This window comes from Pinus tabuliformis, chromosome 1_1 (assembly GCF_031772625.1).
Source record: "Pinus tabuliformis cultivar Carrire ecotype Pingquan chromosome 1_1, CPIR1, whole genome shotgun sequence".
NCBI lineage: Eukaryota > Viridiplantae > Streptophyta > Pinopsida > Pinales > Pinaceae > Pinus > Pinus tabuliformis.
Window position 1 is genome coordinate 516,726,897 of NC_142297.1, and position 144,179 is coordinate 516,871,075.

Here is a 144,179-nt window from a genome sequence, read left to right on the forward strand (position 1 = left end):
AGGGAACGTATACGTATAGTGGAAATTATGCTAAGAAGAAAATTGGAAAACAAGAATGCCTATTTGTCTTGAAATATTCGAACCAATAAATTGATGTGTGCATTACATGACTTGTGCAACACATCTCTATACAAGAGCAAACAAATAGAAATCAACTATGAATGGAAAAACCATTTTTATCAAATTAGACAAGATCAATAGAACGATAGTCCAAAAATAAAGGAACTAGACTCACCAAATGCAAATAATGATCTAGAGAAAGAAGCAAAAACACTTATACATGGCTATTCAAAGGCCCACTTTATCCATCATCTTGATAAAAGAATAATACAAATTGCACCTTTTGAAGGGTTTCCTCCCCTAGACATTTTTCAAGACAAATTGTCTGAAGACCTGAACTTTCTGATACTTTTCTTTGGATCATGTCAACCTATTGATGTTATCAATCACTTTTCATACTAAAAAATTGCACAATGGGAACTGTTGCACATGTCCGGTGACTTTTTGACACATATTACAAAAATATTTTTTAAAGAAATTCATATTTTGATAAACCAAGTTTCTAACTCAGTTTGGATTTCTATTTGCAAAGAAGAGCTAAAAGGACAAAAACTAGGGCACAATGGTATACCATGAAATTATGAGACAATTAAATCAAGAGCAGCAATCAATAATAATAAAAATAGTTCTATGGAAAAATAATAATCCTTGTAAGCATTTATATTTGGCTATCACTGGAGGTGAAGGTACAGGAAAAACATTCATTGCACAAGTGATTTACCATGCACTCATATGAATTTATAACAAATACTTAGAAAGTGACCCTTTGAAAACAAAAGGTCTAATAATTGTATTTACTGGAAAATCTGTGTATATTTCACATGGTGTTACAGTTCATTTAACTTTTCATTTTCCGCTTTCACCATGTCACATGGTGCCATTTGCTTCTAACACACTCTATGTATTGAGAAAATAATACAAATAACTTAAATTCCTATTGATAGATGAGGCTTCATTAATTGGGTCTCAATTGCTTTATAGCATTGACAAGCGATTTCATGAAATTATGCATACTCTAGCTTCCTCGTTTGGGAACCTTGACATAATATTTTGTGGTGACCTATGTCAAGCATAGCTTGTACATGATTGTTGGATATTTGAGCAATTTCATCTTAAAGGAACCCGTTCTCCTTACAATTTTTTGAAAGAAAATGTGAAAACTTATGAAAAAACAAGTAATGTGACAAGACAATAAATAATTTGTATCCATGTTAAACAAAATCAGGACATGTTCACATAATGATGATGGTCTTTCATTCAGTAACACACGTTGTTATAGATCAACACCAAAAGATCCAACTTTTCCATACTGTTATAGCAACTACAACCACCCTCCAAAATTTTGCCTTAACTTCGTTTTGGAGCCTCCCTAAAAGCCATCCTTAGGAGAATGTATTGCATTGTCAAGTACATATGCTTCAGTTGAGTTTCATTGGCTTACCAACATGTGCATGTCAACTTGCTTGTCTCCCATCACAAGCTGCCATTCTGGACTTAGGTAATTTTCTGGCTGAGATGTTCACTTATAAATTTGCGCAATTATGGAGGGGAACCAGCTTTCACTCCAGAAGTTGCGCAACCCTGATAGGCTACCTGCTGAGCTCCAGAATTGTGTAATCCAGCAGAGCAACCCTCCCTTAGAAAATTGTGCAATCTAACCCAACAATGGACTTCAACCCAGAAATTGCGCAATTCTAGGAGATAGTGACCTGCTAACCCTAGAAATTGTGCAAATCCGCTACATGTTCCTTTAGTTTGATTGGTTCCCTTCGGGACTGAGCAATCTTGATTTTCATGCATGGGATGCTCTTCCTGAAATAGTAAAAAGAAACATGGAAAAAGAGCCCCTAGAGTTGGGGATCTATTTTTAGCAGGTGGAGGTTACATGCAAAGATCGTTTTAGAAACTTCCCTCCAAGTGTTGTTTTTTCCTAGATTTGTGGCATGTGTGTCATAACATTGATCTTATCAAAACTCATTTGTCGGACACTTGAGAGCTCATTCCTCACATCAATCTTGCATCTCTAAAATCCCACATTGCATCTAGGAGTCTTCGACACATTCAACTCAACTGTTTCAGGGTAAGTCTACTTTTCATGTCTTGTGCTGTGTTTTTGTCACGTTTTGTATTTTGCTTTGTATAAGTGTTGTCTTCTTGATTTCAATGAATTCTTGCTGTCATTTTGATGCATGTTAGCTCGTAGAAGCATTGTTTCAGTTTTTCATTGCATCTCACAACTGTCACATGCATGACATTGTTTCTGCACTCATGGTCGTCGTTACGGTGACTCACTTCATACACATGCTTATCTTCCTATTTTCTAAATCCTGCACTCACTATTTGCATGCATGATCATTCACTCTTGTTTACACTCAGTCTCACCATGCATTCCAACCTTCTCATGTTTTCAGTTGCCCGTCGGTGGGTCTGGGTTGCCTTGGCCCAGACCTTGCATTTTCAGCCTAGAAAATGCGCATTTCTGGAAGTGAAAGCTCTGCCTTCCCTCCAAAAACTATGAAAATTTGGCCCAAAACTGACCTCAAGGCTTGCATTGTGCAATTCTTGGAGGCAATGCCTTGCTGGCCCTAGAAATTACACAATGCAATTTGATGGTTTGCATGTCACTATTGACTAAAATTGTGCATTGCACAGTTTTAGTCTTCAGCAGGCCAAGCTGGACTATGCATTGCATAGTTCCAGGAGTTAGTTAGCCTCCTGATAGCCCAGACTGTTCCTTCCGCAGTTTTGGTAGTTAGTCTCCCAGCCTCCCAGTGGAAATTGTGCAATCTTCACAATCAGTCATATAGGTATGTTGCAAGTCAGTCCTCTAGTTTGTTTTGGTTTTCAAATGATGGATTTCTTGCCATGAGTGTTGCTATGTCTCCAGATATCACAGGTGTTCGCCTGGCTCTCAGTAGCACATGTACAATGGCCTCCCAGGGAGCAAGGTCAAGGGACACCGTTGAGAGGGCAACTAGAGATGAAGTTGAGTGAGTGTATATGAGCTTGCCTATCTATGAAGACACCAAGCTATTCATAGAAAAGTATATTAGGATGAAATGGCTGCGGATCATAGAGAGCAGCACCATCAGCATCATTAGAGGATAGCAAACCTGTGTGCGACAAAGGCAAGCGGAAGGTTGTTGAGAGCGCAGAGGCCGAGCAAAGCTGCAAGTTCAAAGCAGATCGACTTGTAATGAAAGAATATTTGGAGATTGAGGCTAAGAGGTGACAGTGTGACAAGAGGATCATGGAAAGGCAAAGTGATATACAAAGGATTGAGGAAACAGAGAAGGAGTTATAATATTTGAAGCAACAAATCCGGGAAGAACAAGAACTGCACATAAGAGAGAAGAAAGCACAACAAGGACAGACACAAAAAGAGGCACAACATGAACAAATTGATGAAACTGTGCCCATACAGGTTATAGACTCATTTGAGTAGCTGCCATAGAGAAGAAAATGTCAGTAGTCACAAGAGAAGGACTTAGCTCAAGAGATTGAACAAATGCTAGAGCAGAGGGATACGGATGTGGTGCAACCAGAGTTAGATCCGGATACAGACCTCATGCCTCATAACTAAGAGGTCACCCCACCAGCTTCACCAGATCCAGAAACAAAGAAAGTCCCAAGTGATCAAAGAGACACAATGATCCTTGAAGACAATCCAAAAGCAAAGATGCACAACATATGTTTCGATGAGTTGCAACATAGAGTTATGCAGCCGCACAAAGTTCCTACTCTAGATGTCCATACATCTCTTGTGTAGTTTGAATAATAAGTGATCGTATCTGATGTGCACAAGCATTTGACAGGATTTACTGATGGTACCAGAGAATATGCAAAGGCAAAGAGCTCAAGTGTTCGTTTCTTGATAACAAAGAATGAGTGCATGACCAAGGAGTTAGAAGCGACCAATCAAGGAGGAGAACAGGTTAAATCATCCGCTAGAGTAGAGTTGAACAAAGAGATACTTGATGGAGTATTGTCCCTCGAAATATTCATGCGGATGTTGTTGGGTGTGGAGCCTGATCATCTTTTGTATTCAAAGGTTTCAGCCAGATGTATACCCCAGGAAGATTGTACACCCCTCCACGCGAGGGGGGGTGCAGGGGGTGTTAGAAAATTATATATTATAGAGCAATGGAACACATAGAATATTGCAGAAATATAAACATAGAAAATGCATAAAACCAGAGAGACACAGATAACGTGGTTCACCTAGTTTGGCTACGTCCACCCCGAACAGCCATCCCTTCCTTTCTATTATCCAGCAAAATGAAGAGACACAACCTACAACAAATCCATTGTAATATCCTCTATTTTCTCTCACAATCTCACCTCTCTATTTCTCACTCAGAGAATACACATCTATTACACAGCCTCAATACAATGCCCTCATACAAAGAGAGGGGTTGCCTTCTAGGGCCAAAAACCCTAAACTAAGCATAATTTCTACCGTCAGATAATTCGCCTAATGAACGGCCCAGATTGACTAGAAATTATTATACTTTTACAAGGCAATTTTACAGACCCCTAGCCCCCGGACCCCCTAGCTGGGGGGATCGGCCCCCCGGAACCCCCGCGGGGGGGACAAGTCCCCCCCACACCCCCCCACGTGGAGGGGTGTACAAACTTCATGGGGTATACATCCGGCTGAAACAAAGACCTCTAAATAATCATGCTCCACACCCAACAATCTCCCACTTGGAGAATTATTGTAGCAACTCCACCATTGCTTCATTTGTTGAACAATGACTCCTCTTTGGACCTGGCTATTTCTCATCTTCATCGTCATCCTTGAAGACCAATTGAAACTAAGCATATTCTCAGTTTCTCCCTGGTTACAACTTTTGTTAGGATATCTGTAGGATTCTAGCTAGTGTGTATCTTTTCCAGCTTCAACTCTCCATCTTCCAACACTGATCGTATGAAATGGTACTTGAGTTGTATGTGTTTAGTCCTGGAATGAAATGCTGAGTTCTTTGTAAGATGAATGGAACTTTGGCTATCACTGTATAACGTGCCCATATCATGCTTCTTACCCAATTCACCCATAAACCTTTGTAATCAAATCATTTCTTTACTAGCCTCTGTAGCAGCAACATACTCTGCTTCTATTGTTGAAAGTGCAACAACACTTTGGATTTTTGAAACCCAACTGACAGTTGTTCCACCTACAGTAAATACTTATCTTGTAGTACTCCGCCTATTATCTATGTCACCTATATCTGCATCAACATATCCCTGTAGAGAAATGTTTGAAACACCAAAGCATAATGCTTGATTTGTGGTATCTTTCAAATATCTGAGAATCCATTTCACTTCCATCCAATGTTCCTTTCCTGGATTGTTCATGTACCTGTTTACAACTCCCAATGCATGTGCAATATCAGGCCTTGTGTAGACCATTGCATACATTAAGCTTACAACTGCTGATGCATATGGAACTTTAGACATATAATGCATGTCTTCTTGGGTCTTTGGGCACATATCCTTACTAAGTTTGAAATGGCTAGCAAAAGGTGTACTAACTGTTTTTGCATTGTGCATATTAAATCTTTTCAAAACCTTTTGTATGTACTCATTCTGAGACAATGTTAATTTGCGATTTTTCATGTCTCTAGTTATTCTCATACCAAGGATTTGTTTTGCAGCTCCCAAATCCTTCATTACAAATGAATTTGCCAATTTTCTCTTGAGCACATTTATTTCCTGCATGTTAGACCCTACAACAAGCATGTCATCCACATACAATAACAATATAATATAGCTGCCATCATTTTGATTTTTCAGATAAACACAATGATCAGAGTGACATCTAGTATAACCTTGTTCAGACATAAACTTGTCAAATTTTAGATACCACTGCCTTGGAGCCTGTTTTAAGCCATACAAGCTCTTCTTCAACCTGCACACTAGTTTCTCCTTCCCTTTCACCTCATATCCTTGTGGTTGTTGCATATATATCTCTTCTTCCAAATCCCCATGGAGAGACATTGCCTTTACATCTAATTGCTCAAGATGCAAATCTTCAACTACTACTAGACTTAAAATAGTTCTGATTGAAGTCATTTTAACAAAAGGAGAAAATATTTCATCAAAATCAATACCTTTCTTCTGTGCAAACCCCTTCACCACAAGTCTAGCTTTGTACCTTTGTTTTCCTCCATCTTCTTCCTTCAGTCTGTAAACCCATTTATTCTTCAATGTAGTTTTTCCTGCAGGCAACCTGACTAAGTCCCAAGTATGGTTATGCATTAAGGAGTCCATCTCTTCTTCCATGGCTAGCTCCCACTTCTTCCTGCTTTCAACCTACATTGCTTCTTCATAACATTCGGGTTCACCAGAATCAGTCAAAAATAAATAATATAATGAAGGAGAGTATCATTCAAGGGGTATACTTATCCTGGTAGATCTTCTAACACCACTTTCAAGTGTTTGGGGTGCCTGTTGCTATTGTGGTGGTTGATGTTGTTGTGGTTGTTGATTATTATTATTTTCGGGCACCTTTACTTTTTCAGTGATCTCATCAAGAACTGTGTATTCCTTGTTTTCTTTTTACTATTTCTTTTCTTGCAACTGATTCTTATACAAGACCTTTTCATTGAATATTACATCTCTGCTCCTAATGATTTTGTGATTTTCATAATCATATAAGCGATAACCAAAATCATTAACACCATATCCAATAAAGGTACATTTCTTTGATTTTTCCTCAAGCTTTGTTCTATTTTCTTTATTAATATGGACAAAAGCCTCACAACCAAAAGGCTTTAAAAAAGAGTAGTTTACCTTTTTACCTGTCCATGCTTCCTCTGAAACACCACCATCCAAGGAACTTGAAGGCCCTCTGTTTATTAGATAAACAGTAGTATCTACAACATCTGCCCAAAATTATAAAGGAAATCCTGTATGCAATCTCATGCACCTTGCACGCTCCATGATTGTTCTGTTCATCCTTTCTGACACACCATTTTCTTGTGGTGTTCTTGGAACTGTCTTCTCTCTGCGAATTCCATGCTCTTAACAGTACCTATCAAAATCCTTACTGCAATATTCACCTCCATTGCCTGATCTGAGACACTTCAATTTCTTTCTTGTCTTAATCTCAACCACTGCTTTCCATTTCTTGAAAGTATCAAATACATCAGATTTATTCTGAATACAATAAATCCAAGTTTTTCTAGTTGCATCATCAATAATATTAACATAATAACGAGAGCCACCAAGAGATGATACCTGAGCGGGTCCCCATACATCTGTATGCACAAGCTCTAATTTTTCATTGTTATTTTCTTTCCCAACTCTAAGAAATCTGACTCTCTTCTGTTTTCCATAAATGCAATTCTTACAGAAGTCCAAATCAACATTCTTCAAACTCGGCAACAAATTCCTCGAGTGAAGAATATTCATCCCCTTCTCACTCATGTGTCTAAGCCTATGATGCCATAATGTTGCATCTACTCCTTTGGAAGTTAAAGCATTAACAGAGTTAGAAATACCATTGCATAAATACAATGTACCAACCTTTTCGCCTTTTGCTATTACCAGGGCTTCTTGGTGACCTTCCAAGCTTTATCTGTGAAAATTGTCACATAACCTTCACTGCCTAACTGCCCTATTGAAATCAGATTTTTTCTTCAGATCTAGAACATGCCTTACCTCCTTTAGTAGCCATTGGTTTCCATTCTACTGTTTTACAAGAACCTTACCCATTATAACAATTTTACAAGGTTTATCATCACCCAAATGGACTTGTCCAAAATCTCCTTGAACATAGTCATGAAAGTATTTCTTATCAAGTGTGGCATGGGATGAGGCCCCTGAATCTACCACCTAGGAATCAGTAATATTTTCAAAAGAAAGAATCAAAGCATCTTGTAACACCTCACTTGTCACATTTGCTTCATGATTGTTTTCTTGTTGTGCATCTCCTTCTTTTCCCTTCCGAGATCTACAGTCTTTCTTTAGGTGTCCTTTCTTTCCGCATTTATAGCACACTATCCCCAATCTAGACTTGGATTTTCCTTTCCTTGATTTTCTGCGATATCCTGAGCTCTTTCCTCTTTCCATTATTCTTCCCCTAGAATCTGCACTCAAAGCATTACCTGATGTCTCATCGGAGCTTTTCTGTCACATTTCCTCGCTAAGGATAGCACTGACAACATCATCAAACTTTAAAGTACTAGATCTAGAAACAGAGTTACTAATGGCCATTACTAAACCATTCCAACTTTCTAGCAATGAGCATAAGAATAACAGAGCTCTAACTTCATCATCAAAGTTTAACCCTACAGAACTTAACTGACTTGTAACAGTATTGAAATCATTTAAATGGTCTGCAACAGATCCACCTTCTGACATCTTCATATTAAATAATTGTTTCATAAGAAATACCTTGTTTGAGGCCGAGGGTTTTTCATATAGTTTCACCAACGCCTTAATCAAACCCTCTGTCATTGTTTCCTTCGAAATGTTGAAGGCGACCGATGTTTCGAGGCACAACCATACTGTTCCGAGTGCCTTTCTATCGAGAAGGTTCCATTCTTCATTTGTCATACACGTCAGTATATTTGTTTTTCTGCCCAATTGTAGGTATAGATCTATCTGATACAGATAATCTTCCATTTGCATCTTCCACAGTGAGAAGTTTTGGTCATTAAATTTCTCGACCCTAAACTTACCATCTTCCGCCATTGCTCCCACTCGAACCAGGAACCCTTCTCTCCTGCAAGTTTGTCAGCCAAATAGACCTTCGGCTCTGATACCAATTGTTAGAAAATTATATCTTATAGAGCAATGGAACACATAGATTATTGCATAAATATAAACACAGAAAACACATAAAACCAGAGCGACACAAATATAAGTCGTTCACCCAGTTTGGGCTACGTCCACCTCGAACAGCTAGTCCATCCTTTCTATTATCTAGTAAAATGAAGAGACACAACCTACAACAGATCCGCTGTAATATCCTATGTTTTCTCTTACAGTCTCACCTCTCTGTTTCTCGCTCAGAGAATACACATCTATTACACAACCTCAATACAATGCCCTCATACAAAGAGAGGGGTTGCCTTCTAGGGCAAAAACCATAAACTAAACATAATTTCTACCGTCAAATCATCTGCCTAATGAATGACCCATATTGGCTAGAAATTACTATACTTTTACAAGGCAATTTTACATCTTTTTTTAGCTTCGGGGGCAGCGCCCTCGAAACCCCTGCCGAGGAACCGTTGGCCCCTAGACCCCCGAGCCGGGGGGGACAAGTCCCCCCCCGCACCCCCCTGCGTGGAGGGGTGTACAAACTTCCTGGGGTATACATAAAGCTGAAACAAAGACCTCTAAATAATCATGCTCCACACCCAACAGGGGGGGACTTTCCCCCCCGCGGGGGTTTGGGTGGGGGGGGGGGGGGGCATCCCCCTTGGCTGGGGGGTCTGTGATCCGAATGGAAAATGGCATCAACCCATGGTATTCATCCACCCATATTACTCATCAACCCATGGAATTTACCCATGGTATTGTAAATGGCATCCGCCTATGGTATTGTAAAATCCACCCATGGTATTCATTCACCCATTGGAATTGACCCGTGGTACTGGTACAGGTTGTCCGCCACAATGTAGCATTTACAGTTCAGAGGCATGTAACTGCCACATCTCTTCTCAGAGATAAACTACCATCGCCCTAGCTGGTTTATTTACACTTCTGTTTGTAAGCATATTTCAGTATTTTACAGTAATGAAATGAAGTATTATTTCCGCTGCATATCTGTCTTTATGGTTATCTCAGTAATTTGTTGTGTTCCTGTTTAAATCCAGATCAATGGGTTTTAATAAAAAGTTTCTTTGTGGTTTTGTTTATTGGGCATTCTCCTCTTTTTTTCTTTTGGCATTTCAATTTTTTTCAGATCTTGGGGTCTTTCCCCCAAGATCCATTTCAATCTTTTAGATCTTGGAGGTCTCCCCCTAAGATCTGGATCAGTGGTATCAGAGCAGGTTATGATTCCATGGGTGGCGACTTTGCAAATCAGATCTGAAACATTTGGTACAAAATTTACAAAAACAAATACCATATCTGGATTCCCCTCGAAAAATCACCCAATTTCAAAAAAAAAATGGGTTGAATCGGAGTTCGGATGTGGAAGATATCACTGATTTGAAATCAACTACTTTATCAGAATTTTTGTGACGGCGGAACTGTTGCAACACGAATCTAAGATCTCAGAGTGCCTAGATAAGGATTTCCAACTCATGGGAAGATGCAAAATGATCTTTCTGCTTCCAAAAATAGGTTATAATAAATATTCTGAGTTATATTGGCCGAGTTATGTCCATTTTAATTCTGGAGCAGCATTCGGCTTGGGTTATTTGGAGATGTGCCCCCCCACCCCAGGCTATGTAGGCACCTGCTGATTCATCAGCAACCAACATCATGGTTATGGGTCAACCGCATAAAATCCTTGTCATCGAAGTCCATTTTCTAGGCCGCACACTCTCAGAATCACAGTTGGTCACAAGCATTACAGGGTATCTCTATCCTCAGATCTTCGTTTATCAGGGTTTTGGGTTAACCACATAAAACCCTTATCTTCAGTGGATCTTCATATTCAACAAAGGCTTTGCAGGAGGGAACTTTACGCAATGGGGACCATTGCTTCTTAAGGAGGGAGGAATGATCCGAATGGAAAATGGCATCAACCCATGGTATTCATCCACCCATATTACTCATCGACCCATGGAATTTACCCATAGTATTGTAAATGGCATCCGCCCGTGGTATTGTAAAATCCACCCATCGTATTCATTCACCCATTGGAATTGACCTATGGTATTGCAATTGACCCGTGGTATTGGTACAGGTTGTTTGCCACAATGTAGCCTTTACAGTTCAGAGGCATGTAGCCGCCACATCTCTTCTCAGAGATAAGCTACCATCACCCTAGCTGGTTTATTTCCACTTCTGTTTGTAAGCATATTTCAGTATTTTACGGTAATGAAATGAAGTATTATTTCCGCTGCACATATGTCTTTATGTTTATCTCAGTAATTTGTTGTGTTCCCGTTTAAATCCAGATCAGTGGGTTTTAATAAAAAGTTTCTCTGTGGTTTTGTTTATTGGGCATTCTCCTCTTTTTTTCTTCTGGCATTTCAATTTTTTTCAGATCTTGGGGTCTTTCCCCCAAGATCCATTTCAATCTTTTAGACCTTGGGGGTCCCCCCCTAAGATCTGGATCAGTCTGGGGGCCAGCAATCCCTCGGCAGAGGTTCGGGGACAGTTCCCCGGAAGCTAAAAACAAATGTAAAATTGCCTTGTAAAAGTTTAGTAATTTCTAGTCAATCCAGGCTATTCATTAGGCAGATGATCTAACGGTAGAAGTTATGTTTAATTTAGGGTTTTTTTCCCATAGAAGGAAACCCCTCACTATATATGAGGGAATTGTATTGCGTTTATGTATATTTGTATTCTGAGTGAGGAAGAGAGAGGAGAATGAGAGTGAAGAAGGTGTTACAACGGATCTGTTGTAGGTTGTATCTCTTCAGTTTGTTGGATAATATAAAAGGAAGGACTGTTTGTTTCTCCGTGGACGTAGCCCAAACTGGGTAAACCACGTATATCTGTGTCTCTCTTGTTTAACGCGTTTTTTGTGTTTATATTTATGCAATATTTTATGTGTTCCATTGCTCTGTAATATATAATTTTCGAACAATAGGTATCAGAGTCGAAGGTTTATTTGGCTGATATACTCGCAGAAGAGAGAAGGGTTCCTGTTTCGAGTGGGAGCAATGGCGGAAGATGGTATGTTTAGGGTTGAAAAATTCAACAACCAAAACTACCAGCTATGGAAGATGTAGATGGAAGATTATCTGTATCAGAGAGATCTGTACCTACCATTGAGCAGAAAGACAAAGAAGCCGATGAGTATGACAGACACAGAATGGGATATTCTCGACAGAAAGGCACTTGGAATAATACGGCTATGCCTAGTGGTGTCAGTAGCATTTAATATTTCAAATGAAACAACAACAGAGGGTTTAATGTCGGCATTGGCCAAACTATATGAAAAACCCTCGGCCTCAAATAAGGTATTTATTACGAAGTGTTTATTTAATATGAAGATGTTAGAAGTTCGATCTGTTGCAGACCATTTAAATGATTTTAATACAATTACAAGTCAGTTAAGTTCTGTAGGGGTAACTTTTGATGATGAAGTTAGGGCTCTGTTATTTCTGTGCTCATTGCCAGAAAGTTGGAATGGTTTAGTTATGGCCATTAGTAACTCTGTCTCTGGATCTAGTACTTTAAAGTTTGATGATGTTGTCGGTGCAATCCTTAGTGAGGAAATGCGACGGAAAAGCTCCGGTGAGACATCAGGTAATGCTTTGACTGCAAAGACTAGGGGAAGAAAAATAGAAAGAGGAAAGAGCCCAGGATATCGCAGTAAGTCAAGAAAAGGCAGATCCAAGTCTAGATCAGGGATAGTGTGCCGAAAATGTGAGAAGAAAGGACACCTGAAGGAAGACTGCAAGTCTCAGAAGGGAAAAGAAGGAGACGCGCAGCAAGAAACTAAGCATGAATGGAAAGTAACAGGTGATGTGTTGCAAGATGCTTTGATTCTTTCATTAGAAAATATTATTTATGCCTGGGTGGTAGATTCAGGGGCCTCATTCCATGCCACACCTGATAGGAAACATTTTTATATGATTACGTTCCAGGAGATTTTGGACAGGTTCAATTGGGTGATGATAAACCCTATAAAATCATTGGAATGGGTACAATTTTCATAAAACAGAAAAATGGGAATCAGTGGCTATTGAAGGAGGTAAGGCATGTTCCAAATCTGAAGAAAAATCTGATTTCAACAGGGCAATTGGGAGGTGAAGGTTGCGTAACTACTTTCACAAATAAAACCTGGAAGGTCACTAAAGGATCCCTGGTAATAGCAAAAGGAGGAAAGGTTGGTACATTGTATTTATGCAATGGTATTTCTAATTCTGTTAATGCTTTAACCTCTACAGGAGAAGATACGACATTGTGGCATCATAGGCTTGGGCACATGAGTGAGAAGGGGATGCAGATTCTTCACTCAAGAAATTTGCTGCTAGGTTTGAAGCATGTTGATTTAAAATTCTGTGAGAATTGTGTTTATGGAAAACAGAAGAGAGTCAGATTCCTTAGAGTTGGTAAAGAAAAGAAGAGCGAAAAATTAGAGCTTGTGCATACAGATGTATGGGGACTTGCTCATGTATCATCTCTTGGTGGCTCTCATTATTATGTTACTTTTATTGATGATGCAACCAGAAAAACTTGGATTTATGTATTCAAAATAAATCTGATGTATTTGATACTTCCAAGAAATGGAAAGCTTTGGTTGAAAATGAGACAGGAAAAAGGCTGAAGTGTCTCAGATCAGATAATGGAGGTGAATATTGCAACAAAGAGTTTTATAGGTACTATTCAGAGAATGGAATTCATAGAGAGAAGATAGTTCTAGGAACACCACAAGAAAATGGCGTGTCAAAAATGATGAACAGGACAATCATGGAGCGTGCAAGATTCATGAGATTGCATGCAAGATTGCCTTTACAATTTTGGGTAGATGTTGTAGATACTACTATTTATCTGATAAACAAAGGGCCTTCAAGTTCCTTGGATGGTGGTATTCCAGAGGAGGCATGGATAGGTAAAAAGGTAAACTACTCCTTTCTAAGACTTTTGGTTGTGAAGCCTTTGTCCACATTAATAAAGAAAATAGAACAAAGTTTGAGGAAAAATCAAAGAAATGTACCTTTATTGGATATGGTGTTAATGATTTTGGTTATAGCTTTTATGATTATGAAAAACACAAAATCATTAGGAGTAGAGATTTCATATTCAATGAAAAGGTTTTGTATAAGGATCAGCTGCAGGAAAAGAAACAGGAAAAAAAAAATAGAGAATACACAGTGCTTAACGATATCACAGGAAAAGTGATGGTGCATGAAAATAATAATGATCAACAGCTAGAACAACAACCACAACAGCAACAAGCACCTCAAACACTTGAATGTGGTGTTAGAAGATCTACCAGGATAAGTAGAGCCCATGAACGATACTCTCCTTCATTATATTATGTATTGTTGACTTATTCTGGTGAAACAGAATGTTATGAAGAAGCAGTGCAGGTAGAAACTAGGAAGAAGTGGGAGCAAGCCATGAAAGAAGAGATGGACTCCTTAGCACATAACCAAACTTGGGACTTAGTCAGGTTGCCTGCAGGTAAAACAACATTGTAGAATAAATGGGTTTACAAGTTGAAGGAAGAAGATGGAGGAAAACAGAGGTACAAATCTAGACTTGTGGTGAAGGTGTTTGCACAGAATAAAGGTATTGATTTTGATGAAATATTTTCTCCTGTTGTTAAAATGGCTTCAATCAGAACTATTTTAAGTCTAGTAGCAATTGAATATTTGCATCTTGAGCAGTTAGATGTAAAGACAACCTTTCTACATGGGGATTTGGAGGAAGAGATATATATGCAGCAGCCACAAGGATATGAGGTAAAAGGGAAGGAGAAACTAGTGTGCAAGTTGAAGAAGAGCTTGTATGGCTTAAAACAGGCTCCAAGGCAGTGGTATCTAAAATTTGAAAGGTTTATGACTGAACAAGGTTATACTAGATGTCACTCTGATCATTGTGTTTATCTCAAAAGGCAAAATGATGGCAGCTATATTATATTGTGATTGTATGTAGATGACATGCTTGTTGCAGGTTCTAACATGCAGGAAATAAATGTGGTCAAAAGGAAATTGGAAAATTCATTTGCAATGAAGGATTTGGGTGCTGCAAAACAAATCCTTGGTATGAGAATAACTAGAGACAGGAAGAATCACAAATTAACATTGTCTCAAAGTGAGTAAATAGAAAAGGTGTTGAAAAGGTTTAATATGCAGAATGCAAAACTAGTTAGTATACCTTTGGCTAGCCATTTCAAATTAAGTAAGGAATGTCCCAAGACTCAGGAATAAATGGTTCACATGTCTAAAGTTCCACATGCATCAGTAGTTGGAAGCTTAATGTATGCAATGGTCTGCACAAGGCCTGATATAGCACATACAGTGGGATTTCTAAGTAGGTACATGAACAATCCAGGAAAAGAACATTGGATGGCGGTGAAGTGGATTCTCAGGTATTTGAGAGGTACCAAAAATCAAGCATTATGCTTTGGTGGTTCAAACATTGCTCTACAGGGATATATTGATGCAGATATGGCGGGTTATAGAGATAACAGGAGGAGCACAACAGGGTATGTGTTTACTGTAGTTGGAACAATTGTCAGTCTCAAAACTAAAAAGTGTTGTTGTACTCTCAACAACAAAAGCAGAGTATGTTGCTGCTATAGAGGCTAGTAAAGAAATGATTTGGTTACAAAGGTTTTTGGATGAATTGGGTAAGAAGCAGGAGTTGGGCAGGTTATACAGTGACAGCCAGAGTGCCACACATCTTGCAAAGAACTTTGCATTTCATTCTAACGCTAAACATATACAACTCAAGTACCATTTCATACGGTCACCATTGGAAGATGGGTAGTTGAAGCTGGAAAAGATACACACTAGCTAGATTCCTGCAGATATGTTAACAAAAGTTGTAAGTAGGGAGAAACTAAGAATCTGCTCAGTTTCAATTGGTCTTCAAATATGATGAAGAAGAAGAGAAACAACCAGGTCCAAAGCGGAGTTATTGTCTAGAAAATGAAGCAATGGTGGAGTTGCTATAATTAGTCTCCAAGTGGGAGATTGTTGGGTGTGGAGCCTGATTATCTTCTGTATTCAAAGGTTTTAGGCGAATGTATACCCCAGGATGATTGTACACCCCTCCACGTGGGGGGTTGCAGGGGGGACTTGTCCCCCTGCGGAGGTTTGGGGGGGCGCAGCCCCCCCAGCTGGGGGGTCTGGGGGCCAGTGGTCCCCTGGCAGGGGTTCAAGGGCAATGCCTCCGTAGCTAAAAACAGAAGTAAAATTGCCTTGTAAAAGTCTAGTAATTTCTAGTCAATCTGAGCCATTCATTAGGCAGATGATATGATGGTAGAAGTTATGTTTAATTTAGGGTTTTTTGCACTAGAAGGAAACCCCTCACTATATATGAGGGAATTGTATTGCATCTATGTATATCTGTATTCTGAGTGAGGAAGAGAGAGGAGATTGAGAGCGAAGAGGGTGTTACAGCGGATCTGTTGTAGGTTGTATCTCTTCAGTTTGCTGGATGATATAAAAGGAAGGACTGGTTGTTTCTCCGTGGATGTAGCCCAAACTGAGTGAACCACATATATCTGTGTCTCTCTTGTTTTATGTGTTTTCTATGTTTATATTTATGCAATATTTTATGTGTTCCATTGCTCTGTAATATATAATTTTCTAACAGATATTGTATTCCTGATTCGGCACCATGCATAAGGTAGTTTTCCATCTCAATGGTTGGCACCAACACTGTGCTAGGAGAGCACACATCTTGTCAAATTTGCACACTGTTGTTGACCACATGCAAACATGGACAATGAGATACAATGGAGCCCCATTGCATTTTCCAAAGATGATGAAGTAGAAAGTGGTAGAGTTGAAGACATGCATCGAGAGTCAGATCTGGAACTATGAGGAACTCCCACAACTCATCACCAGTTTGCAGGCTTCGCATGCACGAGTATTCAGAAACATGGATGTCATTATGTGCACATACATGATCCCATCTAATTGCACATTGTTATAGACATTTTTGTGCCTTACAGCATTGAGCATTAAATGTCCATAATCTAAGGGATCCAAAGTCCCTAAACATGTTGTTCCTACCCCTAGAGGAACAAGGCTAACAAACCACAGCAATTCACAGAAGTTCTCCGCCGGAAACTGCTCAAAAACAAGTCAAATCAGGATCATTTCAGTGGCTACACTAGCTGTTTGCACTGAATGTCAAAGCCAACACTGGCTACCTGCGTTGAATGTCAAATGGCACACTGGCTACCTGCACTGAACGAGAGTGGACATGTGGCAGGCTCATTTCTCAAGGTGTCAAAACCCAGGAAGCTTCCAGATTGACACTTGCCTCAGGGAATTCGACTGGTGATGAGTAAGAGGTTCCAAATCTCCAAGTGGAAGCAAGAACCTCCAAGTGGACTCAAGAACTGACAGAGGGAGAGGATACTAGTCAGATCTCAAGCTGACTCATCCTCTCTCCAAACATCTATATATGGATCTCTCCTCCATGAGATTTAAGGCTGGAATTTTGTTATTGCAAAGAATTGCTGTTGGTTTGAGATTGGAATCATTGGGTGCTCAATGCTTTGAAGGGGGTGAAGATAGGAATTCCATTTCCTGGGAAGGAGATGCTGGATTGGAGCCCTCTGGGTTGTATCTCTTCCTGAACCTTTTTATTCATCAATAAAGCTATCTTGGTTTCTCCTATATTCTGATGTATTCTTGATGTATGATTGCATTAGTGTATTTGGTTTATTTTATAATCCTAAACTAGTTATGAATGTGAATATCTGTCTTTGTGTAGTGTTCTTCTCTTGTCGTAAGTAGCTGTTCTCTTGTTGCAAGTAGCTGTTCTCTTGTGATCTTGCAAGAAGTTGAAGCTGGATAAGCAAGAAGGCAAGTAGCTGTAAACTCCCAAAGAGAAGAGAGACTGAATCGAGGGACAAACGGAAGACACCGGTAAGTCTATTGATCTCTATTCTTTCACATTTCATAAAGGAAGAAACCAGAATAGCTGTCTCTGTTTGTTGGTAAGGCACTGTCACACCTTAGGTGGATAGGATCGTCCTGCATAGGCATTTTTCCCCACAACAAATTGGCGACTCCGCTGGGGAGATTTGTTTAGCCATTTTATTTGTGTTTCTATCATTGTTTGTTTCATAGACTTGACAGCAACAATCGAACTGCATCTTTCCCGGATGCAAAGTAGACAGTTGCTGCTTTGATCCAATCACTGGACTTGTCTATGATCTGAACAATGGATCCACAAATGATTTGATGATCCTTTGTGATAGATCTTAGTACCCTTCAAAGCATCCCTTTGATTACACCTTGCTTGTTGCTTTTATTTGGCCTGAAACAGTTGATTAAATAGCAATTTGTGACCCAGAACCTGAGGGAAACGAGATTTTCTCCTTCAGCGCAGACCCAGTGAAGGGATTCTGCATTTCAATGCAGGTCCCGTGAAGGTTACCTGCGCTGAATGTCAAAACCCCTGTGTTGAGGTTGCGCTGAACCAGTTTGTCCTTGTACAACTGGGGTTCTCTGCTCTGTTTTGCCTTGTTTTGATCTCTGATTTTTGCAGCCTGTAACCAGCATAGGTACCAGTCTGATAACTCCTTTTCTTTGCTTAGATTCCGCCTCCTTTTGTACAAAAAGACTGTGAGTGTTTTTATGTGTTTGTGGCGTCATTTACAGTTTTCCTTTGCATGAGTGAAATAGTCATCCTGTAGCCCTTGATTCAGATCTGTTGTTTGTGATCTTAGAAGAGAGTTCATTGGCTGTTTGCAGATTGATCATTTACTCTTGCTTATTGGTTTGAATTTGTCTCTTTTAAGTGTCAAAACAAGTCTTCATTTCGAAAATCGTTAAGTGTTGTAATCTCTTCTACCCTCTCTGATTTCGAAAAAGTAAACTTGTTTGTATTTGTCATTTAAAAGCAAATTCAAAGTTGTACAAAAAGCTTTCTTTGTAGGCATCAATACTAAGAAAGTGGAAAACAAACACCTGCATTGTGCATTTTCATTTTGATAAGTTTGCATGTTGGATTTAGGAAAAGTGCATTAGAGTGTGTTGATTGCTCTTTGAGAAAAGATGGTGTCTTTCTTTTCCCTTAGTAGCTAGGATTTTCAAAGTTGAAAAGATATAAAGCTTGCTTATCATCTTTAGACTGCATTTAGGAATTGTTTCATACATCTCGTGGTGAACCTTGAAAGGCAAACTTCTAAAAAGATCAACCTAAAATAAATTGAATGAACTTAACAACGCTTTGCAACATAACACACAACATAGAGGTCTAGGCTAGAGACGTGTTCCGGCGTCGTAAAGCCTGGTGACTGTCGATCTCGTTGATGGTGGGTGATTCCTCCTGAGGTACGATAGCGCCAGTACGGATTGTGCTCCCACGTACCGTCGCGTATATATTGGGAGACCCCTATAGGCATAAAACCTTTATCCTTAGGAAGCCGTGTCGGCTGCCCTACTGATCGCAATGCACTGAACACAACATTCAGGAAGATCGACCGCCCGTACCCTAAAAATTATTCTGCGGTTTTGCGAAAAGTTTGGCACACCCTCTACCTAGAACTCCAGAGCAGTTCCTTTTGGCCTTTTTCAGACTCTATAACAGAAAAATTCCATCCGAGCATTTGTCACTTTGGGCTCGTTAAAACATCGAAGGAGACTAGAGTCATCTTTAGCTTTTTCTCGACTCTTTAAAATTGAAAAAGCAAGTTGTGTCTAAAGCGTCGTTAAAAATTTATTTTAAACGGAACAATCACCCTTTATTCCTGCGTTGATCTTTAGGTTGAAAAAATGGAGCACACCAACCAAGGAATTCCCCTTGGTGGAAATCCTAGTCCCTTCTCCTCTTGGGGAGATGTTGGTGCGCCTCATATGGCCACATTGTCGCTTCCAAGGCTGACAATTGACCTGCCAGTCTGGCTCTTTTCAACCAATGTCATTCAGAACACCACCATTCCTGAACAGTCAAGTCAACAGTTAGACCAGACCAGAGTTTCCAACCAGCCTTCTACTTCATCTAACTCTTCCTCTCCTCCTTCCTCTTTGCTTGACGGAACTGGTAAAACAAAAAACCAAGTTCCTAAGGAGAAGAAGGAAAAGAAGAAGAGAGAGAAGAAGAAGAAGGAGCCAAAGGCGACTAGGGGCAAACAAGTGTCGTCTGACAAAAATCCACACACAGCACTGACCAGGCCTAAATCGCCATGTGTCATATGCAAGGGAGACCATTTCCACAGAGATTGTCCCTGCATCCCTCGGATACTAAGGGACTGGTCTCCCCGTCTGCACAATTCGGTAGCGTCAACCTCTGATAGCCATGTTGACTGCTCACCGTCAACTAGTGAAAGTGAAGTCACAGGACAGAGAGGGAAATCTAGATTTCCCTGCAAACTGTGTGAAGGCGATCACGCCATCCACCGTTGTCCCTTCTTAAATGAGGCTAAAAGATATCTGGAAGATCGCCCGATTTTACGAGCGCAACTTCCTCCTGGATATCAAAAACTCCTGCCAAGTCCTTCACTAGTTGAGAACCCGGCTGGCCCGCCCAGGTGGTCAGCCGAAGCACCTATCATTGAAGATGAACCGTCTGGATCCATGCCTGACGAAAGTCAAAAGGTTGAGACAGCAGTTGACCCGGTTTTGCCTTCAGAGGCTCTATCTTCGAATGATACCATCATAGAGGAGAATAAAGACGACGCCGTCGAAATTCTCTTCATTAACACTGACTCTGATGAACAAGGGGGCAATGCCCCCATTCCTTTATCGCAGGAAGGAAGTTTGTCAAAGCGATATCTAGCCGTCTATTCGGTCCCACCACCAAGCAACCTGGTTGTGTCCTTTGACTGGAACCAACTAGGCAGACCCCGGTTGCCAGCAAGCATACCATTCAGAATTATCGTTCAAATATATAGAATGGAAATGGCTGGCACTATCATTGATGAGGGGGCATCTATGAGTATCCTTTCCTCTATTGCTTGGAAAGTGCTTGGTTCGCCAACACTTTTGCCTGAAATGAGAAATCTATCAGGCTTTGATAAAGGAACCAGTCGACCTTTAGGGATCCTCCCCAATGTGCCTATAACATTGAAAGGGAAGACCGTTCAAATGAACGTGATGGTCGTTCAAGGACCCTTGGATTATAACCTACTCCTTGGACGAGACTATATATATTGCATGGGAGCCATCGTCTCCTCACTCTTTAGAGTAATGTGTTTTCCGCATGAAGGAAGAGTGGTCAAGCTCATGGACCAACTTTCATTTCCCGGATCACGCATCGCAAATAGTCATATACCATCCCTAAATAGTCTATTCACGCAAGAAATGTCTCAACCCACGGTCTGTCCTCCTAATGAGCGCGAGTAATCCGGGAGGATATGACTGGAACCCAGGGGGTATGCATCCTGGTCTGCTTCGGCAGGAAAACTTTGGGTATAGAGTAGGTTTCCGCGGGAGAATATGACTAGTCTGTACCCCGCCCTTGCTGGAGAGGGGTTATTCTAGAATAAGATTCTTTTGTCAAAGTTACGTGTTTGGCACTAAGGTCATTCACCTTTGTCTATCTTGGTAGATATCACCGAAGAAGTGTTTTGCTTGAAAGATTAACGAGACAATCTTTGGGTAGCCTGAAAGAGGTAGGCCTTTCTTGGTAGAACAAATGTTTTACTTGCAAATTGAGGGGTAACCTTGAAATCGTACTTTATGCCTGGGGGCATGCAAACCTTTTGGAGTGCAAGCAAGGGGCGGCTATTTATTTTTTAAATTTTTAGGACCTCTAACCCTTTAAACTCGTAGGATTAGTCGTTTCCAAACTTGCATAAAGAAAGGATCCGGAGCAAAGCTTTGTAAGATCTAAGCTCCATAAAAAATAGCATCTTCAATGAGACATTCTTATCTTATGACTGGGTTAATCGAGCAGTTTTAGCACACAGTTCATGCTCGTTAAAAAATAAACGCAAGATTCGAGCAGTTTTAGCACCAAGTTCATGCTCGTTAAAAAATAAACGCAAGATCCGAGCAGTTTTAGCACATAGTTCATGCTCGTTAAAAAATAAACATAAGACCGAGCAAATGTTTCCACCCGCGCTTAAGCTCATTAAAAAATGAACTATCCTGGTAAATAACCACTGTGAATGTAACCTTATCAGCCATTAAAGCCTTGGTCGTGTTTGCACCGTCACCTCCACTTTTCATTGGCCGATCGTTCACCTCCATATGTTTGTTTACCCATTTTGAGGAACAGCTGCGAAGAGTGATTTCACCTAGCCATCCTTGTGACACTGCCGTGATTGGAAAATTCCAACCTGTACCTGGAATCAGCTGCTAACCCTGTTTATCACTCGTTCCTCAAAAGACGAGTCTTCTTTAAGCTCTTTTCAACTGACTCGTAAAATATGAAAATATTGCCGAGTCCTTGGTCTTCCAGCTCGTTAATGGGATAGGAAGTGCTATCCCTCCTCTAGATTTTAATCTTTTTGGACCTGAGGGATTATTGCACAAAAAGATCGAGCGCTTGTTTTATTCGGCTCGTTAAAACTATCGAAAACTCATCCCTTCTGTATTGTTTTATACTTTTTCGGACTTAAGGGATTAGATGACGAAAAAGGACTTTTGGAGTTAACTTTATGTACCTTTTCAGACTCTCTAAAAATGAAAAGGACCGAGTTATCCTTGTCGTTAGACTCGTTAAAATCACTAAATAGCGACAAACTTGTCTTTAGACGAGAACGAGTTTCACTATCGCTAGGCTCGTTAAAACATAGCGATGGGCTTGCCTGAAGGGCAGGTTATAGAACAAGAATATGTTATCCTCCTCAAGCTTGACAAAAATAAAGAGGTACTGGTCAGCAATGACTGGGGAAAAATTGGGAGAAACTAAAGAAAACTTTGATGGTAGCAAGTCGCTCTTGAACATGACACTTTTCCTCCGTACCACAATCGGGTTGGGTTGTTTCATTCACCGGTCACATCCATGGTCTCGCCATACCATCCATATTTGGAGTAATGCTACCGATCCATCGCATAAGTGTCGCCACATGTTCAAGAGAAGTCATTCAAAAAAGTCAACCGTGTCCCATCCACTGCCATACATTATCCTTCATCCTTTCATGACCGCCACCCTGAATCATATGTCACAGATCGTTTTCACCTCCATTAAAATCATTAGCTCCGTTCCGTGTCACTGATGTGGGATTCATTAAGGCCCTCCTTTGACGGATCGCTTCTTGTCGACATCAACTCATTATCCAAGAAGTTGATCTAGGAACAACCCCTTCAGTACTTTGAAGCTTGCATGCCTCAATGGCAAGTTTCTCACTTCTGGCGACAGGTATACATCAATGACCTTCGACCGAAAGATTTTGCGTGGTTTTCGACGCCAAGTCCTTTATTCACACCACGTGAATTGTACCGCAGTACCTTGAGGGTCATTATCATTATCGGTGATTCCTCTCGCGCTTGTGAACGGTTTACATCATTGACCGGTAATCAAGCGATGTCTTTCCATGTTCGACTTCAGAACATTTCTCACATGGATCGACTTGTACTTAGAGTGAAGATCGAACGAGTTTGAAGACCCCGGATCTAGTTTCATCCATCCGGGCTGCGATATATATTCAGGAAAGATAAAGACATTGACATGTACATCATTGCAACAGATAATCATCCTACTCAAAGGATGATAATTTCATCAAAATTATCAGTCTACCATCAGACGATTGTCTGTTCTATGTATAGAAAAATGAATTTATAAAGCTGAGCATGGGAATGCCTGCCTCAGCTAGATCATGAAAGCAGTATGAAAAATAATGTATTGTATTGTATCTTATTACAGGTCTCCTCTCAGCATTGGATGAACTTCGGATCCCCCTGATAAAGCATTTCACCCGATAAACGGCCTCATACTTTAGGGGGCAACTGTTATAGAAATTTTTGTGCCTTACAACATTGAGCATGAAATGTCCATAATCTAAGGGATCCAAAGTCCCTAAACATGTTGTTCCTACCCCTAGAGGAACAAGGCTAACTGTTGGAAATAATACTGAGGGGGGGGGGAATCAGTATTATCTAGCAATTTACCAAATCTTCCTTATTTGATCTTTTGAAATATTCTTGCATATCAGTACCATAAAACAATGAGCATGAATAAAGAAAATAGACAGTCACACCAAAGAACACAAGATGTAAGGTGGAAACCCAATGCGGGAGAAAAACCACCTGCTGCAATAATGTCTCTATCTTCTTTCAAGAAATTCTTTTTACAATGATTTTGTACTGGTGCAGTCCTTTACCAGCACGCAGGCTGCAACCTGCAAAGAGCTACAACTCTTTCTTGTTTTCCAGACTTCTCCTGGAAGGGAGCTACAACCCCCTACTTCTTTTCAAAATGATCAACAAGTATACAACAGATACAGTCTACTACAGATATCAGATCAGTAATTACAGAAACAACCCAGAACACCTTATGAACAGAAATATACAGTTAACAGATCATCTTGAGACAGGGACGCATATTTTCTTTCTGTGGCCTGCGATTGGACGCAGTATACCTTATGCTGTTCTGCGTGCAGACGCACTGTTTCTTTTGCTTGTCTGCGACTGACGCACACATCAACACTATCGCGCCGCGTCTTTTGCTTCAGAGACGCACCCAATACCACAGTCGCGCCGCGTCCTTCACTTCAGAGACGCACCTGATCCTTTACTGTACTGCGTCCCGGCGCACTTTCACTTCACTGAATCTGCGTCCCTTTAGATATAGAAGATAAGAGGACTTCAGAACCAACCCAAACACTCAGATCCACAGATCTGATCATGCGCCATATAGATCGTAGTCCATTAGAAGATTTACCCTTAAAGATATGGACTAGATCACACCAAGAGATGATCAACTAAGATGATGCCTAATCCACATGAACTCCTTTGCTTTATATAGGCAAGCTTCTCCCCAAAGCGTGGAACAATACCACGAGCCGACACCAGAGAAACACGCAACCGTCGGCTAGATACCACACAAGAAGCCCCCACGAGTTTTTCTCTACCTTGAAATGTGTGCACTGGGCGGACGCACCTTCTGAACGGCTGGCCGGCGTCCCTAGACGCGGGTTCTGTATGGAATACCTGCGGGGACGCGCTTGCTAAACAAAATTTCCTGCGTCCTTCTTGATTTACCACCTGAAGGCGTTTGCCATCAAGTACAACACCTGAATCATAATGCCAACAAACTCCCCCTTTGGACTTGATGGCAACCACATAAACTTTCAGCTTCATCATTCTCCCCCTTTGACATCAAGAGCAAAGGGTATGCTCCCCCTATGCTCATGCTTCTCCAGAATTGTAACCAGAAATCCATCATGAAGAAGACAGAGACATATTGCAGCTATTTCCAAGATCTCCTTCTCCATAATGCCAACAATGCATTATGTGCTCCCCCTGAGCCTATACCATCAATAGGAAGATGGTCAACAGTGAGATGATGCATCAACAACCCCCAGCTTTTGCCTGAGGTATTCAAAAGTGTCCCTGGGCAACGGTTTGGTGAAAATATCAGCAACTTGTTCCTTAGAAGGAACATACTCCAACTTGACCTTCTGTTCAAGTACTTGTTCCCGGAGAAAATGGTACTTGATTGGTATGTGCTTGGTTTTTGAATGCATAACCGGATTCTTTGAGATGCTGATTGCACTTGTGTTGTCACATAAGATAGGAATAGGAGGTGTACAAGTGATTTGATAATCCTGCAAAGTCTGCATCATCCAAAGAAGTTGGGTGCAACAAGATGCAGCCGCAACATATTCCGCTTCAGCTGTAGACAAGGCAATTGAACTCTGTTTCTTGCTGAACCAAGATACCAGTCTAGAACCCATAAAGAATGCACCACCACTTGTGCTTTTCCTGTCATCCACGCTTCCGGCCCAATCTGCATCTGTATAAGCATGAAGAGTGAGATCTGGATCTCTAGGATACCATAGGCCATAATTTTGAGTCCCTTGAAGATATTTGAAGATTCTCTTTACTGCTTGAAGATGAGTCTCCTTTGGATTTGCCTGAAACCTTCCAACTATTCCAACTGCATGCATGATGTCTGGTCGGGTACCTGTCAAATATAGTAGACTTCCAATCATAGATCTGTAGGTTGGTTGATGAACTGCTGCAGATTCGTCATTTGCACTGAGACTACATCCTGTGAACATGGGTGTACATACTGGTTTTGCATCTTCCATGCCATATTTCTTCAAAATCTGCTTGAGATACTTGGTTTGAGATAAAAGGATTCCTCCTTTCTTTTGTTGGATTTGCAAACCAAGAAAGTATGTCAGTTCTCCTAGCAAGGACATCTCAAATTCTTTCTGCATGACTGAGGCAAAGCTTTGACTCATAGCTTCTTCATTACTGCCAAAAATAATGTCATCTACATACACAACAAGTATTAGTAATTTGTCATTTTCAACTTTTATATAAAGATTTCTATCTGCTGAACCTTTTGAGAAACCTTGTTGATGAAGATATTTGTCCAACCGGTAGTACCAAGCCCTTGGAGCTTGTTTGAGACCATAGAGAGCCTTTTTTAATCGGCATACAAGATTTGGATCGTTTCCAAGAATGAAACCATCTGGCTGTTCAATGTACACTTCTTCATCCAAGTCTCCATTCAGAAAAGCTGATTTCACATCCATTTGAAATACTTTGAAGTTCTGACAACTTGAGAGAGCAAGAAACATTCGGATGGCCTCAAGTCTTGCAACAGGAGCAAAAGTTTCTTCAAAGTCTATTCCTTCTTGCTGTGCATACCCTTTACAAACAAGTCTGGCTTTGTTTCTAATTACTTCTCCATTTTCATTCAATTTATTTTTGAACACCCATTTTGTTCCGATAACATTCTTATCCTTTGGTCTAGGAACTAGCTCCCAAGTATTGTTCTTTTCGATTTGCTCAAGTTCTTCATCCATTGCTTTCACCCAACATTCATCTTTGCATGCTTCTTTCACATTTTGTGGTTCAGTAGAGGAGAGTAATGCCAAATAACTTGAAGCTTCTGCAACTGTTCTTCTAGTTTGTATACCTGCTTCCTTTTGTCCCATGATCTGAGATTCTGGATGGTTCTTTTGAACATATCTGGATGGAGTCTTTTCTTCTATTCTTGTTCTTTCTTCTGCTTCTTCGTGAGGTCCGTCTTGAAATTGTTCTTGCGGTTCTTCTTCTTCATCATTCTGTCTTTGAGGGTAGCTTTCATCTTCTTCAATGTCTTCACGATGTATTTGCCTAGGAATGTATCCTTTCTCATCAACCACTACATCAATGCTTTCAACAATTCTGCCAAGTCTTTTATTGTAGCATTTGTATGCTTTGCTATGTGGAGAGTAGCCAAGAAGAATTCCTTCATCTGCTCTAGGATCAAGTTTGCCAAGCTGCTCCTCAGTATTTTTGATATAGCATTTGCTCCCAAAGATTTTGAAGTGCTTTACTGAAGGAGTTTTACCACTCCAGAGCTCATGAGGAGTTTGAGTGCTGTTCACTCGAACATTTGTCTTGTTGAGAATAATAACTGCCGCATGTGCAGCTTCACCCCAGAAGGTTGCAGGAGTTCCTGATTCATCAAGCATAGCACGAGCCATTTGCTGGACTGTTCTGTTCATTCTTTCCACTACTCCATTTTGCTGAGGAGTTCTAGCTGTAGAAAATTCTCTCCTTATTCCATGTTCATCACAGAAATCGAAAAATTCATTTGAAGTAAATTCTCCACCTCTGTCGGATCTGAGGCACTTAATCTTGTGACCTGATTCATTTTCAGCCAAGGCTTTGAAGGATTTGAATTTTTCGAAAGCTTCATCTTTGTGCTTCATAAGTCCCAACCAAACAAACCTGGAGAAATCGTCAATAAATAATATCAAGTATTCCTCTCCTCTAGGTGTTCTTTTTCTGAATGGTCCACATACATCTGTATGTACTAGCTCCAGAGGCATACTGGCTGATCCTTCTTTCTCTGGAAAGTTAGTTCTAGTCTGTTTTCCAAACTGACATGATCTGCACATGGTGTTGTCAGGAATTTTGATATCTGGAAGATCGCGAACTGCCTGATATTTGCAAGCTTTCCTTATTTGTGAGAAACTTAGATGTCCCAATCTTCGATGCCATAACCAGTGCTCTTCATCCTTGCTTAAATAGCATTGTTGTTGTTCTTCATCAAAAATGTATAGATTATTTGAAGTTCTTTTTCCTTTGAGAACTGTTTTACCTGTATCAAGATCACGAACAAGACATCCATTTGATCTGAATATAACCTCGGTTCTTTGATCACACATTTGGCTTACACTTAGAAGATTATGCTTTAGTCCATCAACAAACAAAACATTTCCAGCCTTAACATCTTCTTTTAAAGGAGCAATACCTTTTCCTTTTATAGTTGCAGGAGTATCATTTCCAAAAGAGACTTTCTTTCCCTTTTCTAAATTAGAATAAGATTCAAGTTTTTCTTTATCACCTGTCATGTGCTTTGAACATCCACTGTCAATGTACCATAGATTTTCTTGTCCTTCTGCATAGAATGCTATCCCACATCTTTCTGTTTGAGGTTCCTTTATTTTCCATGTTTTGGTGCCTGAGGTTTGTTCCCTTTTTTGTTCTTGTACCTTTCTTTCCGGAAACCTGCTTCTGCATTCAACATCTTCATGTCCAAAATTATTGCAAATAGAGCATTCAACTTCATTTTCAAGAGCTGAAAAATTGTTATAGGTCCTTTTTGTATTCCCTGTCATGCTTCTTTGTTTTTGAGCTTCCCTAGTCATGATTGTTTTATACGCAACACATTGGGCTGCTTTGTGACCAAAGTTATGGCAAGAAAAGCATTGTCCATTGAAGAAGTTTCTGCGATTATTGAATCTACCAGCCGACTGATTGTAATTTCTATTTTCATCTATTCTTGAACCAAATTGAGAAGGTTTTACCTGTGGCTGGTTGTGGCTTTTGTTCACCCTTAAGCTGGATTGCCCCTGATAGTTTGAAGTTTGTCCCTGCTTTACCTGATGATCTTCCTTGTGTTCTTGCTCATTTCTTCTTGCGGCATCAAGATAACTTTTTGAAGTGGAAGCTTGAGAAGTTTCTCCATTGTAGCCCAGACCTGTCTTATTTAGAGGAGATCGCTGCACACTGATAATCTCATTCAACGTTTCAGATCCTTTGACAAACTTGAGATTAATAGTTTTTGTTTTCTCAATTTCTTTTCTAAGACCAACAATTTCACCTTCTAATTTTTCAAGATGTTTTTCCTTTTCATCAATCTGAAATTGTAGAGTATCAATAATCATGTTCTTTTCTTCTATACATCTCTTGAGTCTAGTAATTTCATCATAAAGGTTATCCACATCTATAGCATCCTCATAATTGTCATCTTCAAATGCCATTAACAATCTATATTTGTTACCTTGTTCATCTTCATCACTGTTTGATAAGCCATCGCTATCTTCATGGGTGTAGTAGCTTTTCTTATTTGTACCCTGTTTCTTGTTCCATCTAACTGGTTCCTTTCCTTTATCCTTATAAGAGCATTTTGCAGCATAATGACCTACTCTTCCACAAGCAAAACATTTGAAAGGTAGCTTACCTCTGAACCTTCCAGAACCCCTTTGAAGATTTCTGACAAAGTTTGATTCTTCTTCCTCTTCTTCTGGAACATGACATGCTTCATAGTGATCTTCTTTGCCTGATGCTTTAAAAGCAGCTTCCCTTCTATCTGATGGACCTCCCTTTCTCATTTCATAAGCAGTTAGAATTCCATGCAGCTGAGACATAGTGAGAACACGGAGATTTTCCTTTTCTTCTACTGCAGATACTTTAGATTCAAACTTGGGAGATAAAGATCTTAGAATCTTTTGAACTACTATAGTCTCTTTTATTTCTTCACCCAAATTTTTCATACAATTAACAATCTCATCTACTCGAAGAAAATAATTAGCCACACTTTCATCATTATACATCTTGAGAGTCTCATATTGAATCCTGAGAGTTTGAAGTTTAGCTTCTTTTACCTGTTCATCTCCTTCATAGCTAGTGATCATTTTGTCCCATATCTCTTTTGCTGATTTGAAGTGCATGACCTTCATGAACTCTGTTTGAGATATACTTCCTAATAGAGTGCTGACTGCTTTTGCATTTGTTTCATACTGCTTTTTCTCAGCTGGATCTGTAGGAGTAACTGAAGGAAAGGCATAGCCTGATTCTACAATGTTCCAAACTTCTGTACCAAGAGATTGAAGATATGCAGTAACTCTTACCTTCCAATAATTGAAGTTTGTTCCATCGAAGACGGGTGGCCTGATTGATGCTTCTCTCTCGTAGTTGCTCATGATGAACGATCTACCTTCAAGCGATCAAGCTGTTCTGAAGGACCTGCTCTGATACCAATTGTTGGAAATAATACTGAGGGGGGGGGGAATCAGTATTATCTAGCAATTTACCAAATCTTCCTTATTTGATCTTTTGAAATATTCTTGCATATCAGTACCATAAAACAATGAGCATGAATAAAGAAAATAGACAGTCACACCAAAGAACACAAGATGTAAGGTGGAAACCCAATGCGGGAGAAAAACCACCTGCTGCAATAATGTCTCTATCTTCTTTCAAGAAATTCTTTTTACAATGATTTTGTACTGGTGCAGTCCTTTACCAGCACGCAGGCTGCAACCTGCAAAGAGCTACAACTCTTTCTTGTTTTCCAGACTTCTCCTGGAAGGGAGCTACAACCCCCTACTTCTTTTCAAAATGATCAACAAGTATACAACAGATACAGTCTACTACAGATATCAGATCAGTAATTACAGAAACAACCCAGAACACCTTATGAACAGAAATATACAGTTAACAGATCATCTTGAGACAGGGACGCATATTTTCTTTCTGTGGCCTGCGACTGGACGCAGTATACCTTATGCTGTTCTGCGTGCAGACGCACTGTTTCTTTTGCTTGTCTGCGACTGACGCACACATCAACACTATCGCGCCGCGTCTTTTGCTTCAGAGACGCACCCAATACCACAGTCGCGCCGCGTCCTTCGCTTCAGAGACGCACCTGATCCTTTACTGTACTGCGTCCCGGCGCACTTTCACTTCACTGAATCTGCGTCCCTTTAGATATAGAAGATAAGAGGACTTCAGAACCAACCCAAACACTCAGATCCACAGATCTGATCATGCGCCATATAGATCGTAGTCCATTAGAAGATTTACCCTTAAAGATATGGACTAGATCACACCAAGAGATGATCAACTAAGATGATGCCTAATCCACATGAACTCCTTTGCTTTATATAGGCAAGCTTCTCCCCAAAGCGTGGAACAATACCACGAGCCGACACCAGAGAAACACGCAACCGTCGGCTAGATACCACACAAGAAGCCCCCACGAGTTTTTCTCTACCTTGAAATGTGTGCACTGGGCGGACGCACCTTCTGAACGGCTGGCCGGCGTCCCTAGACGCGGGTTCTGTATGGAATACCTGCGGGGACGCGCTTGCTAAACAAAATTTCCTGCGTCCTTCTTGATTTACCACCTGAAGGCGTTTGCCATCAAGTACAACACCTGAATCATAATGCCAACACTAACAAACCACAGCAATTCACAGAAGTTCTCCACCGGAAACTGCTCAAAAACAATTCAAATCAGGATCATTTCAGTGGCTACACTAGCTCTTTGCGCTGAATGTCAAAGCCAACACTGGCTACCTGCGTTGAATGTCAAATGGAACACTGGCTACCTGCATTGAACGAGAGTGGACATGTGGCAGGCTCATTTCTCAAGGTGTCAAAACCCAGGAAGCTTCCAGATTGACACTTGCCTCAGGGAATTCGACTGGTGATGCGTAAGAGGTTCCAAATCTCCAAGTGGAAGAAAGAACCTCCAAGTGGACTCAAGAACTGACAGAGGCAGAGGACACTAGTCATATCTCAAGCTGACTCATCCTCTCTCCAAACATCTATATATGGATCTCTCCTCCATGAGATCTAAGGCTGGAATTTTGTTATTCCAAAGAATTGTTGTTGGTTTGAGATTGGAATCATTGGGTGCTCAATGCTTTGAAGGGGGTGAAGATAGGAATTCCATTTGCTGGGAAGGAGATGCTGGATTGGAGCCCTCTGGGTTGTATCTCTTCCTGAACCTTGTTATTCATCAATAAAGCTATCTTGGTTTCTCCTATATTCTGATGTATTCTTGATGTATGATTGCATTAGTGTATTTGGTTTATTTTCTAATCCTAAACTAGTTATGAATGGGAATATCTGTCTTTGTGTAGTGTTCTTCTCTTGTCGCAAGTAGCTATTCTCTTGTCGCAAGTAGTTGTTCTCTTGTTGCAAGTAGTTGTTCTCTTGTGATCTTGCAAGAAGTTGAAGCTGGATAAGCAAGAAGGCAAGTAGCTGTGAACTCCCAAAGAGAAGAGAGACCGGATCGAGGGACAAACGGAAGACACCGGTAAGTCTATTGATCTCTCTTCTTTCACATTTCATAAAGGAAGAAACCATAATAGCTGTCTCTGTTTGTTGCTAAGGCACTGTCACACCTTAGGTGGATAGGATCGTCCTGCATAGGCATTTTTCCCCACAACACACACTCACTGAGGTGAAGTTAAAGGACCAAGTCTGAACAGAGCTGGACATGTACTTTGATGAGTTGATGTGTGTAGCCACCAACACACACTTGGAGATCAGCACACACACTATGCATCAATATGTTTCTGGTCTGACTGCACTCAAGACTATGATGTGCATGTTATCAGAAGAGTTGGAAAGAGGTACCAAATTAGTGTGCCCAAATGCAACAGAGGTGAGAGTTCGCTTTTAGCAGGATGTCACCATTGAAGACGCAGACACCATCACGAACTACCAAGCTTGGCATCAGTTCACCACCGTCGATCATCGTGAGGATGTCAAAGAATTGGACTTCCCACAATTGTCCGAATATTAGTGATAGCTTGCATGGCTTGCTCAAGCCTATTTTGTCTCACATGGGTACATGTGTAGATTGTAATGTAACATCTTATAAAATTGAAAGAAAAAGTGTCGATGGTCAAACATAACAGTCATGTAGTAGCTAAAGAGTCATGAGGGTAGGTGAAGAGTCACAAAATGTTAGTATTTTGTTAAGTTGCATTTGCATTTACTCAGAGGTGTTGATTTCATGCTATATAATTCTTAGAGGCATGTTCAACCTACAATGAGTCTCTATCTTTTCTGTTGTTAAAGTTGCAGGCCTATTTTAGCAAATCCATAGGCTTTGATCATGATGAAATCTCATTAAAGGATTTTTCCTGGATTTATATATTTTTCACAGTTTAGTTTCAATTATGCATTTTTCCATACCAAGTAAGAAATAAAACAAACCATTAGCAGAAAAATAACATATCAATGAGATTTAAACATGTAAAATAGAACAGATAAAGGATATACAAATGTATAATGGAAAGTTTTAACTGAGAAACTGAATAGACAATGTGGTGTTAATAGTACCTATATAGCAAGATTTGATATCAGGAGTAAAGACACACCAAGTCCATCCAATGCCTCTTTCCAAGAACCCTCAGTAAGAGTTTGCCAAAGTCCCTTTGATTTCCCAAATGTGCTAGTTTACATCCGAGCAGACGTTGTGTCCAATGGCTTTCCAAAACAAAATAAACCACCACATAACATAGTGTTTATGTATAAATTTGAGCAAGAAATGTACAAGTCAAAATACCAAAATTTGGCTAGAAAATCCAAATCTCTAAGACAAAGCAGGAAGAAAAGGAGTTGTACCTGTGTTATCACGGTTGTGCAAGCTCTAGTTGCAGCAGCTACAACCAAATTTGCCTTTGTTCCCATATACTTGTTCCTATGTTTTAAGTGAAATCTCTTAGACTATAGCTGTAATAGTATTGGTTAAATTTCTAATGTACAATTATTTGATGAAAATTGAATAAGCTAAAATCATGGTAAATAATATCACAAGTAATTATCTGTAGATCAGAAAAGGTTTTTCAACATGGTATCAGAGAAGTGAGATTAGGCAATGGAGTGTGTCTTGGTAGAATGATCTTGCATCAAACAAATCTGTGTATTTTCCTTGGAACTAGTTTATCTATAGATCTGATAATTCAAGCGTGCATTATGTAAAGATCCATTGTCTCTAGCACCATTATTGTACACAATTACTTTCGAATTTTTGTTTTAACTTATTTTGGAACAGGTGTAAGGAGGTGAGAATGATCATTCTCCATAGTCAAGTTGAAGGGAGTCATAGCATCAGCTGTGTGGAACAATAAATATTAATTCATGACAATTTGCAATCCCAAGGGCATGGTTTTATGTAGTCTCCTCTACTCCAATTTGCTTTGAGCACCACAAATATCAAAAACTGAAGGAACGATGAGCTTGGGAAATTTAAAATGGAACACTTCATCATTTAGCAATGACTGGAAATGTGCTGGAATATATTCATGATAAGCCATTTGATGTGTGTCAATGTGCATTAATGGGGTAACATGAGGCAAAGGCTATTTTCAAATAGATGAGGACCATAAACATACCTTCCAATACCATCTTGTATTCTATTATGATAAATGGATATTCCAAGCAAGCCAAAATGGACGATGCTTTCAAATTGTTTGATGGAATGGTGGACCATTATATCAAACTCACGGTTGTCATTTATATTGCACTCATTAGTGGTCTCTCCAAAGGAGGCAAGATGATGAAAGCAAATGCCCTTATAGAGGAAATGATGCCTAAATGCATGTTACCAAATATTGTTACTTACAATGTTGCTCATTCAAGGATACTACAAGGAAGGGGACACTGAAAATGCATTCAATTTCCTTTCCAAGATTCCAAGCAAAGGTTATTCCCCTGATATTGTAACATACAACACTCCGATACATTGATTTTGTAGAGGGTAGATTGAGGTATCCATTGAATATTTTGAATGAAGTGGTTGATCTGTTTCCAAATAATGTAACATATACTACCCTGATTGATGGTGATTGTAGAGAAGATAATATGATTGGGGATTTCAGATTGTGGAATGAAAGAGCTCGTGCCAGCAATGGTGACATACAGTGTCCTCCTCCATAAGCTCTATGAGGAAGGGAAATTGGAAGAAGCCAATAACCTTTTGCGTGAAACGGAGAAGAAGGGTCTTGAACCTAAGTACTTCACATGCGATATGTTGATCAATTCATAGTGCAAGAGAGGTAACATGGATAATGCCTGGAAACTTCACAACAAGATGTTACAAAGCGAGATATTTTTTTGTGTATACATACACGGATTTTATTCATGGATTTTGAAATTTTGGGAAATAAATGAAGCAACGGAGGTCCTATTTAAAATGATGATTGCAGGTTTATGCCTAATTTTAGTGTTTACTCATGGGTAATTGATGGTTATTATTTCCAACACAATCAAGAGGAAGCTCTGAAGCTTCTTGATGATTTTTCGAAAGAGGTTTATCTAAATATGTTTTTTATATAGCAACACTATTAGAGGTTAGGATACCTAAGCAGGGACAAAAACATAATCAATAAAATGTTTTGAGGTGTCTTGTTGGTGATGCCCTTATTTATACTACTCTTATTTATGCATACTTGGGAGAAAGTGAGAGAAATAAAGCTTCAAAGCTTGTGAAGAAATGGCCTAAAAAAGGATTTTGGTTAATCTTTAAAAAAAAAAAATTTGATGTATTCTTTAGATATAGATGGCAAACCTGAGGTTTTCTAGAATGGGATTATAGAGAGAGGCTAGGTTGTCAAATGTAATATCAAAATGTGAGAACTATTGCACAAACTTCCATTTCCAGTATGCTATTTTGATATGTAAGTTGTAACATTAAGACTCTATGATCTCCTTGAGTAAAATATTTGTTGTCCAATAGCTTGAGATGCCTCTCTAGAATTTTTTGAATGGTGTTTCGAACACAAAAATAAAGTACTTTAATATTGTTGAAAAGCAAACCAAATGGTTCAATGATTACAGAACATAATTATAATTAACGTTGCACTCAAAGGCTTCTTCAAAAATCAGATACATAAATTTGGGCTTGCAAAGAATATCAAAATAAGTCCATGCCATCCACATCTCAGTGTCTGATATGGGGAACTTAGGTTGCCCCATTTCTGGGGCCTAGTTTCATGGAGAAAACACCCTTACAGAAGTGGAACTCAGAGATTTAGGATAATTTCAACTAGTTTTAAAGTTAAAATTGTCCAAAAAAGTAAGGTACTTTTAGTGCCAGATATCCCATGCTCCATTTATCAGTTTCGTATGTAGAAATCAATGTGGTTCAAGTTTACATAGAGGCTAATATAATGTTTAATGTTCTCAAGCTTGTGAAATTGCATTTCATGCAATGTAGAAATGAAAGTTCTCAGGAAAATTAAATTGTAGCATGCTCTTTGGGCCAATTTTAACGTTTCTTAAGTTTAAAAGAAGCACTTTCACAAATCTAGGAGGTTGTTAATACAAATTGCAAACATCTTTCAATGTTATTATGTGTATTTTTTCGTTTTTCTCCAATAGAATAGATTGTAACGTAAGACAAGGAGTTGCACAAAAGATCCACAAGGAAAACTTCCCTGAAGCAAAGATGAAAGTCAGCAAAAAACCGATGTGAAAATGCTAGCAGTCAATTGCCCAAGGGTGATTTTGTATACTCTTGCCAGAACTGAAGGCTATATCCCACTATCCAAAGTATGTCCTCTCAACTACAATTGGTATGCTAATAAATGCTTGTAGGAAAAATTCACAGCCTATTTCGCATAATTCACTAGAAAATGTATTTATTGAGCAAGTATTGATTAAGCAATTCAACGCTTGATCACCTTTTCTAGTTCGAGAGCATACAATAAAAGACCTTGCTAGCTTGTATGGAAATAGCTACTTAAGTGGAAAGCTCCAAAATTCAGAAGACAAGTGTTTGCTAGTGGGTATACTTATAAGGGTTGCAAATGATGTTCAAGAGGAACTCATAAGGTCTCTTAAAATTCTTTACAGCAGTGCAAATAATATGTGGCATGCCATTCAAGGCAGGGAAGGAGTAGAACACTTGATTTTTCTTGTTGCCCTTTCTTCAAATAGTAGCAGGAATGTGCAGTGACCTTGCTTTGTATGTTGTCAAATGAAAATGATGAAAGAAAATGGGAAATTATTGTTGCAAGTGGCATACCTCCTCTAGTCCAGATTCTGGAGATTGGATCTTCAAAAGTGAAAAAGCACTCTAAAAATGCTATTGTGAACCTTTGTAATCGTAGTGAAGATATCCATTCATGTTTTCAAAGTGTAGATGATATACCTACATTTATTGGGTTGTTGAAAAAGTGATAGTCAAAGCAGAAATAAATTACTGCAAAGACACTGAACCATTTCACCCATAAATCAAATAGTAGCAATATCAGCAAACTCATTACTTTTCTAACTAGTGACTTACCAAAAACATAAGTTCAAGTTATGGAGGCCTTAATATCTGTACTAAAGATAGTACTAGAAATGATGGAATTGAAACAATGACTAAAATCCTTTGTTCTAGTAATGACAATACTTAAGCTAAATTTCTTCAGTTATTTCTGCATTATTTAACTGTAGGAATTATTTAAGGGAAAGAAATATAGTAATTGAATACATTGGACTAGTCCTAAGGCTCCACAATGCACAATCAAAACATATTTTGATTGAAGCAACATGTTCTCTTGCTGCTATTTTTTGTTAATAAAACAGAGCCCGGAAGGTGCGAAGCTTCAGAGCTCTTGGAGATGAGATGTTGAAGTTTTCCCATATTTTCCAGCAAGAAATTTATGCTTGTTTTTTGAAATGTTAATATATAACAAGAAGGATTGAGGAAGCTCTTGACTGGATCCATGAGATCAAGGAGAGAAGTCTTTTGCCTAAGCCCAAAAGTTTCCATATCCTAGTTAAAGATTGTACAAAAAATGGAAAAATGGATTATGCTATGCAGTCAATGTCATGAAAATGAAAAATTACATGCCTGATAAAAATGTTTATGGCATCCTTATCGATGATTACTTGAAACCAGGCTAGGTGAAGAGAGGATTTGATACAATGCATATCATGACAGAACTAGTTTGCATTCCTATTGTATCAAGCTACACTACCTTGGTTTAGCATCCTTTTAGGGAAATAAAATACAAAGAGGCTAATAACTTAATAGGTACCTTTGGTAAATGCAAGCATGTCATTGTGAACATGATGCTCTAATTATCGTAGCAATGATTGTTGGAGAAGTAAGCTAGGGCCACACTTCTAAAGCGTGGGAATTTTTCAATGCCACAAAAAGCAAGGGACTAAACCCTACGTGGAAACCTGTTGTATATTCATTTGTATAAGAATGTTAACTCTTCAATTCTGTTGGATATTAACAATCGTGGGAAAGTTGATCCTAAATGAGGAGACACTCATTGAATGTTTTTGAGTCAACAAAATGTTTCATTGTTTGTCAAAGTTCCTCTGCAGCTTCAATACGACTTTTCCTGTGTAGCTATTGTTTTAAAAGTTTTGTTGCTTGACTATAAAAGCTCGTGGGAAAGTTGATCCTAAATGAGGAGACACTCATTAAATGTGTCTAAGTCAACAAAAAGTTTCATTGTTTGTCAAAGTTCTTATACTTAGTACTTTTCATGGCCACCAGCATTCAAATCAATCGTAAATAAGTAAAAAGCACCCATTGTTACTGATGTAGTGAATAGGAATTAAAAGACATGGCAGTGGAGAGGCTAATTAGGTGATAGTATTGAGTAGATGGTTTTCACAACGATAAGAAAAAGTGCAACAATTGCTCCCGCCAGAGCTAGACTTTTCTAGGGCAATGAGAAATGTTCCTTCACAAGCTCGGTAAACCAAACCTTGAATTTTCTTCTGTAGTGATCATCTACATCTCCCTTCAGTTTTGCCAATGCATCTGTCCGTCTCATGGTGACTCCTTTGCATAGACCATTGAAGAACTTGGCAACCTCTGAATCACTCCCAAGGTAATTTATAACGATGTCACTTTTCCTGAATGTTAGAGTCCTATAGTGATATGATTCATAATTTTGAATTGGCTATGGTTAAGCCTTATAATATTGTACATAACTTTTCTTTCTACAAATGTTTTCCATATTAAAAATTAAAAAATATAAAGAGGGTATGTCCTAAAAGAAATATCAAAGGACAAAAAGAATAATAAAAGATCAAAAAATGAAAAAATATGAACCCCAAAAACAAAAATAGATCATGAAAGTGTGCAAGCCTAAATAAAGGTTGTGTGAAGCTTCTCAAACATGCCATGACCCATGGTAGTCAAATTTCTTAACCTTGACGATTGCATGTATTGAATTTTATGTTTATAGTTAGAGAATAAAATCTGACCAAACTATTTAATCTTGGTATATCATTAGATACGTAGAGAAAATAAAAGGAGCCCGTCAGTTTAATCTTAGCCCTTGGAAGATATAAGGTTAGAATTATATAGTTTACTTTTCAAAAGAAAAATAAATGATAAGGGTCTGCTAGCCTAAATGCACTCAAAAAAATGAAGAAAAAATGTTAGGGTAAGTAATGGGTAAGTAGAAGAAAGGTTGTTGAAGTGTAAAGTTGATTGGATAAAAGCACATTTATCATGCTTAATTATATGTTTCAATGTGTACGAGCAGTTAAAAAAGCAAAAACAATGGTTTACAAGTTGATTTAATTAACCCCCCCATTCATTTCATCCCTTTACTTATTAATTTCCCCATCCACAAGTAAGTTTTGGTACTAAAAATCCTTCAGGTCATAAAGGCTCAGAGCATTTCTCTAACTTTTGGTGGGACCAAACCCTCGGCTTAATGACTTATGGATATCAAGTGTTAGAATTCCCATCATAAAATTCATTTCCCTCCATTACCCTAATCAAACCCCTTTTCCTAAGGTTAAACTCCATTTTCCTATGAAAAGTAAACAACCCCATGTTAAATTCCATTTCATCCAAAATACCCACAAAAAGATTTGATCCTAAGTATGAAGTGTATGTGAATAAAGTGCGTAAATATTACATTTATTCTTAAAGATATGTTCACTCTAATCATTTCATATTAATTTTTTAACATAATATTATAGTTCCCCATATACCTTTTCCCGTATATAATTAAATCCTGTATTAATACCCCAACCCTTAGTTTAGCTATAAATTATACTTTTACCCCATATGCCCGATAAAACCCACTTAATTCACCACTTCTTGGTAAATTTAAACTAATCCCATCATTATGCCCCTCCCAATCATTTAATCCTAGGATTAACTCGTAATTAATCCCAAACCGCCAAGTATTAAAGCCCTGGGCTGCTTGAAAACTATGCTCATATCATCTGCACACATCCCTCGCCCGACTGCCATCCAATCATCAACGCCCACATCTGAATGTCCACAACCATATCAGGTTCACCCAATAACCAACCTTTACTCGCATGATAAAGTGGTTTTCCCCAGACCCCATCTACTACGTGTCAAGTGCTAGCATAGATCGGGTGACCCCTCCAAAATACCGTCTCCTCCATGAAAGTGGTGAGATGGCTTTGGGTAACCCGAAATGCCATTCACTGTACATGTGTAATTACCCACCAAAAAGTGATTGGTGTTGAATAAAAAGGCCGAGAAGCCCTATTTCGCCTTTTTCGCTCATTTTCTTTGTGAACCTATGCAAATCATTGCGACACCTGCAAACTCTGAAATCACCAATTGTCCTCAAATTTCACACCTGAAGAAGTTACAGAGACCCCAATCAAGATCTCAGTTAGTATCAGAGCCATTCAAACTTCTGCAGTTGCTGAGAACACCGAATTTGAAGTTAAGTCACCCGAATTCCAGGTATTTGCAGAGAAATTACCAGGCACCCTTTCAATTTGAAAACGTTCAGTCTGTAAAGTGTTTTAAGTAAGTAAAATTAATTGAAATTACTTTAAATATTAAATTGTGTGCCCAAACCCTTCTGAAATCTTCCAATTTTCATTCAAAACCTCTAAATAAACCAGTATTGCAAAATTTAGGTTTTAACCCCGTATAGAAATTACCTGCATACAAATTTTAAAACACAAAAAATAAACAATGTGAGATCATAACACATAAAACACATATACACAGAGATTTTCCCCTGGATCCCAAAACCGAGACTACCAGGTTTCTTTTTCATTATTTTCCTTTCAATGTTACAATGCATATTTATACATGCCGAAGCATCCAATACCATGGACCAAAAACCATCGTGTCCAAAACCATGTGCGAAAAACATGCAAAAAGCCATAGGTAGGTCTGCCCAACCTAATATAGGGTCCAAAACCAAAATTTTCCGGGGCATAGAGTGGTTTTACTTGCACCCCTCAAACCCCTTGTGACCCCCCCCCCTGCTACGCAATCAGCGCAACGAAGGGGGGGCTCTTCTAACCCCCCCAGTTAACTACGTCGACTAGTCGTGGAAAGAATATAACACAACCCAACATTATCCCACTTGTTGTTTTATTTCCACAAGGGGCCATAGAAGATCTTAGTCATTTATCCAGCCCTACAATGCCCATTGTTTCTCTACACCAAGAGAAATTCTCAGAGCTCACAGATTTTGTCAATGCAACTGCAGTATTCTTCAAAGTGTCCACCTTTACCAACAACACCTTTTTGTCTTCTATCATATCCCTCACAAAGTGATACTAAACATCAATGTGCTTTATCTTCGAATGATATGCAGGGTTCTTTGCCAAGAAAATTGGAGTTTGGTTGTCACAATATATCCTTATAGCTCCCTGTACTAACCCCATACTTGAACACAATCTCTACAACCAAACAGTTTCCTTGCTTGCAGGAGTTGTTGCCATGTATTCTGCCTCTGTAGTTGATAGTGCCACTATAGACTGCTTCTTACTCATCCAACTGACTGCACCTCCATATAGGTTAAACACATACCCACATGTAGATCTTCTGTGATCCAAATCTCCAGCCCAGTCTACATCAACAAAGCCACGAATATCCAACACTCTGTCCAATCCTAGTCTTCCTTGGTAGCACAAACCATAATCACTAGTGCCACGCAAATACTTGAAAACCCCCTTCACTGCTATCCAGTGCTCCTTCCCTGGTTTTGACATAAACCTGGTCAATACTCCCACTGCATGTGCAATGTCTGGTCTAGGATAGACCATCACATACATTAGGCTACCAACTGCACTTGCATATGGAACACGGGACATGTCCTCTTCCTCTTCTTGTGTCTTGGGATACTATTTAGTAGATAACTTTACACCTACAGGAATAGAAACATTCACCGGTTTACTATCATGCATATTAAACCTCTGCAATATTGTCTCGACATACTTCCTCTAGTTTAACCAGAGCTTCCTCTTTTCCCAGTCTCTTTTAATTTCCATGCCCAAAATATAGTTTGCAGCACCAAGATCTTTCGTGTCGAATTTGGAGGAAAATTGGGTCTTCAAATCCTAGATAATTTCTTTGTCATTTCCAACCAACAACATATCATCCACATACAAGACCAGATAAATAACACGGTCACCAATTAATTTAGAATACACACAGTGATCTTCTTTGCTTCTGGTGAAGCCAAGTCCCTATATAAATGTATCAAATTTTTGATACCACATCCTTGGTGAATGTTTTAACCCATACAGAGACTTCTTTAACTTGCATACAAGTTCTTACCCTTCACCGCAAAACCTTCAGGTTGCTTCATGTAGATCACCTCTTCTAGATCCCCATGAAGAAAAGTTGTCTTCACATCCGTCTGTTCTACCTCAAAATCAAAAGCAGCAGCAACAGATAGAGGTAATCTAATAGAATCTACCTTGGTAACAGGAGAAAAAATATCACCAAAATCAATTCCTGACACCTAGGAATAACCTTTTGCTACCAACCAAGCTTTGTATTTCTCAACCTTTCCTTCTGCATTTGTCTTCTTCTTGAACACCCATTTGCTGCCAATGGGTTTCCTTCCAACCGGCAACTCCACTAGATCCCATGCCTCATTTTTGTGCAAAGATGTCATTTCCTCAACCATGGCCTCTTTCCAGAGTTTTCCATCCTCTGAATCTATTGCTTCCTTCACAGTTCTAGGATCATCATCAGTAATAGATAAAGAAAAATTTGAACAGAAAGCAGATGTACTATACCTTTCTCGCCGCCTTCTTTCTCGAACTGATCTTCTCACACCTAGAGTTTGTGGCTCTTCATCTTCTGATTCCTCCTCTGTTGTAGAGTTTGATTCTTCCTCCTTAAGCTCAAACTCTATCTTCTCAGGTTCCTTCGGTTGGACTTCATGTTTAATAACATCTTTCACCTCTGTGAACACCACATCTCGGTTGTACACAACCTTCCTTGTTACTGGGTTCCAAAGCTTATAACCCTTTAAACCATCCTTATACCTAATAAAGATGCACTTTTCAGATTTACTATCCAACTTGGTTCTTTTCTCATTTGGAACATGTACATATGCATCACATCCAAATACCCTCAGATGTGAAAGAGAGGGTTTCTTACCAGTCCATACCTCTTGTGGAGTCTTATCCTCCAATGTTGATGAAGGTGATCTATTAACCAGCTAACATGCAGTCTCCCCCGTCTCTGCCTAGAATTTGTGTCCTAACCCAGCACCACTGAGCATGCTTCTTGCCCTTTCCATCAACGTCTTATTCATTCTTTCTGCAACTCCATTTTTCTGAGGTGTATATGGAGTAGTATTTTCTCGTGCTATACCACACTTCTTACAAAATTCTTCAAATTCCTTACTGTACTTCTCTATTTCGTTTTCCACCAGAGCCTTAAATTCTTTAAACTTGTCAAAGACTTCAAATTTCTTCTTAAGGAAATATATCCATGTATTCCTTGAGAAGTCATCTATAAATGATACATAGTACACAGACTTACCCACTGATGGAACCTTCACAGGTGCAAACACATCACTGTGCATAAGCTCTAATATTTGTTTTGCCCTCTTACCACCAGAGGGGAAACTCACCTGATTCTGCTTCCTATATACACAATTTTCACAGAAATCAAAATCCAGAGAGCTATTACTCATACCTTCTACCATACCTTTACCATGAAGTATTTGAAGGTCCTTCTCTCCAATATGTCCAAGCCTTTGATGCCATAGCATGGTATTCTCTCCAGAGACCACTAGATTTTCTGCTCCACTTTGAGGAACCACTGAATTGTTGCACCCATCGACAATAGTGCTACCTTGTAGCTTGTACAGAGTTCCAATCCAAACTGCCCGCATCAATACCAGTGCTCCCTGAACCATCTTGCAGGTATCCTTCTCGAACACTATTTTTACACCTGCAACATCTATCTTGCTTATAGAAATCAGATTTCTGGCCAATGCAGGAATATGCAGAACACCCGGAAGTGTTCTAACCCTTCCACCTTGCAACTTCAACTTTACTTTTTTGTGACCAACGATTCTGGCCTTCCCATCATCCCCTAAGAAGACATAACCACCATTGTATTTCTCATACTCGCAGAACCACTCTCTATGGGGAGTGAAGTGAAACGATGCACCTGAGTCAATCAATCATGCCTCATGATCTACATGTGTAATTGAAGAAGCCAAGTACACATCCACACCTTCATCTGAGGTGGTTTTCGCCTCCTCAGAAGGAGCATCATCATATCCCTTTCCTTTGTCAGGAGATTTAGATTTACAATACCTTTTGTAGTGCCCTTCCTTTTCGCATTTCCAGCACACCACCTTTATAGGTTTTCCTGGAGATTTATATCTCCCTCTAGATTTAGATCTCCCACTCGATGACTTAATTTTGTTTCTGTTTTGGGACCATCCTCATACAGACAAGGCATCACCATTCTGGCTCTCCATATTTTTTCGTCTCATCTCCTTCGTTAGAAAGGATGACACTATTTCATCAAACTGCAAGGAAGTTGCATTGCTACCTATTGCAACAACCAGACTATCCCACGAATCTGGTAGAGAGCACAACAAACTGATGGACTTATCTTCATCTGAAATTTTAATATCAACAGACAAAACTGACTTACCACAATATTAAAAGCATTCAAATGCTCTGTCACTGACTCTCCATCTTTCATCCTTAGGTTATACAGCTTTTTCCGTAGGAACAATTGATTCACCAGAGACTTAGATTGGTACAAATTCCATAACTTTTCCCACAAAGCCTTCATCGTAGCTTCCCTTGATACATTCAGCAATACTGAATCTGAGACACACAATCATATTGTGCTCTTTGCCTTCCAATCCAAATTCTTCCATTCTTCATCGGACACTCTCATTGGTTTAGTAACCAGATCTACCATGATCCACTAATCTTTATCCACCAACAGATCCTCCATATTGAGTTTCCACAACTCAAAACTCTGACCATTAAATTTCTCGATCTCTATCTTTCCACTACTCTCCATCTTCTTTTACCACTATAATTGATCTCGCAGATCTCCCACTGAATAGGGTCTACCACAGGCCCAAGCGAAACCCCTCAGCAACAAAGATGTCCCCTTTAAGCCAAAACAACTTTGATACCAAATGCAGGTTTTAACCTCGTATAGAAATTACTTGCATACGAATTCTAAAACACAGAAAATAAACAATGTGAGAGCATAACACATAAAACACATATACACAGTGATTTTCTCTTGGATCCCAAAACCAGGACTTCCAGCTTGATTTTTCATTATGTTCCTTTCGATGTTACAATACATATTTAGACATACCGAAGCATCCAATACCATGGAACAAAAACCATCGCGTCCAAAACCCTGTGCAAAAAACATGCACAAAACCATAGGTAGGTTCGCCCAACCTAATATAGAGTCAAAAACCAAATTTTTTCGGGGCATAGGGTGGGGTTACCTATAACCCTCAAACCCCCTATGACCCTCCCCACCCTACTACGCAATTGGTGCAATGAAGGGGGGGGCTTTGCCCCCCTTCTGACCCCCAAATTAACTACGTCGGCTAGTCGTGGAAAGATTATAACACAACTGAACACCAAATTCAAATCCACAAGAACTGAATTATGGCTGCCCCTGTCGCCATGGATGTCAGACCTATCACATCTCCCCATTTGGACCTTGACCACCTTCCCCTAGCGGACAAGGATTTTCAAATCAAAGATACAAGTGTCTATACACTCCTGCTCAAAATACATTGTTTGATTAAGGACATATATCTTAATCATACAGATGACGTTGGCCTTTGGGACTCCAATTTGCCCAAATACCAATTTCCACAAGTACATATCTTTCCTGAGATTGTCCATATGTTCCATGTGTGTTACATTCCAAGTCAGAGAGCCATCATGTCCCTAGACCAAAAGGTCTTGTTTACTATTACAGCCGAGTCAATCAATGAGATGCTACAAGTCCAACCAGGTCCAAACTTGACCCCACTCTCCATTGGGGATTTTTTAGACCAGTAAACCAAGTTGAGTCCATCAAGACTAGCCCAAATATTCCAAACTTTCATTGTAGAAGAGCAAAATATCCCTAAAGATGCCACTCCATATGTTTCTGCCATTTTCTCTGAAATGGGCAAGCAAATTATAGCCATGATATCATGTATTCTGGCATGTACCACATATGATTTTGTTGATGTGCTCACCCTGGCCTTCATGTCAATTTTCACCTTAGGAAAGCCTCTTGCTACTTTGTATGATTATGCCCAGTTCATAGCTGAAAGTATGCATGAACAATTTACCAGAATGCACAATGAAAGAGTATTCAAATACTCATCTGTACTTTACCATATCTTTTTATATTATCAGCCAGACAGATTTCCCTTCACTCTCCAGAAGCTGGATACTAAAGGCCAGCCCAGGTCTGTAATATTTTGGACACCACTTTTCCACAAGTATTCATCACCATACACCTATGTAGATTTCATTGATTCTTTTGTCCATCCAGTCATGACCATGTTGACAGGAAGCCCTCCACCTAGAGTAAGTCAAGAAATCAAAAGAGTTCTCCAATTGTCCAAGAAACGTAAGGTGGGAGATTAGTACCTTTACCAAAATCACATTGAAATAAGAATCTATGGTTGCCAAATGCACCATACAAACTGCCCAAATACCTCCGCATGAGTTTATTTGCTCTAGACTATTATAGGCAGATAATGAACTCTGATGAAGTCAAATTTGTCTCGGCCAACAGAAAAACTCAGTTCAAGGTCAAAAATCAGTTAGGACCTTTCATTTTCAATTCTAGAGAAGTAGGGTAGGAAGCAAATCAAATTCTGCAACAAATGAAGTTTCAGAGTAGTTTCTTGTGGAGGTATGACCCTCGAGGGTTTATAACCAAACTAAGACAAAAGGTCAAATTGGGACCTTATATTCATCACCCCATACTAGAAATAGAAATATATTCCAATCAATTTGAGTGGGTGGAAAACACTCTCATAGACAGGGATAGTACAAAGGTAGATGTTGAGAATACCTTAATTAATCTAGAAAAGCAGCTTGATGAAAGCTCATTCCTGTAGGTACCAGAGCAAGAAGGAACTATGACTAATCTTCCTATTTTATAGACTCCTCAGTATGAGGAAAAGAATTCCAAAAGGAACAGAGAAGAAGCCTCCAGCTCAGGTATGGACACTTCTAATGTACAATATGAAGCTAGCCAAAGTAAAAGGCCTAGGCTCAATCTTGTTTCAGAGCAGGAAGACATAGAAGGCTCAATAGAAATAACTGATGCTAAGTTAGACATGAGGAAAGGAACAACTCCATTTAGAGGAACATAGGAGCCATCTACATCAAAAACTCAAATGTTGGAAAGGCAACATAGTGTAGAATTCTCCTCATTTAATAGGCCTGCTAATAAAGTTAAGGACATTAAGGACAGGTTCAAAGAAATAAAAATGAGAAATGAGAAACTGAAGGCACAGTCTTATGCACAGTATCTCAAACTTACACCTAACAATCAAACTAGGTTCAACTTTTTACTTCAAGAAAGGAAAGATGAAAATTTCCTTCATAAAGCCAACTGTACAACAACCAAGAACATCAGTAGATTTCGAGAATATTGATTTTGAGGTATTGGCAAGGGATATTCATCCCATTGTCAAAATTGAATTTCAAAAACAGGGTGGAGAAATTATTTACTCCACCCTTACAAGAAAATCCATAGCTACCCATCAGTTGCAGAATTCATTGAACATCATTTCAAACCAGTATCAATTGGAAAAGGCCTCCTCACAAGCAAAAGACACCAGAATCAAGTCTTTGGAAGACTTGGTAATTGAATTGGGACTAAAGACGTCAAGGCCACTGAACAACTAATCAAAAAGAAAAATGGTGACATTGCAACACTTAAGAAGCAGTTGAAGATACCTCAACTACACCATCCCCAGACACACGAAGTCTTGGAAAATAAAATAAGGCATGAAGAGTTGATGGACTTAGTCCTTAAACTAAATGATTAGTTGAGGGAGATAGAAAACGAATTGGATAGCTTGATTAATTTAAAGCAAACTGATATTGCCACTACCTCAGTCAATGTCATCCCAGCGGTCACCGTGGTTGTTTCTTCCACATTGGTAGCCTCATTGGCTCGCACAGATCCTATGGCCATAGCACAACCAATTTTTACAGAATATACATGAGCAATAGGTACATCAAGTGACGAAGCAAAAAAGTTAGTTAGAGCTATGGAAGAAATATCCATATAGACAATAGAGATGAATAAGCTCAAAGAAAAGGTGACAAGCTTGGAAATTGATTACAAGCTTGCTAAAATCATGGACAAGGAAGAAGTACAAACATATGAGAGGATGAGTGAAAGATTGAAAGCCATGGAAAAGGACTTGACACTGAAAGAACCCCTTGGGTAGGCTAAGGAACAAATATAGGCCAATATCATTGACTCTGCCAATAATATTTTTCCATCTATTCAGGTGAATTTTGAGCAAGTAAATTTAATAAAGATGGCTACAGAGGCCATCCAAAGAGTAAAGGTAGAATTAGGAGAAATGCCAGAAGAGGCTACCATAATTATCCAATTCCTTAACAAAAAGAATAAGTATGAACTTCAGGAATTGGAAATAGAGGATAGAACAGAGACAATTTTGGAGGTCAGAAAGGTCCTCTCCAAGAGGAACTTGATGCAGAACTTGGAGGATAAATGTCAGAGTATGCAGAAAGCCATTGAAAGGTTTATGGCTAAGTTCCAAATTTTGAGAGAGAAGGGATTACCTAATCCCCTAGTGATAAATGACAATCTCATGACACAGGAGGATTATGATAGGAAAATTAGAGAGGTAGAAAAAGAGTAGGTAAATAGATCATCTATAAAAGCATTACCAACAGGCAAAGTACTCTACCAGACATTTGAAAACTTGTTTTACCTCCAGCATGAGGTAAAACACTTGTTTATCAATAAACCTACTTTCTCCAAATACACTGAGGCAGATTAAATATATAGGAGGATGCTAAAAATCCAATTACCTAATGCCGAAATGTGGGAAAAATTGACTGATTTACTATAGAAATATGCAGTAAAAAGGTTAAGGTACAGTTAAAGTAAAAAAACATGGTAAAAGGAGGAAGACACATCAGCAGAGTCAAAGTGTATGAGATGAAAGGCTAAAGTAAAAGAAGCATCCAGTGTAAAATATCAAACAACAAAGCAGCATAAAGGGCTAAATATCAAAGCATGACAGCCAGCACAACCAAAATAAAAGGGACATCATGAAGCAGTTCAATAGTTGTCTCTATCTTCTTGCAAGAAGATATTTTTATTTCCTAAATTAAATCTCAAATTAGTTTGAGATATTTTGTAATAAACTTTTCTATAAATACTTCACAATTCGAAGTATGTAGGGTGGATTCTCTTAGAAATTTCTATATACTTTTTGATCAAGAAGACCCAGAAGGTTATTGTATCAGTTGATGAGCCAGCAAGCTGGATTGATTAATAAAGATCAGAATTTTCCAAGGATTCATGTGTTGAGCAAATTTCAGACAAGTATTTTCTTGTTTTATTGTCATTTTTCTCAAATTTATTCATAACCTTATATGTGTTTCAATATAAATGCTATAACTAGAATAATACTTCAGAACCTTTTTAAATCACACTCTGTTTTAACAGTTAAGCATTTGAATGTTTTCTTTTGATATTTAAATTGATTTCATGAATAATTCAGGTTAAAGGATTCTTAACTTCCCTTTGATTTCAATTACCCTTTCCTTCCTCATTCATTATCTGGGTCTGAGAACCCTTAACTGCTCTCTCACCCCGAGTGAAACCCTTTCACCCCTCTGTCCCAAACATCTAAAATTCACTCTGCTATCTTTCCCTTGGAACATCCCCTTTAATGAGTTAATCCAGTTTTTCTTCCTTATTAGTTGACTCCATAGCCCAATGGTCTAAAAGACATCAATTTATCCATCTATCTAAGTAGATCCTACCACCCAATATCAAACAAAATTAGACACCCCTTGAGCAATCATAGCTAGCCTAAAAACATCTTAACTAAAACAAAGTTAAATTTTAAAGAGAAAGCCCTCTCTGAGCATCAAGAAGGCTAGGTCATGGTCTCCAAAAGTGGATAGTGGTTACCTTTGGTTTTTCCTTCTTATGACTTCAAAGGAATTATCAGATTGATAACATTTCTGGCCACCATACTGGGGACTTCGATCCTCAGTCTCATAAAAACTTTAAGGAAGCCTTCAATCAAATCTTGAGCCCCTTAAGGTCATTACCTGAACTACGTTTTCAAAAAATCTTATAAAAACAAATTAAAAACTTAAAATGCTAGCTCCTAAAAAGATTAATTATGTTGGGCAGTGAAACCCTGTGTAACGGTTTTGGGGCTCAAAGCCCACAATTTTGGGTAAAAGTATGGTAAAATTTCCACGAAGTGTGCGGAGCATGAATTGTAATGGGTTAAGTCCAAGGGTAGTCCACCCTAAAATATTAGAGATTAATCTAGAATGTGTCGACTTGCCCATGGTCTGCAGACCATGGAAATGTATAAATAGAGCAAGGATCTAGGTTTAGAGGGCAGTTCTTGATAGTAGCTTTGTGGAAGATCTAAAGTGTATGCATTTGTGAAAGCGAGAGTGCTTTGAGTCTGTAAGTTTGAATCATGGGTGGTGGTGGTTAGAGTAGGCTCTATAGCAGTGTGCGCAGAGGCCTGGTAGAGTTCATAGCTTTGTGCGCGGACCCCTGCAGCTGTGTGCGGAGGGTGGAATTGGATTATACTGAATGGAAGATTAATAAAGATAAGTGTTTCTGAATTATTGTGTATCCGATTGCAGATCTGAATGTTTATGCTTATGTTATGATTTTATGAAGTATAATTAAGAATTATGGTTGTGCACACTGGGTTTAATTGTTAAATGTTTGCTTAAAGACCTTAAAGAATAAATCAGATCTGTAGTAGCTACAATAAGACTAAAGCTCTAAGAAACGCCCATTCATGGATCTTTGTGAAGATGAGACTGTTCCGCAGAATAGCATAAGTGTGTAGATCAGGTTGTGACCCCTCCAGACCTCATCAAGACATCCCTAGGGTACAGAAACCTGGTTCCAGCACCCTCCCATACTACCTCGGGTGAGACTTTAGTCTGCGCTCCACAGATTGTTTCCAAAAGGGCCGGTAGTACGGGATTTGCTTGGCTAAAAACTCTTTCGAACCTGGGTCAGGGCCTAATAAGCCAACAAATGGTTCCATTGCCAGGACCGAGATCTGCCTAAAGGGATGTTTGATGTCGAAACACTGGAACCCTACGAAAAAAGAGATTGAAGAGTGGTTGGATCAGAAGCTTCACAAGTTTTTGGTGCAGGAGAACAAAACCCCGTAGATATCTGAGAAGAGGTGGTTGGATCGCTACATATACACAGAAATCCACGAGATCTTCTTCGCGTTAGAACTGTATGAGTGGATCATGAGTCTAGCAGACAACACATGAAGGTGTAAACTTGATCAACCGATAGTGTGGACTCCGGAGATAGTATGCAGGCTAGAGGCATCTGAAGATAAGATCGTGCAGGTCGTAGATCATTGGTTGGATCGAATAATAGGAGGGTTTATCACTAAATTCACGATAGACACAACTGTCAGCTACAACGAAGCTGAAAGGCGTTTTCTCAAAGGACCACGAGGTAAGTACATCAAATCGTTGAATACCTGGATTAAAATGTTGTTATGTGAAAAATGGGTTATGCGAATCCATTGATGTCTAGGGTAACATGGAGCAGAAGAGGCTACCAAGGGATTGAAGGATTAGAGAACAGTCCCCTGATTTCACTTTCGCAGGAAAGCAAGGAGGAGCTTGCTGGGTTTTCTCCGAGAAGTGCAGTCCAGTTGATAAAGCAGCACATTCCACAGCTACTGCCCCCATCCACACCATCGCCTTCTTCACCTCCATCCACCCCATCTCCACCTACCCCACCTCCACCACCTCCAAGGGTTGGAATGGTGAGTGCGATCAAGTTGCCCGTGTTTAGAGGTGTAGGAAATGAGGAACCAAATCAGTTCTCGTTTGTGGTAAAGGCAGTATGGGAAGCCCAAGGTGTTACAGATGATAACATTAAAAATGCTACCTTGGTGAGCGCACTGCAGGATCACGCGTTGACATGGTATATTAAGAACTCTAGTGATCATCCAAATGCTGGAATAGTGGAGATCCAGGATGCATTGAACAAAGAGTTTAGTTGACCAAAATCAGAAACTCAGTCAATCATCGGATTTAAGGAAATTGCGATGCTTCCAGGGGAGACACCATGGGATCTGGATCAGAGCCTGAAAAGCATGATCCGTGAAGCTAATATGACGTTGTCAGATGTGTAGCACCGCGCTTGGTTTGTGGCATCCTTGACACCGCACCTAAGAATGACACTGTCACAATAGAAGATCTCGACCCAGGCTAAAGCTTTAGAGGTAGCGATGAGGCTGCATGAAACACCAATACAAGATCTTGGGTTGGGAGTCCAAAAAATTCACACGCAATTACAAAACCTATGCCTAGAGATGTAGAGTTTGAAGAAGGATCGAGCGCCCTAGTCAGAGGCGCACAAAGAAGTGTGGTGTATAAAATGTATGGGCAAGGGTCACGATAAGGATCATTGTCCTGTATTCGTGAACTATTTGGCAGGAGGGGGACTGATGCCATTGAGACCAGAAGCACAGGAAATTCCTAATGCATCCGCTGCTCTCTGGTGCGTGATTTTTCAGGTAGGAGGGAAGCATGCAACGGACAACTATCACCTATTGCAGAAATATACCCTAACTCCGCAGCAGTTGTACTATAATTTTTGTATATCAGTGGGTCATGATGAGCGAACATGTTGAAGATATGAACTAATGATTGATAAGATTCCATCCTATCGAATGCATATGGAAACATGAAGCCCCGACCCGACTGCAGCAATAGCGTGGGGTGGCTTCCAAGGACGATGTCGAGGACGAGGAGGGATGGGACTAGGAGGAGGGTGCAGACAGTTAATATGCTACAATTGTGTAGGACCTGGGCACTACGCGCGCGACTGTACGAATCCGACTAGAATAATTTTCCCATACTACTATTAGTTTGATCATGAAGTTGTAGATTGCCCGATGTTGAACCCACAGATGTGTGAGAAGGGGGTACTACAACTTGATCCAACTCAAAATGTCCAGATGATGACGTCGGAACCACGTGAAGGAGACCAAAATGTGAATATGGTGCTTAGAAATGGCACAAATATAGAGGAGGTTAAGGAAAAGCAACCTAGGGACAACGTATGGGTCCGCAAGACCCCTACAAAGGTGCCTGAACTTGACTCAGGACGCGTGAAGGAAATAGATATGGAAGCTACGAAGTGCTTCGTAGAGGTCTTTTCCTAAGGTAGTAAGAAGAAATCAGAACCAGGAGTGGATCCGTTTATGATTACTACCTTTTTAGAGACTTGCATGAAGCTTCTACGAGACAATGAAGCAGTTCAAGGACTTCGAGAGTTGATCACTAGGTTTGCAGGACCAGGAGAACCGTGCGCAATCCGAAAGATGGGAAATCATACTTTGCGTAGAGGAAGGGAAATGCGGCTAACAACAAAAATTGGTGACTATGAGATGGATCAGGTAGTTCTTGACCTAGGTTTGGATGTGAATGTGCTACCAAAACAGACTTGGGAATGGATGGGTCGACCCATGTTACAGTGGTCTCCTATTCAATTAAGGATGGCAAATCAGCAAAAGATCGTGCCCATGGGAAGACTACAAGGGGTAACTATGGATATTGATGGTGCAAGTACACAGATAGATTTCGAGGTAATAGAGATTGTGGATGATCGTAACCCTTACCTTGCATTATTAGGGATAGATTGGGCTACGGACATGAATGGAGTCATCAACCTGAAGAAGCGAAAAATGATTTTTGAGAGAAAGTTGCTATGTGTAATTATTTCGCTGGATCCAATCGAAGGGGCACGCTACACTAAACCTGTGTGCGATGAGGACAGTGATGGTGAAATAGACTGTATTTACCAGATAACGGCACACAACCAGGACCGGGTGAATCCAATGGCGAATGGAAGACTCTCATGGGAACGCGACAGCTCCTACATGTTGTATTCAGATGAAGAGGTAGAGCGCTGGCAAAACCGATTGCATGAGGTAACGATACTCAATTGTAATATGATGATCAGATCACTGCAACATGTGACAACCGAAGTAAGGACACTACCAGCAAGTGACAGTGCAACCAATGGGGAGGAACTCATAAACCACTGGGGAACTATAGTTATGGAGTAGAAGCGGCCTGATGTGCAAGAAGAGATGTTGCACGCAACAACTACACTAGGGTGGAGAGCACCTGGGAAAATTAGGAGGAACAGGCGTGACCGTAGAAGATGGCCACATGCACGAGTGGGAGGCTCTCAACATCAAACGAGGTTTGGGCAGCCAGGTCGGAGTGGTTTGGGCACCTACTTACAACGCACGATGTAGCCATATGATGCGCAACCACCGCCCCAACTAAATCTGCGTGTACCACGGGTTTGGTGGGCATTTAGGACCATAAACAAGACGGCATGCGAAGATGACCCCATCCATGCTCAGATCAGATGAAACCAGGAAGGCAGAGAGAATTTCCTCGCGCACCACCCCTGCAGTTCAGACTAACCTGGGCAAAGGAATTCAACAATTGCATGAAGCTATTTGGTGCGACAGCTTGAGACTTCGTGAACTTGATGAAGAATGGGTAAGGCTGAGGAGGAAAAGTGTGAGGTTGAATGAAGAAATAAACAAAATAAAAAGTGGAGTCACACAAATGGGCCGCGCGAACCTGCGAATAAGGGGCCCAGACCTAGCTGGCTCTCCTACGATACTAGTACGAGTTGTGACCCTGCTATCATGGTCACAACCGCACCCTACTAAACGGGGGAGCATGGAATGCGATGCACTACTAGATGCAAAGGTATGCGAAGGGTGCCCGCAGCCCAGGCTAGCAAGGAAGTGGAAGCCTCACACAGGGGGTGCGACCACCTAACTATTCGTAGGAGGCCCAGTCTCAACGCTTCAAGCAATTGAAAGAAGGCGCAGGACTATAAACAAGTATGCACAAGAGATACGTGGAAGAGACATCCTGCACGGAACCAGTAGGCCATCCAGATTGCAGTCACAAATAAGGGGTTGTGCTGCTGTGTGGAGAGGCTGGGAGGTGACCGTTGACAGCACTATTCATGACAAGAAGTTTGATTTACGACCGAAAGGAGCGAGCAGCGGGCCATTAAGACAAGCATTCAGAATTAGATACAAAAAGATCTGCCGCCAAGAAGATGTTAATGACTCAGAAGAGACCGTGCGTCCAGGAGCAACCACTAGCATGCAAAAATACGAAGACAACAAAGGACTTTGGAGGGAGATCTTCTTGCCCATAGGGAACTAGTGCGAGATAGCACTAAGAGTGATATGGAGGAATTGATGACGGATAAAACGACTGTGCTGGGGGTGCTCAGAGCGTAGCTGCAGGCATTGCAAGTGCAACCTCCAGGAGGGATGATACCAAACCTAGCAGACAATACATCCATAGCAGAACAGATGGTGCACGTACACACAACAAACACCTTAGGATTACCAGCAGGAGTTGTCATAATAGAAGCTAAAGGTAACGTGAGAAGTTGGGGATTGAATTTATCTGTCCTTCCCAGAGAAACCCTATACCAGCTGCGGGATGGGGTAACTGCTGAGATCCATGCTAGGGAAAGCCACGCCCTCTAGATTTTGACAAAGTAAAAGGGAAATCTTAACCAGATCAGTCTCCAGCGCGATGACCTGGTCACACACAACAAGGAAGTGGAATAGGCCATGGCGAAGGTTTGCAGTAGTGTACCAGAGCTGGATATGCCAGCGGAACTCCCAATAGCCGAAAACATTCATCATATAGTTGCAGGTGTTGAGTATGGAGCATGATTGTTTAGAGGTCTTTGTTTCAGTCGGATGTATACCCTAGGAAGTTTGTACACCCCTCCATGCAGGGGGGTGCAGGGGGGACTTGTCCCCCCTGCGGGGGTCCGGGGGGGCCGATCACCCCCCGGTTGGGGGGTCTGGGGGCCAGTGGTCCCCCGGCGGGGGTTCGAGGGCGCTGCCCCCGAAGCTAAAAATAGATGTAAAATTGCCTTGTAAAAGTATAGTAATTTCTAATCAATCTGGGTTGTTCATTAGGTGAATGATTTGACAATAGAACTTATGTTTAGTTTAGGGTTTTTTTCCCTAGAAGGCAACCCCTCTCTTTGTATGAGGGCATTGTATTTGAGGCTGTGTAATAGATGTGTATTCTCCAAGTGAGAAATAGAGAGGTGAGACTGTGAGAGAAAACAGAGGATATTACAGTGGATCTGTTGTAGGTTGTGTCTCTTCACATTGCTAGATAATAGAAAGGAAGGACTGGTTGTTCAAGGTGGACGTAGCCCAAACTGGGTGAACCATGTGTCTCTCTTGTTTTATGCGTTTTCTGTGTTTATATTTCTATAATATTTTATGTGTTCCATTGCTCCGTAATATATAATTTTCTAACAACTGGTATCAGAGCTGAAGGTCTATTTGGCTGATAAACTCGCAGGAAAGAATGGTTCCTCGTTCGAGTGGGAGAAATGGCGGGAGATGGTAAGTTTAGGGTCGAGAAATTTAACGGCCAAAACTTCTCGTTGTGGAAAATGCAGATGGAAGATTATCTGTATCAGAAAGATCTGTACCTACCATTGGGCGGAAACACAAAGATGTCGACGGGTATGATAGATGAAGAATGGAACCTTCTCGATAGAAAGACACTCGGAACAGTAAGGTTGTACCTTGCAACGTTGGTCGCCTTCAACATTTCGAAGGAAACAACTACAGAGGGCTTGATTAAGGCATTGGAGAAACTATATGAAAAACCCTCGGCCTCAAACAAGGTATTTCTTATGAAACGGTTATTTAATATGAAGATGTCAGAAGGTGGATCTGTTGTAGACCATTTAAATGATTTTAATACTTTTACAAGTCAGTTATGTTCTGTAGGGGTAAACTTTGATGATGAATTTAGAGCTCTGTTATTCTTGTGCTCATTACCAGAGAGTTGGAATGGTTTAGTAATGGCCATTAGTAACTCTGTTTCTAGATCTAGTACTTTAAAGTTTGATGATGTTGTTGGTACTATACTTAGCAAGGAAATGCGATGGAAAAGCTCCGGTGAGACATCGGGTAATGCTTTGAGTGCAAAGTCTAGGAGAAGAAAAAGGGAAAGAGGAAAGAGCTCAGGATATCGCAGTAAATCAAGGAAGGGAAGATCAGGGTCTCGATTGGGGATAGTGTGCTAGAAATGCAGAAATAAAGGACACTTAAAGAAAGATTGTAGATCTCAGAAGGAAAAAGAAGGAGATTCACAACAAGAAAACAATCATGAAGAAAATGTGACAGGTGAGGTGTTACAAGATGCTTTGATTATTTCTTTAGAGAATATTACTGATTCCTGGGTGGTAGATTCAGGGGCCTCATTCCATGCCACACCTGATAAGAAATACTTTCATGACTATGTTCAAGGATATTTTGGACAAGTTTTTTTGGGTGATGATAAACCCTGTAAAATTGTTGGAATGGGTAAGGTTCTTGTAAAACAGCAGAATGGAAAACAATGGCTACTAAAGGAGGTAAGGCATGTTCCAGATCTAAAGAAAAATCTGATTTCCACAAGGCAGTTAGGCGGTGAAGGTTGTGTGACAACTTTCACAGATAAATCTTGGAAGGTCACCAAAGGAGCCTTGGTAATAGAAAAAGGCGAAAAGGTTGGTACATTGTATTTATGCAATGGTATTTCTAACTCTGTTAACGCTTTAACTTCCAAAGGAGAAGATGCAGCATTATGGCATCATAGGCTAGAACACATGAGTGAAAAGGGGATGAAGCTTCTTCACTCAAGGAATTTTTTGTTGGGTTTGAAGAATGTTGATTTGGACTTCTGTGAGAATTGCATTTATGGAAAACAGAGGAGAGTCATATTTCTCAAAGTTGGGAAAGAAAAGAAGAGCGAAAAATTAGAGCTTGTGCATACAGATGTATGGGGACTTGCTCATGTATCATCTCTCGGTGGCTCTCGTTATTATGTTACTTTTATTGATGATGCAACTAGAAAAACTTGGATTTATTGTATTAAGAATAAATCTGATGTATTTGATACTTTCAAGAAATGGAAAGCTTTGGTTGAGATTGAGAGAGGAAAGAAATTTAACTGTCTTAGATCAGACAATGGAGGTGAATATTGCAGAAAAGACTTTGATAGGTATTGTTCAAAGCATGGAATTCGCAAAGAGAAGATAGTTCCAAGAACACCACAAGAAAATGGTGTGTCAGAAAGGATGAACTGAACAATCATGGAGCGTGCAAGGTGCATGAGATTGCATGCAATATTGCCTTTACAATTTTGGGCAGATGCTGTAGGTACTGCTATTTATCTAATAAACAAAGGGCCTTCAAGTTCCTTGGATGCTGGTGTTCTAGAGGAAGCATGGATAGGTAAAAAGGTAAACTACTTTTTAAAGCCTTTTGGTTGTGACGCCTTTGTCCATATTGATAAAGAAAATAGAACAAATCTTGAGGCAAAGTCAAAGAAATGTACCTTTATTGGATATGGTGTCAATGATTTTGGTTATCGCTTATATGATTACGAAAATCACAAAATCATTAGGAGCAGAGATGTAATATTCAATGAAAATTTCTTGTATAATAATCAGTTGCAGGAAAAGAAACAGGAAAAAGAAACCAAGGAATACGCAGTTCTTGATGAAATCACTAAAAAAGTAAAGGTGCCTGAAAATAATAATAATCAACAACAACAACAACAACAACAACCACAACAGAACAAGCACCCCAAACACCTGAAAGTGGTGTTAGAAGATCTACCAAGATATGTAGACCCCCTGAACGATACTCTCCTTCATTATATTATTTATTGTTGACTGATTCTGGTGAACCCGAATGTTATGAAGAAGCAATGCAGGTTGAAAGCAGGAAGAAGTTGGAGGTAGCCATGGAAGAAGAGATGGACCTCTTAATGCATAACCAAACTTGGGACTTAGTCAGGTTGCCTGCAGGAAAAGCTACATTGAAGAATAAATGGGGTTACAGGCTGAAGGAAGAAGATGGAGGAAAACTGAGGTACAAAGCTAGATTTGTGGTGAAGGGGTTTGCACAGAAGAAAGGTATTGATTTTGATGAAATATTTTCTCCTGTTGTTAAAAGGACTTCAATCAGAACTATTTTAAGTCTAGTAGAAGTTGAAGATTTGCATCTTGAGCAGTTAGATATAAAGACAACCTTTCTCCATGGGGATTTGGAGGAAGAGATATATATGCAGCAGCCACAAGGATATGAAGTGAAAGGGGAGGAGAAACTAGTCCGCAGGTTGAAGAAGAGCTTGTATGGCTTAAAACAGACTCCAAGGCAATGGTATCTAAATTTTGACAAGTTTATGTCTGAACAAGGTTATACTAGATGTAACTTTGATCATTGTGTTTATCTGAAAAAGAAAAATGATGGCAGCTATATTATATTGTTATTGTATGTAGATGACATGCTTGTTGCAGGGTCTAACATGCAGGAAATAAATGTGCTGAAAAGAAAATTGGCAAATTCATTTGCAATGAAGGATTTGGGAGCTGCAAAACAAATCCTTGGTATGAGAATAACTAGAGACAGGAAAAATCGTAAATTAACATTGTCTCAGAATGAGTACATACAAAAGGTGTTGAAAAGATTTAATATGCACAATGCAAAACCAGTTAGTACACCTTTTGCTAGCCATTTCAAACTTAGTAAGGAAATGTGCCCAAAGACCCAAGAATACAAGGATTATATGTCTAAAGTTCCATATGCATCAGTAGTTGGAAGCTTAATGTATGCAATGGTATACACAAGGCCTAATATTGCACATGCAGTGGGAGTTGTAAGCAGGTACATGAACAATCTAGGTAAGGAAGATCGGATGGCAGTGAAATGGATTCTTAGATATTTGAAAGGTACCACAAATCAAGCATTATGCTTTGGTGGTTCAAACATTTCTCTACAGGGATATGTTGATGCAGATATGGCAGGTGACTGAGATAATAGGAGGAGCACTACAGGTTATGTATTTACTATTGGTGGAACAGCTGTCAGTTGGCTTTCAAAAATCCAAAGTGTTGTTGCACTTTCAAAAACAGAAGCAGAGTATGTTGCTGCTATAGAGGCTAGTAAAGATATGATTTGGTTACAAAGGTTTATGGGTGAATTGGGTAAGCAGCATGATATGGGCACGTTACACAGTGATAGCCAAAGTGCCATTCATCTTGCAAAGAACTCAGCATTTCATTCCAGGACTAAACACATACAGCTCAAGTACCATTTCATACGATCAGTGTTGGAAGATGGAGAGTTGAAGCTGGAAAAGATACACACTAGCTAGAATCCTGCAGATATGCTAACAAAAGTTGTAACTAGGGAGAAAATGAGAATATGTTAAATTTCAATTGGTCTTCAAGGATGACGATGAAGATAAGAAATATCCAGGTCCAAAGAGGAGTCATTGTCTAGCAAATGAAGTAGCGGTGGAGTTGCTACAATCATTATCAAAGTGGGAGATTGTTGAGTATGGAGCATGATTGTTTAGAGTTATTTGTTTCAACCAGATGTATACCCCATGCAGTTTGTACACCCCTCCATGCGGGGGGGTGCGGGGGGGACTTGTCCCCCCCTGCGGGGGTCCGAGGGGGCCGATCCCCCCTGGCTGGGGGTTCCGAGGGCCAGCAGTCCCCCGGCGGAGGTTCGTGCCCCCGAAGCTAAAAATAGATGTAAAATTGCCTTATAAAAGTATAGTAATTTCTAGTCAATCTGGACCGTTCATTAGGTAGATGATCTGACGGTAGAACTTATGTTTAGTTTAGGGTTTTTTTCCCTAGAAGGCAACCCCTCTCTTTGTATGAGGGCATTGTATTTGAGGCTGTGTAATAAATGTGTATTCTTCAAGTGAGAAACAGAGAGGTGAGACTGTGAGCGAAAACAGAGGATATTACAACAGATTTGTTGTAGGTTGTGTCTCTTTATTTTGCTGGATAATAGAAAGGAAGGACTGGTTGTTCGAGGTGGATGTAGCCCAAACTAGGTGAACCACATATATCTGTGTATCTCTTGTTTTATGCATTTTCTGTGTTTATATTTCTACAATATTTTTTGTGTTCGATTGCTCCGTAATATATAATTTTCTAACAGCAGGATTTTGTAAGGCTCAGGACGAGGCTGCCAAAATTCAATTGCAATTGAACTTGCAGATCGCAGAGCTAAGACTAAGAGCGCAGCCCCCTACACCACCGGAAGTCAGAGAGCAATGTTTCCATGCCATTCAAGAAGGACTGCTAGTAATGGAGCACACTATACAAGATTGCACGGGATTGTTGGACCAATCCCTTCTTACACTCACATCACTGTAGGAAGACCCAACACTACAGCAAGTAGAAACAAAAGCACGAGAGTTGCAGCAAGCCTATGATAATGTCTGAGGGACCGCGCAGACGGTTTCCATTACTCACTGCTTGGCCAAGATAAGGGAGGCTCAGGCACTCAAGGCACAAGTCGACGTTGCTTGCCAGAAAGAAGCAATCCTTAAAGAAAGCATCCAATCGTGGCTTGATGAGGCATTCGCGGTCACTGCCAGCATTGAAGGAAAACTAGCCCACATACAGGCAGGATACAAACTTATAAAAGCAAGTGAAGCTGATAATGATGTGTCAGAGGCTCGCGCACAACAAGTACAGCAGAGGGCAGAAGAATGTGTTGCAGAAGTAAGCGAAGCGCAGAAGTTGTTGAATAACCTCTACGCAAAGATCACTACACCAGCCAAGTGACTCAGGATGAGTCACGATGATTGTGTTGGGGGCCTGTTGGGCAGCAGATCCCCCGCATAATGGTTTTGGGGCTCAAAGCCTGCAATTTTGGGTAAAAGTATGGTAAAGGTTCCGTGAAGTGTTCAGAGCGCGAATTGTAATGGGTTAAGTCCAAGGGTAGTCTGCCCTAAAGTATTAGAGATTAATCTAGAATGTATCAGCTTGCCCATGGTCCACGGACCATGGAAATGTATAAATAGAGCAAGGATCTAGGTTTAGAGGGCAGTTCTTGATAGTAGCTTTGTGGAAGATCTAAAGTGTATGGGTTTGTGAAAGTGAGAGTGCTCTGAGTTTGTAAGTCCGAGTCGTGGGTGGTAGTGGTTAGAGTGGGCTCTACAGCTGTGTGCGCAGAGGCCTAGTAGAGTCTGCAGCTGTGTGCGTGGACCCCTGCAGTTGTGTGTGCAGACCCCTGCAGCTGTGTGTGCAGGGTGGAATTGGATTTTACTAAACGAAAGATTAATAAATAAGTGTTTCTAAATTATTGTGTATCTGATCGTAGATCTGAATGTTTATGCTTATGTTATGATTTTATGAAGTATAATTAATAATTATGGTTGCACGCACTGGGTTTAACTATTAAATGTTTGCTTAAAGACATTAAAAGAATAAATCAGATCTATATTAGTTGCAATAAGACTAAGGCTCTAAGAAACGCCCCTTCGCGGATCTTCGCGAACACGAGAATACTGCACGGAACAACATTAGAGTGTATATCGGGTTGCGACCCATCCAGACCTCATCAAGACATCCCTAGGGTGTGGAAACCTGGTTCCAACACCCTCCCATATTACCTCGGGTGAGACTTCAGTCCGTGATCTGTGGATTGTTGACAAAAGGGTTGGTAGTACGAGATTTGTTTGGCTAAAAACTCTTCTGAACCTGGGTCAGGGCCCAATAAGCCAGCACATTACACTAGGGCCAACCTAGATCCAAACCCTGCAACTATAGTGGATGACCCATACAGAATTCTAAGGAAGAGAAAAAATTAAGAAACTCGACCAAGTAGTAGCCAGCTAGACAGAGCCAATTCGTTCCCTGAGGAGCTCTCAACTTCTCACTATTTAGAACCAAATCTGAGAATGGTATCCATGAAACAGTTTTAGACCCTGAGTTTACTCAACTCATTGAATCAAAAAGGGTTATTCATCCAGATTTAGATAAATGTGTCTTAGATTCTTTTGACAAGTTAGAAGCCTTGACCTCCACGTTGATTAGCAATATAGATAGTGCATATCTTCATCAATCTATAGAGCTAGCTACCATTACTACTGTTGCTTCTCAAATTTCTTCACAGTATTCACTCACTATAAATCCACCTTCCTTTACCACAACTTCATCAATTGTATATACCACAATTAAATCACCTAAACCACTTATTAATCAGTCATCTTCATCATCATCTAATTCACCTCCATCAGTTTCAAGCCCTTCTTCAACCACCACAACTTTACCCCCAATTCAAACCAGAATGTCAAACCAGAATCACAGCAATGGCAAATAGATATGCTCCTTTTGTTTTACCTGCCCAACTCCAATGCATGCCTTCAGATTATCAGAGTAATATTTTCTTGTTTGATGCTACTGGTCATTACACTTCCCAGCAGCATGTAAACAAGATGTCTGACTTTTTTGAATTGCATGAAATAGATGAAGCAGATGTCCAGATGAGATTGTTTGCCCAAACTTTAACTGGTGATGTCAAGAAGAGGTTCAAAGCCTTTCTTGCCAACCATATTGCAGACTTAGCCAATTTCAAAATGTTATTCATTGATAGATGGGAGAGAAAGAATAACCCATTGCAAATACTTTCTAAATATGAAAATATTAGGAGAGCTCCCAATGAGTCAGTTCAGGACTATTGCACTAGATTTAATAATATCTATAATGCAATTCCAGCCAGCTTTAAGCCTTCACTTGACCTAGCATTAATTAATTTACCTGATGGTTTTGATGCTAACATGTCATACCAACTAAGGGAAAGAAACCCTGAAACCCTTGAACAAATGCAGAGTAATGTTGTTAGCGTAGAGGCCAACTTGTTAGCTAAGAAGGCAAGAATGAGGAATGAAAAGAAAGTTGTATTTAAAGAAGCAGCTTCAACTTCATATGGAAAAGTAGATATTTTAATTAAAAGTTTAGAAAGAATCATGGATAGGTTAGATATCATGGAAAGGAGAAACCAATGTGAGAATCAATAACAACAACCCCCAATAAGAAACCCAAATTTTAGAAAGAACCCTAATAATGCAAAGAATGCTACACCAGACCAATAGATTAGGCCCCATAGAACCAAGAAGTAGAGGATGATACCCAGATTAACTTACTGGAAACCACAGAGGAAGACACTGTTTTTCTTACTCAAGAAGAACATGAATCGTACATGCTTCAACAATTACAATTAGAATCCAGTGAATCTTTTGATTTTAAACAATATAGCTTGAGAAGTAAGAAGAATAATGAAACTCCCATTAAAAGCTCCATCCAAACCCATACTAAGATAATAAAAGAAACTCCAGTTAACAAAGTATTGCAAATTCTCCCAAGGGGAATAATTGAAACTTCAACCCCTAGGATTGTAGATATAACCTCTATTGAAACCCAAATAGAGCCAATCACTGAAAAAAATCAAGATAAAAGAAATCAAGGCAAAACAGTAGAAACACAAACTGAAATGCTTACCACTGAGAAATAGGATAAAGATACTCAAACTGCACACATTAAGGAAGATCTGAATCAAACAAAGAAACCTCAGCCCCCTCTCAATATTAAAAATGAAATAGCTAAGTTAAAGATATCAGTCCCTTTGATTGAACTGGTAAAGAATGAAACTTATAGGTCACAGATAACTGAGACTTTGAACATAGGAGAGGGAGAGGATTCTGTTAATTTGAATAATGACCAGCCTGAATTGTTGTTGGGACCTGAGGCCAATGGAATTCATCAGCAAAGGGGAGTTCCTCCTTTTTACATCAGCCTAAACATTCATGATAAAATTTTACATAACGATATGTTGTACTCAGGGACATCCCACAATCTCATGCCAAAGGAAACAATGGAAAGACTGAACCTAGACATTGCAAGGCCTTATAAGGATTTATTTTCTTTTGACTCCAGCCAGGTTAAATGCCTTGGTCTAATCAAAGAATTATGTATGACTCTTGTCCAGTGCCCTGCAAAGAGTATTCTGATGGAAATTGTAGTTGCAGATATCCCACCAAAATATGGAAGGCTACTATCTCACTCATGGGGAGAAAAACTGTAGGGATCTTTGCAGTTGGATATGTCTTATGCCACCATATCTGTTTTTGGCCAACCAAGAAAATTATATAGGGAGAGATTGATGAAGTACATGTGTTATAGACATTTTTGTGCCTCGCGACATGGAGCATGAAATGTCAATAATTACAGGGATCCTCAGTCCCTAAACATGTTGTTCTTACCCCTAAAAGAACAAGGTCATCAAACAACAGCACTTCCAATCAGTTCTCCACCTGAAAACACTTCAAAACAGGCTAATTTTGGATCATGTCAGCTGCTCCACTGAGCTTCTGCGTTGGAATGCAACTGTTCCTCCTTGTACCTGCGCTGGAAGTCAAGATTAATGAAGGCTACCTGCGCTGGGCGAGATTGGCCAAGTGGCACAGTCATCCTGCAAAGTGTCAACTGCCCAGGAAGCTTCCAAACTGACACTTGGTTCATGAGATTCGCCCTGTGATGAGTAAGAGGTACTTGATCACCATGTGTAAGCAAGGATCTCCAAGTGGACTCAAGGACTAAAGATTAACTGAAGAGGGAGAGGACACTAGTCAGCTCTATGCCAGCCTCAAGCTGACTCATCCTTTCTTCTTCTCTCCTATATATAGAACTCTTCTATGAGGTCTAAGGAGGCTGGAATTTTGTGTAAAGCAAGGAGGTGCTGTTGGTTTACAGTTAGAGCTATTGGGTGATTGTTTTACTAGAGGTGAAGAGGAGAGTTCTTGCTGCTGGGGAGGTGCTGCTGGATTGGAGCCATCAATGGTTGTAACCTTCTCAGAACCCTGTTACTTCTATCAATAAAGTTTTGCATGTTCTCCTATATACTTGTATTGCATTGATGTATTGTATTTACTTGTATATTTGATTCACTCTAATCCATGCGTCAGTTATGAGTACATGTATCTTGTAGTTTCCTCTCTTGTTTTGTGCAGGATCTGTGTGTAGCTGGACCGGCAAAGAGAGCAAGGAGCTGGGAACAAGAGACAAAGAGAGAAGATAAGGATCGACTAAGCGAAAGACACCAGGTTGGTTAATCTTTTCTTCCTTCTCTCTGTACTTTCATAAAGGAAAACATCAAAGCTTTACTTTCAGTTGTTGCTAAAGACTGTCACCTTTAGAGTAGGGATAGGGTCATCCGCGTCAGATACTTTTCCCCACAACAAACTGGCGACTCCGCTGGGGATCCTAGTATCTTGTTGTTGTTTGTAGTATTTTGCTATTCATTTCTTGAAGAAAAGAGTACCAAATCGAAAAGCTTTTGACTATATCAAAAGCGAAGTAGAGGGACTGCTACTCTTGCTCATTTGCTGAGCAAATTCAAGATTTGAAGAGCGTATCTACAAAAGACTCTTTACTCTTTGTGATAGCTTTTCATCCTCTTGATCATCCCTTAGCCTGTACTTGACCTATAGCTTTTTATTTCAGCAAAAACAGTGCATTTTTGAGCTTTTTATGACCCGGAATTTCTTGTAAACGCAACTCTTGTGTCTCAGTGCAGGCTGTCCACAGGCAGCCTGCATTACAGCGCAGGTACTCCCTTCGGGAACTGCGCTGGAAGTCAATTTGACAGACCAGAGCCTGCGCTGGACCTGTTAGGCAGTGTCTTCCAGAGGTTTCCCTCTGTGTCTGAGCCCTGTTTTCACTGATTTTTTGCTGATTGCTTGCTGGTCATTGTACTTGCTGTAAACCATTCTCCTTGACATTATTCCGCCTCAGTTGTGTGATGAAACTGTGAATGTTCTTTCAGTATTTCTTGTTTCAGTTAGAGTTTCCCATTGTGAAAAGCGAACCAGTATAGCTGTGGCCTCTTAGATCCTGAACTGTAAAAGTGTCTTTATGATCTGAAGAGTTAGTTTTATTACTGTTCATGGCTGTTTGAGTTTGTTTGTTTTTCATTTTATGGTTTGAATCTATACATTTCCTGTGTTTAAACAAGTCGATCATAAGGTGTCTTTTTTATTATTGGACAAGCTTGTTTATTTCTGCTTGAAATTAGATTCAAAAGTCATACAACAGTTTTCCTTTCTGTCTTACATCAACATTAAGGATAACGAAAAGAAATACATGCATTGTGCATTTTGCATTTGACTGTGTGCTTGACGATTTAGGAAAATGTGCATTTTAGTGTGTGTTCTATGATCTGTGGAAAAAGTTGTGTCTTTCTTTTCCCTCAGTAGATTAAGGTTTTCAAAGTTGAAAGATTGAAAAGATTTGCTTCTCATCTTAGATTGCATATAGGAAGTTGTATATATACATCTCGTGGCGACCCTGAAAGGCAAACTGTTAAGCAAGATCAACATTAAAATAAACCAAATTTACATAACAACGCTTTGTAACATAACGCAAACATCTAGAGGTCTAGGTAGAGACGTGTTCCGGCGTCGTTAAACATAGTGACTGTCGATCTCTACGAAGGTGGGTGATTCCTCCTGAGAGTTGGTGGCACTAACACGGACTTGTGCTCCCGCGTACCGTCGCGTATATTGGGAGACCCCTATAGGCTTTTATCCTTTATCCTTAGGAAACCGTGTCGGCCGCCCTACTGATCGCGATGCAGTGAACACAGCATTCACGAAGATCGACCACCCGTACCGTAAAACGTATTCTGTGGTTTCGCGAAAGGTTTGGCACACCCTCTGCCTAGATCTCCAGAGCAGTTTCTTTTGGCCCTTTTCAAACTCTATAACTGAAAAGGTCCAACCGAGCATTTGTCACTTCGGGCTCGTTAATACATCAAAGGCGACTAGAGTCATCTTTAGCTTTTTCTCGACTCTTAAAACATGAAAAAGCAAGTTTGTGTCTAAAAGCGTCGTTAATAAAATTTATTTGAAGCGGAACATAATCACCTGTTATTCCCACGTTGATCTTTCAGTCGAAAAGTATGGAGCCCACCAACCAAGGAAGTAACCTTGGCGGAAGTCCAAATCCCTTCTCCTCTTGGGGAGATGTTGGTGCGCCTCATATGGCTACATTGTCACTTCCAGGATTGACAATCGGCCTACCTGTATGGCTCTTTTCAACTAATGTAGTCCAGATCGCCACTAATCCTGAGCAGTCGAATCAACAGTCAGAACAATCTAGAACTACCCACCAGCCTTCCACTTCTTATGATACTTCATCTGATCCTTCATCTTCGCAAGGTAGAGCCGGAAAAAGTCAGCCTCCCAAGGTGAAGAAGGAAAAGAAGAAGAGAGAAAAGAAGCAGAAGGAGCCTCTGGCGAAGGCGACTGGGGGCAAGCAGAAGAAAGCTGACAAAAACCCACACACTGCACCGACCGGACCTAAATCGCCATGTGTCATTTGCAAAGGGATCCACTTCCATCGTGATTGTCCTTGTATTCCCTGGATACTAAGGGACTGGTCCCCAAGGTTGCACAATCCGGTAGCATCAACCTCTGGTTGTCATGTTGATTGCATTTCGTCGACTAGCGAGAGTGAAGGACGAAGAAGGGGACCAAGATCACCCTGTCTATTGTATGAAGGAAATCATGCCATCCACAAATGTCCATTCTTAGATGAGGCAAAGAGAGTTTTGGAAGATCGCCCGGTTTCACCGTTGCAACTTCCTCCTGGATACCAAAAACTCGCGCCTAATCCCTCGATAGTTGAAAATCCAGTTGACCCGCTCAAGTGGTCAGCTGAAGTGTCGGTCATTGAGAATGAACCTACTGAATCCAGACCAGACGAAATTCTAAAGGTCGAAACGGCAGTTGACCCGGTTCTTCCTTCAGAGGTTCTATCGTCCAATGACTCCGTCATTGAAGACCCGTCTTCAAATGACACCGTCGCCGAAGAGTCATCTTCATGCGACACCCTCACTGAAGAGAATAAGGATGACACCATCCAGGTTCTTTTCATCAGCACCGACTCTGATGAGCGTCAGGGCAATGCGCCTATTCCTTTATCGCAGGAAGGAACATCATCAGAGTCATATCCGGCCGTATATTCGGTCCCACCACTAAGCAACCTGGTTGTATCCTTTGATTGGAATCAACTAGGCAGACCCCGGTTACCAGCCAGTATACCATTCAGAATCATTGTCCAGATCTATAGAATGATTATGGCTGGTACTATCATTGATGAAGGGGCGTCTGTGAGTATCCTTTCCTCTATTGCTTGGAAAGCACTGGGTTCCCCAGCGCTTTTACCTGAGTTGAGAAATCTCTCAGGTTTTGATAAAGGAACCAGTCGACCATTAGGGATCCTCCCCAATGTACCTGTTACATTGAAAGGGAAGACCGTCGGGATGAACGTGTTGGTCGTCCAAGGACCCTTGGATTATAACCTACTCCTCGGACGCGACTATATTTATTGCATGGGAGCGATAGTCTCCTCACTCTTTAGAGTAATGTGTTTTCCACACGAAGGAAGGATGGTCAAGCTCGTAGACCAACTTTCATTTCCGGGATCTCGCATCGCAAATAGTCAAATACCAATCCTAAATGGTCTATTCACTCAAGATACGCCTCCGCCCCCAGTCCTCCTTCCCGATGAATGCGAGTGATTCGGAAAGAAAGACTAGGACCCAGGGGGCATGCACCCTGGTCTGCTTCGGGCAGAAGAAACCCCGGGTATAAGGAAGAATTTCCGCAGAAGAATATGACTAGTCCGTACCCCGTCCGTGGAAGGAAGTGGGGTTGTTCTGGAATAATAATCTTTTGTTAAAGTTATGTGTTTGACAAAAGAGTCATTCACCTTTGTCTAAAAAAGTGGGCAATGCCCAAGTAGGAATTCCCTTATTGCAACAAATAGTAAACATCTTTGAATTCAAGCCTCGCCCATCGAAACATATGTTTTGAAGGATAAGCAGGGGCAGCCTACAAAGTAGGGGACTATATTGTTGTGACAGAGGGTAACCATCTTTGGACAACCCAATGATAGACACCGCCGAAGAAAGAGATTGATTTGCGGCAGCGAATAGAACCCTCTTCGGATAATAAGAAAGAGGCAAGCCTCCCTCAATAATACCAATGTTTTGTCTTTGAGTAGTGTTCTTCTATTGTCACAAATAGCTGTTTGTTAAAAGTGGGCCGACGGGAAGCCTGAGTACTGCGTAAGACCCCTTAAAATAACGAGAAGACAAGTATCGTTAACGTTAGATTAGCAAGATGACAAATAACTGTGAACACCCAAAGAAAAGCAGAGGTAAGGGAGAGGAGGGGCAGCCTCGAAATTCTATCCTATACCTGGGGGCATGCAAACTTTTGGAATGCAAGCAAGGGACGACTATTTATTTTTTAAATTTTTAGGTCCTCCCTTTAAACCTGTAGGTCTAACCCGTTAAACTCGTAGTATTAGCCGTTTCCGACCTTGCATGAAGAAAGCCTGTGGGGCAAAAGTAAAATTTGCCAAAATTGGAGCATAGCTTTATGAGATAAAGCTCCTTAAAAAATAGTTATCTCATAGGAGGCGTTCTTATTATGACTGGTATATCGAGCAGTTTTAGCATATAGTTCATGCTCGTTAAAAAATAAACGCAAAATTCGAGGAGTTTTATGACTTAATTTATGCTCGTTAAAAAATAGAAAAGTGTGAGCAAAAGTTTCCCCCAGAGTTCAAGCTCATGGAAAAAATGAACCGGTAAATAACCTTTTGAGATCGTAAATTCATCAGCCATAAGAACCTTGATCGTGTTTTCATCCATCACCTCCACTGTTCATTTGGCCGATCATTCACTTCCATTTGTGTGTTTACCTCTTTTGAGAAACAGCTGCGAAGAGTGATTTCACCTAGCCATCCTTGTGACACTGCCGTGATTGGAAAATTCCAACCTGTACCTGGAATCTGCTGCTATCCCTGTTTATCACTCGTTCCTCAAAAGACGAGCCTTCTTTGAGCTCTTTTCACTGACTCGTAAAATATGAAAAGTTTGCCAAGTTTTGGCCTTCCAGCTCGTTAAATGACTGGAACGCTATCCCTCCTCTAAATTTTAATCTTTTTGGACCTGAGGGATTATTGCACAAAAGGATCGAGCGCTTGTCTTGTTCGGCTCGTTAAAAGTACCGAACAGCCATCCCTTCTGTATTGTTTTATACTTTTTCGGACTTAAGGGATTAGCAGACGAAAAAGGAATTATGGAGTTGACTTTCTGTACCTTTTCAGACTCTCTAAAAATGAAAAGGACCGAGTTTTCCTTGTCGTTAGACTCGTTAAAATGATTAAATAGCGACAAACTTGTCTTTAGACGAGAACGAGTTTCCCTATCGCTAGGCTCGTTAAATCATAGCGATGGGCTTGCCCGAAGGGCAAGTTATAGAACAAGCATATGTTATCCTCCTCAAGCTTGACAAAAATAAAGAGGTACTGGTCAGAAATGACTGGGGAAAAATTGGGAGAACATCAAAGTTTAATGGTAGCAAGTCACTCTTGAACATGACACTTTTCCTCCGTACCACATCGGGTTGGGTTGTTTCATTCACCGGTCTCATCACCATGGTCCTCGCCAAACCATCCACATTTGGGGTAATGCTACCGATCCATCGCATCAGTGTCGTTATATGTTCAAGAGGGGTCATTCTGAAAGTGTCAACCGTGTCCCATCCACTGCCATACATCATCCTTCATCCATTCATGATCGCCACCCTGAATCATATGTCACAGTTTGTTTTCACCTCCACTAAAATCATTAGCTCTGTTCCGTGTCATTGATGTGGGATTCATTAAGGCCCTCCTTTGACGGATCGCTTCTTGTCGACTTCAGCTCATTATCCAAGAAGTTGATCTAGGAACACCCCCATCAGTACTTTGAAGCTTGCATGCCTCAATGGCAAGTTTCTCACTTCCGGCGACAGGTATACATCAATGACCTTCGACCAGAAGATTTTGCGTGGCGTTCGACACCAAGTCCTTTATTCACGCCACGTGAATTGTACTGCAGTACCTTGAGGGTCATCGTCATTATTGGTGATTCCTCTCGCGCTTGTTAACGGTTTTCATTATTGACCGGTAATCAAGCAATGTCTTTCCATGTTCGACTTCAGCGAAATTCTCACATGGATCGACTTGTACTTAGAGTGAAGATCGAACGAGTTTGAAGACCCCGGATCTAGTTTCATCCATCCGGGCTGCGATATATATTCAGGAAATATAAAAGCATTTGCCATGTACATCATTGCAGCAGATGATCATCCTATTCAAAGGATTATAATTTCAGCAGAAAATTATCAGTCTACCTTCAGACGATCGTCTGTCATATGTACCAAAATGTATTTATAAAAGCTAAGCATGGGAATGCCCGCCTCAGCTAGATCATGAAAATAGAATGAAAAATAATGTATTGTATTGTATTGTATTACAGGGCGCCTCCTCAGCACTAGAACGAACTTCGGACCCTCTAGATAAAGCATTTCACCTGATAAACGGCCTCATACTTTAGGGGGCAACTGTTATAGACATTTTTGTGCCTCGCGACATGGAGCATGAAATGTCAATAATTACAGGGATCCTCAGTCCCTAAACATGTTGTTCTTACCCCTAAAAGAACAAGGTCATCAAACAACAGCACTTCCAATCAGTTCTCCACCTGAAAACACTTCAAAACAGGCTAATTTTGGATCATGTCAGCTGCTCCACTGAGCTTCTGCGCTGGAATGCAACTGTTCCTCCTTGTACCTGCGCTGGAAGTCAAGATTAATGAAGGCTACCTGCGCTGGGAGAGATTGGCCAAGTGGCACAGTCATCCTGCAAAGTGTCAACTGCCCAGGAAGCTTCCAAACTGACACTTGGTTCATGAGATTCGCCCTGTGATGAGTAAGAGGTACTTGATCACCATGTGTAAGCAAGGATCTCCAAGTGGACTCAAGGACTGAAGATTAACTGAAGAGGGAGAGGACACTAGTCAGCTCTATGCCAGCCTCAAGCTGACTCATCCTTTCTTCTTCTCTCCTATATATAGAACTCTTCTATGAGGTCTAAGGAGGCTGGAATTTTGTGTAAAGCAAGGAGGTGCTGTTGGTTTACAGTTAGAGCTATTGGGTGATTGTTTTACTAGAGGTGAAGAGGAGAGTTCTTGCTGCTGGGGAGGTGCTGCTGGATTGGAGCCATCAATGGTTGTAACCTTCTCAGAACCCTGTTACTTCTATCAATAAAGTTTTGCATGTTCTCCTATATACTTGTATTGCATTGATGTATTGTATTTACTTGTATATTTGATTCACTCTAATCCATGTGTCAGTTATGAGTACATGTATCTTGTAGTTTCCTCTCTTGTTTTGTGCAGGATCTGTGTGTAGCTGGACCGGCAAAGAGAGCAAGGAGCTGGGAACAAGAGACAAAGAGAGAAGATAAGGATCGACTAAGCGAAAGACACCAGGTTGGTTAATCTTTTCTTCCTTCTCTCTGTACTTTCATAAAGGAAAACATCAAAGCTTTACTTTCAGTTGTTGCTAAAGACTGTCACCTTTAGAGTAGGGATAGGGTCATCCGCGTCGGATACTTTTCCCCACAACAACATGGTTAGTAGTGAGGAAAATCCCCAAAACTTTCCCATATGCTCCATGCATTCAGATATGGACTCTTTCATTTTATACAATGCAGAAAAGATAAAAAGGAAATTACAGCAAATTTAGACCTTAAGTACAAAACAACTCATAGTGAGAACATATTCCATGAGTCACTATGGCATTTAGACTTTGATGGGTCTGTAAATAGGTTAGGGGCCAGTGCAGGAGTGTGGATCCATAATATGGAAAATAACCATGCTGAGGGACTTGCTTGCATCTTGAACTTCAAATGTACCAATAACATGGCTAAATATGAAGCCCTGATTCTAGGCTTACAATTGGTTAGGAAATTGGGAGCCTAAAGAGTTTCTGTCATGGGAGACACAGAGCTCATTATGAAACAGATGAGTGGTGAATATTTTGTCAAAAACCCTAGGCTTGGTAGATATAGGGATACTGTTTTAGACTTGGTCAAAGACCTCCTGGAATCAAACTTTGCTACCATTCCTAGAAAACAAAACATGTAGGCCCACAGTCTAGCCACATTTGCTAGTACTTGTAAATTTCCATTTCAACCAAACCACCAATACACTGCAGAAGTCAGACATAGGCCTGTTATACCAGATAACCTTAAGTATTAGCAAATTTTCTCCCACGACTCTCATATCTACGATTTCATGAACAATGAAGGTGAATTTCAGAACTGTGAGATAGATACTGACTGTACAATAAACAGTAATGTAGAAAATAACTTAGATGTACATATTTTTGATGTACGTAAACCAACTGAATTTACTAAAGTAGAAATAGATATTTTAGAGAATGTAGAGATAGATGAAATAATGGATGATGATCTAGAGATTCTTAATTTGAAAAATAATTTTTTTCCTAAAGGATTAGTACCTTTAGAGGATTTGTTTGACTCTAATGTTGTAGCTAGGAAACCTAAAATGGAAGCTCTAAGAGCTGACATAGAAGAGCTTAATATAGGAACTAAAGAGAAGCCAAAACTCATAAAGATATCTAAAGCCTTACCCCCAAATGAAAAGGTAAAATATATAAATCTGTTTAAGGAGTTTCAGGATGTATTTGCCTGGAGTAATGAAGACTTAAAATCTTATGACACCAGCATAATCCAACACAAAATACCTCTGAAAGAAGATCATAAACCTTTCAAACAGAAACTTAGAAGGATAAACCTAGTTCTTATGCCATCCATAGAGAAAGAGGTTAAAAGAATGTTTGATGCTCAGATAATAGCACCCATTAGATACTCAGACTGGATTTCAAACTTAGTTACAACTAAGAAAAATACAGGTGAAATTAGACTTTGTGTAGATTTTAGAAACTTGAACAAGGTCTCTTTAAAGGAAAACTACCCCTTACCAAAAATGGACCATATATTGCAAAGGGTAGTGAGCTCATCTAGGATTTCACTGTTAGATGGATTCTTTGGGTATAACCAGATATTAGTCCAACCTGAGGACCAAGCCAAAACTGCATCTACTACTCCTTGGGGTACCTTCATGTATTTGAATATGCCCTTTAGATTAATGAATCCAAGTGCCACATTCCAAAGAGTTATGGATATAGCTTTTGCTAAGGAAATCGATGATTTCTTAGTAGTATGCTAGGATGACATCACAATATTTTCTAAATCTGACAATCAACACTTAGACCACCTCAAAAAAGTATTTATCAAATGCAGGAAAATTTGGATTTCTTTGAATCCTAAGAAGACCCTTTTCGGTCTTGAAGAGGGAAAGCTGTTAGGACACATCATCTCTAAATATGGGATTAGGATATACCCTACTATAATAGAATCCATCTTGACCATTTCCCATACCCCGAAACATAAAAGAGCTACAATCATTTCTAGGTAAGATTAATTTTCTTAGCAGATTTATCTCAAATCTATCAGAATTAATTAGGGAATTAAATAGCATGCTAAGAAAGGACTCATCAATCAAATGGAAATTAGAGGCCAAATGATCCTTTGAAGCTATTAAGGAAGCATTAACCAAGACTCCAATCCTGATTAGTCCTGACTTTAACAAAGAATTTATCGTTTTTTTCTTTTGCTTCAAAACACACCATTGCAACTGTCTTGCTGCAAAAGAACAATCAAGGATATGAACAGCCAATAGCATTCTTTAGTAAGTCCTTAAGAGATTCCACGCTCAAATACAATATCATGGAAAAAAAAGCTTTAGCTTTGGTTAAGGTTACCAAATATTTCAGAGTATACATTCTGTACTCTCACATTATTGCTTATGTTCCAAACTCTGTAGTTAAGGACATTTTGACTCAAAATGGGCCTGAAGGAAAAAGAGGCAATGTATTGCCACAATATTGGAAATATGACATAGAGATAAAACCAACCAAGCTCATCAAAGGCCAAGGTTTAGCCAAACTCATGGTTGAATCGAACTGTCAGGCCCTTGATATCAACTTCATTAGTGCCCTTGATTATCAGGAGGAGATGATGACTACACAGATCATTGAACCTTTTACTGATTCACCATAGTACGCAGATATTACATTTGTATTACTAAACTTACAAGCTCATCCTAGATTGACAAGAACTAAAGCTAGATTCTTAAAAATGAAGTCATTAAGATATTGTGTTATAGATAGTGCATTGTTTTGGAAGGACAGTAGTGGTATTCTCTTAACATGTTTATTAAAAGATGAATCTGACAAGATTTTACAAGAGTTTCATGTAGGGGATTGTGGAGGACATTTGTACTGGAAGAGTACTGCTGACAAGATTCTGAAGGTCGGTTTCTACTGGCCTACCTTGTTTGCAGATGTTAAAAAGCATGTGACCTCATACCATAGATGCCAAATTTTTAGGGAAAAAAGGAAACTTTTTCCCTTGCCTCTTAAACCAATTTCCACTAAAATACCATTTCAACAATGGGGGTTAGACTTCATTGGAGAAATACACCCCCCATCATCAACTCAACATAAGTGGATTCTAATAGCCACAAACTATTTTACCAAATGGATAGAGGCCATGCCTTCTAAGCAAGCCACAAACACTATCATAATCACCTTCATAGAGAGTAATATCCTTTCAATATTTGGATGTCCCCAGAAGCTCATTATTGATAATGTAGCAACCTTTAAGTCCAAAAGAATGATAGATTTCTGTAATAAATACCATATCACCCTTGGTGATTCCACAACCTATTACCCTCAAGGTAATGGACTAGCATAGTCATCCAACAAAAGTCTGGTCAATATTATCAAAAAGTTACTTGAGGATAAAAAAAATACATGGAACAAGAAGTTAGTCAATGCCTTATGGGTAGATAGACTGATTACTAAGAATTCCGTTGGAACCTCACCCTATTAGCCGGTTTATGGGATGGATGTAGTTTTCCCATCATCCTTGGGAGTGCTAGTCATGAAAATCCTTCAAGAATTACAGGTGGAACCAAATGATATTCAGAGAAGGATAAATTAGACCATACATCTGCAATAGACCAGAGAAGAAGTATATGTAAAATCACAGATAATCCAAGAAAAGATTAAGAAAGTATTTGATAAAAAGACTAAATCACATGATTTTCACATAGGAGACAATGTCCATAAGTGGGATTCAAGGAGAGAAGATAAAGGCAAGCATGGAAAATTTGATTTTCTGTGGCAAGGGCCTTATGTCATTTATGGCTACAGAGGCAACAATGCCTTTTTCTTGAGAAACATAGATGGATTAGATCTACCAGCAGGACCTGTTAATAGTAGGATGTTGAAGCACTACGTTTCCACTAACTTACAGTAGTTCACTTTACTTTCCATCATTGTACATAACATTGCAAAGTGTATATTGGATTGGGTGGTAATCCTTTGAAGTTGAAGCTCAGAAAGAAGGCCCTAAGATTTAAAATATTTATTGTCATAAGTATAAATAATGTAGATTCACAGAAGGACACTTTGTAAGGTAACTTCAACCACTATTCAAAGGCTACTTATCTTTAGAGTTCTTGACATTTCACTAGGAAATGACATCCCCATGTGGAGCCACTATTAGAGTCCTGTAGTGATAGGATTCATAATTTTGAATTGGCTAGGGTTAAGCCTTGTAACATTGTACATACCTTTGCTTTCTGCAAATTTTTTCCATATTAAAAATTAAAAAATGTAAAGAGGGTATGTCCTAAAAGAAATATCAAAGGACAAAAGGAATAAGAAAAGATCAAAAAATGAAAAAATATGAACCCCAAAAACAAAAATAGATCATGAAAGTGTGAAAGCCTAAATGCTAGTACTATTTTACTGCTTTACTATCTTAAATAAAGGTTGTGTGCAGCTTGTCAAACATGCCACGACCCATGATAGTAAAATTGCTTAATCTTGACTATTGCATGCTTTGAATTTTATGTTTATAGTTAGAGAATAAAATTTTCCCAAACTGTTTAATCTTGGCAGATCATTAGATAGGTAGAGAATATAAAAGGATTTCATCAGCTTAATCTAATCCCTCGGCAGATATAAGGTTAGAATTAGATTTTTTACTTTTCAAAAGAAAAATGAATGATAAGGGTCTGCTAGCCTAAATGCACCCAAATAAATGAAGAAAAAATGTTAGGGTAAGTAATGGGTAAGTAGAAGAAAGGTTGCTGAAGTGTAAAGTTGATTGGATAAAAGCACATTTATCATGCTTAATTATATGTTTCAATGTGTATGAGCAGTTAACAAAGCAAAAACAATGGTTTACAGGTTGATTTAATTAACCCCCCCCCCCAAACCCCCCATTCATTTCATCCCTTTACTTACTAATTTCCCCATCCACAAGTAAGTTCTAGTACTAAAAATCCTCATTTCATAAAGGCTCGGAGCATTTCTCTGACTTTTGGTGGGACTGGACCCTCGGCTTAATGACTTATGGACATCAAGTGTTAGAATTCCCACCATAAAATTCATTTCCCTCCATTACCCTAACAAAACCCATTTTCCTAAGGTTAAACTCCATTTTCCTATGAAAAGCAAACAACCCCATGTTAAATTCCATTTCATCCAAAATACCCACAAAAATATTTTATCCTAAGTATGAAGTGTATGTGAATAAAGTGCACAAATATTACATTTATGCTTAAGGATATGTTCACTCCGCTCATTTCATATTAATTTTTTAACATAATACTATAGTTCCCCATATACCTTTTCCCGTATATAATTAAATCCCGTATATAATACCCCATCCCTTAGTTTAGCTATAAACTATACTTTTACCCCATATTCCCAACAATTTCCACTTAATTCACCACTTCTCAGTAAAGTTAAACTACTCCCGTCACTAAGTCGCTCCTGATCATTTAATCCGAGGATTAACTCGTAATTAATCGCAAACCGCTAAGGATTAAAGCCCTGGGCCCCTTGAAAACTATGCTCATATCATCCGCGCACATCCCTCGCTTGACTATCATCTGATCATCAGTACCCACATACGATGATCCACAGCCATATCGGGTTCACCCAATGACCGACCTTTACCCGCCTGATAATGTGGTTTTCCCTAGCCCCCCATCTACTATGTGTCAAGCGCTAGCATAGATTGGGTGACCCCTCTAAAATACCACCTCCTCCATGAAAGCAGTGCAATGGCCTGGGAAACCACCTCCCTATCCAACCCGAAAAACCATTCACTGTTCATGTGTAATTAACTGCCAAAAAGTGATTGTTGTTGAATAAAAAGGCCAAGAAGCCCTATTTTGCCTTTTTCACTCATTTTCTTTGTGAACCTCTGCAAATCATTGTGACACCTGCAAACTCTGAAATCACCAATTGGCCTCAAAGCCACCCCTGAAGAAGTTGCGGAGACCCCAATGAAGCTCTTAGTCAGTACCAGAGCCATTCAAACTTCTTCAGTTGTCGAGAACACTGAATTTGAAGTTAATTCACCCAAATTCCAGGTATTTGTAGATAAATTACCATGCACCCTTTCAATTTGAAAATTTTCAGTCTATAAAGTGTTTTAATTAAGTAAAATTAATTGAAATTACTTTAAAAATTAAATTGTGTGCCCAAACCCTTTTGAAATCTTCCAATTTTCCTTCAAAATCTCTCAATAAACTAGTATTTCCAAATTCAAATCCACAAGAACTGAATTATGGCTACCCCTGTCGCCATGGATGTCAAACCTATCACAACCCCCCATTTGGACCTTGACCACCTTCCCCTGGCGGACAAGGATTTTCAAATCAAAGATACAAGTGCCTATACACTCCTGCTCAAAATACATTGTTTTAGTAGGGACAGATATCTTAACCATACAGATGACATTGGCCTTTGGGACTCCAGTTTTCCAAAATACTAGTTTCCACAAGTACATATCTTTCCTGAGATTGTCCATATGTGCCATGCATGTTGCATTCCAAGTCAAAGAGCCATCATGTCCCCAGACCAAAAGGTATTGTTTACTATTACAACTGGGTCAATCAATGAGATGTTACAAGTCCAACCAAGTCCAAACCTAACCCCACTCTCCATTGGGGATTTGTTAGACCAGTACATCAAGTTGAGTCCATCAAGACTGGCCCAAATATTCCAAACTTTCATTGTAGAAGAGAAGCATATCCCTAAAGATGCCCCTCCATATGTTTCTACCATTTTCTCTGAAAGGGGCAAGTAAATTATAGCCATGATATCATGTAATATGGGCTGTACCAGAGATGAATTTGTTGATGAGCTCATCCTGGCCTTCATGTCCATTTTCACCCTAAGAAACCCTCCTACTACTTTGTATGATTGTGCCCAGTTCATAGCTGAAAGGATGCATGAACAATTTACGAGAATTCACAATGAAAGAGTATTCAAATACTCATATGTACTTTACCATATGTTTTTGTATTATCAGTCAGATAGATTTCCCTTCACTCTCCAGAAGCTGGATACTAAAGGCCAGCCCAGGTCTGTAATATTTTGGATACCACTTTTCCATAGGTATTCATCACCATACACCTATAGAGATTTCATTGACTCTTTTGTCCATCCAGTCATGACCATGTTGACAGGAAGCCCTCCACCTAGAATAAGTCAAGAAATCAAAAGAGTTCTCCAATTGTCCAAGAAAAGTAAGGTGGGAGATTGGTACCTTTACCAAAATCACACTGAAATAAGAATCTATGGTTGCCAGCTTGCACCATACAAACTGCCCAAATACCTCCCCATGATGTTATTTTCTCTAGAGTATTAAAGGCAGAGAATGAACTCTGATGAAGTCAACTTTGTCTCAGCCAAGAAAAGAACTCAGTTCAAGGTCAAAAATCAGTTAGGACCTTTCATTTTCAATTCTAGAGAAGCAGGGTAGGAAGTAGATCAAATTCTGCAGCAAATCAAGTTTCAGAGCAGTTTCATGTGGAGGTATGACCCTCAAGGGTTTATAACCAAACTAATACAAAAGTTCAAATTGGGACCTTATATTCATCACCCCATACTAGAAATAGAAAGATATGCCAATCAATTTGAGTGGGTGGAAAACACTCTCATAGATAGGGATAGTACAGGGGTAGATGTTGAGAATACCTTAATTGATCTAGAAACTAGCTTGATGAAATCTCATTCCTGCAGGTACCAAAGCAAGAAGGAACTATGACTACTCTTCCTGTTTTACAAACTCCTTAGAATGAGGAAAAGAATTCCAAAAGGAACAGAGAGGAAGCGTCCAGCTCAGGTATGGACACTTCCAATGTACAATATGAAGCTAGCCAAAGTAAAATACTTAGGCTCAATCCTGTTTCAGAGTAGGAAGACACAGAAGGCTCAATAGAAATAACTGTTGCTAAGTTAGACATGAGCAAAGGCACAACTCCGTCTCAAGGAACACAGGATCCATCTATATCACAAACTCAAATGTTGGAAAGGTAGCTCAGTGTAGAAGTCTCCTCATTTAATAGGCCTAATGATAAAGATAAGAACATTAAGGATAGGTTCAAAGAAATCAAAATAAGAATTTAGAAACTGAAGGAACAGTCTTATGCACAATATCTCAAACTTACACCTACCAATCAAACAAGGTTCAACTTTTGATATCAAGGAAGGAAAGATGCAAATGTCCTTCATAAAGCCAACTATACAACAACCAAGAACATCAATAGATTTCAAGAAGATTGATTTTGAGGTATTGGAAAGGGATATTCATCCCATTGACCCAATTGAATTTCACAAACAGGGCGGAGAAATGATTTACTCCACCCTTATAGGAAAAGCCATAATTTCCCATCAGTTGTAGAATTCATTGAACAAAATTTCACTCCAGTATCAATTGGAAGAGGCCTCCTCACAGGCAAAAGACACCAAAATCAAGTCTTTGGAAGACTTGGTAATTCAATTGGGACATGATCCCAACAACATCAAGGCCATTGAAAAGCTAATCAAAATGAAAAATGATGACATTGCAGCACTTAAGAAGTAGTTGAAGATACCTCAACTACAACATCCCCAGGCACAGGAAGTCTTGGAAAATCAAACAAGGCATGAAGGGTTGATTGACTTAGTCCTTAAAATAAATGAACAGTTGAGGGAGACAGAAAAGGAATTGGATAGCTTGATCCAATTAAAGAAAATTGATATTGCCACTACCTTAGTCAATGTCATCCCAGCAATCACCATGGTTGTTCCTTCCACATTGGCAGCCTCATTGGCTCCCACAACTCGTATGGCCACTGCACAACCAGTTTCTACAGAATATATATCAGTAATAGGTACATCAGGTGATGTAGCAAAGTTGGTTAGGGCTATGGAAGAAATGTCCATACAGACAATAGAGATGAATAATATCAAAGAAAAGGTGACAAGCTTGGAAACTGATTAAGCTTGCTCAAATCATGCACAAGGAAGAATTACAAAAAGCTGATAGGATGAGAGAGAGATTGAAAGCCATGGAAAAGGGCATGACACTAAAAGAACCCCTTAGGCAGGCTAAGGAACAGCTATGGGCCAATATCATTGACTATGTCAATAATATTTTTCCATCTATTCAGGTGAATTTTGAGCAGGTAGATTTAACAAAGATGGCTACAGAGGCCATCCAAAGAGTAACGGAAGAATTAGGAGAAATGCCAAAGAGGCTACCAGAATTATCCAATTCCTTAACAGCAAGAATAAGTATGAACTTTAGGAATTGGAAATATAGGATAGAAAAGAGACAATTTTGAAGGTCAGAAAGGTCCTCTCCAAGAGGAACTTGATGCAGAACTTGGAGGATAAATGTCAGAATATGCAAATAGCCATTGACAGGTTTATGGCTAAGTTCCAAATTTTGAGAGAGAAGGGATTACCTAATCCCTTAGTGATAAATGACAAGCTCATGACATAGGAGGATTATGACAGGAAAATCAGAGAGGTAGCAAAAGAGAAAGTAAATACATCATCTATAAAAGCATTACCAAGAGGCAAAGTACTCTACCAGACATTTGAAAACTTGTTTTACCTCCAGCATGAGGTAAGAAACTTGTTTATCAATAAGCCTACTTTTGCCAAATAGACCAAGGCATATGAAATGTATAGGAGGATGCTAAAAATACAATTACCTGATGCTGAAATGTGGGAAAAATTGACTGATTTACTATAGAAATATGCAGTAAAAATGTTAAGGTACAATAAAAGTAAAACACCATGGTAAAATAAGGAAGACACATCAGTAGATTCAAATTGTATCAGAGTCAAAGTGTATCAGATGAAATGCTAAAGTAAAAGAAGCATCCAGCGTGAAAGATCAAACAACAAAGTAGCATAAAGGGCTAAATATCAAAGCATGACAGCCAGCACAACCAAAATAAAAGGGACAACATGAAGCAGTTCAATAGTTGTCTCTATCTTCTTGCAAGAAGATATTTTTATTTCCTAGATTACATATCAAATTAGTTTGAGATATTTTGTAATAAACCTTTGTATAAATACTTCACAGTTCGAAGTATCTAGGGTGGATTCTATTAGACATTTCTATAGACTTTTTGATCAAGAAGACCCAAAAGTTTATTGTATCAGTTGATGAGCCAGCAAGCTAGATTGATTAATAAAGATTAGAATTTTCCAAGGATTCGTGTGTTGAGCAAATTTTAGACAAGTATTTTCTTGTTTTATTGTCATTTTTCCAAAATTTATTCATAATCTTATATGTGTTTCAATCTAAATACTATAACTGCAATAATATCTCAAAACTTGTTTAAATCACACTCTGTTTTAACAGTTAAGCATTTGAATGTTTTCTTCTGATATTTAAATTAAAGAATTCTTAATTGCTCTTTGGTTTAAATTGATTTCATGAATAATCCAGGTTAAAGGATTCTTAACTGCCCTTTGATTTCGATTACCCTTTCCTTCCTCATTCATTATCTGGGTTTGAGAACCCTTAACTGCTCTCTCACCCCGAGTGAAACCCTTTCACCCCTCTATCCCAAACATCTAAAATTCACTCTGCTATCTTGCCCTTGGAACATCCCCTTTAATGAGTTAATCTAGTTTTTCTTCCTTATTAGGTGGCTCCATAGCCCAATGGTCTAAAAGACATCAATTTATCCATCTGTATAAGTAGATCCCACCACCCAATCTCAAACAAAATCAAACACCCCTTGAACAATCATAGCTAGCCTAAAAGCATCTTAACTAAAACAAAGTTAAATTTTAAAGAGAGAGTCCTCTCTGAGCATCAGGAAGGCTAGGTCCTGATCTCCAAAAGTGGATAGTGGTTACCTTTAGTTTTTCCTTATTATTACTTCAAAGGAATTATCAGAGTGATAACACTGAGCATAGCTACATCTTCTTCAGAGTCGATCAAATCGTCCATTAGACTCAAGTAACATGTCACATAATTGATTTCAGATTCCTTGCACGCCTCAAAAGCGATCACATTATGAAAGAGTACCTCTATGTGATTAGTGATATTGATGGGTGGAAGATAAATTGCGATGCTTTTATGCTCAAAATTGACCTTCTGGATGCCTCCATCGCATAGCACAAATTTGATCCCAGAATTTGTTGATTCTATGGCACAAGGGATGCATCCGACGCCATTTACTACTTTCTCCACAACATTGCGGTCGATTTGTATAAGAATGTCAACTCTTAAATTCTGCTGGATATTAAAAATCATGGGAAAGTTGATCCTGAATGAGGAGACACTCATTGAATGTGTCTGAGTCAACAAAAAGTTTCACTATTTGTCAAAGTTCCTCTGCAGCTTCAATACGACTTTTCCTGTGCAGCTATTGTTTTAAAAGTTTTGTTGCTTGGCTATAAAACCCCATGGGAAAGTTGATCCTGAATGAGGAGACACTCATTGAATGTGTCTGAGTCAACAAAAATTTTCACTGTTTGTCAAAGTTCCTCCGCAAGCTTCAATACAACTTTTCCTGTGCAACTATTATTTTAAAAGTTCTATTGCTTGGCTATAGAACCCCGTTAAAGGAGAGTTTTATATTGAAAGTATATGCGCACCCAAGAGAATGTGCCTCATTTAATGAACTTGGGTGCCATTCTTGATGGGATTTTACCCTTGTAAAATCTTGGCAATGAATTTTGGATATTTCTCAGAGAATTACGCCCTCTAAGCCATTGAGAACCAGCCAACACTTAATTATTTTTCTCAGGATTTCATTTAGCAATGGTTGGGAACTAAACACCCTCGATTAAGCATTTCAACCTTTATTCTACCATACAGAACTACTTCAGACACCAATAGAAAGAGAATTGCACACCAAAATCTCTAGAACTTCGCTCATCAAACATGCAATTACAAATTTATCTCATGGCACAAATATTTGTGGAAGAATTCATGAAATTAGTACCTTCGTGAGTTCCAAATCCTGCCCAATTTGCACCAATGTCAAATTTCGCTTCCACGCTAATGCAGAAATCACTCTACAATCTAGCTAGGGCAGCACCAATGTCAAATTTTGCTTCCACGGCAATGCAAAAATCTCGCAATCTAGCTAGGGCGGCACCAATGTCAAATTTCGCTTCCACGACAATGCAGTCAATGGCGAAATCTAGCTCCAATCTACCTAGGGCTAGTTTCTCACCACCAAAACTAATTTTCCCAATGGGTTTTTTGGACACTGTAGCCTCACAGGATTCCAAACTCTCTAAGAGTTTTCTTCTTCAAAAATACAAATGACCAAAATGAGGAGAATGCTCATTTTCCCTTTTTACAATTTCCTTTTCATTTCTAGCTTTTTATTTTATTAAAATTATTATTTTTTTCAATTTCCATCCTATTTAAAAAAATATTAGTTTTTTCAATTTCCCTTCTATTTAAAAAATATTATTTTTTTCAATTTTCCTCGTATTTAAAAAAATATTATTTTTTTCATTTTTACCTCTTACTTTATAAAAGCTAACATAAGCTAAAGTGGGAAAGGAAATTGCTTTGAAAATACAAATGACCAAAACTAGGAGAACTGTCATTTGCCCTTTTTATAACTTCCTTTTCATTTTTGGCCTTTTATTTTATTAAAATTATTAGATTCTTCAATTTCCCTCATATTTAAAAACATATTATTTTTTTCATTTTCCCCTCTCATTTTATAAAAGCTAACATAAGCTGAAGTGGGAAAGGAAATTGCAAAGTGAGTGAATGATAATGATATGTTGTTTAAAGATTACATAAGTTTTTAATTAATTTGTAAAAAAATAATAGAAGATTTATGGAAAAAGGTCTATGGATAATGTAATAACATGATCTTTATGATGATTAAGAATATTTTCACATACTTTAAATAATGTGAAGATAAGGGTTTTTTGAATTGGTCAAATATTATGAGTAGTGATAATATTTGTGGTACAAGTGCTAATATTTCCATCTTTTGGAAAATTATAAGGGCCCTCCTAAGTAGGACATGGCAATGGGTGTATTGTCTCTAACCAATTCTTTCAATTTGAGAGTTAATGTTTAGAAAAATGAACGTCTTCCTATGTGCTTGAACCCTCTATACCTATTGACAAAAGGTGATGTTCAAGGAGTGTATAAGGAACATGTGGTTTTCTTGTCCTCTAAGGAAGGTTTTTGGTTCATTGGAAATAGTAATGATGTAAAGTCATTAGAAGTTTAGGAAAAATGTGTTCTTAGTTGTGGGGGAATATATTGCAATCAACCAAATCCTTGACCATTTTTTATTTGAGCTTTTAAGAACTTGATTTTCTACTATAATTGGTGCATAATTGAGCCCAATCGAGGAGTGGCTTCCTACCACCATTATTGGGAATTTTCCAAGAAGGAAGGATCCCTATGAAAAAATCTTTCAAAGCGAAAGGGTCTATTTTTGGGGCTTGCTTTGATATTTTCTTCCAAGCTTACAGGCCAATGATATGATATGAAACAGGGAAGGATTAAAACCTCCACAAAGGTCTCATTGCCTGAAGGAGCTTTTGAGACCAAAAATATGTGAAATCTGGAAGTAATTTGAGGGCAGCCACCTTTTCGATTATTTCAAGTAAATATCTCATGTATAGTATCTGCATATGTGGCATGCAATTCTTGCATGAGGTCAAGGAAGAGCTACGTATTAGAGTCCAGTTTTTGCAAGCCACCTTTTTTTCTTCCATAAATTTAATGATGTGGAAGTTACCCACTATTATCCATAGGTATTTTAAAGATATGGAGTGGAGATCATTCAATAGAGCTAGACCACATGCATTTGTAATTATACCTATTGACTTAAAACTTTTGAATTGAAAATAACATGAAAGAATGCATGGGGCTATAGTTAGATTGGTGATGGTACTTTCCACGGGATTTCATATAAGAGCTAGCCTCCCTACTTTTCCTTTTTCATCCAATTCCACTAAAGCACTACCTTTCTACATTTCTCTAGGATTTCACTTACACGATCGTTGGAGAATTTTGTTTTTTGTAGTATGAGTACTATAGGGATTTCCTTATGTTTTTAACCTTCTGGGAGCCTCAACTTTCCTTTTTAGTTGAGGCCCCTAATGTTCCATGTGATTAATTTCACTAAGAATGATGGGGAATGGAGTGGAATACATCTGTCATAAGAGCCATCTTACTTGAATTGGCTAGCATCTCGCTCACTTCTTGTATGAGGTTTTTGTTGCTTTTTTTGCCATTCTTTTTTTCTTCCTTGTGGTGCTTTGAGGGTTCTTTGAAGTTATGAGTTTGGATGCAATATATTGACTAACCTTATCTTTGAGAGGTAATCGTTTTATGATTATAGAGTTTCAAGTAGGGTTGATGCAACATCTACACTATTTGTTTAGGATTGTTTACAAATATTTTCCTTTTATCTCTTCTACCATGCTTGCCAAGGTTGCTTCTTCCACATACATTTCTTTTGCATCATCCTAGGTATCTCCTAAAATTGTTTTTTTGCTTCGGGTTTGTCTTCTTGTGGCTCTTCTTGGTTGGTTTCTGGTGCCTTTCTTTTGATAGAGCTTTGATCTATATTTGGATCCACAAAGTTTATTTCTTGTGATGGGTTATCCACATCTACACCATTTTTTCCGTTATTGTTTGCAAATTTTTCCTTTTAACCCTTCCACCATGCCTGTCATAGTTACTTACTCTACATCCATTTCTTTTACATCATCCTCCATATCTCTTGGAATTGTTTCTTTCTTTTTGGGTTATCTGTTCATGGATATTCTTCGCTGGATTTTGGTGCTCTCCTTTCTTTTGATAGAGCTTCTATATGTATTTGGATCCACAGATTTCACTTCTTGTATTTATTTATCTAACATTTCCATCTCCTCATCTAAGATAGTTTATCTTTTCTTTTATTTATCAACTTCAATTTCATGAAGCAAATGAGATATTGGGAGAAAAAGTCAAGGAACTTGGAAAATTGAAAGCGGTTGTTGAAGAATTAATGGAATGAAAAACTAACATGAATGTGGGTAAATGAAATGGTGGAGTTAATCCAAAACCATCAAATAATGTAAGAATTATATGTGTAGACTATTTAATTTTTTATATATGTTTGACGTATGTTTGGCAATAAGTTTGAGTTTGACCTTTGTTTTCTCCTCTTAATCTGCCTCATAGCCCCACATATGTTGAGAGTATTTTTGCAATTATGTTTAGAAGAAATCCAATACTAAAGAAAGAGGTGGCATTCTCACCAAATGCAAAAGGGATATCCAATTGTAAGATGACCTTGGTTAGCTTTGTATTGAAGGAGAAAAAAATGGGTTCAAAAGGGGATGAACCTAGATATGGATAGCTTGAAAATTGTGCCATTCATGTAGTTGAGGATTGCTTGTGTCAGTTTAAAATATACTTAGAGCAACATGGAGATGAACCTTACTTTAATCTTGTGAACTTAGATGCACTTTTGGACATTAGAAGAACATATTGTTTCCCTTTGAAAGAAAATGCGTGGAAGATATTTGGGAGAAATGTGACTATCCATAAAATGTGGATCAAATATAGAGACTTTGTGGCTCTTTTCCTTGGACCCTACTAGTTCTTGGAGGTTCTATTTGGAGGGGTTAGTAGAAAAAAACCTAATATGACCAAGAATATTAGTATTAGAGAACCTATTGATTTGGGAGAAACGCTTAGGGGTTGTTATTGGGAAATCTAGTGTCCAGTCGTAGCTGCTAGTCCCACTAAGACGGGTAGCTATCTTAGAAACAAACAAACTAAAACTACTTTCGCTTTCCTTTATGAGAAGTAGATAAGAGGGGAACAAAGGATACCAACCTCAGTCTTGCTCTTGGTTCCTTACTTGGTTCCTCTCCCTTCTGATAGATCTTTTCCGCTCCTTCCTCGCTTCAGAGAGCACCTGTAGAGTCAAAGCAGCATAACACTATCAAAGTACAGAGATCTATAATCATAAACAATATAGGACCAAATATATATTGACCACACCACTGCATATATCATCAAACATACAAGAATGTGGAGGAAAACTCGAATATCTTTATTAATAGAAAGAATAGCAAAGAGGATTACAACCCATTGATCTAACCCAGCATCATCCTCCCAGCATGAAAGCCCTTCTTCACCTCATGAAAAGCTTAGATCACCCAACACTATGATGTTCCACCAAGAAACCAACAACACTTCCTTACAAAATACAAGATTCCAGCCTCTGGATCTCTGTGATGAGGGATCCATATATAGATGTTTGCAGGGGGGTGAGTCAGCTTCTGGGATTTTGATTAGTGTCCTCTCTCTGATAGTTCTTGGTTCCACTTGGAGATTCATGATCTCTTACTCATCCTTGGGCGAATTCAGAGAGGCAAGTGTCACAGGAGAAGTTTCTGGAAGATTCCATGATCATCCACCTTGCAAACTGTCTCTGCCATTTGTCTACTCTCACTCATCACACCCTATAGAAGGGCTTTCTAGTATGCATCGCACTTTTTGCACTGAGCAAGTGAGATGCATCGCACCCTTAGCACTGAGCAGTCTGTATGGTCCAGTTTTGACCAGTTCTGAGCAGTTTTCCATGGAGAACTTCTAGGAGATGATGTAATTAGTTGACCTTGTTCCTTTAGGGTGTGAAACAACACTTTTAGGGAATCATAAGCCCTTGATTTATGGACATGTATGATTGGGGTTGCAGTGCCCAAAAATGTCTATAACAGTTGCCCCCTAAAGCATGAGGTCGTTAATCTTTTGATGTCGGGTGAAATGGTTTATCATGAGGATCCGAGGTTTTTCGAACTGGAAGGCGACCTGTAATAAGATACAATACAATATATTGACTTCATAATATTTTCATGATCTAGCTGAGGCGGGCATTCCCATGCTCAGCTTTATAAATTCATTTCATGTACATAGGACAGACAACCGTCTGTGTGGCAGACTGATGATTCTGATAGAGCCATCATCCTTGGATTCTGATGATCATCTGTGTAGAAATGATGTACATTCTATGCCTTTATTTTCCTGAATATATCGCAGCCCGGATGGATGAAACTAGATCCGGGGTCTTCAAACTCATTCAATCTTTGCCCGAAGTACAAGTCGATCCATGTGAAAGATGTTCTGGAGTCGAACATGGAAAGACATCGCTTGATTACCAGCCAATGATGTAAGTTGTTAACAGGTGCGAGAGTAATCACCTATAATGATGATGACCCTCAAGGTACGATAGTACAATTCATGTGGTGTTAAAAAGGGACTTGGCGTCGAACACCATGTAAAATATTTCGGTCGAAGGCCATTGATGTAAACCTGTCGCCGGAAGTGAGAAACTTACCATTGAGGCATGCAAGCTTCAAAGTACTGAAAGGGTTGTTCCTAGGTCGACTTCTTGGATAATGAGCTGATGTCGACAAGAAGTGACCCATCATAGGAGGGCCTTAATGAATCCCACATCTACGACACAGAACGGAGAAAATGATTTTGTGGAGGTGAAAACAATCTGATGATACAAGGTTCAAGGTGGCAGTCATGAAAGAATGGAGCGTGAATGTATTGCAGCTGATGAGACACAAGTGAATTCTCTGAGCGACTTCTCTTGATCATATCGGCGACACTAAAATGGATTGGTAGCATCAACCCCAAAGCTGAATGGTACGATGGACCAATGGTAATATGACCGGTGAACAGAATAACCCAACCCGAATCAAACATGGAGTGAAAGTGTCATGTTCAAGAGCGACTTGCTACCAATAAAGTTTCTTTGAGTTTTCTTCCCAATTTTTCCCCAGTCGTTGCTGACCAGTACCTCTTTATTTTTATCAAGCTTGAGGAGGATAACATATGCTTGTTCTATAATTCTCCCTTCGGGCAAACCCGTCGCTATGTTTTAACGAGCCTAGCGACAGTGAAACTCGTTCTCGTCTATATGGCCAAGTTTGTCGCTATTGATTTTAATGGGTTTAATGACAATGATAACTCGGCCCTTTTTCAATTTTAGAGAGTCTGAAAATGGACGAAAAGGAAACTCCAATAATCCTTTTTTGTCATATAATCCCTTAGGTCTGAAAAAGTGTAAAATAATACGAAAGGGATGAATTTTCGATAGTTTTAACGAGCCGAACAAGACAAGCGCTTGATATTTTTGTGTAATAATCCCTCGGGTCCAAAAAGATTAAAATCTAGAGGAGGGATAACACTTCTGATAGCTGTAACGAGTTGGAGAGGCCAATTGCTCGGCAATATTTTCATATTTTACAAGTCATACGATATAAGCTTAAAGGAGACTCATTTTTTGAGGAACGAGTGATAATTTCGGGTAGCAGCTGATTCCAGGTAAGGTTTGGAATTTTCCAATCACGGCAGTGTCACAAGGATGGCTAACAGAATCACTCATCGCAGTTGTTCCTCAAAAGGGTAAACAATCAAATGGAGGTGTATGATCGGATTAAAACAGAGTGGAGGTGATGATGAGAACACGACCAAGGCTCAAAAGCTGATGATAATGCATTCACAATGGTTATTTACTGGAGTTGGATTCATTTTTTAGTGAGCTTAAACTCTGGGGGAAACATTTTCTCATTGCTTAGGTTTAATTTTTAACGAGCTTGAACTTCACATAAAAACTGCTCGTGATAATGGTCATTGATTATTCGATTCACCGCTAACATTTTGTTCCTTTAATGGTCGTACTACCTGTTCAATTACTTCATCAAATCGATTAGAAACGAAAATACATGCTTGAAAAATGAGTTAAAACACTAATACCTTACTCGAATTACGTGAAAAGTAATTTAAAAGTGGTTTTTACCCCTCATTTTACCATTTCATTTGAACTTGGGTTTGTTGGAGCTTTGGAGGTGTTTTCCCCCTTGATTTTCACTAGCTGATTCCGGGAGATTCTGTGGACGATTCTCGGCACTGTCTGGACCAGGTAGGAGCTAAACCTGAGATCTTTAGTTGCATTCCTTCCTTTTTGAATTCTGAGCATGTTTCCCTGCTTTCCTGAGCCTCTGGGGTTTGAACAATTCGCTCTGGCCCCATCGCACCCTTCCTATATCGAAAGGTGTGATGCATACTAGACTGGCCATTGGCCAGTCAGTATGCATCTCACCCAGTACACTGCTGGGGTGCGATGGGCGCAAGGAGGGAAACTTTTGCACTGTTTTCTCATGGAATTTTGCCTGTTTTTTGCCAAATCAGGACCCTGACTCTTCTCTTGTTTGTTTTTTAGAGATTCATCAGAGCAAAATGGTTGTTACATGGTGAGAACGCGAGCATGAAGAAGAGGACATGGTTGCCTTACATGATCCGGGTACGGTAACTACACTGCGGAACTGTGGTTTGCTCAAGTTTTTCCACATCTCTAGCATGAGGCAACAAATCAACTTGTTGCAATATTTTCTCGATGCATGGGATCATACCAACTAGGTGTTCCAGATCAGAGGCAAATCCATCCCCTTGACTGTCATGGACATCTATTTTTTGACTAGTTTATCGAGGCATGGTGACCCTCTCTCATTATCAGGTTCCGCCCGTGGGGGCGAATCCATGAGGGATTATATTCGCCGATAATGTAGAGAAGGATCTCAGCCGAGTAGGGACGGAAAGATCGATATCCGAGATGTCACTGACCGGTCCTTGAGGACCATTCTGTTCACTTTTGCTAGACTGGTTGGTAGTGCGGCTCTCCACTTGGCTAACAGGTCCTCTATGCAGTACGCCTTGGAATGCCTCGAACCAAAGGTGCTCAACTGGTGTGACGCAGTACTCCCAGTGATAAAAGAACAACTGACCAAGGTGAAAAATGGAAGATCCAAGAATTTTGGCTATGGTTCTATTTTGACCGCTTTTGCCTTGGAAAAGATCCCACTAATGCAGCCACAGTACATTTCACTTGGTTTGCCTCCACCGACTGAGCCATGGATGCAGAGATGGGTTGACCTTATGGCCCGACATGCTGGTCAGTCCCAGGTAACTTTCTCTGATGCCTTCTTTGAGTGGTTCAACCGTTAGGAGATGGTTTATGCTGAGTGTCCATATTTTGGTATGGATTTCTGGGGTGACCCAGATTTGCTGTTGTCGGCTGGTGAGCAGTGGGGTGTTATAGGTAAAATATCTGACCATATCTCTGTTTATTGTTTTTATAGTGTTCTTATGTTGTCTTTTATCAAGACTAATCGAAACTCATGTGCTCATGCAGATGTCGGACCAATGAGACCAACAGTACGCCTGAGAGCACCAACTGTCGTTCCAGCAGGAAAGGTTGTGGGGAGGGCTATCCTTTGTGACCCGAATATGGCTGAGACTCTTGCAGCATTGCAGGATCAGGTCGAGGGTCTCACTCTTGGTATTCCGGACGTGAGGACCAACGAGCTACCTCTAAGGTTGCAGCAACATACTACTGGCGTGCCAAGTCGATGGACTAGGCTTTTACGCATGATTTCACAGGCGGTGACTTGTTATCACCAGCATCATTAGACTAGGGTGCCGCCTAGCATTTTAAGTTTTGGGTCATTTGACCGATTTTTTATTGGTCACAGAACATTATGTATAAACCAGAAACAGTTATATATATATATATATATATATATATATATATATATATATATATATATATATTTTGATTTTCGGAGCTTTATTTTGGTTAAGTCACATGATCCTGATGCAAATATTGATGAAATGCTTCTTTTTATAAATGTCGCAAATGTCTATCTAACACATAATTTTCCAATGAGTCTATTAATGTGTTTAAGTTTCTGGAAATATGTTGATATTGAATAGAATCGAACTGCCTTTCCAAAATCTTGACCCTTAGGAACATGCGATAGATAGCTGGATTTTGTACGGAGTAGATACCGGTGAGTTGTAGAATGACAAGTTGTGAGTCTAGCCTGACGACAAGTCGGCGTATGCCATGCGTGATGGCATCAGAGAGGAGTTCCATCAATGTGTTGTATTCAGCGATGTTTTTAGTTGACCGACCAATACATACCCCTTTGAAACTCACTAACTCGCCACTTGGATCAAAGATGGCCCTAGGCCGCAGAAGATAGGTTTCGTGAACTATGACTCGCTCCATCGGCATATCCAAAAAATGATTCCAATAGTTTCAACATCTGCAACAAATGCAAAAATGGATTACCTAACCAAAACAATTACCCTTAGCAAAAACAAAAATGTAGCAAAAGCATAGGGGTTACTATACTGAGTCAAGCATAGTAACGCTTAAGGTACAACCTGTTGCGGGGTTATGCCAGTGGAATCCCATCATAATCCACTAACTTGTAGGCTCCTTTTGCTAATACATGCTTAACAATATAGGGGCCCATCCATAAAGACTTGAACTTACCTGCTCCCAACTTATCAGACTCCTGGTCGTAAAGTAAGACCAGGTCACCTTCTGAGAAGACACAGGGTTTGACATTCTTGTCGAACTGCGCCTTGACTCGTTTCTTATGGGCTTCATTAGCCAAGGCGGCATCATGACAGGTTTCATCCAATTGGATTAGTTCCAAGAAATGAGCCTCCTCTTCTGAAGTTCCAGGGAGAAGGTCGACTACGAGCTTGAGGGACGAGATTTCACACTGAACTGGTAAGATTGCTTCCAGGCCATACACCAGTTGAAAGGGTGTATACCCAGTTGCATTCCTCACTGATGTCCGGTACGCCCACAAGGCCGAGTACAGGATCAAGTGCCAACTCCGTTTATGGACTCCAATCATCCTTTGCAGCATGTGCTTCAAGACCTTGTTGATTGCCTCAACTTGTCCGTTAGCTTGCGGATAATACGGAGTAGAGCTGTCGTGGGACAGTCCTAATTTGGCAGCCAACTCAATCATCATGTGTTTGCAAAAATGCGATCCATGATCTGTGACTATGGCATGTGGAACACCGAATCTAGAGACTACATGATTGAAAAAGAAAAGGGCAGTCATTTCGCCGTTGTTGTTTAATGTAGGCATCGCCTCGGCCCATTTGGTAAAATAGTCTACTGCAACTATGATATACTCATGCCCCCCGGCTGAGGTGGGGTTACATGTCATGAAATCTATGCCCCATTTAGCGAATGGCCCAATAGAAACTACTGGTTGTAGAGGTGCGGGTGTTATTCTGGTTTTGCGATCGAATATTTGACAGGCATGGCAACTTCTGACTGCAGTTATGCAGTCTTTGAACATTGTTGGCTAGAAGTTTCCTGCTAGTAAAATCTTTTGAGCCGTAGCGTAACCAGATTGATGCCCCCCACATGCGCCTGAATGACAATCATTCAGGACTTTCTCGGCCTCCTCATGGGTGAGGCACCTCCGCAGAACTGTATCGATACCATGACGATAAAGCGTATCATCGACGATAATGTAGTCTTTTGCTTGGTATCGAATACGTCGTTGTTCTGAGCGGGAGGTATTAGACCTATATGTTTGGGTTTGGAGATAGATTATTATATCTCCATACCACGGATTGCTTGAAGATATCAGAAACAAAGTTTTGTCCACGATTGCTTCTTTGGATGTTGCATCGTTGGATGACGATGGGAGATCACATAGTAACTCTGTGAAAACCAAGGCTTTCTTCCACTTGGATTTTATGAACTCCAGATCAAAATCTTGTAAAATTGCTATCCATTTTGAATATTTTCCCCCCAGCAACTGTCGCGACAATATATAAGTCATGGGGTTGCAATATGACAAAATGGTAGTTTTTCGAAAGAGGACATAATGTCGAAATCTCTGTATCGCTTGAACAGCTCCGAGAGCTAGCTGTTCAACATAGGAGTACTTGCTTTCCGTATAATTTAAGTTTCAGCTTAAATAATAGGTAGGATGTTCAGTTCCATTCTCTTATTGAACTAAAACCATTTCTATGGTTGTATTTGTTGTAGCTAGATACAAGTTAAAGTCTTTTTGATAATCAGGAGCATACATTAATGATGCTTTTATTAGGGATTCCTTTAAAGCATAAAAGGAAGCTTGCGCGACCTGATCCCAGATGAAGGGTACTTCTTTTTTCAACAGACGAGTATAAACTTTAGCAAGTCTAGCGTAATTTGGAATGAACCTCCTCAGAAAGTCTTCTTTCCCTTGGAGTTTCTAAATCTGAAGAAAATTTGAAGGTGGAGGCAAATCAATGATTGCCTGAACCTTGCATTGGTCGAGACGAATTCCGTCCTTCGAGACCACAAAACCAATTAAATGACCAGAACTGAAAAAAAACACACATTTGTGTGGATTGAGTCGTATCTTGTAGTGTCGGCAACGTAGAAATATCTCTCTTAAATGCTGCGGATGATCGGTCCGCTTTCGTGAATGAGCCAGAAGATCGTCGAGATATGGTTGAATGATGTTCTTGATGTCATGGAAGGCATAATTCATTGCCCTCTGAAATGTTACCCTTGCGTTCTTTAAACCAAAGGGTAGCTTGCGGTATGCGAATGTGCCCCACGGGCAAATAAATGCAGTCTTTGACTGGTCCTGTGGGCGGATATTTATTTGATTATATCCGGAAAATCCATCCATAAATGAAAAGATTTCACATCCGGCGCATTCATCAATTATCTGGTCAATGAAGGGTGTAGGGTAGTTGTCTTTTGGACAAGCTTGATTTACATCCCTATAATCGATGCACACTCTAATCGTTCCTTGCTTTTTCATTATAGGAACAATATTCGATACCCAATCGGTTAGAGGAACCAGGTAAATAAAACCAGCATGGAGAAGTTTTTCAACTTCTGCCTTGATGGCAGCAACTTTCTTGGGGTGCACCTGCCGGAGCAGTTGTCGTATTGATTTGACATCTGGATACATCTTAATTTCTTGTTCAACTATGCTCGAGTCAATGCCTTGCATTTCGTCATATGACCAAGCAAATACATCTCTGAACTCGCGAAAAAGAGCGTAATATATTTCCAATTCTGAAGAAGAACAAGATTTGCCGACATATTCACTACAAAATCTGTTTTGGTCGAGATATTGATGGCGATAGTCTCTTCAATATTGGACAGGTTTCGCTCAGAATCCACTGTATTTACAGTATTTGATAGAAAATCAAAAACTGAGGGATGATTAAGGTCACTGGAACTATCTTCCTTACAATCCGGAAGGTGGGAACGATGGTGGTAATCTTCCCATGGTGCCCCATCAATCATCATTGACTAAACAATTCATTTGTCTGTAGAATGTACTTGTGACCAAGGATCTGAGGGGGTGCCATATTCGTTAGACCTATCTATCCAAATGCCTGATGAGCGTTGATTTGGGTTTGCCTCCCATGCCAAAAACATTGATTGCTACAATATTTCTATTGGGCTTGGAGGCAATACCTGTAGATGATCCATGCTAATATTGTTTTCAGAGATCTTTTGAATAGAAGATACCATATTGCAGGTTCCCACCGTGGCCACTTCCACCAGATTGTTTGGAGGTGGTAGGGCAAAATTCCCCATCAATGTAGGGTCTTTTAGTAGGCCTACTCGGATATTTTGAAGCGAATGAGGGCTTCCGTGGATCATCGGAACACTTCCCGTAACTTGTGAACTGTTGGGGAGAAATGTTTGTTGGTAGACGATTGTAATTCCTCCTTGGAAGGGAAATGCAATCCTCCTGAAGTAGGTCGACACAACGACAACCATAGCATATATCCAGGGCCTTCCCAGTAGGATGTTGTAATCGAGGTTTCCGTCGATAACTTCAACATCAATTTCTACTGTTTTGCCCCCAGTTCGACTTGCAAGTTACTTAATATCCCATATGGGGTGTATGTTTGTCCATCAAATGCTTTTAATGTCGTTGACAATCATGACAAGGGTGGAGATCCTAAAGTTTTCCAGCAACTCATCGACATAATACATGTAGATGCCCCCTCATCAATAATTGTTCGATGAACAGTTTTGTTGAGGGATTTCACTTGAATAAGGAAAGCTAGTTGAGCTGGTAACTGAGGGTCATATCCTTTATGATTAAAGGCCACAAGATTGGAATCCGTTGGGTCGATCCCACCTATTGCTGATAATAAAGCTTGCTTTTGGGAGGGGAAATTTTGCAGTACCTCAAGTGTCGACATAGTGGACGACGATTGGGCCAGATCCTCCACTATATTATAATGTTGTGCTGCTCTGGCACGAGGATTAAATGTTGATTTGTGTACTACTCCCTTCGGCGGCTTTATCGTTAGCTCAAGAATGATGGGTGGCACAACTTCGGTCGAAGTTGTTGTCAAACTACGAGGTTGATCATTAGCCTTGTTGTTCAATAGCTGTGGATTCCCGTAATCTTTATTCCTTGTCGATATCAAAGCATCATTTTGCTGCTTCGAAACAGACAACATTAGCACTTGGGATGGGGAACCATTGTCACTAGCAACCAAATTTGTTCCTGGATTTGGAAATGGATCAGTCAATACCACCGAGGTTTTTGAACTCTTCAAGAATTTTCTAAGCTCAGCTTTATGTGGACAATCTTTCGTCCAATGATCCTCATCACATATAAAGCATGGATGACTTGGTTTCCTATCTCCATAAGGGTTTGCGGAAGATTTTTTAGGAGATGACTCCTCCTGTTTCTTCTTCTTCCCTTTCTTTTTGTTCTTGCCTCCTGGTTTCTTCGGTTCTTTGCCTTTGTCAGTCGACACGGCATTTACCTCCGAGGCGAGAAGTTCCTCATTTGCATTGTGACTTGAAACCATACGAGCCTTCTTTGATGCAGCCTTTACGGTTTTTGTGCTAGTCGTACCTTTCACGCCATTGCCGGCATGAGAGTCAGTTTGTTCAATTTAGGAGGGGGAGGAACGGAGAATTCTGGTCTAGGAGCATCAGGGATTTTATCGTAGAGCATGCTAGACTGAGTATAGATCAAGTCTAGATATTGCGCACGAGAAATGACTTGCTCTTCAGTGACGACTCCTCCCTTTGCCACATCTTCTGTAATAGAAGGTAACAATGACTTAATAAACCATTCAGCTAGCAGCTGATCAGGAACATATATTTTTACCATTCTACGACGACATCGCCACTCATGAATATGATCGGATATGTGAGTGACCGTCGTTTGTTTGAAATTGGTAAGAAGCTTTGTTCCCGTTTCGTACCTTATGGGTAACTGAAAATGGGTTAAAAAGGTTGTGGCTAGGGCGCTGAAGTTATCAAATGAAGCTCTAGGCAATTCGATATACCATTTTGCTGCCGGAATAGTTAACGTTCGCTGAAAAAGGCGAAGCCTAATTGAATCATCGTTGAGAGTGTTGGATGAACACCACAGATGAAAGGTCATCACATGATTCGACGGGTCTTCACCCAGATTTCCATTAAATTTAGGAATATCTAACGGAAGTTTATGCGGAATCGTCGGCCACCAAGGGGTGTAAGCAATTGGATCGTTTGTTAGCTGCTTTAGATCCAGTAACTCTAAAGTCGCCACGAAGGGCAACTGTTGATTCAGGTTCAGCGAAGCATACCCAGGATAAGATGGGATTGCCTGAGCAGTTGGTCTTTGCATACCAACATAATACATTTGATGCTGATAACTTTAGTAAGGTTGATGGGCGTAACCATTTTGATATGATTGATGTTGACCATTTTGAATATATGGTTTCCCATTACTTGCAAATATTTGTTGCTCAGATCCTCGGTAAGCTTGTTGGAATTGCAGTTGTTGATATCGTAGCAGCCATGGTTGTGAAACCATGTGCTGTTGTCCAATACTGGCTATTTGACCAAGATGAGGGGTAATGGTACCCGTTTGAGCCTGGGTCATTCCAGTTAAGGAACCACTAGTCAGTGATTGCGGTTGCGTCGCAGAGACAAGAGGCTGTTGTATTACGACCTGAGAAACTTGAGGTTGGCATACAACAGGAAACTCTTGTACTTGCGACACCGTCACAATAGCCGACGTAGTGGGGGTATTTGACACCGGTAGACTTTGTTGCATTGAGTATACAACTCATGGTTGTTGAGGCAGTATTGGCACCCAACTGCTGGATGTAATTCCAACATAACCCGAATTTTGTTGTGAACTCTCGTATGGTTGTTCTCCTGGAGGAGACAATGAAAGGGCATACTGCCCCCCATATGGCGGAAATCCAGTGCTCAAAGGAATGATTTGCCTTTGGGGACCAAACTACCCAAATTGATACTATTGCGAAGGATCAATTTGCTGAGACTCAACATAAGAGATTCCAGACGAACAAACAGGAACAGACAATACTGTCAAAACAGCGCCTGGATGGACTCCATCTAGCGATTGAGAGCTAGTTGGGACAGATGGTACGCCGGCGAACATTGTTGGAGTAGCACTAGGAGGTTCTGTCGATGCTGTGTTATATGACACAGTCCTAGATGTTGACGGTTGTTCAGACATATCTAGTCTATCCAAAAGATTTCCTAGTGATTATATAGGAACTTCCAATGACAGGAGACTAATTTCTGATGAAGAAGGATATAGGGTGATCTCCACTCCAAAATGCGATGGAGTATTAGATGGAGGATCCTCCACAAAATCTTCTATAGCAATCAATCTAGGTGGAAGAGGTAGACCGTCAGGTCCGTAAAATATTTCTGGTGCCAAAGAAGGTATAGATTCTGCAGCGACAGATGTTTGGGGAATAACACCTTCCAAATCAGCTGTAGATGGAGCCGGTTCAGGAATAGAAGTGTTTACCGTCACACTAGGATCAGTTCTAATGTCCTCATGTGGTTGCGGAACTTCTTTTGTAGAGGCATGGATACCGAAAATGGTTGGAGTAACCAGAGTCTCTGAGGATGTCGGAACACTTGTTCCAACCAAACCAGGGGACTTTGATCTGGTTAAACGAGTTCGCTTTGTCTGGGATAGTTTCGTTTCCGGAGTCAAAGACGGTTGACTCGTAATTATCCGCGAATGACAGGGTTTCAATTAACTTTCTTCCACGATTGCGGATTACTCGATCAACTAAAGTAAATGGGAAAATGATTCCGAATTAAATGAATTTTAGACGCTTTCACACAACTTGCTTTTTCAATTTTTAAGAGTCGAGAAAGAGAAAAAGATGACTCTAGTTGCCTTCGATTTTTAATGAGCCTGAAGTGACAAGTGCTCAGATGGACCTTTTCTTTTAAGGAGTCTGAAAAGGAATGAAAGAGACTACTCTGGAAATCTAGACAGAGGGATTACAAAACCAATCGCAAAACTACAGAATACTTTTTACGGTACGGCAATCAATATTCCCGAATGCTGTGTTCAGTGCATTGCGATCAATAGGGCAAAAAACACGGCTTCCTAAGGATAAAGGATATATCCTATTGTGGTCTCCTAGTATATACTCGACGGTACGTGGGAGCACAAGTCCGTACTGGCACTTGTCATCTCAAAGAGGAGGAATCACCCAACCAACAATGAAAGCGATAGTTACCAGGGTTTACGACGCCGGAATACGTCTCTAGCCTAGACTTCTAGATGTTGTGCGTTAACTTCCAAAGCGTTTTTATGTTCATTGAATTTATTTTACAGTTGATCTTTCTTAAGAAATTTTCCTTTCAGGTTCACCGCGTGATGTAGATATACAATTCCTAAAATGAAATCTAAGATGATAGACGATTGTTTAATCTTCTTTTTGCAATGAAAATCCTAGCTACTAAGGAAAGAGAAATGAGATTCTTTCAACATAGAGCAAAGAGCACACACTAGATGCACTGTCCTAAATCAAACCAACAAGCAATCTAAATGCAAATGCACATGCATGTATTTGTTTTTGCTTTCTTAATGTGTGAATGACAGAAAGAATGTTGAGTACAAATCTGAATTATCTTTTCAAAGCGACAGTACTAACAAATTTCTCTTCAAAAACGAAAGGAAGATAATGACGACACTTTGCGATTTTGAATTGAAAACTACTTTCGACACTTGAAAAACCACTAATTCAAATCAAATACAAGAGTAACAGTATAATCGACCATCAAGAACAATAGGATCCTTTTCTTTGACTGAAAACGACACTTGCAACACTTCCAAATCAAAAGACGACAGTTCGATTATGCTACTTCTTTGTAAAAGAGAACTGTAAATGGTGCACAATACATAAAAACATTCACAATTCTTTGCACGATGGAGGTGGAATAATGGAAAGGAAGGGAGTTTCCATAGTGGTATACTGATCACAGACAGCAAAACTCCTGAATAGAGCTGAAGAGAGTGAAGAAAAACCAAAATCTGAAGGCAAAATTAGCCTTTTCTGATCATCGCACCTGTAACACAGGGAAACAGGGATGCATCTCACCTACTGCACACGGGAGGTGCGATGCATCCAGATTTCCTTGAAGAGAGGGTGCGATGGTACAGGGACGAGACTTTACTTGGTCTTTGGTCACAGTTTGCAGCTCAGTTCAGGGATTTAGGCCGAGCTAATGATAGTCAGTAAATAGAAATCACAGGGGCTGATCTAATGAGGTTACTAGAGCCACCACCAGGGCAATTAGGATGTTTGCAAATCAATTGTTCAGTTTATAAACAAAACCCGAAGATGGACTGAAGCAGCATTGATCTACTTTGCACTTGCATAGCAAATGCAGTTCGAAGGCTAGCTGGCTTAACTTCAAGCTCTGTCTGTAGTTTATAAAGCAAACAAATATAGACAAGCAAACAAGCTATTCGCTCCCCAGTGGAGTCGCCATTTTGTTATCGGGAAATCTAGTTTCCACTCAGAGCTACTAGTCCCACTAAGATGGGTAGCTATCTTAGAAACAAACAAACTAAAACTACTTTCACTTTCCTTTATGAGAAGTAGATAAGAGGGGTACAAAGGATACCAACCTCAGTCTTGCGCTTGGTTCCTCTCCCTTCTGACAGATCTTTTCCGCTCCTTCCTCGCTTCAGAGAGCACCTGTAGAGTCAAAGCAACATAACACTATCGAAGTACAGAGATCTACTATCATAAACAATATAGGACCAGATATATATTGACCACACCAATGCATATATCATCAAACATACAAGAATGTGGAGGAAAACATGAATAGCTTTATTAATAGAAAGAATAGCAAAGAGAATTACAACCCATTGATTTGACCCAGCGTCATCCTCCCAGCATGAAAGCCCTTCTTCACCTCACTCTCAACACTATGATGTTCCACCAAGAAACCAACAACACTTCCTTACAAAATACAAGATTCCAGCCTCTGGAACTCTGTGATGAGGGATCCATATATAGATGTTTGCAGGGGGGTGAGTCAGCTTTTGGGATTTTGATTAGTGTCCTCTCTCTAATAGTTCTTGGTTCCACTTAGAGATTCATGGTCTCTTACTCATCCCTGGGCGAATTCAAAGAGGCAAGTGTCATAGGAGAAGTTTCTGGAATATTCCATGACCATCCACCTTGCAAATTGTCTTTGCCATTTGTCTACTCTCGCTCATCGCACCCTACAGAAGGGATTTCTAGTATGCATCGCACTTTTTTCACTGAGCGGGTGAGATGCATCGCACCCTTAGCACTGACCAGTCTGTATGGTCCAGTTTTGACCAGTTCTGAGCAGTTTTCCATGGAGAACTTCTAGGAGATGATGTAATCAGCTGACCTTGTTCCTTTAGGGTGTGAAAAAACACTTTTAGGGACTTAGAATCCCTTGGTTTATGGACATGTATGATTGGGGTTGCAGTGCCCAAAAATGTTTATAACAGTGGTTCTAGGATTTAAGGGGTTTAACAGTTTAGGAATCAAGGGTAAAGGGAAAAGGGTTAGGGCTTAGGGGTTAGGGGGTTGAGTGCCATGGGGTTGAGGTCTATATGGGTTAGAGGTTAATGGCTTAGTGCTTGAGGGCTTAGTGGGAGCCTATGTGTATCTCTTTGATGGATGAAAGAGGCTACTAGAAGACAGATTGGAGCTTAGGGATTGGCCAACCTAGAAGAGTAGATTGGATCTTCCCGTATTTATTGAAGTAGAAGAGAATTAGGGTAGTGATAGGTGGCAGCCCTCCTGGAGACTCTATGTGTTTTCCTTTGATGGACTAAGGGGCAGCTAGAGAGAAGAATGGGAGTGAAGGACCAGTAGGACAAGATACGACAAAGAGTATGTAACATGATTGTCATTTTACCTTGTATTCCATAGACTGTTGTATTATTCAGATTGGTTTAATATAATAGTGATTGGGTTGTACATATTTGTACAATAGTTTTGTAAAAAGTTGTGTATACTTGTGCATGTGTGATTTACTGTTATTTATTTTCCGCAGTGAAAAGTTGAGATTCTAAGATTCTATCCTAGACCCAAGATCATGGAAATTTAATAGTATTTGCTAGTTAGCTAGAAGTAGCCTATGTGCATGGATTGAGGGAATTAGATGAAGGGTCTTGCAGGTGTTTCAAGCTTAGGACAAGCAAAGAAAACTAGATTGGTTTCTAGTGAAACAAAGTTGTATTGTAAGATATCCATTGCTCATTTTCTATCAGTAAAATTCTTAAACAAGGATAAGGTTTTCCCGGTTGAGTTCCCTAGAAAAATTGTGTTTTGTGATTGTGTGACTGTTATTTAATTATGTTCTATTTTGTTGAAATTAGTAGAGAAATTATGTGTCTTGGTGTTACAATTTAGTTTTAGAATTGTTCACTACAACAGTGCAAGGATTTTTTACATGGTATTAGAGAAAGGAACAAAGTAAAGACCAGCATAAGTTGATCCATATATCACAAGAAGCAACACAATCATAGGAGAACTTCTGAAGCAACCATAGCCTCTTGATCAATCCACATCACCATTGAATTTCCCAAAATTCTTGAAGATCATAATTCCACAGGAGTGCCTAGTCTTGCTAATCACAAAAAAATATGATTGAATTTATAAAATCTTGTCAACCCTAACCCTCCCTTCTTCTCCATAATTTGATATACAAGTTTAAATTCTTTGAAATTTTAAAAATAAAATCATAGAAATGAGATCAGAATAATACGTTTGAAACGTATCCATACACCTTGGAGTTCTTTAAGGTTGCAATTTTATCCATATGCAGTCAACATGTTTTCTACTCCAAATTGCAGCAAAAACCTCCAAATCCAAATCAGGAGAAGAATATCTCAATTAAAGCTCGAAAAAGAGCGAACCCAAAAATGCTCAATCACATCCAACTTTTAATGCATTTCACTAGGGTAAAAAAGCTCAATATACCCTACTATATTTTCTGGAGCATTGATAAGATGGCCTATATTGTCCAGAAAAGAGAGTATGAACATCAAATGAAGAGTCTCTTTCATCATTCCATCATTAAAATCATAGTCCTTTATCATCTCAAAGAGCTCAACATTGTTGGTCAAACCAATTTCAGGAAAAGGGAGACTTTGGGTTGGGCACAACAATGTTTTGCCAATGACTTGGTTGGGTTACAAGGTCGCAAAAATAGTAAAGCTATCTATGAGGGCATGAAAATTAGGGAGTGCCAAGGTGTGCCAATGTGTGCTTGGATTCTAGTCAAAGTAGATATCAAAGATATTCTATTCAAGGCCATTGAATTGGTTTACGAGGACAAAGTTTAGACCCATAACATTGATTATTGGAAAATCTCATTTCATTATTTCAATTGTTACAAAGTTGGACATGTTCAGACCTAGTGGTTAGAGTTGAAGGCACTTTTCTCTGACAATAAGTAAATTTTGTGTAATCTCTTTCTTTTTCCCAAGGGTTTTCACTGTCTTGGTTGTTGGACAGTGGGTCTTGTCAATAATTAATTACGTCCCACCACAGTTTTGAATGGAAGTTGATATTGTTAATTATGAGCCCAGTCATGTCTACATGAGGCATTCAAATCCTAGTATGAATTTACAGGTGACACTTCATTGTCTTAACAAATCATCTCCAACCAAATCATGAGGTGTTTCCAAGATGGATGGTGTTGCGAGGTAGATATTTAATTTGAGCATGAGTTGTCCAAGGTTGTTTTCAATTTGAGCAAAAATAGAAGTGCAAAAGAGCTAAACTCTCATTCTAGCTTTGAGGTAGTAACTATCCCTAAGTCTCAGCCAAACTCCCTTTCATTTAAGCTTTTTAAGCCTCTTTTGGTCCCCCATGGTTCCAGAGCTCTGTCTAAGCCAAAGCTCTATGTTAGAGTGAAACAAGATAATTTTTCAATGGTCATTGTTAAGGGTATCAGATTCTAGGATATCCCAAACTTGTTAGAAACTACTTTGGTAGGAAGATTTGATGGTAAGACTGTGCAAAAGGCATCTCTCACTGCATGGGTTTTGGACAATTGGATGTTAGCCCTTATATGTCAGTTTTCCATGGATTTGTTCATGGTTGGATAGGATTTCAATTTTGGCTGAGGGTGGACTATAATAAGATGAAGGAGACAAAATGGGATTGGGGGTAATCGAGCCTAGTCATGGAAACATGGTTGGTGGATTTTGATCCCGCTCACAAACATATCTTGGTGAAACAACTTTAGGCTATATTGTTGAGCCCTTCCTTTGTCTTCTAGATAGAGGAGGCCCTTCACACTATTGGCAAGAAGCTTGGTAGATTTATTTCTGTGGACCCTAATTAGTATGTTTCAATTAATAGGCATTGGGTCTAGATTCTAGTCAAAGTAGATATCAAAGAGTGTTTATTCAAGGCCATTGAATTAGTTTACAAGGAAAACGTCTAGCCCCATAAGATTGATTATTGGAAAATGGCATCTCTTTGTTTCAATCATTATGAAGTTGGACATGTTCAGACCCAATGGCTGGAGTTGAAGGCTGCCATTTTGAGGAAAAAGAGAATTTGGAAGTAAGTTAGAAACAAGTTTGAACCAAAACCTACAATTTCAAATTATCAAAAAGTTCATGTCAGGTTGGAACCTATCCTTAAGGTTTAGCGATAAGTTCGAGTAAACATTACGCCTCCTTCTGCTAAGATTAATTACCCTTCATATTCTTCTTTGGTTTTATCTCTTTATATAAATTCTTTTACTTTGATGGATTTCCCTGTTATTTTGCATTCTCCCCTCCATCTTCCCTCTCTTTTCCTTGCCCCTTCTCTTCCTAATCGTATCTCCACCCCCTTTGACCTTGAACTGTCAAGCCTCCATAAAGAGGTTAAAATTGTAGTGAATAAGCCTAAACATTCAAATTTCCCCAGCACTCTCAAGCTTAAGGTCGGACTAATGGAAGAATGTTTATCGAAAGGAGGATTAGCTTTAGAACCACAAATATCAAATGCAACAGGTTGAAAATCTCACCTTCTTAATGCACAACAAAAATCATGACAAAATATTAAAACGGGAAAAGGAAAAGGAAAATGGAATACCTTTCAAAAAGGTTGGGAAAAAATAGGAATTGTAGGAGGGAAGCCTATGATTGCAAAAAGGGGTTGGGAAAAAGTAGTTTCATAAAAAGGGAGACTTTGGGCTATGCACAACACTATTTTTCAATGACTTGGTTAGGTTCCCAAATCACAAAAAAAGTAAGGCTATCTATAAGGGCATGATAACTAGGAAGTTCCAAGGTGTACTAGGGAATGACAAGGAGTGCTAACACATGTGAGATAATTCCAAGACATGTTAGGCATGCCAAGACATGCCAATATGTGCCAGGTTCTAGGGTGTGGCACCAACGCATGTTAGGGAGTGCTAGGGAAACACAAGGGAGCACTAGTTTCAATTGCATGGAAATGAATGAATAAGAGTCTGTGATAGGGAGTGTTAGCAAGTTCCAAGTGTGCTAATGAGGATCAACCCCATTAAATTTAAGCATACTAACCCAAGGATAACACAAGGATCCAGTGACCCAAATTACAACCAGATACAAAACCCATTTCAAAATACTCAACCCATATGATTTCTAAGGAAATACATGTGTCAGATACTGAATTCAATGAAACCCATTCCAAAAGAAAGAAACAACCCGGTTTAATTCTAAGGAAAATATGTGTTGGAGCTACAAACCTATATTTTTGTCGACCCCCGGCATAAACCTCCGCCTAGTACTTGGTCTTACATGTATCTAAGGGATACAATATGGTAGTGTTGATGAACCCTACTATGGATCTTGAAGTTGTGTTTTTCAAATATTCAAAATCAACCTCCATTGCATATAAATTCCACCAAATATGATCTTTAATCTATATATATATATATATATATATATACTGTGGGGGTACAAAATCAGGTATTCAGAACCCAAAGTGTGAATACAGAAAATTGATGATTGATGTTGGAAGTCCAATAATAAGAAGTTGGGTTTCTCGCAACTGAGATTCCAAATCAAAACAAACAATCTCCTTGAGGGATTAGAACAGAGACAAATCAGCGTGTTTAACTAATCCAATATATGGGAGTTTGATGCAAGTGCTGACGTCGACTCTTGACTTACCCGACTATCAGTTACGACGAAGTTCAGATTGCAGCTGTTGTTGATGATTTTGACGGTGTGGTACATGGTAGCATTGGATGTTTGGTGTCTCAATTAACCAAGCTATGAAAACTTCGACTGGATCCCTGTGCTAGTCTGGATTGAAGTTAGAGTTTTTTTATGAAGCTAATTTTAAAATTGGGCGGGACTGTTTTATGTAACTACATGTAATGGTTCACAATGCTATTGAATGAGGTATTGTGCACTAGTCGAGTGGACTAGGAATTGGAATTCAACATTGTTATTAGATTTATTTTAGATTTGGATTAATCAAGTATTCAAGAATTTAGATAGATTAAATTTCTTTTTATTTTTAATAAGGAAAAAATTATTGATTTTCATTAATAAAAAGTAGATATATACTTTGGTATTTCATTGTTAATGTTTTTGCATGCCATATATTAGATTTTAAAATAAAATGATTAAATTTCTAAGTATCTTATTACTCTACATTATATTTCTTTCATTTCTGAAAATTGTCTACTATATCAATTTTCACAAAAAAAGCTTAAAGTTTTTTATGATGACAAATATAACATATATGATTCAAACATGACAAAAACATATCATGATCTATGAAAATTTTCATGGACGGATGACAAATAAACGAGATGAAGGAAAAAATTTCAAGGGCATCCCTTTATAAGTTAAAAATCCCTGAGTTGCAAAAGGATTCCTTTGTCGACAACTAAGTAGAAAATCCTCCTTGGCACATGTACAGTTGCATCCCTTCTTTTATAGGAGATATGCTACTTGATTCTACTTTCTATACACATTATTAGAGGCTAATGTTTTAAAGGTATTCATCAAAGATCTTATGCATTACATCGAAAAAGTAAGGGAAGGTGGTCCAAATTTTGTTCTCAATTGTACCCAATCTAGGATCATCTTGGAATCTCCAAACACAAGTAAATCTTCAATTGCAATATAGTTAGCACATAGAAGAGCCCCCAAGAGTATGATTAGCTCAACTCTATTATTTGACCCTATGCCACTATACCAACTGAAATGGAAGGTGTTGTCTGGCTTCAAACCCAAATGTGTCCCACTTCCACAAACCCTGTTGGTGGATGCTCCATATAAAATAAAAATAAAAAGTAAAAAAAATAAAAAAATAAAGTATGACCATAGCTCCATGAGTCAAAAATGTCTTCTAGGTTGTTTCTCCATCATTAGCAATATCTCCATAAAATATGCAAAGATCTTTAAATAGACATTTCTAGTATCTGGTTTTGTTTGTTCAAAAATCTTCTCATTCCTGCTTCTCCATATGCCCCACAAAATATAGAAAGGCACGAAATGATATGTCTTGAAACCTTCAAACCATTAAGTGAGACATCTCTAAATGAAAACCATGTTCTAGATTACATGTATTTTAAGTTTTTGAAGAACCTCACTCCATACCGAGATCGCAAAATGACATGTTAGAAATAGATTTTCCATGTCTTCTAAATCTTCTTTGCATAAAGAGCATCTTCCAAGATCCTCAAAGCACCTTTTATGTATATTATCCCAAGTTAAAATATTATTGCGGACCACCAACCACATAAAACATTTTAATCTGAGAGGTATATCCCATCTCCATGTGTTATGAAACCAAAAAGAATTATCATTCAAGCCACGTCCATGAGAAATATGTTTATAAATCTCTTTAACCAAGATCTGCTCATTATACATAACACCTTCCCATTTTAGCTTTTTTTTCTTCTCAGTGAGTTTTAAACCTGTTAGACTTAATTGTGTTGTGAAACGTGCCCATTCCACAAATAGATCCTCTGGAAATCCAAGTTCAAATGCATTAATCCAATAACTTGTAATAGAAGAAGATCCTCAATCACAAGAGATATAGTTCATAAAGTAAATCCTTTTCTTATGTAAATGATCAAGGATGCGAATAGAAAGAGTATGTATTCCCTCCACCCATTTGATATCATCTAGTCCTATTTCTATCCTATTCCCCATTCCAACCTCCCATCTCATATTTCATAGTAACCAATATTTGTTTCTCATCATGCTTCTCCATATATAAGATGCCACCTTCTTCTTTGGAGCACCCCTTTAATCCATTCCTTAAGCTGTATATTTTTTAGATATTTCTCTTTAATAACCTATTACCAAATACCTTTTCCCTGGAAATTTTTCCATAATTTCTTAACAATTAAATCCTTACTAAAACATTATGTGTCCTTTATACCCCACCCTCAATCCTTCTCATGTCTCGCAGGCACCTCTAAATAGACCAAAAGTATCTTATTTGTGGATTTAGGCCTAACAAAAAGGCACCTAGCTGTAATAGCGTCAATTCTTTTTGTCTAAAGATACTGACAAGGGAGAGATACTGAGGTTTGAGCCCTCTAATTGCAATGAAATCACCCCCTCCCATTTGTCATGAAATTCTTTGAAGATGTCAATTGTTTAGGGTTTTGTCAAAGAGTGCAGGAAGTAGTTACCATGAGCATCTCACAGGTATATTTTCCCTCATCTTGAAGGAAGACAAGATCACCATTGCAGGGACTGATTTCATGTTTTCAGTGGATTCCATCTCTCAAGCTGCAAACATACCAAACCATGGTGAAAATTGGTTCAAAGGCATGAACCTAGACCTATAAGAGTACAAACCCTACTTGAAATCACAATAAAAAGGAGCTTACTCACATGTTTTCCCATTTAGATACTTGTTAGAGAGATATACACCATTGATGAAGGTTTCCAAGAAGTTCTTCACATGTGAGGGCATATTTTCTAGGCTATATCAATACCACATAAGACTGCTCATGCACTTTACAACTACCAAGATTCTAAATTTGTCCAGCTACTTGTATAGGAGCCTAACCAAAATGTCTGAAAGGGTGCAATTAAAAGGCAAAGTGCATTATCCTAGCCTGTTTCATCATAGCCTGATAAAGGTTATAGTACTCCATCAGTTGAAAGAGAAGAACATGACATGGGACACCTTCATTGAGGCAGCCTAGAAAACACATATAACCACTTCACCAAGCCAGCACCAAACCATGTCAGTACAACCCATGGAGGTGGGGTCATCAAGAAAACATGATGAGCCTAAATTTTCCAAAACCCACCTAGGCCTAGCTATCTAGCCTAAAATCCTTTACATTCTAGTCATCTCTTGGTTGTGATTTCATAGAGAAATGCCTCTCTGGTTTTGTAGGGCTAGATACCAAAATAGAATTGTGGTTTTTGGTTACCTCTGTTGATCTCCTCATTAGCCTGGGACATTGTGGAAGAATATAACAGAGGGCATGACAACTAGGGAGTGTCGAGGTGTTCTAGTGAATGTAAGGTTCCCAAGCCATGGAAAAATGTAATGCTAGTTGTGGAGTCATGACTGCCAAGGTCTGTTAGGGAATGTTGGGGCATGCTAACATGTGCCAGAAAGTACGAAGACATGTTAAACAAGCTAATATGTGCCAAGTGCTAACGCATACCAAGATGTACAAGGGCGTGACAATGCATGCCACGGACTGTCAAGGCAAAAAAATGTAGGAACAAGTTAAACTATAAGGAAATGAGAACATAATAGGGTTAATAAGTCATCAATTTACCTTTTCCATGAGGGGCATACTAGGCACACCAGCACTAGGTCCCAATAGGTGCCAAGTGGCAAGTGTCAATGCATTCTAAGTGCCAAATCTTCCTCTACTTATTCGCATCTAGTTTCCAATAATTGATCTCAAGTAAATTTAATATTAAACCATGCCAAAGCATACCAAGTCATCTCAATGCATGCCAAACATGCTAAGACTTGCCAAGTGCCAACACATTCCAAGTGCCAATGTGCGTCAGCGAGTGTGATGCATGCCATGAAGTGGAAGAGCGTATCGAAGAGTGCTAAGGTGTGTTAGAGAGTTCCAATGCATTCTAAGAAGTGTTGGGGAGTACTAGGAAAACACAAGGGAGCACTAGGTAAAAATGCATGGAAGTGAATGAAAATGAAGGTGTGTAGGGGACTGTCAATGAGTGTTAGTTGTCATGCCAAGGAGGGAGTGACAAGGTATGCTAAGCAAGGGTAAGGCATGCTAGGGAATATCATAGAATGTCAAGAAGTGCTAAAGTGTGCTAGGTAGTTCCGGGGTGTGCTAACATGTGCAAAATAGTGCCAAGGCATGCCAGGTGCTAAGACATGCTAGGATGTGCAGGGTGCCAGAGTATGCCAATATGCATCAAGGAGTCTCAAGGCAACAAAAGGAATAACCAAGCTAAAATTCAAGCAAATGAACACATAAGAGGGTTAATAAGTCGGGACTTTATCTTTTTCAAAAGGGGCATGCTAGGCACACTAATAATATGTTCCAATACATGCAAAGTGCCAATGTGTGCCAAGTGATAATGTTTGTCAATGCAATATTATGTGAAGGTGTTCCAGGGCATGCTAGGGAGTAAAGGGCATTCCAACACATGATACGGGAGTGCTATGCTATGCTAGGGCATGCCAACATGTGCTTGGGCATCCTACTCATGGAAAGATGTTCTAGGTACAAAGTTGTTCTAGGTACAAAGTGCTATAGGATAAAATGCATGGTGTATGGAGAATGTAGATACCCTCAAAGGCCTTCCTGGGACCTTCGGCAGACTATAAGATTATCTGCAACTGCACAAAGTTACATGCATGTTCATAGACAATAATTAACTATCAAAGCATTAGAAGTAGATCACCTCAAGTCTCCGTGTATATTTGTTTGGAGATCACAATGCAGCCAAGCGGAACTCCCTCAAAGCCGGCTGTAAAATAAAGTCATGCACATAGAAGAGACAAGCGTAATCACAGCATACAACTCTGATAACTAATACATGAATATATAAAAGAACATCTAATTGCATACAACTAAGCTACTCATGCTAATAGGAATTGAACAAACAACTAAATGAATGATAGTATCAACACCATGAGTAGACAGTACAACTATAGTTCTATATTAATGTTGGAAGAGTGATTACAACCATCTGTTGTATCAGCTTCCTTTACCCCTCCATCTTCTCTCTCCCCCCCTTCTTGCTCACTTCTTATGATATGAGTCAATGCTCAACAGTCAAGTATGTTATCCTTTCAAATGCTCTGACCTCTTTCACAATAGCCCTCACTTTTCTTATATAGCAATTGAGTTAGGGTTGCCAAGCTCCTCCTTGAGTTCACTAGGGAAAAAGCAATGAACTTGCCATGCTTTTCAGCTCTTTCCCATTTGCCTCCTTCTTTCAGATTAGAAATCCTCCAAATAGGTCGAATTTGGATGTTTCCTTGCTTTTATTGAGTATTTTTAGGAACAAATATCTAGATATTTATGAGTCAATTCGTTCCTTTGACCCTTGGAACTTCACCAAGTTTCACTAACGTTGTTCCCATACTAGCAACATGCTTTAGTAGGGTCACTAACGCACCTCCAGGCTTGGTAACAAGCTTTATAAAGCAGGTTGTTAGTGCACAACCAGCGTTAGTGTGGAATCAAGGCCTGTGATTGTGGTCTTTGTTTTAGCTATCATGTCTTTCCCCTTTGAGTTGATGAGGAGGTCAATTTGTTGTATAACATAAAGATGTTCCAAGACATGCGAGGTGCCAAGGAATGTTAGTGTACTGTTCCAAATCATGTTAAGGTGTGCCATGAGTGTCAAGGAGTGCTAGGTCTCTCTCATTAATAGAATTGATAGAGATTGATTATGTGTTAAATAATATAGTTCCTACACACACTAGTGGAACGTTATTTAAAGGAAATTTGGTAGATAATAAACTTAATAGAGATGAATCGTGTGTTGACTCATAGGAAAACTATATTCTTATGACTTGAGGGAAATAATACACACTAATTACTTCTTAACAAATTGACTAACTATTATAACCATTATGACCTTGGACACATAATGAAGAATACTCCACAACAATGGTCTTAAATCATTAACTTTTGACAAAAAATATAGTAACAAGTACATAGCATCATTAAAAACTCATTGGAATGATCAATGATGACGAACATTTTTCTACCGTCACCAAAAGTAACCAAAAAGAGCATTGGTGAGGGTCAATAAAAGATCGTCACTAGAAGTGTCACCAAAGAGAGAATTAGTGATGGGCCTTTAATGACCCTCACCATAAGTGTCATTGAAAATGGCTTTAGTGACAAACCTTAAAGGACCATCACTATATACACTTACAACAAGAATTTTTTAAAGACCGTCACCATATGCGACATTGATAACAGACCTTAAAGGTCTATCACAGGCATGAAGCATCATCAAAAACTCATTGGAATGATCAATGATGATGAACATTTATTGACCGTCACCAAAAGTAACCAAAAAAATCATTGGTGACGGTCAATAAAAGATTGTCACTAGAAGTGTCACCAAAGAGATAATTAGTGATGGGCCTTTAACGACCCTCACCAAAAGTGTCACCAAAGAGAGAATTAGTGACGACCCTTTAACGACCCTCACCAAAAGTGTCATTGAAAATGGCTTTGGTGACAAACCTTAAAGGACCATCATTATATACACTTACAACAACATTTTTTTAAAGATCGTCACCATATGCAACATTGGTGATGGACCTTAAAGGTCCGTCACAGGCATGACCCTCACCAATGACCTTTTTTCTTGTAGTGCTTGTTGCATAGTTCTTGGAAGACATACATGTTTTAAGCACAGCAGGTACTTTAGGAGGATACCAGATTTCATCACCAGCAACCACCTTCCACCTCACCCATCTTAACCATCTCTTGTTCTACCATCACCCTCACTAGTTTTTTTGTCATTTTTTCATTAAAATTCCCCTAGATATATTGAGCGAATCTAGCCACCTTTTCCTTGAATATTGAATCCTAAGTGTTCCTAGACCTTCCAACACCCCATCCCACTCATCACACACCTTTTCCAAACTTTCCAACACCTCACAATTAGCTCTCGGTTGTATCTTGTAGGATTCCTGTAATTCCTAGGTTTCTAGTACATTCTGTAGGTTTTCCTGAAACAGCTTGTTTTGAGGCTGAATTGATGGACAACCTCTAGGAAGTCACAAAAATCCTCCTAGGACCCTTCCACACCATCCAACCACTTCATAATCCTTTTATCCATCCTCAATCACCTTCCATCCACCTGTCACATCCACAAGAACAATTAATTTGCCTACTTGATTTTGCCAAAAAAACAAAAAAAGTGAAAACAGATTTAGTTTAGTTTTATTGCTTACACATTAGTATGGTTTGATGCTCTTTACTTCTGTAGCTTAGATAGAAGCATTTGGTTAGTGTTGATTTAGCAATTCTGCTTAGCATAGTTGTTTAAATGGTTAATTAGGATATGGTGTGATTTAGCATTACATGTTGTTTTCTTCATCACTACCGTAGAGTAGCTCTCTTAGAGTAGATTTGCTCTTCTTCCATCAAAGAATAAAGCTTATTTTGACTCTATAGAAGTCTAGCTTGTAACCCCTGGGGTCTCTCGCCAGATGAATAGTGACAACAGGCAGGACCTTCACTTTTACTTGTGCATATAGCACTCTCACCTCCAAGTTTGTACGAACCTCAGGTTGATAAGTAAAGCTGGTAGCCTATGAGTTGCAGCATTCTTGCTGCAATACTGGTGCTCATCGTTAGCCGCCACATCTCTTCTTAGAGATAAGCTACCATCGCCCTAGCTAGTTTACTTCCATTTCTGTTTGTAAGCATATTTTAGTATTTTATAGTAATGAAATGAAGTATTATTTCTATTGCATCTCTATATGTATGGTTATATCTGTAATTTGTTGTGTTCCTATTTAAATCCAGATCAGAGCAGGTTACGATTCCATTTGAACGAGGGTTTCATGCATATTTCAGTTTCAAATTTTTGCAGCAATATTCAACAAACTTCAGGCACACGCTGAGACCTCCACAGAGCACTTTCTTGGGCCAAACAGGAAGAATTTTTATTTTTTCATTTTTTTGCAGGAATTTTTTTTGGGCGGCAAGTTTGTAGACCAGATATGAAACATTTGGTGCAATATTTACAAAAGAAAATAACAGATCTTGATTCCTTGTGAAAAAAATACCAAAATTAAAAACAAATCAGTCGAATCAGAGTCTAGATGAGGGAAATGTCATTGATTTAAAATCAATTATGTTGTAGGATTTTTTTTGACAACAACTAGTGGACGGTGACTCTCCTATCATTTTTTGAAGTTTTTGTGTAGAATTTTAGAGAAAGGATTGTAGATCTGAGCTCTTATTGAAAACAACACAATTTCAAAAAAAAAATGGGTCAAATCGGAGTTCGGATGTGGGAGATATCGCTGATTTAAAATCAACTATTTTTTCAAGACTTTTGTGACGGCAGAAAAATTACAGCACAGATCTGAGATTCTAGAGTGTCCAGATAAGGATTTCCAACACATGGGAATATGCAAAATGGTCCTTCTACTTCCAAAAATAGGTTTTAATAAATATTCTGAGTTATATTGACTAAGTTATGTCCATTTTAATTCTGGGGCAGCATTCGGAGTGGGTTCTCGTTGGAGACGTGACCTGCCACCCCCACTTTAATAAGCACCTTCTTCACATTCATCAGTTTCAACATAACATAATTCAGCTTGGGTTATTTGGAGACGTGCCCTCCCATCCCAGGCTATGTAGACACCTGCTACTTCATCAACAACCAACATCACAGTTATGGGTCAACTACACAAAATCCTTGTCATCAAAGTCCATTTTCTATGCCGCAAACTGTTAGTATCATAGTTGGTCATAAGCATTATAGGGTATCTCTATCCTCGGATCTTCATTTGTCATGGTTATGGGTCATCCACAAACCCACTCTTCATCGAAGTCCATTTGCTAGGCCTCACTCTGTCAGTATCATAGTTCATCACAAGTATTACAGGGTACCTCTATCCTCAGATCTTTATTCATCATGGTTATGTGTTAACCACATAAAGCCCTTCCCTTCAGTGGCTCTTCATATTCAACCAAGGTTTCATAGGAGGGAACTTCACACAATGGGGACCATTGCTTCTTAAGAAGGGAGGAATGATTTGAATCGAAAATGGCATCAACCCATGGTATTCATCCACCGACAGAATTTTCCCATGGTATTTTAAGTGGCATCCACTCATGGTATTTATCCACCCATGGTATTCGTTCACCCATCGTATTTTCCCATGGTATTGTGACATCTACCCATGGTATTTTCCCATGGTATTGTGACATCCACCCATGGTATTCATTTACCCATGGAATTGACCCGCGGTATTACACAGCTCCAGTTGAGGGCTCATCCTTCAACACTGCCAAAGGAAAAGGAACAATGGGCGACCGCTGTCATAGAAGCAGTTGCGGCAGTGGAGAGTGCAGTAGAACACTATGCACAGTTGTTTGAATAATTGTTTGAGGTCCTAACCATCTTGCAGGAGGACCCAAACATCCAAAGGCTCGAAATGGAAGCATGCGAACTCCAACATCACTATGATGAATTTAAGGGCACAGTGTAATCCGTTGCACTGACACAGAGGTTAGCCAAGCTGCAGGAAGCCAAGAAGCTGAAGGAACAGGTGGATGCAGTGCTACACAAGGAAGAAGTGCTGAAGGGGAAACTAAAGCCCTGGCTGGAGGAAGCTTATGCAGTCACAGGAAACATTGAAGGAAAGCTTGCGACTCTGCAAGCGACGCAACAACAACTTCAGGATGACAGTGCAGGGATAGTAACCTAGAAGATAGTCGAAGATGTGAAGTAGGCAGTAGCTCAGTGCACAGCCGAAGTTGTAGTCATCAGGGTTGAGTTGGACAGGCTTCACACAAATATTTTTGCGTCTACTAAGTAACTCGAGGGAGAGTCACGATGTTTGTGTTGGGGGGCGGTTGGGAGAGGGATCCCCCAAAGGCAATTTTGGGGCTAAAAGCCCATGTTTAAGTCAATTTTTTGTAATATTATTGTAAAGACTCTGCATTTTGTGGTCACGGAGCATGAAGGTGTTATGTGTCACAAAGGGTAGTCCACCCTTAGTTTTGTAAAGTAAAGTTGGTTGTAAGAGATCTACCCATGGTCCTTAGACCATGGGATTGTATAAAAAGAGGTAAGCTCTAAGTAGTTAGGGCATCGAACATGTAGGAGAGTCATAGCTTTAGAGCAAGAAGTCTAAGTCTTGGGTTGTAATGTAGCTAGAGGCTCTGCAGTTGAGTGCGTAGAGGCCTAGGGTAGAAGTCTGCAGCTGAGTGCGCGGACCCCTACAGCTATGTGCGCAGGGTGGACAGAGTCTGTAAAGACTTGGGAAATATTAATAAAAGGAGTTATTCCACAATTTCTATGTATTTGTTCTGTTGATGAGTTTGGGTATTTTGTGTATGAATTTCCTTTATTATGCTTCTATGATGCGCGAATGAATACATTTACATTGAATGATTAAACGCAATTACGAATATCTGATTACGTAGTGATAACTTTGAGTATTCGGCAAGTTAAGCAATTCACTTAGGGTAATTGAGGAATCTGCACAGCGTGCTACCATAATAGCATGAAAGTACCTAAGCCACAGGTTAGGACTACGCGAAGGTCAATCGTATAATTTCGCGAAGGTACTAAAAGCAAGAATAGAGGGTTTGTCTTACAAGCCCTAGAGCGAGATCACCTGCGCGAAGGCAGTGATAGGAGAGATCAAACGACATCACAACCTTCTCAGGGTGTGGAAACTTGGTTCCAGCATCCCTCCATACTGCTTCGGGTGAGACTTCGGTCTGCGCTCCATTGGCTTATGCCGAAAGGGCCTGTAGTATAGGGATTTGTTTGGGTAATTAACACTAAACCTGGGTCAAGCCCCCTCAAGCCAACAATGGGAAGCACCAGAATCTAAAATACAATTGTATAAAAGGTAATCATGAAATTTCAAAGTGACATAAAAAGGAGGTACACATTCATCAATCATATCTGAACTAGGACCAAAAAAATTTGAAGGTTTTTCATCCTGTAAACTAATGACTTCCCCTTCCACATCAACACTTGAAGATTGAATCCATTTAGACACTTGATGTTTATAACCTGGACTTTTTGAGAGTTCATATAATGGAATTGGAATTTTAACTCTCTCTAAATATTTTTCAACATTAAAACCAATTGGAACAAAATTTTCAGAAGTATTATGTTCTTGTAACTGATTATGTGCTTGAATTGTTGATGTTTGTATTTCGGTTGTTTTTTCTTGAGGTTCATCAAAGTTAAATTTTTTGACCGGTCTATCAAGTCCTCATCTTGGTTTTAAGTCATACCTTCTATTTAATTCAATAATGAGGAATTCAGAAAAATCTTGATACTTGGAAATTTGGAAGTTTTCTTGATTTTGAATTAAGGGTTGATCTTAACTGATTGGAACAATAGCATTCTAAGATGATGGATCTTCTAAATGATTGATATAATTTGTATTAATAGGAATAGTTTCTTCAGGGTCTTGATCATCAATCATTAGGGGAGGCTGAATTTGCTGATTAATATTTGGTCTATGCGAAATTTGAGGTTGAAAAGGTCTTCTATATTAAACTTGTGGTCCATTTGCAACTTGTTGGGTTACTCTAAGTTGAGTTTCCATCCTTGAGATTCTGTTAGACTTATTTTTAAGTAGAGAAGTTATTTCATCAATTTTATGTTCTTCATCTTCAGTTTTTAATGATGAGGTGCTTTCCTCTCTAGATTTCATTTTCTTTTGAGCCTTTTTCACCTTGGCTTTCAATTTACTAGATGTTGACCTATTAGCTACGACTTAAATTGCATTAGTTTTCATGTCTGCTAAAGTTTTATATTTCCTCTCTCTAAGCATTACAGCAAAATCGTCTTCAAATACTTTAGAAAACCTAACTTTAGTAGCAGTAACTGGAGGTTTACAATCTAGGGGCATCTTGTTATAAATTTTATTGAATCTCTTAATGCAATTAGCAATAGGTTCACCTGGATTCCTTCCCAAATCTTCAAATTTTGTTAAGTAGTAAACATGATCCTTTTTTATTCCCCATTAATTCTTGAATATTTTGATTAGTTCATACCATGTCATAATAAAGTTAGCTTGTAATATTTTGAGCCAAATTCTAACATTTCCTTCTAAAGATTGAACAAAAAGCCTTGTGTAAACATCTTCATGCTTGATATTCATGTTGTCAGAAAAATCTAGAAATCTAGTAAAGTGATCTTCACCAGATGGCCCAATTTCTCTATTAAATCTAGGTAAATGTTTTAAATACCCATTAGGAAAATCATGAAGTTGGGTTGTTGGTGGAAGAACTAATATTGTATACCGTGCTGCCAAAATTGGTTGAAAGGCAACCATTTGATGTTGTAATGGAGTTGTCTTTTTGGAGAAACAACATTATTAGAAGATGGTTGTGATGAAGGTTTGGGTTTTTGGAAAAATTGAGGATTAATAACCAATTTATGGATTTTAGATAAAACCTTTTCAGGATCTTCAAAAGCTAGAGGATTGGTATATATACTAATCTTCTCTTCGGGTTTAACAAAAGTAGAGGGGTGAGTATGCACAATAGAAGATTTAAAAGCAACTAGTTTAAATTCATAAGGAGAAAGTTTCGGATCTTCTTCGTTGTCAGAAAGTTCCAAATGGGAATAAGGAAGTTTAAAGGCCTCGAGATGATGAACTAATAATGTAGTTTGAAGGTTTACTCCTCTGGAAAGGAGCTCCAAAACCTTTGGAGGAAGATCTGATAATTGAGTGGGTATTAGAGTTGATTGAGAAGGGTCAGATTGTGAGGGTACTTCAAATAAAACATAGACATAAGCAACAAGAGAGGATTCTAACCTACGTCTAATAGATGCAATTCTCACTAATCTCTCTAGATTTGATAAAGGAGAGAAAAGCTTTGGATCTAACTAAGATCTGGTATGCCTATGAGAAGCCAGATTTAATATGTAGAGTCACTAGGTGAAGGATTTTAGTCTGCTGACCTCTTATTCATCATTAAGGAGCAATTCTGATTGTTGTCCCACATAAACAAACTTCAATCTTCATTCCCCGACAACGACGCCAATCTGATGTTGTATCTTTGTAGACAATTCTAGGCTAGGGAACTATGCCAAAGGATCTAAGTAAGGTTTTGATTTAAATGGATGATCAATGCATTAAACCTTTAAACAAATGTAATTTCTAAGTATTTCTAAGAAAACTGAAAGGATCATTTTCATTCTCAACAGAATGAATATTTGAATTGATTTGAAATGCAGAAATGAAAAAGGTATATAACTATTAAACATTCATATTGAGCATATGATTTATCATATACAGTAGATGTGTGTAGAAGTTTTCTACATCCAAAACAAAACACATTGAAGAGATGACAAAAGGCAACAATTAAAAGATTTAGAGGAATCAACTAAGACAAATTGTTCAGTTAATTAATCTCTTTTAGTAATTATAACTTTGCAGGGGCTTTTTAGGGAGATTGATATCTAATCTAACCTTTCCCAAACACCTATGTTACCCTAAACATGTGTAGAAATAAATATGAAAAACATAATTGATAACAAGACAAACTCACATAGATACACAAGTTGTTCAGAATGAATCCAGAATCTTTCAATTATCTTCAGAAAAAGTTTTGAACATTACAAACATTTCACTGGTTCATTATAGTGGTTGAACCCTAATTTATTTGAACTACCAAATACTTATAGAATCTAATTACAAAAATATCTTAGATCTAAACCAAAATTTATTACAAAATGAGATAATACCTTAAATTATTTTTGATTTACAAAAATAGAACTAGAAAGTATAGTATTCTAAATTGACTTGAATAATCAGCACACAATTTAAGGGTGTTGTTTGATGACGATTGTCTTTAATTGAATTTGATGTTTTCTGCTCCTCTTTCTCAGCTTATTGCTCCTCCTTTCCTATCACTGGTCATTGAATTCCTGCATCATGTTTTACTCGATGAGTTCAAGTAACTTATCCCATCCTTTTTCATCTGGGATAGAAAACTTTGTTACTTTCCTATATGCCTCATCGACTTCTGTGTATTTTTCAAAATTTCTCTTAATGATTAACAAATGGTTAACTTCATGCTAAATGAAAAGATCATACTTTAGGCCTTCTAGGAATTCTTTCCCACTGATTATTCCTTTGACTTTGGAAAAATTGGTCCTGTCTGTTGCTATCTAGTGCAATTTGTATTGATAATCTTCTAGTAGAATCAATTGGCTAGTAGAATTTCGTAAGGCTGGAAGTCCCTTTTGATGCAAAATATTGAATTTTCTATGAAAATTTTTTGTCTGTGCATCCAAGTTTTGACACTTGTTCTCTAACTGTAACATCAAGTTTTTCTTTGTCAAAACTCTTCTTACCTCTAGGACAGTATTAGTTATTTCCTCAATTCCAAATTCTTCCAGTTCTTCTTTATTTTTGGAATTGAGTACTTTAATTATTTTATTATTTTCTCTAGGCATGTGCTCCAAATCTTATTTGATTCTTGTGATGACTGCTTTTGACCTTTGCACTAACTCTTCCCATTCAAAAATAATTTGAATAGAGGTCCAAAGTTCAGTCATGGTAGAATTTATATCAATCCCAATGTTCCCGTTGACCTCTTTAGCTCTTTCTCTGTCATCCTTGGAGTTTCCAACGTTTGACTGGAAACTGGCTCCTTAATCTCTTGTAATGTATTCGCTACCCATTCTTCCTTGTTGGCATATTTCTCAATCTCAGGTTTTGCCACATGCATATATGATGAAGATTTTTGAGAAATTATTATTGATTATTTTACTCCTAATGGATCATATAACCAACTAAAACTCAACTTAAACATCATCTGTCTCAATAAGTCATTGACCTCTTTTTCTCGAGCTCTAGTGTTGACTATTAATGGACCAACCTGCACTTTCAATTTAAACTAAGATTTTTATTTTCTGGAAACAAAATGAACCTCGTCCATGTTCATCATTTGTCTAATGTACTCAAGTGAAAAAATACTCATGGGGGGAACAATGGCAATTTGTATGGTTGAAGCTCACGATTATAAATCCCAAGTTCAATGAAATTCTGGTATAAATATCAGTCTCCAACCTTAGTCTGCTTTCTTAGATGCAAAATTTTCTTGATCTCTGTTGAAACCCTGGGGAATGTGTCACTATTTAACAAACAAGTAGCTATATACAATAATTGATTAACAAAATCACTGAAAGAAAGCTCTTCAGAGGTTTCTCTCACTAAAGATGTCCAATGTATCACTGACCAAGGTTTACCTTCAACATCCATGTAGAAATTTTGAATAATATGACACTTATTCACAGATATTATCCTGATTATACACTATTTTGGAATACATGCATAATACATAACCTCCTCTACGTTGATTATCAATTTAGCAGCATCAAAAACAATGAAACATCAATCGCATGCACACATTAACACAGTATGTAACCCGGGGAAAGCTTACAGCTGAAAACCCCACACTATCTGTATATTAATGATTGAGAACATGTAACAATACATAGTACAATACTCCTCACAAGTACTCAGTACTATCTCCACCTGTAACACACAAAACTAGCTCAGATTCGAACAAGTCACAGGTTCAAATCTCCTCCGCTACTTTGCCTGCCTCCACTGCACAATTTTGCAAGAGAATCACTCACACTGAAAATCATGTGGGCACAGGCTATAATCCTTGGTATTGGCCCACACTACGCAGTCTTCATTGGCATAACTCAATCCCATTGATTGTGCAAGATCTCATGCACAACTATAGTCACAACTGATAGCAATCTCAACCTCTAACACCTGTCTCCACTGAACTGTACATGCACTGACATGCAACTGAGTTAACTGATGTATTATTTAGTTGCTTTATGAGTTAATAATTAATTCACACAACTCATCACTAGTCTATTTGCAGTTAGACTAAGTACAACTAGTTTAACCAAGTCAAACTGAACACAACTCCATCAACTCCACATCCAACTCCACCAAACTCAACTGCTTGAGTTCTAACTGAAGTCCTGCATGCAATAGCTCAACTGACCCACAAAGAAAGTGTATTTCCTTCTGACAGCTGCATGTGCCACATCTGTAGCTCAAACTAAAGTGCTCCAAGAGGATAAGATAATGTTTATAGTCCAAATATTATTATGAGACAATAATATTTGACTTTTCTATTTTTAGCCTGGCAGTCTAAAAATAGACTCCGATCACACCGTTGTGAACCAAAAATAGAAGTCCATCTATTTTTCCCAACATGACCAATCATCCATAAACAGCATCCTGCAACTCATAGACCATGATCCATATGTCTAAAAATAGACTTTACGCCATAATTTGCCTGCGGGCCCACTTAGTGAAGGCGACTCCTTTCCACTAAGCTCCATCATCTTGTTGCATTCTCAACACTCCCTCTCAACAAGATATGGATTATCAGCAACCCCTATCCTGCCTCTGTGGTATTCGAATTTGCTCCTAGTGAGTGCCTTCATCAAGATATCAGCATCCTGATCCTCCGTTGGAATGTATGAAAGTAACATGATTCTCCGCTGCACATAATCTTTGATATGATAGTACCTGATGTCAATGTGCTTAGATATATCATGAAATACAGGATTAGCCGAGAGTTTAATGCAACTCTGGTTATCACAATAAATCACAGTATGCTCCATATAGCCTCGCATGCAGCCAAACTTGCTGCCATATACTCGACCTCTGCTGAACTAAGTGCCACGGATCTCTGCTTCCTGCTGTACCAAGAAACTGCTGTCGACCCAATACTAAAGACCCCTCCTGATGTGCTCTTTCTTTCCGTTGGGCTCCCTGCCCAATCTGCATCCGTGAAGCCACATAGCTTCACCTCATCCTCCTGTCTCTACCACAATCCATATCCCGATGTGCCTCTCAAATAACACAATACATGCTTGCTTGCCTTCCAGAAGAGCTTGGTTGGCTTAACCATAGCTTGTGAAAGCTGGTCAACAGCATAGCATATATCGGGTCGTGTATTAACTAGATACATAAGCGACCCCACCAACTGTCGATAAACAATGGCATCCACTTCTTCTGCTGAAGTGGCATCCTCCTTCCTCCAACCTCAAGGAAGAGGAGTATCAACAGGCTTGCAGCCATGCATGTTGAACTTCCCCAGTATCTCCCGAGCATACTTACCCTGAGAAACAAATAGTCCATCACTGCGCTGCCATATTTCCAATCCCAAGAAATAATGAAGGAGGCCCAAGTCCTTCATCTCAAACTCCTTAGCAACATCATCCTTGCATGAAAGTATCAACAGCTCATCACCCGTTAGAATCAAATCATCTACATAAAGTACAATGATAAGCAACTTAGCCTCCACCACGATCTGGTATAGGTTAGGATCCACCTCACTCTTGGAGAATCCAAGTCCGGTGAAATAATTATCTATCCGTGTGTACCAATCACGTGGTGCTTGTTTCAATCCATACATCGCTCTCTTGAGCCTGCACACATGCGACTCGCTGCTGACAATCTCGAAACCTTCGGGCTGCTCAATGTACACCTCCTCCTCAATGACTCTATTGAGGAACACAGTCTTCACATCCATCTGATGAATGTGCCATCCCATCTGCACTGAAAGAGCAAGAATCGTCCGTATGGAAGAATACCTTGCGACATGTGCAAAGGTGTCCTCATAATCGATCCCCTCTATCTGTGAAAAGCCTCGGGCAACAAATCTTGCCTTGTACTTCTCCACACTCCCGTCAGCTGCCCGCTTAACTTTGTAGATCCATCTCGAACCCACCACTAATTTCCCTTCCGGTCTTGGGACAATCTCCCATGCACTGTTTCTGACAATCGAATCATACTCTTCCACCATGGCGTCTACCCATGCGGGATCCTCCACAGCTTCCTCAAAAGAGGATGGCTCAGTCACAACACATTTTCTCATAAGAGCCATGTATCCAGTGTACCGATCAGGTGACTCTCTCTACCTGCGTTGGGCTGTAGGTGGTCCTACAACTTTCTCTGCATCTTGAGCCAGTCTCTCAGCTTCTATCAAGCGCTTTCACCCTCTGATGGTTGGCGCTGCATGAGTGGTCTCTTCCACTCCATGAACCTCGTCTTGTGGCTGATCCACGTCCTGAAGCTCATCCTTAGGAACTAATAGATCCTCATCTGCATGCAAGTGTGGCTCCCTCTCAAGCAAACACTTCATGGCTTTCTCCTCCTGAAATTTTATATCCCATCGCACAACAGTCTTACCACTGTCTGGAAAATACACACGATAGTTGTGGGGCGTATCAGTGTACCCCACAAATATCCCAACCTCTGCAGTCGTCTCCAACTTCTTCCTGGCATCCTTCGTCACATGCATGTAAATGTTAGCACCAAAAATCCTCAAATGAGAAATATCAGGCCTCTTACCAGAATAAGCTTCCTCGGGTGTACTCATGCCAAGTATCCTGTGAGGACAACAGTTCTGCACATATACTGCTATATTGCATGCTTCCACCCACAAGTGAAGGGGTAGGCCCTGATCATGCAACATCGCCCGTGCAGCACCCACGATCATTCTGTTCTTCCGCTCAGCAACCCCGTTCTGCTGTGGGTTATGGGGAGCTATGAGCTCTCTTCGAATCCCTTCTGCACTACAGAAATCCTTGAACTCGCCAGAGATGTATTCACCACCATTGTCACTCCTAAAAGGCTTCACCTTCTTGCCCGACTCCTTCTCGACCAATGCTTTGAACTCACAGAACTTTGAGTATGTATCGCTCTTCTTCTGCATGAAGAAGATCCAGCACTTACGAGAGAAATCATCAACAAAAATCACATAATACCTCTTCTTTGCTGTCGAAGCTACTGAGAAAGGTCCACACACGTCTGTGTGAATTCTCTCAAGGATCGTCGTGGCGCGACTATCCTTCTCATGAAAGGTGGCTTTCACAAACTTTCCCAAAGTACACCCCTTGCACTGATCTGGCTGCGCAAGAGTTCCTTTAGGAAGCCCAGTAGTGATCTGCTACAGTATCTTCAAGGCTCCATGGTGAAGGTGACCCAATCTCCTGTGCCACAGCTCGCCATCATCTCCGCTCACCAATCCTTCTGCCTTGCATGCCATTGCTGCAGAACCATCTACATGCAACTGATAAAGGTTCCTCACTCGAACGCCTATCTTCTGGGTTTCTCCAGTTGTCTTGCTGCGTAGGAAAGCCTTTCCCTCGCTGAAAACAACATCATATCCCTTGTTTCTAACATCGCAATAGAGATAAGATTCTTCTTCAATCCTGGAACATGCATCACTTCCTTCAATACGAATGGTTTACCAGACTCCCTCTCAAAGGAAATGGTACCGATACTAGTTGCACTATATCTACCATCATCGCCCATCTCGATGTGCACTCCAAGATCTTTCTCCTCCAGATCAGAAAACAAATCTCGATCTCCTGTCATGTGAAAAGACGCACCACTGTCCAAGAACCACACCGATCCCATCACACTTGATACCAAGCATGCGACCAATGAAAAATCAAGCTCAAACTGCGAGGCTAGAGCCTCTCCTGCTGCAGATCCAGCAGCTTGCTTGTTCTTCTTCTTTTGTGGACAATTAGTGGCATAGTGTCTGTGCTGGTGACAGTGAAAGCACTTCACCTTGGACATGTCCCGCTTCTTTTCTTTCGCACCACACTGAAAAGCTTTCTTTCTCTTCCCCTTCTTTTATTTGGCAGCCAAAGCACAATTTTCTTCATCAGTTCTCTTTGATGAAGATCCGTCCCTGGTATTCCGCCTGATCTCCTCCTGCACAAGATCTGACCAAAGTCTCTCCCATCCTGGCAGTTTCCCCCAACCATTGACAGAGTCCTAATAGGAATGCCAACTCTTCGGAAGACCAAGGAGAGCCAAGCTCACCAAGTCCTCATCATCGACAGTCACCCCCACACTTCCCAGCTCATCTCTGCACCGAGTGAACTTCGTGAGATACTTGGGCATACTGTCTCCCTTCTCACATTTAATGTTTCTGAGTTTATCCTTGAGCGCCAGCTTCCTCTGATCACTCTTGCTTTGGAATAGATTTGTAAACGCTTTCCACATCAAGTATGGAGAAGCCTTACCATGCAGGCTGGACACAATGTGATCCTTCACGCCCTCTAACAGAATCCTTCGACACTTTGTTGTCTTCTTTTGCCAAGCATCAACCTGCGCAGTATCAGTAGGCTTTGGGACATCAGCCTCTATGAAATCCTTCAGCCCATTATCATCTAACATCGCCTCCATCCTGTCCTTCCATGCAATATAGTTCGAGCTGCCCTCAAGAGCATACTCCAATCGCAATCCGTTGAAAGACATAGCCACGTTGATACCAAGAAAACATTGCTGCAAATTCGAATTCCACCAGCTCCAAAACTCAACCACTCCTGATCTAGAATTCGTGAGAACAAAGTATTTCTCGTACAGAGATTGACTGTATGGGCTTTTACTGGATATCTCACCTTCCAAAGGAAGGATGAATCCAGAGGCTACCTGACTCGATTACAGACTCTGCCTGAAGAAATAAAATGTAAACACTTCCTGAATAATAGATCTGATGATCAACAGCTCTGATACCATGTAGAAATTTTGAATAATATGACAATTATTCACAGAGATTATTTCGATTATACACTATTGCGGAATACATGCATAATACATAACCTCCTCTATGTTGATCATCAATTTAGCAGCATCAAAAACAATGAAACATCAATCACATGCACACATTAACACAGTATGTAACCCGGGGAAAGCTTACAGCTGAAAAACCCCACACTATCTATATATTAATGATTGGGAACATGTAACAATACATAGTACAATACTCCTCACAAGTACTCAATACTATCTCCACCTGTTACACACAAAACTAGCTCAGATCCGAACAAGTCACAGGTTCAAATCTCCTCCACTGCTTTGCCTGCCTCCACTGCACAATGCTGCAAGAGAATCACTCACACTGAAAATCACGTGAGCACAGGCTATAATCCTTGGTATTGGCCCACACTACGCAGTCTTCATTGGCATAACTCAATCCCATTGATTGTGCAAGATCTCATGCACAACTATAGTCACAACTGATAGCAATCTCAACCTCTAACACCTATCTCCACTGAACTGTACATGCACTAACATGCAACTGAGTTAACTGATGTATTCTTTAGTTGCTTTATGAGTTAATAATTAATTCACACAACTCATCACTAGTCTATTTGCAGTTAGACTAAGTACAACTAGTTTAACCAAGTCAAACTGAACACAACTCCATCAACTCCACATCCAACTCCACCAAACTCAACTGCTTGAGTTCTGACTGAAGTCCTGCATGCAATAGCTCAACTGACCCACAAAGAAAGCGTATTTCCTTCTGACAGCTGCATGTGCCACATATGTAGCTCAAACTAAAGTGCTCCAAGAGGATAAGATAATGTTTATAGTCCAAATATTATTATGAGACAATGATATTTGAATTTTCTATTTTTAGCCTGGCAGTCTAAAAATAGACTCCGATCACACCGTTGTGAACCAAAAATAGAAGTCCATCTATTTTTCCCAACATGACCAATCATCCATAAACAACATCCTGCAACTCATAGACCATGATCCATATGTCTAAAAATAGACTTTGCGCCATAATTTTCCTACGGGCCCACTTAGTGAAGGCGGCTCCTTTCCACTAAGCTCCATCATCTTGTTTCATTCTCAACAATCCAACTTTTATAAAGGAAAGTTTAACATTTTTGACTCATGATATAAGAACATGTAAACCAAGATCGACTGATGCTTAAATGAGCCTTCAGCGCTAAACTTTAAAAGTTAATCATGAATTATATCAGAAAGAAACTGACTATAATTGAACATAATTGAAAGTTTTTTACAAAAAGAAAACACTAATAGAAAGCCCAAAATGACTTCATCAAACCACTAATCACTAGGATATCCTAACAGGCAAGACACTAAGGAGATAACTTGCCTTAACATCTTAGGAAACATTCGAGAGGGATAACGTGGGTTGGTTATGGTTAATTCTGAGTTTTCTAGTAAAAATGACTCAAATATGTGAGCTCTCTGTGAGAAGGAAAGTTTATGATAGATTTCTATTAGAGCATCAGAGGAAAAAGGGTGTAAAGAGTCTGGAGGATTTAGCTGGAGGGCTTGGAAAATTGACTCAATTGTTATATGGAAAATAGTTTCATTGTTTTGAGTTATTACAACTCTTTGGCTATGAAGATATTGGGCTCAACACCATGCTACAAATTCTGGAAAATGATGGGTTTGAGGGAAACAAAACTGGGGTAGCAGGGATTCCCGAAAAAAGAACTCATCATTAGTGTCTTCGTACTTTTGAAATGCCCAATTGTGAAGTTCGTACAGATTGAATTCACAATCAACCTCTACAATTTTAAATTGGGTGTTAACTAGTGGGAGTTCGTCCAAATTAATGATATAGGGCAAAGAGGGATTATCTACAGGACTTTCGATTTTCATTTATGGGAAGCCATTTAGGAAAAACAAAATTACTAAGATAATCTAGAGAGAGTTACCCGAAAATGTGGTAGTTGGAGGTCACTGTCTGTTGGGATTCTACTTGCAGTGTCATTTTGTGAATTGCAATGACAAGAAGAATTGGAAAATAACCAATTTGAACAAGACAACAATGTTTATTAGGAGTGAATAATAGTTTCTTTATTAGCTTGACCATTATTGGCGTGAGGGAGTAAACGCAGATTAACGCTGGCGGGAGATGTGAATTAGCAACGATCATTTTCTAATTTTAGCAGAAGGGATAACAGTGGCTAAATGTAACAAGGTGTTGGCGGGTAGCGAAAAGAACTAGAAATATGATGGTGGATGAAATGAATGCAAGAGAGTGATTTCCGGGGGGGGCAGGGCGGCAAGGTGGGGCGGAGTATGATAAGTGGTATTGAGCAGAGGGGGGCCGCAATTGTTGTGGGGCTACCACGTAGAGAAAGTGGGATATATGAAATCTGCTTTATGGACCACCCGCCTCGCCCCCCGCCTCTTCATTATCGTTCAGGGATGTGGGGAGTCCCACTATTAATCAAGGATCATTGATCCAGTCGGGCCCAATCTCATTTGTTGATTATTGCGCCTTTGTTAACTTGTGATCGGAAGCAGTGATATCAAATGTTTTATTATATAAAAAATACAAAATATAATAAACTATAATGAGCGAAATTTAAATGTGCATGCCATCATTGAGATTTTTATTTTTATTTATTTTTCTATCCTTATATTATTTTATTCTTTTAATTTTTTTATTCTCTTTTCATCTTTCCATTTTTATTTTTTTAGAAGATAAAAATAAGTTACACACCACACTTCATAAAATCTAGAGTACACAATGCTCCACCCAATTAACCACCAAAGTAGTCCATATTCGAGAGGACATCCAGCCACTTCACACTTGGGGATTCTAGAGCCCACGGTACCTCCACTTGTCCATTATAGAATCTAGAGCACAGTATATATCCACCTGACAAGCTCCACGAGGATCTAGAGATCTTGGTCTCTGCCTATTAAACAACAGACTAGTCTCTATCTAATTGACAACACAGAGAAGTCCAAAGAACTAGCCTCCACCCGATAAATAACAACTCACGAGTCTACAGCACACTCGAGTGCTCCACATCACAAATCACACGAGTCCAAAGAAGCTCAGTCTCCACTTGTGCTCTCTTTTAATTTTGAATGCTTTTTCCCTGTTGTCGTTTATGCTTCCTCAACACATCCACTATGTGAGCATTCCTTAAATATAATCCACAATTTAATGTTATTTATAGCAGCCCCCTGTCAAGTGTGTTGTTTCTTTCCGCAAAGTATTAATTGGTGCCTTTTTGTTGTTCTTTTCCCTAACGTATTCTCTTTGCACCCTTCCAATAGGATTGCATGTTGACTAGAGCCAGCATCCTCTCACGTGTCCTTTTTCTCAAGCACCAGTGTGTAGTTTTAAATGCCTGTACATTTGCTTTTTAATTCAATAGGGATATGGATTGAATTAATTACAACAATCAAAGTTTGGTTATTAACTTATTTTCCCAAGCCATTTCAAAACTGTTTCACCTCTACAAACTTTGGATCGGTGTCCACTCTTAGTCCAGTCATCATTTTACAATAATTTGCAAAAACAATTCATATAATAATATTTACATATGCGGTGAGAAAAGGGTTTGTTACATGTAAATTTAAAATTGAACTATGAACACATCCTTATTTAATAAAAAACTATATACATATCTATTAACATAATAAATTAAATTTACAAATACAAATTGTGGAAAAAATATAATTCAACAACATTGAATTTCCAAATTAGGAGAATTTTTTAGTACATATGTATTTTTGTGTGAGCAGTTTTTTGGGATAGTTTAATATAGGGTGTTTTAGTATGTCTACTGGATAGACTGCCTTTTGCGACCGTTCTTAAATTTGTTTTGTGTGAGACTGGATATATTTAGGCACAAAACAGGTAGGTATATTCTTGGCAGGGCAAACCAACCCTAGGTTGAATATAGTGATAACTTGTTCCAGCGGAATCTAGGAATGGAGTAGAATCTGGGTTATTGTAAACATTTTTTTTTAAGTAGAAAGTACATTGGTATTTTTCTAATTCAAAAAAAATTATTAAATAGGTAGAGAATTCGCTATGTGAATTTGATTACAACTAAGATGAAAATGCCAATTTAACAGGGAGCAGGTGGGTTGTTGGAGACTTAGTTACCACTGACATAAAAATTGTCAAATCTGCATTAAAGACACAAGCAACAGGAAGAGAAGAAATAGAAAATGCATTTTATTAGCTCAGTCGTGCTAGCCTAATTTCATACTCTGTACATGTATAAGTAAGGAGACTAATACCTGAAGCATAGAACTGGCTTAAAAGGTAGCACTTCGGTGCGCGTTAGATCAAGGAGACAGGAAATTCCTTCTACTCTATCTGGCTATCTAAATATTCATCATCTTATTTGTGTGTAGGTCCAACAAACATTGCTCATCACTCATTCGATCCCTCCTGTCACACCCCTACATCTGCGGTAGTCTTTCAACCGCTTATAGCGAGATGCGGCACTACCAATCGTTTTCTTTTCACCAATACTTACGATTGTAGACTACGCCTAACATTCCATACTTAGTCTTATTTTCGTTACCAAGTATTATTAATGTGTTCCTTTATACAAGTGAAAGCCCATAACATTCACATAAACATCATTATACAAAAGAAATGCACAACAGTATAAAGGGAGGGGCAACTCCCTACAATATGAGTCTGCCCGAATATCAATATATATAATTTTTCCACTTTTACAAAGTATAGACTAAATCCTTGGGAAACCCCAAATTTATAATTAGCCAATTTTCACAACTTCGGCAAACTCGGTTGCCCAGCTCGTCGACACCTCCGCACAGTCGCCGCACGACTCTCCAACCCTTTGTTCACCTCGTCGCACGATCGTGTTGTTTGCCCAACTCGGGCGCGCCTCCAAGTCGCCACACATGGGCATGTCTACCCGAGACACACCTCCGTTCACAATCTCAACACACCACCAAGTCTCCGTGCACACTTGCACGATGGGCGGGCGCTCACCCGAGTCACCCAAGAACCCGTGCCAAGTCGTCGCACAAACCGGGCGCCCACCAACGTTTCACCGTCGAGCACTCCGTCACATAAATCGGGCACCACACACCCGTGCACACCTCAACCGTCCGTCGAGCGCCACACACCCGTGCACGCCTTTCTCCTTCATTCGGCGGGAGACCTCTGCTCGCGCCCTCACCCAAGTCAAGACAACGCGTTTTCTCCCAGTGTAGCCTCGCCCAAGGTTGGGCACATCACCTTGCTGCGACTTCCCCTTATCTGCTGTGGTTACCTCTTAACCCACACACTTCTCCTTTTGGATGAGCGAAGATGATCTGCATTGAGAGCTTGTCCAAATGAGCTCCACGCATTACTTGTTTATACCAACCGTAGGGCGCGGTCCTGGCTTGCCCAGCCGACCTCCCTACGCCCACACTTCTCCACAACTTGCCGCCAGCCTTTGTCTCCAAGTGTGGTCGGCCTTAACATATTCCAAGCCATGTCTTACGCATATAAGTAGCTCGCCCACTTCTTTTCACTTCGCATTACCATCATAACGCCTTCGCACAATCAAGTCGAGCTCGCACTTCTACCGAACCGCAGCTCCCCGTGCGCACGCACATTTCACCCGCGCGCCCAGAACTGCAGGTCATAACATCCTCCTCCACCTGAAATCATTGTCGTCCTCGACAACATACCATCCTGGTAGCCATCCACCAAGATCATGAGCAACTGTATCATCCATGATGTCAACTCCTCCACATACTGCAAACATCTCTGCAACATATGTAGAACCACTGTCTCCATCATGTCTCGTCCCAGCAACCATCTGTCACCAAGATCACCATACCAAGGTATACACCTCATCGGTATGCTATACATCAGAAATCATCTCAATCCATGACCATCGACCATCCTGTCACAATCTCCACATGTTGCTCCTCATCGTGGAAGGCTGGTCCTTCCATCTCAAGCTACATGCTTCTTGCAACCTCTTGTGTCGACCTCATCATGTGTCGTCCTCGTGTGAACTGCTGCCATGATACTCCAACAGTGCTAACACATCTCTGCACACTGTTGACCCCCATGTCTGAACTAGTTTGGTATCTAATCCAACTGTCACGCTCAAACCATGAGAATGCACATCCTCATGCCATCATCAGTCGTTTCTCAGAACATTCTGTCACATCACCAACTCGATCAAGAATCCATCTCCATACAAGTGTAAGCCATGCTCAGGTCCATGAAGTAGTCATCATCTCATCTGCAACATGCTGTCCATGATGTCTAGTACTAATGTGCTGCATGAAATCAGCCACATCTACCCCCAAAATCATCATCCATCTCCAAAACATCCATCTCCTCAAAGTGAAGAGATCATCTCATCAAACTCCGATTCTCGATGTGCCACATCCAGGTCCATGAAGCAACCTCCATCATATCTGCAATGTGCCATCCCTCAAGTCTGTCATAGAAACAAGCATACACCTGTCTCATCTCCCATGTGCTACCCTTGATCATAGATCAATCAGCTCCCATGTGTCAAAGTAGTTGAGTTTCGGCTCAACCCATGCCCAAGTGTAGTCACCAAGGCATCATCATCGTTGTAACTCCATCACTTCAAAGTGTCTCATATCGATCATCCACATCAAGTCACTCTTTCAAGCCATTCCCATACATGTACTTCAAAGTATGCACCCCATCTTGCATCAAAGTTTCTGACCTCAGCTCCTCAATGCATCAGATCCTCCAAGTCCACCATATATGAAGTCCCCAAAAGTTACAACAATCTCATGTCATCATGAGCTCCATAAGCCATCCCCAACTAACATCTCAGCAAGCATACAAGTCTCGACCCAAAGGTCTCTGCAAGATGCCTCAGCTCTCCATGTAGTAGGAATGCTCCATAGTCTGCTCACAATTCCATCCAAGTCCATGGCCTTGTTGTACAAGAGTGCACAACCTCTCCATCGGCTCATAAGTAAAACATCTTCATGTCACACCAGCAATCCACCTGCACAACATCCCTGCCTTGGCACTCCTCATTGGATGTCCATAAGTGACACCTCTACAAGTGCTCCTGCACAATGTCCCTGCATAGACTGCCAGTCTCCATGTCTCCAACCTGATGCCCATGTAGTCCAACCAAGTAGACCCATCACAACAATCGGTCATCCTCATCCAAGTCTGCAATCTTCGATCTAGTGAAATCGGTCACCCAACCATATCATCATCACATCACGAGTCCCTTCCATCATGGCTCCTCTACTGAAGGTTCCACCAAGAGTTGCTCTTGGTCTCGGCCATGAGAAGTCCACCCAAGCATCATCGTACCTCAAGTGTGTGCCCTCCAATCTGTCCATGAATCATACTGGGAACTTAGCCAATTCTTCATATGGCTAAAGCATGACCGAATCATCTGCAATGATCATCATGTTCCTCCCTTGTCACGGGCCTTTGTACCTTCTACCATAAGGTCACAAACAACCCCAACAAGTCCTGCAACAATCAACAATCCTTGCTTCTCCATACAAGGTCTCATCGTAGACATCCATGGTAAGATCCTCCCTAGCATCGACAAACTGACTTTGCCCTTCCTTGCATACGGTCCATCTACCAAATGCTCAAGTGAAACACAAGTATCAATACTTACTTCGTCATCATGAGGCTCCTCCATATGAGTATCCTCATTCATCCATGTTTGCAAACTGCACGATCCTGGTCCAACTTGATCAATCTCAAGTTCATCCTCCATCGTTGTCACATCTGCAACATCTTCAAACATCACAGCTTCTTCTTCCTTGTCAGCACAATCTGCAACTTCATCTTGCTCCATTGTCCAACCAAGTTGAAGAAGTTCGTCTTCAACATTCTTTTCCAAGACTTCCAATTCCTTTCGAATCCGGGGATTCTCTTCTTTCGCCCGCTTCAACCTGTATAAGGTCAGCAAGAGCTTCCCTTCGCATTCTTCCAAACCTGCCATGCTTTGTGGTTCAGCTTGGTCCAAGCGCGATGCTTCGCCTCTGCTAAACCTATTTCACCATCAGATGCAGAAACTAGAAGCTACTGTGATTCCAATCTTTTATAATGTTAATCCTTGTGATCTACGGATCAGGACGGATGAAAGGGAACATGGACTATTGGGTCAAATCTTGAGATTTATTGGGTGCGCCGCGGGCAACAATAGAGTCTATGGTAAAGCCTTGCGAGGTCATGAAAAGAAAAGGAGATACCCACAACAAAGAATTGCAGATTGGAAACAAGCATTGCTTGAGGTTTCACACTTAAGCGGTTTGGAGCTAAAGGCATATTATGGGTAAGAACTTTTAGTCTCTGTGTCCCTAATAGTTTGATTGTTTTGATAAACGAAGTTTTTCGCACTCATGGTTTTAATGTGAATAACCAGCAACGAAGGAAAACTCCTGGAGAGCGTAGTTCAATTGGTGGAAGAAAAAATTAGAAAGCCTCAACTGTTTGTAGCTGAATATCCAACTGGTTTGGACGAAAAGCTACAAGATTTTGAAAAAACAGTGATGCTGCGGCAGCAACACAGCGGGGAGACCAAGGTTGTGGGGATTGTGGGTTCTGGTGGTGTAGGGAAGACAACCTTGGCATTAGAGTTCTTTAACCGCAACAGGTCAGCCTACCGTGGATCTTGTTTTTTGGAAGATGTGAGAGCCGAAACTTCTTTAATTTCTGTGCAAAATAAACTCCTCCGTGGCTTGACTTCACGGGATCTGACAGTAAGTAACATTGTTGAAGGTAGCTTTCTCATCGTCTCCTGGGTTATAAAGCCCTCGTAATTTTGGATGATATCAATGATTCCGGGCAGTTAAAAGCATTATTTTCACCTCTTAAAGATATTCTTAGTTTCGATAGCTTAATCGTACTTACATCTCGCAATAGGGATTTTCTTTCAACCAACGGAGTCTAGTTGATTTACAAGTTGTCAGGCCTCGACAGAGAACAGTCACAAAGGCTTTTCTGCATGCATGCCTTTCAGGAGTCTGAACCCCGTGCGGGATTTGAAGAAGTCGTTGTAAAGTTTTTGGATGCGTGTGATGGATTGACGTTGTCTCTCAGAGTGCTAGGGTCTCATTTTTATAAAAAAGATTTAGAGTATTGGGAAGCCCAATTGCTGAAATTATCGGGTTTAGTACTTCCCCCCGAAATACAAAACAGTCTTAGGATTAGTTACGACAGTCTGGACACCCAGGAAAGAGATATTCTTAGATATTGCCTGTTTCTTCATAGAAGAAGATAAAGATCTGGCCATAAGCATATGGGACGGATCTGGTGGGGGAGGAAAGCTGAATCTTCAGAACCTAGAGTACAAGTGTATCCTGGAGATCGACTGTCAAAACCGTATAAAAATGCACAATCACCTCAGAGACTTGGGCAGAGATTTCGCTGATAGAGAACTTCCGAGATGTCATCGTCGTCTTTGGCGCCCCACTGACGGCCTTTTTCGTAATGCGGTTATACAACCAAATGTACGTGTTTGAATCAAAATGTTACTTCTGAAAAATTTACAAGCTATATATTGTTAATACTGTTTGGATTTACGAGTAAGTCCATATTGTTTTCTAACAGTTTTCAGATAATAATTCAGGTGCCCGGGATAAACAGGGTTCAAGGAATACCTGACCAGTCATTCCACAACTCTTTGCAGCCTTATGTTGATATGAGCACGTTGCACCTATTGAGGGCCGAAGGTGATTGTTTGAAAAGCATATCCGAGTTTCTGAGACAAGCGGATCAGCTTCTATGGCTTTGCTGGAGTAAGTGTCCTGACACTTCCCTGCGTTCTTGTCTTCGAATCCGGAATTTGAGAGCTTTACAAATGACCGGCGGCGAATTGGAAACATGGTGCCATAGTGAAAGTGTGGTAAAGATCCTTTTTTGTTGTTGTCCAGAATACTCAAAATTTACAGTTGCTAATTTTGTAGATGTATTATTAAATCAAATTGAAAAAGGTTCAAAGATAAGTGATAAAAAATGTAGCCCCAGGGGCAGTTCAATTCGTTAATAAGTTTGTTGAAACAACACAGATTCAGATTCAAATCCCCTAGAGTGAGTCGTTTAGGGCGTGAACCCAAGAAGCAACAGGCTGCTGTTACAAAAGGAAAGAAAGAAACAGATAAAAAAAAGTGTATATGCATCTGAAAAATTTTCGCTTGCCAACAAATTGTGGTAGATGTTTATAATATGCAGATATTTAGTAGATCTATGTTAATATAGACATAGGCCTGTAATAATTTTAGGATATTGATATGGAGGGCATTGCAGGCGCCTTTGTCGGACCTGTCTCCGTGTGTCGATTTGTCCGAATTGTTGCTGTCTTGCCCTCTTAATCTTCTTCAACTGGAACACTTGGATCTGCAGGGGACGAAAATAAAGGAAGTGTCATTTGCTGAAGGCTTTTGTCCAACCCTAAAACATCTCAACATCAGCTTTTGTCGTGAACTAATGGAGGTTAGAGGGTTGCCAAGAGCACTAATATCTTTGAACTTGCAAGGAAGCACTGCGTTGAAGAAAATAAGTGGGCTTCCTGGTCTTGCAAACCTTCGACTACTGGACATCAGTGGGTGTAACGAACTAGAGGAGCTGCCAGGTCATGACACGTTGCCATCCTTAGATGAGGTGAATGGGATATCTGAATGTAAGAAGCTAGAAATACGAATATAGAAAAGGAAGATGTAAGTTTTGATCCAGCTAGGAAAGATTTCATTATCCTCATTTATATTTTGCAGCATTGTATTTAAAATGGTCACAGCAATCATGTTGTTTTTACATGATCATTGAGGCTCACCCTTAAGCGAATATTAATCAGTTTCCTTAAATTAATATATAATATCTAAAAATATTAAATTAAAAATAATTTACAATAAAGCGTTTTAGCAAAGCTAAAATTTGTTATACGATAATTATTTAGTCACACAAATTAAAAAAGTTAATAACAACTCTCCCAATAAATATCAAAGCAATCACTGTGTGAAAATTTATTATACAATAAATAATTATTTTAGTTATATAAACGAAAAGTTAATAAATATTTATTCATCATAAATATTAAAACCATTATTTTATAATATATTTCATATTTTTCAAAAAAAACTAAATTAATTTTATTTTAAATTATTATTATTATTATTATTATTAAAAATAAAAATATTAAACAAGACTTTTAACCATTAATTATAAAGATTTATTCTCACTCTACTATAGAGATTTTTTAATTTGTATTATGAAGATTTTTAATGTGGAAATAGTTTTTGTCTCAATTCCATAGGTCAATATTATGGTTTATTAATAGGTCACATGCCCAAAAAATTATAGCTTATTTCATATAGCATTTGTTTTAATTACTCAATTTAATTAAAAGTGCATTAAGAGCATACCTACTTTTGAGATGAATCTTAACTTTTGATTTGTCACTTTTATTGAGAATATTCTAAAATATTCTATGGAGATTAAATTTTAAAATCCACTAAATAATTATCAATATCATAGAATAAGTAATTAAACTATGACCATGTAACCAAATTTCTCATGAATTTGAATAGCCCATAATGCACTCATTGTATTGTGTGATGCTCATAGGGGTGACTAAGTGAGATTGACAGTAGTGAAATAAAATCCATAGGATTAATCATCCCCTATTACAAGGCTCCTCTAGCTCAAACGCACTTAATTGTGAAGTCTTCACCATACCCATAACCAAACTTACTTAACTTGTTACCTTGCATTGTCAAAAGTGACTACAATATGGGCCAAAAAATTCAAGGAATTCTGCAAAAACAATGTTTAAATCATGTTTTTGATAGTGGAAATAGATTCAACATCATCATAAACTTTTACTGCACCTAAAATTTTAAAGTCTATAACTTTGATTTACAAAAATCCCAGCTTAAATTTTAATGATTTCCAAAAAAACAAACTAATTAAAATACGACATAAACATATATATCCATATAAATATTACACCTATTAAAAAAAACTATCAAATACCCCCAGATATATATATTAAACACCACACTTCATATTACAAAATTATTTTATGGCATGTCTTTTAGTGATAGGCACTTTCTAAATTCCATCCGCAACTTATTAAAACCAAGTGCAAAGGCTGGAGAAGCCTAACCTCTCTACGATTGGATAATTTTTGGCGCTTTGGGCTCGCTTGTAATTTGATGGAACGTTTGGAGTGATCGTCGATGTAGGGGAAGAAACGAGCGAGAAGGAAGTTGTGTCAGAGAATAATCGTGTGAGGCAAAAGTGGAAAAGCTTTGTATTGATTTCCAAACTTTCTGATGAATTTGTTAATGTTATAATATTATAAATTTTAGATTATACAATTTATTTGTTTAGATTCCAAATCAATGATCAGTAATTTATTAATTGACTTTATAAAATAATGGAAAATAAAAATAAAATAAAAGTGTACGTTATTTATAAATAAATTTAAGATGTATTTTGGGAAATTTCATATGGAGAAATTTCAATGAGAGGGTGAAGTTTTGTTTATTTTTATTTATTTTTTTAATTTTGATATGCAAATACAAAGAAATGTGTATTTACTATGGACTTGCTTATGACATTGTACCTTAAATGGTTACTATAAAAATTTATTTTCCTTTTGTTATATGTTCAAATCTTACTTTAAATGTTTTATTCAACTATGGAATGAGTATAATGTTGAAGAATGAAACCTTTTTTTTTACTAGCAATTCAATGTTTAACATAGTTTAATAACCATCTAGGGTTAAGGTTTTTGCATCTTTAACTCTCAATTAGTTTTAATGTTTTGAACCTTCTAGAGTTTTTTTAATTTTCACACATGGCTAGCTTGACATGTATGAGTAATGAGGGTAGACATGGAACCCACCCATACCATGGTGGTCAACAAGGTAGGTCAATTTGTGGAAGGCATAATTTTCACATATGTTCTTCAATTCATAGATTTTTTGTGTTGTTGGAAAGGTCTTGGTGTGTAGAACACTGAAAAGACATTATGAACTATGTTCTCCAAAAAATTGTCCCCCCTAGAAAATGTCATATGATACCTCAAAATGGTTTGGGAAGGTTCTAGACCCCAAATATTCAAACTGAGACTTGCCACTAAAATGGGCCCTACTAGAAAATTCTCAAATTTTTCTACCCATAAAGTTTTTTGTTGCATATGAAAAAAAAAATCATATTTTCATTCATAATAAAAAAGGAAAATATATTTTGTATATACACATTTTACATGTACATTTGTTAAGGATCTGCGGCCCAGATCCTTAAGTGGCAAAAACTGTCAAAATAAAGTTTTTGATTTGTAAAAAGCATACATTTTTGAATCATTAGATAAAAACATTTACCATGAAAATTTTGTTCATGATGAAAAATAGAATATATACAGTCCTACAAAGATTTGTTTTATATAGACATACAAAATTTGTTGTGCGACAATGATATATGTGATGTGATATATGATAAGTTAAGAAGTAATAGCATGAGTTGGCTCGTCTATAGATGGCATGTGGAAAAACTGGAAATGATCTACACCATGAAACTCTGTCACCTTCCATGATTCTAGATCCAAAAGCAATCCCTCTTTAGATAGTCCATCGGCGACCCCATTCCTTTCCCTGTATACATGGTAGCATGTGAGAGAGGAGAATGAGGTTTTTAATCATTGTATACCCTCCACCATATATGCAAGCAAAATATTTATACATCTCTGTGACATATTAACCCAGTTGATTACTAACAAAGAGTCACCAAAACATTGAACATGAACACATCATATTTCAATAATAAAAGAAATAAGGGATTTGCATGCATTGACTTCAACCCAATTACTTGTCCCCCTACCCAGACCCATTTTTGCATGAAAGTAATGATTCTCTAATAAATGAACAACAAATTCACCACCACAGATGGAGGCATCCCCCTGAGATGGCCCATCAAAATAACCCCAATATATGTTTACATCTAGAGTTTTGATGATAAAAAATATGCCATTCAACGTACTCTTTGATTGTGGATAGTGAGAAAGTATTGCCAAAACTTCAGAAACAACCTTATTAGGATAGGACGCAGAGTTCTAGAAATTACCTTGTTTTGTGCAAGTCAAATACCCCAACACAGAATAAGGGGGGGAGCAAGAAAGGATTTTGAGGCTCTATTTGCAAACCATCCTTTTCAAATATCTTCAAAATTAATACCTTCCCCACAACAATCCATACCCAAAAAATGACAACATGTATCCCAAATACGCCTGGTGAATGGACAAAAAACAAATAAGTGATCAATGGATTCCTCACTGCCCTCGTACAAAACACAACAACCTGGTATGATTTTATATTTTCATTGCCTATATTCCATGTGGGGACTTTCCTCATCATGATGCACTAGACTAGCAATCGGGATTTTTATGGACATTTGAATTTCCAGAGGACCCACCAGCACTAGGCCACATCCACATTTTGGACACAACATTTAGGTGAAGATAGCCCAATCTTGGAATATAGCAACCATGAGGAGTGAAAGCCCATAC

At 39.4% G+C, this 144,179-nt stretch overlaps 1 pseudogene; it reads right to left on the reverse strand.

The window, feature by feature from the left end:
- Positions 1 to 33,311: 33,311 nt before the first annotated feature.
- LOC149214051 (peroxisomal adenine nucleotide carrier 1 pseudogene) lies at positions 33,312 to 108,750 on the reverse strand (annotated as a pseudogene).
- Between the last annotated feature and the right edge of the window lie 35,429 nt (positions 108,751 to 144,179).